Genomic DNA, 143123 nt, shown 5'->3' with positions numbered 1-143123 from the left:
GCTCAAAAAATTGTCCCACTGTTTTTGTTACATTTTTGTATAGTGTTTGGTCTAGAACCGAAGAAAAAATTAAATTTTTCCAATTTTTGTTGGGATTTTATTGATTAAATGATGGTCAATTTGCTTTTGTGTTATTTGTTATAGTGATTAGCAATAATTTTTCGAAAATAAGCGAAACTGTGAATAATAATATTATAATTTAATCAATATGTTTTGTTTGGTTTAAAACTGTGAAGGGTTTAATATGTTTTTAAATAATAATATAACAACTTGTTAGTTCTTATTAGACAATAACCGGTTGACGTGCGGTGATGCACAACCTATTGCATACTTCACGGCTGAACAAATCACTATGGAACCGGTTATGTTTAAATTTTCTAACCGGTTCGCTTATAAAACTGACATCCAGATGACGCTAAGGTTGTATAGTGGTTTTTTTAAAAGATTAACGGTTTTTTTAAACAATCCGTTACAAAAAAACGTTTGTCGATGGTCTCGCGATGGTTGGATTCGGGTCGTTAAAGCGCATAGACATATTGGCAAAGATATGCGATTGGGCTAGAAATTAAATAGACAGCTGACATGAGCATGTACGTTTGGACAAGGGCGTCTCGGCATGTGATACAAAATCTGTCTAATTGAGGTATGATCATTTTTGTAAATAAGCTTTGCGCAGCGACTGTGCAATCAACTTCATCAGTTACTTCCCCCATTTGGAGTGCATTCATAAGGTCCGATTGCAGGCCAGCCTTGCGTAATGGAGACGCGGGCTTCCCCGAGACGGGCCGTCTAATTGAGCCCGCTGCAGAATTTCATATTCGCCCGGCGCGACGATTCATAAGAGATCGCAATGCCGTTACGCTGACAGTGGCCTCCTTTCACGCGCCTTCAGCTAATCAGTCATTCCATCGGCGTTCGGACACCATTAGGTGGTGGCCCGGCTGATCCGTAAGCCGGGGCCACGACCGGAGAGCCCACGGGCCCGTAAAAGGGCCGTCGCTGATCTGCGGCGGTTTATCTGGCGCTCCGCCTGGGCGATGCGATGGGCTGGCTTCCGTCCGACGTCATCTGGAACGGGCATCAATGTTCGCGCGGAATGGTGACATGCGGGCAGGCTAAAAACCACATATCACCCCAACCGGACGAGGGACTCCCAGCGGTCGCGAACACGCACATTCCTTTCGCGGAGTGACTTGCGTGTCAACGAGACGCAGCGGGACACCTTGGTGGACAAATACTCCCAGTGGAGTCGCCACTGGTTTGTGAGCTCCGTGTTTTGTTCTCCGCCTTTTTCTTTTTTTTTATCCCCCAGTCGGAAGGTAAGGTGCTAGCTTCCGAGGGCCGGCAGCTTGGCGCTAAGGACCTGCTTCGACACCCCCCGCGGGGGGGAACACAAACACACACACACACAAACACGAGTTTGCGAGTTAATTACTTCCAGCAGCCGAAGGCTCCTCGAACCGAACCGATTGGTGTTTAATTTGACGTCCTACATAATCCGAACACAAAAAAAAAAAACAACCCCCGCATGGAGTACGGTGTACACAACCCTTTCGGAAAACATTCCGCACGAAACCCATTCCAGCGCCATGTCAATACACTTTAATCGTTTAATTTCCTTCCCCTCCGTTGCATTTGCCTTTGGAATTGGTGTGATAAAGTCGCTTATTTATGCTGTTGAGGTTCATATCTCTCTCCTCCAGTCCTAAAGTCACCCGCGAGCTTTTCGCCACTCGTTTTGAGTGGAAAACGAGCAAAATGTGGGGCATAATCTTAACTAATAAATTTTAAACAAATATTTACCACCTTATACGGTAATCAGAAATTTGTCCATTTAAGCGCTTTATGTATCTTACATTGCTTTCGCAGCTCATTCACATTTAAAGCGACGAAACGTAAGGAAGCTAAGAAGAGGTACGTAACGCGTCGACGATCTTTTTGCATCTGTCAAAATGTTTGTTGTTTGTCAAACCAATTTGCACACAATCGGAGCGCAAATCATGATTTCTTTTATTATGCTTAGTTTACACGAAGCGCAAACCAACCTTTGCAAATGGTAAAATGCTGTCAGTTGATCAGTCAACTGTCAAAATGTGCGCAAGTATGTTTTTCGGTCGGTGAGCGATAAATAGATTTGCAAAAGTTTGCGCACCTGGTATAGAGGTGGATGGAAAATAGTTTTTTTTTTGTGATGTTGTACAATTGGTTGTTGTTAAGAATTTCGGTGAACACTCTACCTTTTTGCAGTTTATTTTACAGTAAACACTGCATCGGCTCACGAATAGCAACATCTACACGAAGCGAAAAAAAAGTTACAGCAAAACTGATATTGGTTATGGTTTATTTACCCGACGCGCAAAAGACTGAAAATATACACGAAATATCCCTTTTAGCTGTCACTTTTTTTCGTTTCGTGTTGATCGTTCTTAATGAAAGCACATTCAATGTTGATATGAGTGTTTGACTATAAAAAAAAGGGATGTAATGTGTAATGTTCACCGAAATCTCATCAAATAAACATTGTACATCACCGCAAACAACTATTTTCCATTCCGCAACTCTCTTTTGTAAATGTTTGCAAATCTTTTTTTCACTCGCCGACCGAAAAAACACACCCAGCGTGCAAAATCATCATGCTTTCTCGTTCTGTTTAACTAACAATTGTTAACAACAAAACGAGATAGCACTACGATTTTGCACGCTGGGACGTTTTCAAACATTTTGACAATTCGACTGATCGACTGACAGCATTTTACCATTCGCAAAGGTTGCTTTGCGCTTCATGTAAACTAAGCATTACTATTTTGCGCATGTTGTAGACGTCACGAAAACGTCAAGAAGATGCGAAACTCCGTCTCACTTAAAAGCTATTTATTTAATGATGAATTGTGATTGAAAAATCTGTTATGAAATTATTGATATTCAATTAAGTAATTACTCAAACTGTTTAGTAGAAATTGATCACTGCAAGACTTTTCCCTTTGTTTATGCTTTTCCCCCCCGAGTGCCCCATAGTGCCCCACCAGCCCGTACCTTTTTGGGGTTGATTGCGCCGGCTCTGATAACACCTCTCGCTGCATCCGTTGCAAAACGGTGTCTCTGATGCGGTTTCTTCTTTTCATTTCGCATCGTTTTCATTACTTTTTCGTCGGTTTGTTCTTTGTAAAATCCAATTCCCGCCGTTGCGCGCTTTAACAGAGAGAAAAAAAACGAGGCAAAAAATGGATATTATGATATCGAGGCCGCCGGATCGATTGGGGGGGCCCCGAAAATGGCACCATTTATTGCCGCTATTATTATTTACGTTTATCGATTCGCGCAAAAGAATAATTGCTACGGGGTGGCTAGGCATCGGCTGATCCCATTCTGGTGGTTGCGCATAATGTAAGAGCTGACCTCCTCCCCACTCCCCCCATTTCAACCCCTTGGGAATAATAATTACGATTTAATAAAACCCCCTTCCCCACGAAAAAAAAAACGTCAAACACCTTCGAAGTGGCGCAAAACCCGAAATGGACGATCAATTAGCGAATGTTTAGGTGGATTTGCTCGATGTTGCGATCGATTACGGTCTGTCGTATGCGGTTTATGTCATTGCCAGCGCTAGAGCACTTAATCGATTGCTTAATGACTCGCGTTTGGAGCAACCGTGGCCCTTCAGCCGCCTCCCGCTGCTTCGGTCGAGATAAACAAATTAATACCGAAACGGAAAACCTTCGCCGACGGGTAGGAAAACAGACTCAGAACAGCCGATACCGATCGCCACCATTCGGCACGATTACAGTTTCAGGGGGGGGGGGGGTTTACTAATACCACGGGCACGGTCGGGGGCCTTGCGGGTGGCAATCCGGTGTCACGCCGACGCTGACAGACTCCCAGGCCAGGCCTAAGGCCGGCCGATTTTATGGCCCATCCGAGTCGGCGGCACAATATCCGCCTAAGGTCGTCGGTGTTGTGTTTCTACACGTTGATTCATGGTATTTATTTGATTCCTAATTCTTAATGCTAGCGTTGGCTCCTTTTATTGTCACGACGAATGCGGAGCTCTATCTAACGCACGAATTTGAATCTTAAATCAAGCAATCTTTGTCTTGGATTTTGGAGTTCTGAGTTTTTTAGGCGACATTAGGATGAGAAGCGAACGGAAACACTTAACCTCCATCCATCGTCACATAACACTCTCGCTGAAAATTTGATTCTTCAATGTCTTGAATAAAACACATATGAGGAAAAGGTATTACTTTACACGACTCTTATTCAGTTTAGAAACGTCAAATGAACAAACACAACATATTTGTTAATTACAGATGAAGCTCATAAATATCTGAACAACGTTTTCCAACTTCTCTCTTTTAGATTAGTTGTTCTCATCTTCATCTCATGTCATTTTATAATCTTAGACTTACGAAATTTATAATCTTATACTTACGTAATGTTTCAATCCTTAGAGGTTAAGTACACAATAATCACAAGTACTGATTTGGAAATCAATGGCTGCCAAACACTCGCGACTAAAACTAAAGTAGAAATGCGCTAAGTAGTGTTTTGATGAACCGGAAGAAATACAACTGCTAATGTTCGAAGGTTTAGTACAACGCGTTAATGTTTAAATGCTCAAAAAACCCCTGGAAAAAACCAACGAAATGGAAGTTTTACGAACAGGAAAGAGAAGCAGGTAAAAAGAAGACTGAAAATCGGAAAAATTTGGCTAGACATTCACGAAAAGGTGAGAACACGAAGTCGTATTATGTTGAATAAATTGAATCTCATATTAGTATATTTCGAATCGGAATCGCATTATGCATAGACAATGTACAAGCAATGTATATTCTTTGCTGCATATGATGCCGATTAAGAATGTAATACGATTTTCTTTATGCATACGTATAGATGAACGAGCAATGTACGGCTAATGTATATCGTAAGTCGTATATGATGCCGACTTAGAAAATATACGACTAAACATATACATTTTGAACAATGTACGGTTGGCGCCTATACTTTTGTACGTATAGGCATTATTTTAGCATCATTTACGATTCAATCATATTGCATAGAAGTACGATTATTTCAAGTTGATATTCGATTTACATGCATATGTGTTGTGTGGGAAGTTGTTTGTCTAACATACAAAATAGTTTTGACGTGTTTACAACTTGGTTGGTTTGGTAGAGTATCTGTTTCTGCAAAGTAAAAGTGTAGGTGATCGGTTTGATGAAATGTTTGACACGAGATTTGCATTACGATAAACAAATGACAAAACAATAAGATTGAAACATAAGCGCGAACGGTACCAACCAAACACACAAAGCCGAGCAAATACGCCGGCCCTTTTATGGAGTTTTTCATAACGTTTTGTTTGCGCCAGACAGTTGGCATCGAAAAATTGCGCAGCTCGGACGTGACCACGCATTCCGACGTGAAACCGTTGCACGATGGAGCGAAGCCGGGATAAAAATCAAAAATTCATTTTTGGATTTCAGAAAAAAGAGACATGTTTTCTTAAACTACAAGATGAAACTAAGAAATGACCCAAAAACTAGAGCCTCTGCTCTTCCAGGTTCTGAGAAACAGCCTCTCAAAGTCAAGATTTGTGAAAATATTGCGTGAAAAATTGAAAAAAATCCATCAACTTTGAAGGTCTGTAACTCCTATAATAATGGTCGGAATCGGATTCCAAGCACAGTTTTGGAAAGGTTTATTATCAAGCTTTAAAATTATTGACAGTTTAAGCTAATTGAAATTGAATGTCACAAAATATTAAGCATTGTTTCGCAAAACTCCCGGAAAATTTTTCAATTTTCTGTTTTTAACCTTATGCCATCGCTAAGGATTGCGAAAGATTGTAATATGATGCATACCCACTTATAGCCTAGAATGTTTTGTAACAATAAATGATAGTTTTTTTTGCGCATACGCGCGCATCTTTACGTTATTCTGTACTTTAGATGTGAAGCTTATAGTTTATCAGCTACTAGGCGCCTCCATCATGCCATATGCAGCATCATGTGTGGTAAGAAATATGAATTCTCATTCAATGCATTCAAATTTGAAATTCTCATTCAATGAAAAATGTGAAGCAGGGTAGTGATTGAACATCACATAAAAGGGGAAAGACAAGCCAAGTCACTGGCAAAGAATGAAACTTGGTTTGGTTTGCTTTGAATGTATCAGGTCGCTTTTACTTGTTCTACAGCTCACAAACCCATTTTTTTATACCCAAAATTCCTCGGAATAATGTACCCTACACTAAAATAATAAATAATAATAAATGTACCCTACACTAACACTTTGTTCTGTTTGTACCCTTACCTGTAAAAGCCGTGAATTTTGGGTAGATATACCTGTCACTCTTTTTCTACCCTAATGGTAAAACGCCGCTAATTGTGGGTGGATAACTCATAGAAGTGAACACAAATATTTGATAATATTTGCTTTTGAAAACAATATACCCTAACCATACAGTAACAGCTAAGGTAGATGTTAAAATTTTGACCTTCGAACGGCATACCATAGCGGTATGCATTTGAAAAGATACATATATAACATACGTTCGTTTATAAAAACATCATTCAAGCTTTACCTTGAACAGCATAAACACCAATTGTCAGAAAGCTCCTTGGAGAACGAACAACGTTTTTTTAGTTTTCAAGTAAATAATCTATCTGAGATTGATTTAATAATTTCACGATGGGTTCCTTTATAATCAATGATATCATAAACGTTTTGAAAAACAATGCTTCTTGCAAGGAAAACATTGGGTATGCTTTACAGTTCATTGAAAGTAAAGTAAGCATCAAACCGTGTGATAAATTGAAAGTGACTAATAAGTTGATGATACTGGAAAAAAGTTTCAAGGCTAGATTGAAGAAATGTGCTAGAAACTCGAAGAATTTTCAAAAGGATTCGAAAATCTGGTTGAACAAACCATTTGACATTAGTGCCTATACGGAAAACAAAAGTCGTGGACGGCCAAAAAAAGAGTTTAATGATCTCTGCGTGAGGAATAAACGTCGAAGTGTGGCCAAAGAGACAGATATCAACGGCAATCTCGAAAAGGAATTATACTCAGTGAGGTTGTTAGCTTTTAAAGAAAAGCAGTTAAGGCTGATGAGTATGATAGACATGTTTTTGAAAAATCCTTCAAGTGTTATGCCAATGACAACCAAAAGTGATGTTTTAGTATCTGCCGAAGAAGCGTTGGCATTAGTGTTGTGAAAAGCGGCTCTTTTTGAGGAGCGGAGCGGACATATTTCGCTCACCAAGAGGAGCGGAGCGAGCTGGCTAGCTCCGAAAAGTGTTGCACGACATTATTGCTCCTTTCCTCTCCTTTCCGCTCCTTTCGCTCCTTTCGCTCCTTTTCGCTCCTTTTCGCTCCTTTCGCTCCTTCCGCTCCTTTGCGCTCTGTTCTGACCTGGTTGTAGAGCGCTGGCGGAATGTGTGAAAACCGATAACAGTTAAAACGGGTACCAGTGGGGTCGATACCGTGTCTACACCATGAACATGTTGAAAAAACGCCATTCGAACTTGGTGAGCAATGTCAAAATCTATGAAAAGCAATAACTGTAAAACGATTAACCACGATGGTAGCAGTGCTACCGTACTTCATGACAATACAAAAGAATTAAACAAAGCATTCAAGTGCACAGTATTGAACCGACACCGGTGAGATTAGTCACCAGTATGTCGAAAAAACGTAAGTTTCGTACCCCCACACGCGAAAAGTAATGAAAAATAACGATACAGCACTGACGACCATACAAAAGAATAGATCAATACATTCGATTATGGTGTGCAAACCCGGCACCGGACAGCACGGACAAAGGGTATGAGGGTATGAGGGAGCGCAATGAAACGAGCGCATTGAGCGAAAGGCATGAAAGGAGCAAAAGTAGCGAAAGGAGCGAAAAGGAGCGAAAGGGGCGAAAGGAGCGCAAAGGAGCGCAAAGGAGCGAAAGGAGCGCAAAGGAGCGAAAGGAGCGAGAATGTCGTGCAACATTTTTTGGAGCTAGCTTCGCTCACAAATGAGGAGCGATTTTTTCGCTCCTTTCGAGGAGCGGAGCGTGGTTGCCAGCTCTTTCGCTCCTTTCTCAACACTAGTTGGCATGTTTTATAGACAATAGTTTCTCAAAATCCCAGTATAATGATTTGCATAAAGTATCAAAAAAAGTTTTTCCGTCATATTACCAAATCAACAAACTTAAAAAAACCTGCGCACCAAGTGAAGATTTTATTTCTATTAGTGAAACAAAAGCTGAAGTTAATCTACAAGAGTTGGTTAATCACACTGCGTGTAGAATAATTGAAATACAAAAGGCAGAAATCTTGCGACACCTTTCATCTTCTTTGTGTGATTCACTAAGCGTCGTATTATTGTGCTCGTGGGGCATTGACGGATCTAGTGGACACAGCATTTACAATCAACCGCTTCATGGTTCCGGAGAAAATACTGCATCAGACAGTGATTTATTAGTATCGGCATTAACGCCTATCCGTCTTTCGTTCATCAGTGACGATTCAGATATCATCTGGATAAACTTGATGCCTCAAAGTGTTAGGTTTTGCAGGCCAATTGTGATCGAGTTTGCGAAAGAGTCAAAAGAAAAAGTTTTACAAACAGTAGACGAAATCAAAAGCCAAATAACCAGGTTAGTTCCTTATACATTTCAGCTAAATGAAACAAGTAATGTGACGGTAAACTATTCATTTTACATGAGTTTAATTGATGGAAAAATTTTGGCATATTTAACCGACACTCTATCTATGCAAACATGTTGTATATGTGGTGCAAAACCAACCGAAATGAACAGTGTAGAGCACTTAGAAAATGGATTTATTCCAACTCCTGAGAATTTATCTTATGGAATATCTCCACTGCACTGTTGGATCAGATTTTTCGAATGCTTGCTTCACATTTCGTACAGAATTGAATTTAAAAAATGGAAGGTTACTAAAAATTTTAAAAGCATGTACAATGATCGAAAAAAAATTGTATTGGAAAAGATGTACAAGGAATTTGGTGTAAAAGTAGATGAACCAAGGCAAATGGGTGGAAATAGTACGACGGGAAATGTTTGTCGTCGGGCTTTTTCAAACATAGAAAAATTGAGCGATATTTTGCAAATAGAAACAGAACTCATAGAAAGGTTTCGAAATATTTTAATAGCCATCAACTGTTCACAGCCTTTAAATCCAAAAACTATTAGTCTATATTGCAAAGATACATACAAGTTTTACATACATCATTACAATTGGTACAAAATGCCTTCCACTGTCCATAAAGTTCTTGCGCATGTAGGTGAAATCATTGTAAATGCCCCAGCTCCATTGGGATCCTTAGGAGAGGAAGCAGCAGAAGGTAGAAATAAAATATACAGAAGGGATAGAAGAGAACACGCCCGTAAAATGTCACGAGAATTCAATATTAAAGACATTTTTATGAGAGCATTACAATCATCCGATCCATACATTTCAACAATATCTCTGGCTAAATCGTTGAAAAATAAAAAACAAATTCCATACCCAGACGCAGTAAAAACATTCTTCGTAGATTACAGCTCCTCAAATAGTAACAGTCCCTTGCCAATTCAAACCCAAGAAGATGATGGTACAAGTTCAGAATATTCAGATAGTAGCTCTTCGTTAGGAGACGTTATGTCCGCGTTAGATGCTTTGAATATCAATTATATTCCAGATGACAATATTTTGAATGGAAGTTTGTAGTAGATTTAGTTTGTTTTATATCAAACTTTAAAAAATCTTTAAGTTAGTATAAAAAAAAAAATTAAAAAATAATGCACCCATAGAAAATTCCAAAAATATGAGGTTTTTGCAGCGCCACCTGGCGGGATTGTCCCGAAACATCATAATTTCGTGTAATATAATAGTATTACACGATATTACAATGAAAAAATTGCAAAACATTTGATTCTGAATTTTATCCCGGCAATTTGCTCTGTTCGCTCCATAGTGCGTTGGCACGACGGTCATGTCTAGGCGCATTTGGATCGCGGGCATCAATGGCTATATTACTGGCACAAAAATCCGTTGGCATGGGAGATATTTCCCCGCAGCGTATTTGTAATATCCCACCGGGAGCAGGACACGTCTTCGGTATGCTTCCCTTTCCAGTTCCAGTTCCAGACGCAGTCGTCGTCCATCCACCAAGGTTGCCGACGACGATATCGTTAACGTGTGACGGACGGACTGCTGTCAAAAGGAGGCCCGAACCATTCACTTTACCGCGCCAGAACGGTTGCTCGCTAACGATAATAAATGGCTGAATTTTTCATGAGCCATGTGCTTTTTTTTTCTTAACAAATTCATGGTTCGAGCAATTCGAATTTCGGAAGCCCAATCCGAAGTGTTAACGAGCGGTGATGTTCTGCCCAGATAAATAATTGAAATTACCCACTTTTCTTCTCCGAAATGCTACCGATCACCATTCACCAAACCAACCTCCTAGAATTCGCCAGTTCCGGTTGCGGGTTTGTCGAGCAAATTTGTTCGTTGACAATCTGACAACCCCTTCCAAATGTTTACACCTCGGAACCGAAACCGACCCTTGCTCGATGTAATGAGCGAAAACCTTGAGCGATTGGCGAAAGAATGGAATTCCTTTCGACGTGGATTGTAAACAGTAAAGTCCATAAGTTTGACACAGAATTTAAAAAGAGAACTACGGAGATTGGAAATTGGATTTGCCGGGGGAGAAAAGTAATTAAAACATCTTCATTCATTCCTTCATATGCCCTTATTAGACGAGAGACTGTAATACCCTTATTAGACGAGGAATTTATCTGTCATATTTGCCCAGAAGTTTTCTACCAACGTTTGACAGACAGATGCCTTCCGGAACTAGAGATCGGAATCGGAATTGTTAGTCAAAGTGGCGATTTGTTTACTTTTTGCTCTGTTGTTTGCGACAGATTTTGTTCATTACTCTAGGATGAACAATACGCTAAATTCAAACATGAAAATGATCAAATAACTGCAAAACCCATTTTGTGGAACCTTGCGTTATTACACGAGCAGACATCATGTTTATGTTAAACGCCCTGCCAGAGCTTACGTTGAAAGTAAAAGTCTGGGCAAAGATGACAGATAAAATCCTCGTCTAATAAAGGCATAACTGTCATCTTTGCCCATAATTTTACTGTCAAAATAGGCTCTGGTACGGGGCGTTTGACATAAAAACAAATTCGTGTAATAACGCAAAGTTCTACCGTATTGCGTTTCAAGAAGAAGGCATACATGGTAGGTTCCATTTTTGAGAACGGAATGTTTCTGTCAAACCCGATTTGACAGTAAAAGTCGGGGCAAGTCTGTCAACAATAATTTTAGCTTTCACACCCTACAATCGCGTAATCTTGGTTAAACGTAAACAAACGAACCAATAGTGTATTTGATCGCGGTTTAATGAAATATTTATCAAACATTTTATGGTAATGATCGTAGTTTTTTAATTGTCAACAATAAACAACAGCATAATTACAGTAGCTTAAAAAACTGCTCCAACTTTAACCAAATTCCAAAACATAAACAAAGCACGAATAAAATGTAAACTTAAGTAAATTCATTAAACAATCTAAGCAAGTAAATGTGATCCTAACTTGCACTTTCTAGTAGAAAAAGTCCTCGGTTCGTAACACGCGCAGATTAAAGTCACATCGAATGAACGCTTGAGGAACGCCCCAACGTGCCTGTAATCAAAGGAGAAAGGAGCAACAAGTACAAACACCAATGCAAACAAACATCAGTTATTAATCCGTAATCTATGAAAAACGAAAACAAACATCCGCCCATAAAAGGGGTGGCACATTCTTTTGCAGCGACTTGACTGCTTGAGCCGGGAAAAGCACAACCGGGAGTGAAATATTACACCAAAAGGCAGCAGGAAGCGAGTGGCCTTATCAAGCGCCATATCCTGGCGTGGCGTAACCGTCCCCCCGTCCCCCCCCGCTCGGTGGGTCGTAAACAAACAAACAAACGGACGGAGATTAGCATCGGCGCGTCGACAGTCGGTACCGTTTTTTTTCCCGGTTTTTGCCGGCATTCCTTTTCACCTTTCCCGGGCGAGGGAAACTCCTCGAGCCGCTACTCCAAATGCAACAACCCACTCTTCTCGCTATCGGCAGTGAAGTTCGACGCGAAGTTCCTGTGCGTAGGTCGATACGATGTTGCTCGAATGTTCGCCGTTCGCGAGACCGATCGGAATGGTTCGGTTGCAGTGGATGCCCGGACGGGGTTGCGGGACGGTGCAATTGAGCATCTCACACCTGCGTCCTTGCGACACGGCACCGACCACCGAGTTGATAATGGCGCACTTCAAATGCGAGCACCGCAAGCAGGCTGTCGTCTCGTTCCGGGCGACGAGGGCGACCGAAACCGGGGGTCCGAATCCGGTCCCGCATGGGTTTGGATATAAATGATAACTACATCATTTGCACGGTTGTCATTTGGGACTTGTTTTCCAGGGGAGGATAGAAGGGGGGGGGGGGGGCTTGGAGTCGGCGTCATATTCGGTTCGGCAAGCTCTAATGGCTCTAATGAGGCTCGCTCGCAAGGCTCCAACTTTTATGCGCCCCAATCGAGTGTGCGCGTGCATCGATGTTTACGGCATTCAAACTGGCTCACCACGCACCTCCCCCCTCCCCTCCCTCCCCCACACATGGTTGTTTTGGTTGGCTCCAGCGATGGACATATCGTTTCGCCAGATCGCGATTCGATCTTCGCGATCTTCGATTGGCGATTGCGATCACGCACCGGAGCACGCTATACCATTTGCAGTTCCCGATGCCTGGAAAAGGGGACGGCCATCGCAACCCGAAACCGGGATCGGGGGGCCATCGCAACCCGGGGGTTCCGGTTTCGAGTGGGTGGCCAAAAACCACCATCTTGGCCGGCTCCCGGGTTTCCAACTTCGTCGCAATTACCGTAACCGTAGGCATTGGTGGAAGGTTGTGAGGCGGGGACTGTGGGATGACATATTTATGCGCTCGGGCAATGGAAAGCGCATGAATCACACAATGCACCCAACCCCCCGAACGAACACTGCGTGTGGCGTAATCTTTCAAATCTCCGCCTGCCCTTAAATGTGAACCTCAGTGCGACACGAGGGAGGGGGCGGGGGAACCGGAGCCGGTGTTCCCCAACGGGCGGGAGAAAGTTATCCCGAAAGTTGCCGCCCGGTTTGCAACTAGTTTGATCGGTTGCGCGAAACCGAAGAGAGAAAAACAACAACGAACACAGCGAATAAAAAAAAACAACCTCCCGACAATCAAACCAGGAGGAAGACTAGCGATGACGATGAAAAGCAATACAAAACAGATCAAAACAAGACAGATCACCGCAAGGAAAGCGGGGACCGAAACGAACCCGAAACGGCCATATAATGCGACCGCGCGGTTTTCCAACTTCGGCCGACATACTTTTTACCAATGTCAAACAAGCAGTACGATCAGGTTAAAATGTTGCAAAACGAAAGCAAAAGCCATCCGAAACAACAACGATTGCAAAAGGGTTGTTTTTTTGTTTTTGGGCAGTCAAGGTTACCACGCAGAGTCAGAGGCTATCCCGCCCGCTCGGGATCGATATGAGTAATCATTTCTTCCTCTTATGTAATCAACTGCGATGAATCATAAAACACCGAAAAAACGGTCTCCGGAATCACTGGTTTGTTTTTTCCCTTTTTGGGTGCGATAAAGTAGAATGGGTACTGCGCCACTTTACGGCAATCCGATTACTGAGAAAACATACGCATTGCATTGACTGCAGCACATCCTAAAAGTAACAGCATCGGATAAATGCGAAAAACAAAAAAATTTCAGAAAATAACCTATAATTAAAAAGGAATGAAAGTAACAAAGCAACCTTACGCGAGCCAAAGGAAGAATAAGATTAAAATAGCAGCTTAACTTAACAGCAAAAGCACGAAATGAATATGGATATCAACAAAAGTATAGAAATCGAAGTAGAAGAAATAAATAGAAGGAACTCGAACAGAGAAACCATCGAACGGTACCCAGATTAAATGTAATCAACAACATAAACAATCCACACATAGACACATTAAACAACTACTTTGTAAGAATAGATGAATTGGCTTGAATACGTCAGAAATCAAATATACTTTGTTATGTCGAGAATAATACTTTATCATTGTGAAAAGCGAAGGTGCAGTAAGACTTCAAAATCCAAATACTTTAAAACGCTTCAAGGATCGCTGGACAAACTTATACGCCATATTTCTCCATGAATCCAGTATTTCGCAATGCTTACGCTTCTTTGGGGGTTATATTTACATTATTATCTTCAGATTCAATTTGAGTGTTTATGTTTGATTCTTATCTGATGCAGATACACACCACGATGGGTCTACGGATTAACTAAACGAGCAGTGTGTGTTTGTTGTACTCCTTATTTTGTAGAGTTGCTCTCCATGGGGCTCAGCTTTCCACTTACTTCCATGTAGAACGTCGTAGCGAACATCAAAATGACGTCCAAATTATGATCTCGGAAGCTGTTGACAACAATGCAGACCAGGTTCTGTTACTAACGAAGCAGCTTACAACATTAAAGCCCCTACAGAGGCAGATTTTCGCACAGTTGAAAGCAAATCTCTTATGTGCAATGGAAAACGCTTCTACACGGGAGTATCTCTGCAAAACGTTAAACTCCACGCTGGTCCACAATCCAAGCGATGGATTTTTAATTCGGTAGGCGTTTCTTATAGCCGTTACTTAGTTTATCGTCACCCGCCGCAAGGTACCAATTAAGGATCGTAAACGTTTGGTGTTATTTATAGCACGACTTGGCAGATATATACGCCGGATAACGCCGGACGCCGCTCCGGGCAACGGTATGTGTATATGGCGATGAAATGTTTCGATAAATGCGCTTGATTACAGGATCTTGCTTTGCTGCTCCAACCGACCACCGTTCCGCAGCGTGGCTGATAGAAGAAGCTGTGCAAATCCCAACACGTGTAAGCTTGTCACCGACAAGTTGATGGACACACTTAATTACCCAAGGTTTCTCAAATTTTTTCGACACTCTCCGGAGCTCCCGCACGAGTGGCCTGAATGTCCGTGCGTTCAGGTCCGTCGCCTACATAGTTGTTAATTTATAAAACATGCATTTCGTGCCGTCCTACAACGGAAGCCACCTCGATGTGTGAAAAAACAATTAAAAAGGAATAATTTTGCAAATGGCGGCGCCCAGGGCCCCCGGGAGACATGTTGGCTCCGGAAGAATGGATGGCGGTGATTGGTGCGCTTTCCACCCGGGAGGTTCCCGCTGGCACGGACCGACTTTTCCGGATCGGAAGCCACCGTGTCCGTGGTGTCGGGTTCGGTACCGGAGGACCTATTAACTTTACCACAATCATCTATTAGCAGCACGGGAGTTGTAAAACTGTCAGCGCTGTCCAACTAAATGATCGTCAATGCGCAGACCGGACGGTAACGGCCCGCTCACATACAAGCACACACGCACACACATACACATCCAGAGAGACCGACCTGTTCCCGGTCGAAGGATCAGCCCTGGGGGGTTGGGAGGCTAAATGCAAAACACATTCAATAAACTCTGCGTATGATAGAGATATATGCTGCGGGACCAGTTGTACCGTCGATTCCGGTGGGAGGGAAGGAGAGGGGCGAAAACACTTGGCGGGGCGGGAATGGAAATCTGAAACCGATGCATAAAATTGCATTTTAATTGCGCTCGTATGGACAACGCCAATTACTCTTGCCTGCCGCTGCACGCAAGCTGAGTAAACCCCCGGCCGCCCCCCCCGTGGAGGTTGTGCTGAAAACGCGACGCCAGGTGTGAGTTTGAAGACACCACGTATCACGTATCGCCCGGTGGTCGCACGGTGGAAATCACCGCTTTGACAAATTTTCCAATTGCGTTTTGCGCCGGGATAAGTGTGATTCGTGTTTTGACTCCATTATCCGAGCAATAATTTGCAATTCCGTTACTCCGTTACGTGAGCCACATAGAACGTCGGGCTGTGAATTAGTTTGATGTTCGGATTATGGCAAGTGCATCCAGCTGAATGTACCGTTTTGGAACGACACACTGCTGAAGGCAGCTCATACCTGCTTTCCATTGTTTGTTTTAATAGCTTTAGAGACTCATTTGACAATTTGACTCACTTTTTATAGCACCGGTTAGGCACCTTTCGTAGTTGCTATAAATCAGCGCTGTGTACCTTATCTCGACATCATACGTGGAAGAGTACTGCCAACATGTCAAGGATCTGGTGCACCACTCTTTTCCTATTTTGGATCGGGACTAACTTGGGAGGAACGTTCTCTTAACCCTTATCCAATATGGCTTCCAACATGGCTGGCACCTCCAAATCCCTGAAAAAGATATAAAGTTGTCTACACCGTGAATCCGTCTACAATATCTTTATGTTTAGGTAAGGATGATGTAAGTAGTAACTCAAGTCCAAACCTCAGCGAAAGGCGTGTAGTCCAATGCAAACGATATACATCGGGTTAGTTGTACATCTTTAACCTCTACAGTATCCTCTCACTTACGGTTCCTCTTTCAGGTTACGAAACAAGTGCACGCATGAAGTTGTTTTTATCGTCTTTATTTTTTTTTCTCTATTAGATACAACTGTAAAAAAGATGCAATAGTTAACAATATGTCCGTCGCGCACTAATTCTGCACCCTTTTCCTCCTACTAGTCCTCGTACTTCTGCTCTTCAGCGGCGTTAGCGCTTTACCTACTAATTGCCCTATCTATCCCGCGGGGTTTTCGTTCGTTGGACCCATTCCTTGCTTGCCCAGTGTGTGTGTGTGTGTGTTTGTGTGATTTTCCCATGCGCACCAGCGGGATCGGAGGGGCGGCGGGGGGGCTTTCGACTGGGAAAAACGGGGTCGTTCAGACATCAGATGGCCGTCCCTGGATGACACAGGTTGTGTGTTGGCGATTGCGATGCGTCGACTCATCGTCCTACAGATGGTGTACTGTGTGGTGTTGGTTCACTCTCATTCGTTCAAACGGTGTAAGGGTTGTGCGGGTGTGGGTTCGTTCCTTAAGTCCTACGGGGGGGGTGTTGTAGTTGTGGTTCAGTGTTCAGTGCTGGTGCTCGGGGTGGATGTCAGCCGTGGGGAGGCTGGCGAGTTCGTTAGTAGAAGAACTGCTTCCAGGAATCGTGCTTCTTGGGCGGTGCGCCACCCCAGTAGCGGTGTCCCTCGCCACTGTAGCCACCGTCGGAGCCGTGGTGCCCATGGCCGTGTCCGTGCGGGCCACCATGGTGGTAGCCACCGTGCGCCGGTCCAGCGCCGTGCGACATGAACTCCACGCCGTGGTACTTGTTGTAGGCGTACGCCTTGGCGGTCGTCGGGTAGGACTGGGTGGAGTACATGTGCGAGGTCGGAGTGTCGTAGGGCGTGCTGTACTTGGTCGGGGCATCGGTCGGGGCGTAGCTGACCGGGGCGTACGACTCAGCGAGCGGCTGCACGTACGTCGTCGGGAGGCGAGTGGTCTCGGTGTAGGTCGTCAGCTCGGTGCCTTCGCTACCACCGAACTTGGGCTCGATAGCGCCGAACTTGGGCTGCACATCGCACACGGTACCGGCGACCAGGGTGCTGAGCGGGGCCGAGAAGATGCGGAAGTTGACATCGCTGTAGTCGAGGTCGGCGATAAGGAAGACGGGCATCCGGTCGGAGATCACCCAGACCGTCTCCTCCTCATCGATCTTGACGTCGGCCGGGAAGACCAGCTCCACGTCGTCCTTGTCCACCAGACCGTGGTACTCGGGGCTGTACGGCAGGGACGAGTGCCAGCAGCCGACGGCGTTCTGGTCGATCAGGTTGAACAGCTGCAGGCCGGTTTCGCTCATGACGCGCGAGGTCGTGTGCGCGTTCGGGCCACGCTCCTTCAGGTACTGGAAGTCGTGGAAGCTCTCCTCGACCTTCTCCTCATCGCGCAGGATGCGCGTCGACACCGTGAACTCGCGATGGCTGGCCAGCGGCGAGAAGTAGAGCGTCCGGTAGCCATCAGCCTGCAGCGGCGTCAGCGACATGCCGAAGATGCCCTCCTCGCCCCACTGGAAGTTCAGCCCAGCGACGTTGAAGTCACCGCGCAGCGGATCCGGGAAGAAGAAGCTGTGCGCGAACCGCCACGACTTGTTCTGTTCGAACGAGTACACGATCAGCCCGTAGCCCAGCTCGTCCGACATGTAAGCGAACGTGTCGTCGCAGCTGCGTCCCATGTCGATGGCGATGTTGGCGATGAACGTGTTCGGGTTGGTGTCTTCCGGGCGCAGCTCGTAGCGGCGGATGCGGCGGTTCGTCTTCAGGTCCCACACGTTGAGCGCGTACGGGCACAGCTGCTGGGTGGTGTTGCCGATGCCGACGGTACCGGTGTCCAGGGCCCACAGGCGTCCACACTTGTCCGCCTTGATACGGTACACGGTGTTGAGGCCGTTAGCACAGTCACCGGCCACGTTCGACGACCAGTCCGGGTAGGGAATGAGCGCTGGAGATCCAGACGGTGTCTGGTTCATGTCAATATAATTGAGTGTCGAGGGGATACCTGCAATGCAAAACATATGGCGAATAGTTAGACATCGGTTGTCACGTCACGGATCAAAACCTCATTGCACCACATCAAACTTTGCACGCTGCAAACAATCGTAATATGTCAATTCCTGTAAATGCCTACAAAAAGTCCGCTGTCACCACTTATTACTTCAGCATCGCTCGTAATAATGTCGAACTCCTCACCACGCACCATACGTTGCATCATCGAGCGATTCGTAGCTGACTTCCTTTACCTTCCACCGACAGCCGCCCGAGGGCAACAGCGAGGTTCCTCTCCTAACCAATGGTCCATTCGGGTAGGTCGGACCAGCACGGAATGACGTGGTCCAACACCGTTCGCGCGTGTTTCTCCGTCCTTGAACTTGTGCCCCCGGCGTGTCGCTGATCCGTGGACGCCGTTTCCGTCGGCCTCGCTCGTTAAACAGCGGGCAAACGTTGAGACCCGCAGACAAACACCGAACTCCAAACGACACCACAAGAAGACAAAGTTAACAGCGCGCAAGCTTAGCGACTTACAAACCCCTTTCGAATGCATGGGGGAGGCGGCGCGAAGTGCGAGATATATAGACCAACGTTATTTCTCGACCACGAAAACCGGCTCCGGTGCGGATTAAATGCTGGCCCGCAATTTGTCCTCCACGTTCGGCTTAGAGTAGGGCAGGGTAAAAATGAGTACCTGGTGGACTCAATATTTGGAAGCCGTTAGAGGGCTGTTACCTCACACCTCTGAAATCCAAGCTTTCTCTTGTGCCTAACACTTTTCTAGATGTCCTACGACATGGTGGGTCATTTTAACGAGTGTTTTTAATGACCGAAGTCATGTTAGATCCTAATTATTCAAAGGAGTGCTCCGGCGTCTACCGTTGGCAAGTGTAAACAACTCGAAAGGAATATGTAATGAACCTTCTCCGGTCCGGTTAGCATTGCACACGACTAAACCAGACCAAGACGTAACATGCAATTAACAGTTCAATGTTGTCCATGAGCTACTCGATTACAACTTTTCGCCAAACATTTGGATTTTGTTTCCGTTCCGTAGTTGAAGTTCTAGTTGCGTCGCAAAGTCTTCAGCCTGAAGTTCTTTTTGAGGCGCTAAGTCTGGAACCAAGTAGTATTAAGTTTACCCCACGCTACCCTAATGAGCTCTTCAGCAAACCGCTCTGGGTGCAAACGGAGGAAGCGAAAAGGTTTAAGCAAACAAAAATAAAAGAGTACGACTGCCAAAGTCGATGTGGGTACGGAGGAAACCGATGTCCGCGGTCCGGATTCCGGTGCCAAACGGCATGCCACGCAGCCCGGAGCACGTTATAGCGTGTGACAAAACTAAACCGCCAGCAAGGGGCATAAAAGCATGCGAAATAAAGCGCAAGATTAATGCACAAATTATGCATATCTCTTCGACTTTTCCGAAACCAACCGCACCGGCTCAAGTATCAAACCCGACCGTGCGGCATTTGCTGCATTTCAATTTTGCCAGTTGGGCAAGTTGGCTGTTTGTTTTTTTTTTGTATTTGGGATTCGATATGGTCGGTTTTTATTTCTTGTTTGTGGGTTTTTATTCTGCCCCACCGATCGGAGGTGTTGTTGATTTTCAGTTTAGCGTTTGCCTTTGCATGCCTTTGCGTTGCGTTGGTAAGCCTTCCTACGTCTTTATCCGCCCGAGCGGTTTGACCCATTGGCCCGAAACCGGAACAGCGAGGCGGCGCATGGTGCATAAGTTTATCGTTTCTCCGAAAATCCTGCAGACACCTGGGGGTTTGCTGCCCACCGCCGGTCGGATCTTTATCTCGCCGCAGCTGTCATTCGCGTCGCAGGGCGCAAAAGGGCGACGGATGGAAGGTGGCTGGCGCATCCATTTGTCGCATGTCCAGCCGGTTATTAGCCGACGGTTAAACCTTTACGGTTCGCCGGCCATTCGCGAATTCGCTCCGGTTTTGCGAAAGGATTGGTCCGCATCCAGCGCAATAGCGTGAAAAGCGCGCTAACGCGTCGCATTAGACGGCTAGTTTGACGGGCGAAAGCTGCCGTTTGTTTACCACCAAGCGCTAGACTGCTGTTGTTGACTTGGTCGGGCACCCCAAATGTCCACTGGAGCGTCGGTCCAGCTTGCGCGCGCTCCTAATGACGATTGCAAGGCGGCTCGACCAACCAACTGTGGTGGTCGGTTTTTTTCCATCCTCTTGCGGAGGCTTTCATAACGCGTGGCGTGGCGAACGAGCGCGTGTGTTCTGTACCGTGAGGAAAAGTGAAAAACAGCCCACTTCCAATTGACGAAAACCCTTCGCAAGCGTTATGGATGGTTGGGGTAGCGTCTACTACCGCTAGAACCGGCCAGACGCGCCACCGCGCGACGTCTCTTGGGGGTGCAACAAATGGCGCCCGGGTGAAGAAACCTCCTCAGAAGGGCGTGTTTGGCAACGGAACGAACCGCAACGCGTGTATGTATATGCCGGGGCGTTGCGGTCGGAACACTCGGTCACCCAACGCCGGGCTCCATATACGTCGTTTCAGGCGTGGATTTGCGTAAGGATTCCGTACGGCCGCAATCCGTAATCCGAGATCCCAGAGCTGCAGATGACGAGCGAGCTCGCTCGACAAGATAACGGCCATGTTCTACAAGCTCACCCGTGGGCTACGTAAGCCCTAGTCGGGAATCACGCCCCAGGAGCAGGCAGCAGTGCGTAGGATCGGGTCACCAGGAGGTTCTGTCTCATTAGCGAACCTAGGAGCGGTGGATACTTAACTGCACCGAGCCTAATGAGTCGTGCCCGCGACACGGGAGCAGCTCCGTAACTACCTACGAGATACCAGCCCGAATTGGAGGGAACGCACCAGGGTACAGGCACGATGAGATAATTACCGGGGCTGTCGTGTAGCGGGCTTGTAAAGTATTAAGGTTATTTAAAATACCAACAAACAAGAGCGCCTTCGCGATGCGGGAAAGGCGCGCCGCCTTTTCGAAGGGACGCCGCGGTGCGTTCGGATAGAAATTTATCGGCGAACACATCTACGGTCGCATTGAAACAAACGTAAACAATCACGAACAGTTCGGCCGGGCCCTAGAATAGTAGAGGAGGATGTCCACATGCCACTTCGTGACTCCAATCATGGCTATTTCACTTAGGCAAAAGCTGTGATCTAGTTAGACGCCGCGTGCATTTTGGACTTGGGCAAATAATCAAGACTTAGGGCTCGCGCTTTCCTAAAGTAGGTACTCCGGTCACGATTGCCTTTAATGGGCAAGTAATCCTTGGCTGAATAAATTTCAATCCGATCCGTACGCCTTTAGGGGGCACGTTCGGCACGTCGATTGAAGACTGGCTTTCCCGTGAGGGTGTTCGCCAATGGGATGCGCGACAGCGATCCTTTCCCTTTCCACGGCCTTGGCGGGCTTGGATGAGGTTACGACGGGAGGGTTGTCCGTTTTGATAAGCGTGTCAGGTGCACACGGAGGTGGTGAAAGGGCCGAATCGAATCGGATTCATGCCTCCCCGAAGAGTCCCGCGTCGTCCGGAGCGTGATCGATTGATCGAGGTGGAAGCTGTCGGGACTCCTGGAAGAATGTGAAAGTGTTTCAGCACGCCGTCCGCTGTATGTCACATCTGGATCGTTGCGGTTAACAAACGGGACCGCTCGGTGCTCGGTACCTCGCAATTGCCGACTCAGCTAGAAGCCATCCGACAACAAAACAAGCGCCCTACACAAACTTTGCTGACGCCGCAAACGAAGCAGCAGTTCGCATTCCGCGCCGCGCGGTGCGTGATTTTCCGGCCTCCACTAGGGAGGGGAGAAGGGACGGGTGGTAACCGTGCTGGCAACATTTCCATGTAGAAAACCGACACCCCAAAACAAAACCAAAATGTGACACCACACACAGGCCGACTAATCATCGGCCGGTTGGTCAATGCGCTCGTCGACTTTCAGGTGACGGCGTTCGATTTTGTCCACTCCGCGCGCAAGTGTTGTTTACGGCTTTAGTCAGCGACTTTGCTTCGGCGCGTTTTCAATTCTTCGGCGCTGTTTGCTAGCTGCAACATTGCCCCAACCAATAACCGAAAGTTGGAAAGCGTTCGGCGCGTTCTGCTGACGGTTGCATGCACTTTTCGGGCAATACCGTGAACGCGTCCTCGCTTGCTTTTCTTCTCCCCTTTTCCTTCCACACCATATCGGTGAGTGTGTTAATTGAATTTTTGCGCAAAAGATTCAGCTTAATAGCAGGATGCGTTGAAACGCGGGCAAAGATGTCGTGCAAAAATCACCAAACCGGCCGGTGGCTCTAAAAACCCAAAGGTCTTTAAACCTGCGCGCCGCAAGCGACGACGACCATCCGATTAATGACCGTTCAGTTTTATGGCAGCTCCAGAGCGAGCGTATGTGTGTGGGCAGGCGAAGGGAAAGGCAAAACCAAAATAAAAAGCGGTGGAACATAATAAAAGAAACGACGCACATCAATGAAATGGTGTGTCCATAAACGTATACCGCGGTTCGTTAAGAAAGCAAACGAATGGTGCAAAAATAAGCCACGTTCTATACGGAGCGCACCCAACTCGGAACCCAACCATCAAGGATTCACCGTGCGAAAGGAGCGGACGTACTGTCCTCCGGAAGGTACCGCCACGAAATGGTAAGAGTTCGGAAGGCGTAGCAAGCAGGATTTAACCACCAAACAAAAACCTAAAAGCTGCCATAAACAGTCCGAAAGACAGCATCGGCACCAATATACCCGGGGCCAACGTTCTGCCGACGGTTTTTACCCCGCTTCAGTCGCGGCGGCTTAAAGTGCAGGCAATAAGAAAGCCAAAAACCAACAACCTTCGGCAGCAAATGGACATGCTTCGGCGCCGAATATTACGATAGACCTCGTAATCTTATCGGCAACGACATGCGCTTATCCGTAGTACGGTAGTGAGCCGGGGGTGCGCAGTGCGCGGCGGGTAATGGCCGCCCATTTCGACGGACGCAGGAGGACAACATAGACGTTAAGATATAGCTCGCGTAATAGCGCTTTGCGATTGCTGTTTGGAGCCGTACTGCCCAGATTGAGTTTTTGAGCTCGATACCGGGAGCAGGGTGCCGGGGTCGAGATCCATATCACGATCGGTTGGATATAGCCCCATTTATAGCCCTATAGTACCACTCCCAAAAATCTCTGGAAGGTTCGACACTTCGTGCTGCTGGTCCTTAAAAGGGTACAAACCCTTTCGAGCGCCACTCAGAAGGCCCTAACGAAACACGAATGTTCACCTGAACACGATAAGAGAAAGGCGATCAGGCGGTTGGGAGTTATTTAAATCCCCAATACCGGTGTAGCCGGTGCATCCGGAAGGAAGACGCCGTTCGGGGCAGGAAGCAGACCATCGGACTGTATGGATTTTCGAACAAATTCCCACTAACTAGGACCGGACCGATAGGAAGTTATATAAAAATCACCTATGAGGGGGGGTGGGTAACGGTGAATCGTCCGGTAACTCGATTAGGTTCGGGCTACTCCGGTACTTGGTACCTCCGCTAGGAGTTCGGGCTAGCAAGTTTTGGCGGCGTTTGGAAGCGTTAAAGATAAATAATTTATTAATTATGATTCATCGCCACCAGCGGTTTTCTTTGCTTTTGGTGGCCCGCGGTATCAGCGTTTCCACCATTGCCGGTATATATATATATTTTACAACCACCGTGGTTTCGTAACACACACACACACACACACCCGACCCCCTTCGCAATCACAACCAATTAATTTTCTATTTCTCTTCCCTCCCGCCTCGCATCGGCGTTCGTTTCATTTTTCATTTTTAGTGTGCCTCCCTTAGTGCAATAGTGCGTAAGAGCGTTCGCTGTTCGTGATGATGAGTGTTATCAGAAAATGATCACACCGTAAGAAAAAAAAAACAACAACGCCACATACCGCAGAAAGTCAACACACCACGGGGCGGAAAAACCAGTGACCGAAACTGATCGCAACGGTCGGACGCCTCTTGTACAGGGGCAGACGTAACCTTCACCTGTAATGTCCCCTGCGTGCAGGTTCGATAGTCCATGGCGTTGCGTCCTCGTTGATCTGCTTTCAATCATGTTTATCGGTACCCATCCTCCTCATCCAGAAAGCCGTAAACGGATCTTGGATTCCTCCCGGCAGATTCTAGGGAGTAGCGAGACCTGAGGGTAACGAATCAATTCACTCCAGCGACCGCCGCCATGTCGAATTTGCGGTACTCAAGAAGTACTCGCGCTTAGATGAGCTAATGTTCGGGGAAAACCGGACCATTTGCGCGAATCAACGAAGGTCACCCCAAAGGTGGAAGCTTCAGGTTGGCATCCTCCAAAAAAAGCCAAGCTTATCCAGAACCGCAGGCTCATTAATCTCTCACCGGGCTACTCCGGCAAAACCCGCTCGAGAAGGGCAAAAGTCGGTCGTCTCCGGTCTCCAATCGGAGATTCTAGAACATCTCCAAAAACCCCCGGGGGATTTCACCGGAACAAATTCGGTTCGAGATGGTCGAAAAGAGGGTGGGGTGGGGGGTGTTTCTAATCGTTTTTCTTCCCATGTGTCGCCGCAAGCGCTCACAGGAACAGGTTCTTAGAGGTAAGCACACACTTGCCCGACGGTGTCTTCTTCCATCCCGGCTCGGGGTGGATGAACCAAATGTGGTTCACGCTCGTGCTTTAGAGCTTAGGAAGTTGTGTTAACGTGTCTGACTGCTCTACTTTGTTGATTAGAACACATGAGGGGCACACCGGAGTTGGGAGAATTTTGGGAACACTCAGTTAAAGGCGCACAAGATCGTTTGGACGGGTCACTCGAGCAGGTCTCGTGCATACGTACCATCCTTCCATCTCGGCACGGACACGAACAGCTTGTTCTCCCAGCGCTCGATGCCGACCGGCAGGCCGTTGGTCGGGACGTAGTCCCCGCTAGCCAGGGCCTGTTGCTTGAGTCGTTGATTGGGGAAGACGAAGTCGAGCTGCTGCCAGCTGTAGCGCTCCTGTAGCTTCTGCGTCGCACTGACACTACCGGCGGCCAGGCACACCGCCAACAGCAAACCGTACATCGTTCTCTGCATGGCGCTTTTGCAACACACAAGTATATTCCTAAGGCACACGCACTTCCAGCCGGAGGAGCTTGGGCTTGAGAGTCAGAGTGACCGATAGGCACAAAAACACCCAAAACTCGGGTTGTGTACTTCAAACTGCTGATGCTGCTGCTGGTTGCTGCTGCTGCTGCTGCTGTTGCACTCTGCCTGAGCACTGCGCACCGACTGATGGTTGATCGACCGATCGCACCGGGGTTATATCAACAACCGTCCGCCGGACGGGCCACCGTTCTCCCACCACCGCCAGGCGCAACGCTCGGGCCCGGCTAGTGTGCGTGAGCGAGCGAGAGAGAGAGCGATGCGACCACTCGCACACTCGTTCGGGGCAGAATTTTTGGCCGGGGGTAGTCGCGGCAGAAGCCTACCTTCTTAAGACGGGCCCCAAGAACGCTGGCGAGCGGGGGGGGGTCGAGGGGCGGGCGGGCGCCGGTGGAGCTTTTTTCGACAAAAACAAAAAACGAAAAAAAAACACAACAGCACATCAGCTCGCAACGAAAAAAAACCCTCATCCTCGTGAACCTGAAAAAGCAGAAAGTTTAGCTAGCTGCATGTGTAATTACATGGTTGGCACTTGTTGCTTGCTTTTCTTTTTTTTTTTTTTATTTATCCTCCCCGGGCATCCCGGGTGTCATGGACCGTTTTTTCGGTGGAAAAAAAAAGAAAACGCCAAACACCCGAATCGAACTGTGGTTCGCGAACAGTTTTTTTTTTGGGTTGGTTCTTGTTTGCGCGCGGCCTTAAGAGAAGGGTGGCGAGGAACCGCGTCGCACGCAACAATCGGAAGCCGACCTACACCAACCCCGAACTTGCCCGGTAACCATTTCCTGCTAGATTGTTTCCATTGCGAAAAAGCAGATGTTGCAGCTACACAGCGCTTTCGTAGATTTCGGTAGTGAAAAATCGGGTAAAAGATTACAAATATATATAAATTACTTCAATTACAATGTAGGTTATAAGGTGCCAGCGGACGTTATTAAAGAAGAAAGTGGTTACTACCGGAACAGAAAAGGAAAGAAACTTATAGGAAAAAGCGGAGAACGAATGTGGAAGGAAGGAACTGAAGCAGAAGGAGTAACCAAAAGAGATGTCGAAGTTGAATGTTTCATGCTGCTTTATGTTTAATTTAATACGTCCAGAATTCATTCGACAAATCCGGTTGCGAAATGTTGATTCAGACCGTAAATAAATTCACGATTTAATACGAATCAGCGACCATAAATTATCCGACGGAGAAGCAGAACCGATTATCGAGGTTCTGGAGGAGACGTTGCGTTGGAGTTGGAAAAATGAAAGAACGTAAAGGTGAAGTGATCGTTGAAAAAAAGAGTAGTTCCGCATTGACTTCCCGTTATCTGCACATCAGCTTTTCACCGTATCATGATGAAGAGGATGGAGTTGATTGAGCCGTTTTGCAACTTTATTCCCCGAAAATCGAAATTCCCAAAATCATCGTCCATTGAACTGGCGTAACGCGCGTTTATGCATTGGGGAAATTGGTTGGACGCAACCATGCTGGGGCATTCCCTCCCGGGATGGTACGATGATGCGATTCGTGACGGTTAGTAATCGAAATCGGGTTGGGCTTTCGGTTCCGAGGAGAAATCCCGCGGAAATACCGGACTGCTCGCTTGGGAATCCCAGTGTTGGAGGCGGATGGTCCAATCCTTCTTGCTGCTGTTGGCTGCCCCAACCGCCAGTCCGCGGCAGATGCCTTGACCGTCGCGAGGAAATCGCGAAGGCCCAGAAGAAAAACCAGTCTGCCAGAACGGCCCCAACCCCAACGCGCGGGCGGTTGGTGTCTGGTCGGCGCCTTGGTGCGCATTCTAGCGCGTCATGTTTCATGCGATGGCACGCCGGACGGCGGGGAATGCTGGACGAAGGGCACTCGGCAGACCACGGCAACCGGCGCGGCCCGCCGGGTCATGCCCCCGACTGGTTCCTGGCCGGCGCGGGGCTACATATCGTCGATTTTCCACTTCACCACACACTCAGAATGGGGTACTTGTATATGAGCAATATCTGGCCAATTTGGACATGAGTTCGGCCAGCTTCTCGCAACGTATCGAACTCAACAACAGAAGAGAAATTCGACGCGATCTCTATACCCGTTCTTGATTTTCTAAACTCTCGTACCCTTCCCACTGTAGTCCAACTCTCAGGTATAATGTTTATGTCATATTATGTATCACAGGTTGGTGGAACTAAACAGCTACCTTCAACAGGACAAGTGGGTTTCTAAAAAAGACCTGTTCAGGTATAGCTCCTTTATTGCACCTCGAAACCAATAACCAATTTCTCCTACCTTGGCGGTAGAGACAACAGAATAAACATGGTGCTTTCCGTTATCTCCGTACAGTCCACCTGCACTGACAGATGAAATAAAGCTATATAAACCCAAAGCGCGTTTCAAAATACTTCTGAGTCGTCTAATTGCAGCAATAGCAGGTTCTACATATTGGAGAATTATATGACAACAGACACCATGGAGGAGGTTTTCTGTACCTAAGGAACAACAGGACTCCTACTTTGGAACTCAGTTAGGACCATCCAGATTTGTTTTGGTAGAACAAAGTCCACACTTGGATCTGATCTTAGGTGTACCTTTGGTCAGTTTAGACACATTTGACTCATCCTGCATGGATTTCTCTGCGCTCACGAAATACGTCTTGTAAGCCAATGTTTACAGCACGTTCGTTGCATGTCGCCGACCCGCGGAGGTAGGTAATTAGTTTATAATGGGCCCAAACACGCTAGAAGGATGGTGAAATTATGTTAACGACATTGTCAATTGTTTCGGCTTCCCTCACCGCGCGACAGAGGTGTCATAAAGGGTGACCTTCTTCGGTTCCGAAATCGCCAATATCTGGGGCAATTTATTTCGGCGTTCGCCTTCGCCTTCGACGCGCTTCCGTGACGCCAGCAGAACGACAGTCAGTCGATGTCAGAGTAGTGGGCCCGCGGTACTTGCCGAGGGGTAATTGTACATTTCGTCAGCTTTCGGCCCCACCGGTCAATTATGTGTCCCAGCCCGACCCAATATTATTCTCCCTGGTCGGAGTGGCGTTTTTAGCGCCCCGGTGGTCTGCCGAAAACTTCACGCCCGGTAATTACCGATCCGAACGACCCCAGGTTGTCCGACAAAGCGTGCATTTCCCGTCGGGCAACGAGCTGCGCGTCTTAAAGGGTCTCGAGACGACGCTCGAGAGTCGCCGATGCGGTTTCCGCCCGTCCCCGTCCGTGATCGGGTCAACATCGATTAGCCAACTTTGGAGGCGAAGCTCCACGCCAACTGCAGACGAAATGCAGTTTTGTTTCGAGTGCGCGCTTGCGGTTTTCCTTTCAAGCCTCCTGTTATTTTAATTGTGCAGAGTACAGTGATTCTCACTACCGCAGGTCTCTTTGATCTTTGATAAATAAACATATAGACACTTTGCCGCACAATTCGATGTGTCACAACGCTTGACGGTAGACGCGTTGTCATCAATCCCTTCGCCATCTTTTTCTTTGTTCGCCCTAGTGTAGTTTGTTTACATTCCATTGAGCGTTTGTTTACCGTGGTGACAGCGTTGGCAGCACTTCAAAATGATGTGATCGGATGAAAACCGGACGGTAAAGTGTTAAATATCAAGTGAGAGAAGGTACTTTCACCATTTTCAATGTCCATATCGGGGGATTAACTTAAGGTGAATATTGAGATCTCCAAAAGCATAAATCTACTCTTCGTGAGTACCTAAGAAATCATGAGGAACTATTGTTGTCAACCAGTGATAATGTTATTTTGCGAATTGGACTCACTTCTCTAAAGAACTTTCTTATTCTGGAACCGATCTAAATGATAGGCACCCCAAAATTAGTTGTTCAAGGTTGCTGACTCTACTAGCAAATGTTTCTGATGGTTGTCTTCTCTCTCTTGAAGCAACATAAATAACCAACTGTAGATCAAACGATTTGCAGCAATCGAGCTCGAGTGAAAAACGGTATGGGCAAGTTCTAATGCATTACATTGAGCTAGTTAATCTCTTGCGACTCGCTTCGAACATTGCGTATTTTGTTTTGCACTCGGATGAATGCCCACAAGATAGAAGTTGCCCACAAATCAACCCCAAGCTCAACGAGATGCAGGTAAGCATGCAATTACTGCAAGAGCCAAACGTAACGGCCTTACAGCCTGTTGATCTAGGTCGGAAGGACTTCAGCTGCAAGTGTGTACGTGTGTGTGTGTGCGTGTGTGGTTTTATTTTCAAGCCATAAGCTGACCGAGAGGGCGTTCGGAAGCATCGCACCGGCCACTGAGAATCACTGACCTTCCGCCGTGTTTTCGCGGGTCTGGGTGCGTGCGGAACGAGCTGTCAACCTGAACACGCCGTAAACATGCTCCGGAGTTGGCTGACGCGCAGCGAGTTGGCGAGCACTGGACGATACGGCATATGCATCATCCGAGCATGCGTGGCACGCAACTCCGGACAGGCTGTAAAGTAATTGATGGACAACAATTTTTTATCCCCATCCCCCCCCCCCCATTCCTCCCCCCCTCCCCCTCCGCAAAGTTGAAGGGGGCCAAATATCCGGACTCCCAGCCCGACGGCCATTTCGTTCGCAATACGTCAGCTCGTTTCCGATCCGAACGCCGCGATCCGTGCGAGAAGTTGCTGGTGTGGTGCGCCGAGAAGGTAGATAAGAATCACTGCCCCAATCACCTGTCGAAGCCATCAAGCCAGGCTGTTGGGTGTCTAGGACACCGCAAACATAACTTTCCATTGCGCCCCGCAACGGCGTTTGGGGTCCGGACGGCATGTAATAGATTCCTTGAAAGCGAAGGTTGCTCGGATTCGTCTCCGGGCTCCGGATCAAGGTGGGGGAGGGGAAGGAAGGAGGCGCGCGGAGACCGGAGCTCGTGCGCGAGGACCAGTTTCTTCTGGTCCGGTCGTTAAACGAAAGGGACGCACGGGGCCGGCCAAGGGTGTGCGATAAAACCGCACAACATATTCGTCATTAGCAGGCAACGCCACGGCGGAATTCGGATAGAACGTCGCACTCGCAAGTAATAACCCGCCGCGATGGGAGGCATAACGAGTTTCTTGCCCAACGCTCGAGTTTCGTCATGTCGCTTTTGCGCATAGCAGTTGACTTTATTCGTTTCTGGTTGTTCAGTTGTACTTTTCACACCAGACCGGCGTCCCATAAAGCCGGCGGAGAGTTTATGTTCTCTTAACAGATCGTAGATCACTGGCTAACAGCGAAAACCTAAAACAAAAAAAGGAAAAAGACTAAGTGATTCACAACAGAAGCTAAAGGAAGAAAAAAAACATACAGCAACAAAACTGTTCTGAATGTTGACAGAAGGTCGAAATAAGTTGTAATACTTAAAACGGTTTGATTCGAAGAAAGGGATTACAACATAACTATAAAAGAGCAGTATTCATGAAGAGACTATACAACACCACCCTAGTGTTTCTTACTAAAACTCAAACAAACCTCAATAAAGTGTTTTGTAACCATTTATCTTTATAATGATGTTTTGAATCCAGTACATGGATTCATTTACCTAATTGTTTTGTTTTGAAAAAATATTTACATTTTTCAACCTTATCCTTTATACTTGTACAACAAATTTTCTATCCCATTGCCACAAACGATCAAAACCATTTTTATTGTGATTAGTCTAGCTTCAAACGGGTTTCTTGTATTTAATTATAGTTTTAATTTTTCGAGTGATTTCTTTCGGTTTCATAACCCAGTAGAAAGTTCTCATTTTATGCTCAACATTGGTCATGTTTAACGTCTTTATTTAAGGTAAAACTTGGTAAGAATCCAAACATATGTCGTCGATCGCTTGTTTGAAAAGTATGTTACATTTTTTTACACTTTTTTACATTTTTTCTGCATCGAGATTTATCACCTTGGGAAGTATTACCTCTGCGCAACGTGAAGGACCCCGCAGCACGCGAAAATCGGGGACTTTGAGCTACAAAACGCACACACACACACACACACACACACGCCAAGGACATCATGTGCCGTACGAACGTAAACTCTGATCTCTTATTGCTTTCGTGCATGTTTCCGACCTTTTTGCGATCTACAATCGATCCCTCGCCACTCCTTCTTAACCCGTGCACTTTCTTCACGCCCACTCGTTTGGTTTTCTTCTTCTTTTTTCTTTTGTTGCCTTTAGCAGGGCTAAAAGCCACACCGTCCACCGTCGTGTCAATTCGTGAGCGTGAGCAATGGGCCCCGATGGGACGGCTCACGCGCGGGAACCGAATCGAGGTTTCGTGCGTGCGTGATTATTAAACCCCGGTGAAAGAAGGAAGGAAAAAGGGGGTGCGGGGAGGGGGGAAAGAAGCAAACAAGCCAATCAATCATATCTGCTGCAATTTCGGGGGAGGGTGGATTTGTGCGCAGGAAAATGATCGAATCACGTTTACACGCGCCCGGGTGCACTTATGATCGTATTAAAACAGATTTTCCCTTTTCTTTGCGAAATAATCGTATTGCAACGCGGCGCCGACCGGGACTTTTGGGTTCGGCTTGGAAGAAACCCCTTTTGATTGCGTTCACAATCGATAGAAAAAGTCCTTCCTCGTGCGGTAATTTAGTAAAATAACGTAGAGAGTAGAAAACACACTTTGAAAAGTAGACTGTGTAAGATATTTGAACATAAAATCGATACAAAGAAACAAAAAGACAGTAACAAATGACTTTCTTATCCAAAAAAGGCAAATTGGCATCCAACAGATTAAAACAGGAGATAAACTCCATCGGAAAGGCATAATCTATTTAATGGATAACAAATTAATGTTTAACAACCAAGCTCCAACCTTTTTCCTTCAACTAAACCACGGGCGTTCCCTTTATTGAGATCAATTAACAACATGTGCAATTAATCCATTTACATTGCCATACACATTACAGCCACATCAATCCACTGCGAGTCGAACCGACCCCTGCACGGTTTCCCAAAAAACAAAAAACGAACGGTCGGTAAATGTGTTCGAAACGTCCTGACCTACCACAATCGAAACTCGCTTCAGTCGAAGATCGGTGGCGAGATAGCGATCAACCAATTTATGTCGGAAATGTAAAATTTTGGGTTGCTTTATCGATCGGAGTATACAATTCGGTGCTCGGTGCGGCGACTGATGGGATTAATTTGCTACTCACTCTCTGATTGACACAGGCTGGCGTGATTTATAGCCCGGTTTGCAACGTCACTCGCTGAAAATGGTAAAACTTGAAGTTTTGGTTCAATTGACTTATTCGCTTTTAAAGGTCTTTTCGACCGTTTCATTTGCAGCAAAGATAATATTCTTTTCAACCGTCATTTTGTATTCATTTGTCTCTTGAAAACAAGAGAGTATTTGACCGTTCATTTTATATTAATTTACTATTTTGGATGTTTATCTTTTTATATTATTTATTTAGTTTAGTTTTCCGGCTATTCGGGATATCCCGAAATATTCTTTATTTTGTTCTTCTGAATATTTCAATTATGATGCCATAAGTATTTTTAATCGAAACTATTGTCATAAGCACGTAACATCTGTTTGGGTTTTAATGTACATCATTTAGTTATATTACTTCAACATTGTTTTCTTATTTCGGTCCATTTGTTCCCAACATTTTTGCAATCTTCTATTTGAATTCTTTTAAAATAACAAACACGAAGCGTTACGTAACGCTTCTAGTTGTCATAATTGAAATTTTGCGTTTGCTTGGCGTACTTAAAATAGAAACAAACAAAAATAAACCAAGTTTCCATAGAGTTCAGTCGAATATTGTTAACTTATATCGATCAACGACGGGATCAATTTCCTAACGGCACACCGTTTCCCTATCGACAACACTGGTCGGCAGGTGAACGAATCGATTTGACCTGCTAACGAACAACCGACGGGGAGTTCGTGAAGGCGAACCGAAACGAAAAGAAAAGCGGCTGCCCGCACGTACGTGTGTGTGCATGTGTGTATTCAATTATGGGCCCCGGGCAATTTTCCCATGTCCGCGTTCGATCCACCGAAAATGTATATGTATATATATATATATATATATATATATATATATATATATATATATATATCGATATATATATATATATATATATCGATCTAATCGATAATATGCCTTAAGTGTTTGTCGGCTTCGACGGGTTTGAAATCGGCGTGCCGAGGGTTGCCAGCGATAATTAGCAAATAGCCGGCGCGATTTGAGCAATTACAGCCGTTTTCCTGCCCCCCCCCCCCTCCCCCCCCTTGCGCCCGACCACCCCGTCCTTTTTCCATTTTTGTGGACTGTGAGGTTTCGTTTTGTTTTCGTGCCTTTTTTCCCCTGCTTTGTTTTGTTGCTTCTCGCCACCCGGATTGCCGGTCGGTTTCTCTCGCCCAATTTGCCTATATGGCTCGGCTGTGGCGTCTTGCAGGGGCTCGGATCCGGCTTGCGCTCAATTAATCGATCAACGGCGAATCAAAAATATCGCACCTGGTCGGGCACGTGAGATCGATTCGCTGGACCGTGAGCAAAGCAGCGCTGTTCAGTGGAAAAAAAGGGCTTAAACACCCTACACCCGGACCCGCGCACGGGGGTCAACACGAGAGGAAAAAAAAAAAGAAAAAACAGAACAGTCTTAGTTACTGCATACCGAATCGTCAATGAAAACGCAAAAAAAAACCTTAATCGTTACATCCGTCCATGAATTTTTTTTTTCTTCTTCCTCGTCTTCTCCTTCTGTAATTTGTGTAATGCTGACGCCCCTTCTACGGTCTGCTCAATGCTTCAGCAAAGGCTTCCGCGTTTCAGGCCGTGTTCTAGTCCACAGTGTACAGTGGGTTAACCATAGAGCACATGGGTGGACGTTGCATTTTATAAAAGAACAATTGTCCACTGTTGAGTGAAACCATGGAGTAAAGAAATTGATTATTTTACATTTAAATTTCTTCTTGGGTATCCAGATGGTGCCACCATATCATTGCTCAGAAAACGCTCGTTTTTTACCAACGAAATGTCTTATTCTAAGCCCACACAACACATATGCATGTAAATCGAATATCAACTTGAAATAATCGTACTTCTATGCAATATGATTGAATCGTAAATGATGCTAAAATAATGCCTATACGTACAAAAGTGGAGGCCCTAACCGTACATTGTTCAAAATGTATATGTTTAGTCGTATATTTTCTAAGTCGGCATCATATACGACTTACGATATACATTAGCCGTACATTGCTCGTTCATCTATACGTGTGAAAATCTCGATCTATAAAGAAAATCGTATTACATTCTTAATCGGCATCATATGCAACAAAGAATATACATTGCTCGTACATTGTCTATGCATAATGCGATTCCGATTCGAAATATACTAATATGAGATTCAATTTATTCAATTTAATACGACTTCGTGTTGTGTGGGAGGTCATGAAAAAGAAAAACCTTTAAAGGTTTTTGTTAATTGAACTGTAAAAAAAAAAATAGGCAGCTGAAACTGTCAGAAAAGTAAAAAATCAATTTGTGCAGTTGATACATTTGATTTTATTTTTAAGGTACTGTTTTCTGAAATGATTTAAAAGCTTAAACAATATTTGAAAATAACGTTAATGTTACTCCGTCATTTAATTGTTTTATGCTAATTAATTGATGCGAAACATTAGCCTCCTGTCCCACTGTGCGCCACACAAGGCGTCCCTTTTCTAGCGGCTTTCTCGAGGTTTCGCGAGCACGCCAAATTCGAACCGGGGCCCGGAGGCTCCGACCCTGAGCGGCTCACCTTGAAGGCCGCACAGAAGTGGTGACTCACCCGATCGGGAGATGCTCAGAGATAATCAGAGCATGGGAACGCGCCGAGCGAAGGTCGACGATTAGGCAGAGGTATCGGTTTCTCGAAGCTCGTGCCGCATGCTCCACCGGAAGCGAGTCAGCCTCGACCTTGTCCCAGCGCAGCCCAAAACCGACCGTGGGGTCCTTTCACCCGGCGCAATTTTCCCAGCAGCAGCCAACGTCCCACCGTTAGCTGCTTCAGCCCAAATATTCACGAGCACGTCGTATCGGCCAGGGGTGGTTTTGGGGACGAATATTAATGGCCAGCAACACCATCGCTCCATCGGCATCGGCCGTCTTCATCATTAATCTTTGCCCCACGATCCTGGGGCGCGCGAAAGCTCCGACGGACCCCGGATCGAGCAGCAAGCGGTTTTCCTGCCTTTCCCAAAGCACCAGCCAGCGCTCCCTTTTTCTTCTCTAAAAAACCATAAAACGGTGTCAAAACGGTTCAACCGTAGGCCACGGAGCGTTTCGGTTTAAAATCCACCATTAAAACACACATTTTACGGTGCTTTAGTTTTTGATCGGCACTTCGGAAAAAAAGGGGGAAAAGAAAAAGATTACGCAGATAAGTACATGAATTATGGTATCGATTTGAAGCAAACCATTTCGTACTTCCAAGAACAGCAGACCATTAGAGAGTTATTAAAATCACCAAATTTGAAATTTGATTCCATCAAACAATGGTCTGATTTATGCTTCCGGTAGAATTGGGTTTGGTTGAGAAAACATTTGTACACTCCAAAAAAATGTCTAACTAGGGTAACTGTACCAATAGTGGTGCACTTAGTACTGTAAATACCAATTAGGTGTAATTTATGAGTGTTAAGAACACAATATTCTACATATTTGAACCAATTATGATCGAAACATAACTTTTCTTCTGAAAAACATCAATTTTCACCGTAAACCATAAAAAAATCACGAAAAAAACGTATTTTTCTTCCTAGTCGGTTGCTCCTATTATGGTGGTATGGTTCCTATAGTTGTTGTATCGTGTTCCTATAGTGGTGGTAGCACGAAAAACTTGAATTTAATTTTACTATAACTTATTTTTGAAGCATATTTCAAACAGAACGGTAAAATACTCCTTGACCAATGCGTTGTCATTGAAAAGACTGTATTGTTTTACCGAAATATATCCAATTTTAATTCATAAAAAATGCTCTGAATATTACAGCTAATACCATAGTATATGCTTTATAGTGTATCCTTCGCCTGCTTTGTCTTTTATTTCCTCTGCTTCTTCTGCTGAGCCTGTTTTCGCCGTCTAAGTCTTGCTTTTTCGATTCCCTCCAGTTCCGCTTTGCTTAATTTGTAGAAACAGAATAAAATCACTAAATTTACCTGATTATATTGACCAAAAACGGAAAAAAACTAAAATATACTCGTTCCTTTCTTCTGTGTGCTACTTGTGAAAAAATCTATGGCTACTATAGAAACAACTCTGGTTTTTGTGCCTATAGTGGCACTATAGTAAAAACTATGAAAATATAATAAAATTATGCTAAAATGCACTTATTTCGTGTAAATCAATTATATTGGAGTATGTTAGTTGCGAAATCATATGGTTTTAATGATTTTGTAGTGATTTATAGCCTTAAGGAAATCATGATATTCGTTATAGATTCTTAAGGAATGCAGCATGTTGGGACAACCTGTTTAAAAAATATGAATTTTGGCGCTTCTATATTACGGAATGGGATGGGTCATCTTTTGAACACCTCGCAGAAGATCAAAGAACATTTCATAGAAGAACAAATAACTCCATTGTATATATATATCGGCATAGAGCTAGGATTTTATTCCACTACAACCACTATTGGTACTAGCTCCACTATGGGTGCACTTACCCTATTTGATTCTTAAAGCATTCTTGACATTGAATCTATAACATATTTTAACTTTTTATATGTGTCCGTTGGTTCTGAAACTTTCCACATTTAACAAAATTTTTTTTGATCACTAGTTTTTGATAAAATCATCTAAATTTTACAATTGAAACACATATATGTCAAAATTGTACAACAAGGTTTATAGAACACGAGGAAAATCTTTGAAATATCAACCATTTTAAATATGCCGTTATTTTAATTATTAAAATAAAACATGGCTCTCAAGTAAAGAGTAAAACCATTAACACTTTTCTCAATCCATCCTTTACCGAGCATCAGCGGGACATGAAGCTAGTGCAGGGCTTGGCATACATTTCCTAAAAAGGGCCAAATGATTAAAAGGAAGCCGAAAGCGCGAGCCGGATACCTAAAACGATAATGTTTTCAAAGTAGTACCCTTTTGAATGGTATAAACTTTTTAAAAAGTAAAGTTACATTACACTTATTTTCATTAAATTTTGATTTTATTTTTCAACTTATACCAAAAACACCTCGTTCAACAATTTTAATCTTTAATTTTGGGAGGAAAACTAACCTGACATCGTGAAAAAATTGAGTTGTGTTTTTGGTATGAAGCACTAAAATTTTCTTACAGGCCAGATGAAATCAGTTGGCGGGCCGGATTTGGCCAGCGGGCCGAACTTTGCCGACCCCTGAGCTAGTAAATAATAAAACGTTCTCGTAAATAAAACATGTCTCAGAATTTGAGCCAAAGTAAATTTAGAAAACCTCAGTGCAGGTAACTTATTATGCTACTCCATTGAAATCCTTCTAGACCAGAGGTTTGGAGAACATCTGAAGATGAATACTTTGCTTGGGTGAGGCGCGGGTAAGTATACTCCACCTTCGGGGGAAGAAATATCCATCAACGGTGTGCATTTTATCTCCTATCGATGGGTTTCGATAGCCGTTTTTGCACACACTTTGCCAACATTTTCTTTTCTGTAGGAAATCAATCGATTTTTAATTTAAAACCCGCACACGGTTTGGGGCCATAAATCGCCCTGGGGAGGGGGCTGGGGCTGGGGATAGGGAAACGGTTACGTATTACGTCAGCTTGGAACACACACACACACACACAGCCAGTTTTCGGCCCCAAATTGATCGTTTTTCGGGGCTCGCCGCGGCGCGCGTAAAACGGGGTTGGGTGTTTCGGTGTTGTTCTGGGTCGTGTCGTTCGACAGGGGAGGCACATTAACCGCATCGGAGGTTGTCGACACGTTTTGCGGGCGCCTTTTTTTTTTTTTTCTTCTGCTGGTCCGTTTGGTTTTACGTGCGCTGGGGCAGATTTCGTGAAATAAAACCTTCATTGTCAAACGCACCACCTCATAATTCGTCCGGAAAGCCCTTGACGCCCAGGGGGGGGGGGGGGGGGGGGGGTGGGGAGGGGTGCGAGGGTGGTGGCGAACGAAACGCAAATTGAAACAATAACCGACGAGGAAAAATGCATCCAAACGCGGCTAACGTCGTGCCGGCGCAAATCGATTCTGGTGACGATTTCCACAGCAGCCGAACGAAAAAACGGCCCACTTGCTTCAGCTCGCCGTTGAGGTGTGTGTGTGCGGTGGTGAACCGTGAGCTGGCCAGGGTCAGGGCGCCATAGGGCTCGCGGCTAAAAACGCCCCGACTGTCCCATTCAATCAATCATCGGCCACGCCGGGGGGAAAATGGGGCAAAGCGGAAGGCTAGCGAAATCGAACCCAAAATAGTTCTCCCAAAAGGCGTGTGTGTGTGTGTGTGTGTGGGTGGGTGGGGGTGTAGTGAGCCATCGCACGATCGGCAAGCCCACCCGCAACTTGCGGCACACCTTCTGATGCGGGGGAAGGCCTTTTCTCGCCACTCCTTCGAGTGTTCCTTCCCCAACAAAATGGTGGCCCCCGGTGGGGGGAAGGGGAGAAGGGGGGGAGGAACGAAACCGTTGCACCTAGAATATCGATCAGCCCCGGCGGCACCTGACCGCGGACAGATCAAGATCAAGCGCCGAAAGAAAGGCCCCGAAAAAGCAGCACTTCATCGGGGTTCGTCGCTTGCCGTCGCGAATGCGCGCGTTTAAGTCTTTCGTTTCCTTCGCTTTGGCTTTAACGCGCGGGCAAGCGGCGAGCGGCGACAATAAAATCATTATGATGGCACAAAGGAGGTTTTTAAAAAAACATTGAAGAAGAAGAAGAAGAAGAAGAAGCAGAGAAAAGAAAAATACGAAGTGGCAGTACGAAAAATTTATGCTAAAAACGGACCGGAAACGAAAGGAAACCGTCTTTTTGGACGGCGTAGTTGCCGGCAACTTGGTGACCGGTTGCGCAACCGCTCCGGAGTACTTCCTCTTTCGCCTGCGCCAGCGTTCCGTTGGATTTATTGCCCACTTGGGACACACACACACACACACATCGGCCCATCAATCAACACCGGGCTAACCAGCGGAACGAAAGCCGCGCGAAATAAATAAACCAAGCCAAAAGGCCACCGCACCCGACCCCGCGTTGACACCGGCGCAGCCACCCTGCAAGCCGCGCCTGATAGCATAAACGGAATGGAACGATTATTGTGTTTTTCCCACCGTAACCACCTTCCCTCTACCCGCGCACGGTGCACTCGCAGAGCTGCACTAGGCGGGGGGAGAAAACTGAAACGAAAGATGTGCGCAAAAAAATGGGTAGTTGACCAACTAGAAAAGTAAACAAAAAACACCAACACTTTCACTTACCCACCGCCTCGTTTTCCACGCACCAGCGCATGCGTGGACACGCGATGTGTGTGTGTGTCGGGGACGTGTTTGGGGGATGCATTTGTCATCGTGATGCGTGCCTTCCCCGTAAGGCACGTCCGCAGCGCGATTGCCATCTCGTTAATCATGTCAAGCCGCGCGCGCAAAGATTTCCCGATTCTGAACCGGGGGGGGGGGGGGGGGGGGGGGGGGGGGGGGGGGGGGGGGGTACGTTGACGTGACGCCAGGATGAGGTTCCATTTTACCCCACGCTGAGCAGGACGGCATTCCTACAGTTAACAATTTTTCAACCGACTGTATTCGTCTGACTTTTCCCGGGGTGCACTTTTCTTTCCTACCACCCACGGCGCCTTCGGGTTGTTCGAATAAACATATTTCATTTGCTAAAAACAGGTTGTAAGTTAACTTAACAGTTTACAGGTTTTTCTCCATCACACATTATTCTTTTAACCGTTTTTTTTTCGGAACTGATTTGGCCCTGTTTGAATTTAATTTGTTTTCTTTTGTTTGTAATTTCCACGTTTGGTCAGTAAGAATGATTTTCTTAATGGATTAATAGGTCACATATCATATTGAATTTGATTTTTCGATATTTGGATAAACATTTTGGAGAGTTTTTAACCCTTTACTTGTTTGATATTACAACACTCCTTGGTTTATGTTTTAATAGAAAATTTAATTCAATATTAATGTGTACAATTCAAAGTTACCTTTTTATCGTTCATATTTTTGTGAAAATTTTACCGGAAAATGACAAATGAGCTATTTTAAGGTGTAAGTGATGGTGTTTGTACATCTAATATAAGATTTCATATCTGTGCATCACTCTTTCATGCCTTGCTATGTTGGTTTTTATTCCCTCTATTAAGTTTTAGTACATTTTTTTCTCAATATTACTTTGATGTGTACAATTTTAGGTTGCCTTTTCATACTTTTACGATAATTTTCATGAAAAATGATGTTTGAAATATTTAAAGATATAAATGATGGTATTTGCTATTTGTACATTAAATACGGGAATTCATCTCTTGTTCATCACTCTTTGATACTTTTCTAGGTTGGTCATTATTCTCTTCTTCTTTCAATGGTGTGCAGCAATAATTTTGGTTATTTTTTAAATCATATAAATGTATCTTTGTGGTTATTATGATAATACTGGAAGAAAAAAATACACATGAACGACGAATTTTAATGGATCATTTTTCAAAAATGTTGCACCAAATAGTTGAGCTGCTCGTGGGTAATCTGTATGATTATGATAATTAATTGTTGCCAAGCTGCTCCCGCGAAGGCGAACGCTGGTAACAGTCTGTTAATTATGGTAATTCGCATTTTGACGACAAAGAAAGTGACAAAGCGCAGCTGCGATCCAACCTGCCTCGAAGCATCGCTGCCAGCGGTGTTGATATTCCAAAATGTGCAAAAAAGTGTAAAAGAACAACTATAATTATCGTTAAATCTGCAAATAAAAAGCGTGCAAGCAGCATGCAGTAGAGCTGACTGCAACACTCCCTAGGAGGGCTGTGTGTGTTGGCTCGGTTGGTCTCGTGCTGCGAAACGATAAATCAAATTCCATCGTGATTAACAATCAGCCCGCCGGTGCCGGTACAGTTGACAGCATGTGATCGACGTTTTACGGCGCGTTCAATAGGAAAAGAAAACAGGCATACTCGCATGGGCCGCAAATTATACGTTATAAACGGCGGGGGCCATACTTTAAATGTGAACAATTTGCGCCTAATGTGTGCCGCCCGGGGGGGGGATACGAATCTGACGAGTGAAGCGCACCAGAGCGGGGGGGGGGGGGGGGGAAAGCTTGAATGAATCAATTTCCGACGTGCCAAGAGTTATGACTCTATTTTCACCGAAGCAACCAGCGTGCGGTGTGGGTGTGCAGTTGGGTTCGTCCCTGTTTTCCCTGGGCGGGCTGGGGTTTTCTTTCACGAACCGCGAACGTAATCGATCCTTTATTGAAGCCGCCTTTGAGGGGTCGAGAAGGTGGAGTAACAAAAGGCAGCGATTCGGTCAGAAAAGATTGGAAAGTCATTGCATCGCACGAACTGGTCCCTTTTCCAGCTTCCCTTGGAAGACCAGCACCCTAGCGGGGGGGTACAGTGGGGTGACCGGGTGGATGAGGTATCATATCCTTGGCTGCGTAAAATGTAACACTACTCTCATTAACGCTTAACATCGCGGGTTGATTTATTATTCCGTTGCTTTGCAATTTTTGATTTTGACAGCTTCACAAGCGATGTAATTTATTCGTTAACACCAATTGTTTTGCTGTTTTATGGTGTTATATCAATAGTTTTCAGACATATTTGACTAAATTAAAAGATTTTCTAGTGTTTTTGAATGTCTGGTAAAGTGTTACACGTTTCCATTCAGTCGATAATTCCCTTTTCTCTGTTAATGGATCTCTTTTTCTTTATCAGTTGTGGTGTGAATTCATCCAAAATGGAAACTTCTCGATCAAAAAGAACTGAAACAGTGCATTATTCCACTGTGCGGTCACTTTCAGGAACCGGGGAACGCTCGGTATCGGGTAGATTGGAATTGCCTTGAATGCCGGTGGAATGCCGACCCATAAGGGCGGGATGGAGAAAGCTCGTGCACTACGGGCCCTTCTCCCATCCCTATAATTAGGACCAGAAAGAGCCGGACGGGCGGTGGGCCGATTTTTGATTGGCATTCCCAAGCGGTCCCGTTCTGAGTGCCGGGTTTTTGTATGCAAGTTTTTCCTCGAATTGTTTTTGGGTCACGGACCCGTTACGAAAATCCGGTGGAAAGTGAATTTTAAATTAGCAATAACGAATAAAAAACATGCGAAGGGAAGCAAAACCTACAAGTGGATCACAGTTATCGGCCCTCTTTTTTCTTCTGGTGCAGCCTCGTTTGATCGGGTAATCCAGGGTCCGTACGCACGATTGCAGCATCCATGCCCATACGTGCAGGACGTCAAGGGCGCAGGGTAGAGCCGAACCACCGCACAACCCCACCCACTGAATCGCTCTGCTCGGTGTGGAATGTGGTCACGAAAATACCTGCAGCAGGTTTCCTCCGGCGTATGCGATGTTGAAGAGTAGGAGGTTGTCTGGGCTCTTGGGCCGAAGCCTTTTGCACGCCGCAGACTATTTTAATTTGTTTATTAAAGCATGAATGAATAACGATTGTGCTAGGCCAGCCCCGTTGAAGTGGAGGTCAGCGAATCGCTAGCAAAGGAGATAAATCCATTCAATGGTCAACATTTGCACGCCCTTTTTAATGCTTTACTACTTTGTAACCAAAGCTGTAGCATTCAGATTATGCTATTATGAATGTTCGTCTCACATCCAAGTTTGTTGCTAAACAGACAAAACGAGATATGTAACATGTTTTTGGTTTAAAACATTTTAAACAGATTAGTTGAATCAGTAATAAAGAATAGCACTAATGATTATAATAAAAATAGTACTAATAATAATGATAAAAAAAATTATAATTATATATTGGTATATTCAACATGGAATTAACCGAATAACAGAAACAAAAAAATGAAAAAATACAATGATCAGGTAGCAGTTAAGCAAAGGGCTAAAAAGATAATGTAATTTATAGATCGACAAACTTCCTTTCCTTCGGTAAAACTACTAATTAACAGCCATTTTATTCATTATCATGGGTAAATTGAAGATGTAGTAGTAGTAGAGAATATTTAATATTCATAAATTTACATGCTTCGCTTAGAATAACTAAAATTAGATTGATACTGATTAACGCGCTATACCGCAACACAATATTTCTGGAGTTACCTGTATGAATATTGAATTTCGAACAGCAGGAATACAACCATTTGAAAACAAAAAACTCTAACAATCCTGGTACTTCTTATTTGTGTTTAAATAGGAAAAAAAGGAAAACGGATTACACAAGTAAAACATAAGGAAAACAGAAGAAAACAAGCAAAAACAAACAAACCTATTAGATAACACAAAAACTAAAACTTTACAAAACAGTACAGTGTGGTAAAGCGAAGATGCATAAGTATTGGGAATCATGCCTGAATCGTTCCAAAACTATAGTAGCTTTTGTTATTCACTATCCTGTCCTTTCTCAAATTTACCTTTACTAAAAGGAACGTTTCTCGTTTTCCACGGAATTTTTCATCTTTTTATCCCATCGAAGTAAACAAATCGTGACGCTCTAATCACTGACAGGGTCCCAATTGGAACTACACCGGGCTCTATCTGGCCGTGGCGTGTCGAAACCGTGTGGGCTTTTTTACTACCTTTAAAGAAGGTCTCACCATACCTTAAACCGCCGTTCAATAACTGTCAATACATTACAATGTCGGTACAATGCTTTTCATTTTACTTGATTGGCTCTTTAATTGAAGTCCTTGCTGTCTTTTAACGAGCCAATGAAAAGGCGATTCAATACGTGGGGGGAGGGGTGCAAAAAATATCGCAAAAATATAAACGAAAGTGTCCGAAAACCCCCGTAAGGGAGCGCCCACTGCAAAAAAACCGTTCGTCGGGCATATCGCACTGACACATCGCAGTCCGGGAAAAGGCATCCAAGGTCCCGGGGAGATTTATGTTTGCATCGGGGGATGGATGCAGCAGTGGAGGAGGTTGCCAAGGGAGGAAAAATGCTAATCAAAGCAAAACCCCACTTTGAGATGTGTTTATTTATTTTGGTTGATTCGTTTGCTTCTCAGTTTCTACGCGAACACTAACCATCCATTCTTTAAACGAATTAATAAAAGCCCGCAGCGAGGGGCAGCATGTAGGAGTGGGATGGGGGCGAAAACAGGTCCACCGGAATCTCTAAATCAAACAGAAAAAATGAAATCTCATGAGGTGGTATGAATTTTAGATAATCTTTTCGCTTTGTTGTGTTTGACTTCACCCAAACCGAACGGTTTACCAACTCGGAAAACCAAAATTCGCGACCACGCGCTTCGCTGCCGTAACACACCGCTGGCTTGTTGCCCACGTACACCACGTTACGGGAGGGGTTAGGGGGGGTCGTGGGGCAGCCCATTGCCCACGTTAGACACGTACACTTTACGTATCTTGCGCGCTACATCTCGGGCCCCAACTGCTGCTGCTGCTGCGAAAGACGCTTTTATTGCAACGCCATCAACCGGCAAAAGACACCGGTAGCATATGAAGAATAAAGGACATTTCTCTCTCGATCGTTCGCCCACCACCCACGTCTCCCACCCCGCCACATGATGTGTCATTTATGCAACGGTTCGCTTCCCCATTCGGTTTTGCATCGGATTAACTAAACAAGCTGCATTTAGTGGTGGAGCAGTGGAGGGAATTTCTACGAAGGGGGGGCCTCGTTTTATGCACGTTTGTCATCGTCCGTTGGAAAGCATAATTAAGCATAGCTTTATATTAATATACCCAGAGGTCTTAATAAACAGCATGCAACAGCATTTTACTAAGTTAATTTTGATGTTTACATTTACTGGATGTTCTAATTCAACGTTGAAACTTCCACTTTCATTCTGAAGTATTACTTGTTTACTCGTTTGTCAATGTTGTCTGAATTTGGAAGACTTTTAGTGTAATTGTTTCGCTTTTTATACTCTTTTGTGCTTTTTTATTTTAGCATCCCAAATAAATGTTTTGTACAATATTTAACTCTACTGTCTTGAAAGAAATTTACCTTGTGTAAATGCTAGTATAGTTGATGTAGTACAAAATTGCAAAGTAAATAAAGTACGGGTGAAACTTTGAAATAACATACTTCAAATCGTTGTTAATAAATTTACACGAAACTAATTGTTTGTATCAATCAAATCGGCCCATCGTTTCACATGACCATGTTGCAATTCAACCCGAGCACCGAACAAGGTGTAATGTATTTATTTTAATCCCGTGTCAACCTGTTTCCTTCATGGTTGCCTCTAAATGTCAACTTTCAGCAATTTTGAGAGAGCGCTTTCTCACCGGGCGCGTTTAAATGTTTGATTGAAGTAAAGCAAATCAAGAAATGTCAGAAGAAACATCAAACGAGCCTGCATTAAGGTTATTTACGTACAAGTCCGGGGTAAAGCATGCAGCGTCGTGCGTTTTGCCTTTCACAAGCTTAGCGCTTATCGTACACCGGGCTCCCAATCCTTTCCGGTGCAATCCTGGCGAACATCACGACGTCGACGTCCATTTGCATGTTTTAAAGCTCCAGCTCGAGATCGAGCGCGGGAGATAACGTAGGCGAAAACAGCCCGCCGAGGGCCTCCAAACGCTTCCGAGGCATCCGCGTAATCGCGTGCGGTGAAATCACAAGCTAGCGCCCAGGCTGCCCGTGCAGCATCTTTTCCTTCGGTAGCATATCTGTTTTCATCTGGAATTTTCCCTTTCGTTGCAAACCATTTTTCGGTTCACGTTTCGTTAGCGTTTCCCTAAAGCTATCATGTAGGCTTTATTTATAGCTGCAGGAAAGCTCGCGACGTTCGTTGGGTTTTGGGTGAATTTTCATCGCCTCCGAGGGGAGGGGGGGGGGGGGGAGGACGTTCGGGAGGAAGGGTAACGACGGTTGAATCGGTTCCACACGATTGACCCGTCGTCGCCGTCGCTACCGAACCCAATCCGGAAGCAAACGCACCGCGTCACTGACACACACACACACAAGGTTCCTCCTGCACCCAAGTACAACCCCCCAAACACCCCAACCCCGCATCTGCTCGGAAATGCTGAGCTAAGCGGCACAAATTGTGAACCGACATCGGTTTGTTTTCCAGCTCCGTTCCTCAATGAAACCGGGAGGAAAATTGAGCTCACCCTTTAAAGGAGTGAAACGAAGGGGGCGAGGGGGGGGGGGGGGGAGGAACGAGCTTAAGAACTGGTTTCAGCCAAACGAATGTTACAATGTTTATTACATGAGCTTGAACGGCGTGCGTGTGCATGCAAATGCTTTTTCGTACGCAAGAAATCGTACCGGAATGTGTTCAAAGTTGAATGTTTAAAACACATTAAACCTGATATAAACAAACGTTTTTTAGTCCTAAAGAAGGTGTAAGGGTTACAAAAAGTTAACACAAATGGTAACCACTGTGCGGAAACCAATCAATTCCAAAACAAAACCGTTTGTTACGGTTGAACTGTTGTGTTGTAAATAAAACAAATCGAACAAAATCAACAAATAAATCTATAAATAACCTATGAAATTAGCAGTTTACTTTTGTTTCGTTCTTTTGCTACGAAAGTTTTTTGATGGTTCAATTGTATGGTATAATATATTAACAGAAGGTTGTAATGCTGTTTATTAAATCAATTGTTGCTTTTAATTTCGTACTTCGGCATTTAAGAATATGTTTTCCCTTCCAACAAGTTGTTGCATATTGTTCTATACCTTATCTCTTTAAGTCAAAACATATAGATTCAACTATGCTTGCAAAATTTTTCTTTTTTTTTTGTTTTTCTTATCTTGTCTGTTGTTGAAAAGCATAAGCGATCTGAAAATGATATCAAATGGCTATTATCCATCTACCAGGCACATTATACAAAATATTATATTATTAAAATTCTTCATTTCATTTAATGTTTATTGATGTTTATCATTGCTTACATCCACAGTAACCGGTTGGATAAATTTTTCATCATGAAGTTGTATTATTAGCACAATATATCTTTCTAAATCGAACTAAATACACTTTATACCTGTTTTGTATCTTGTTTCATGTTTTCTTGTTGAGTTTCATTGATGATTAATGAAAAAACACAAACCTGCCTATATTTTACCATTTTTATATTATTATTTTAAATACATATTTTTATTACTTCTTCGACTTGATAGTCAGATTTAACAAGCTGGTTGTAAAAGGTTAAAACCACGATGATAAAGAAGTCAGAACCAAATAGCAATAGAGGAGTGTCTGCAGCTGAAGTGGAAAAAAACAGCGTGCACAAATGCAGAAAACGAAACATAGAAAAAACCAAACAGCTGCCGGAACAATTACTTCAACAACATTTCTTTGCTGATCACTCATCGTAACTCAAGAAAACAAACGAACGAGTAGTGTCTCGCATGTCAACTGTCGCCGCATGGCATGGTGCAATTGCAACTCGAGGAGGAAGGCGAGTTGGATCGCTTGATATCCTGCTGGCACCCCATTGAGCTGTTTTTGTCGCTTGACGATCATGTTGCTGTCGTTACCGTGGTTTGCCGTTGCTTCTGATGATGATGATGATGATGATGATGGAGGGATGGTGTTGTTGCCAGCTACCGGAACCCAGCTGCGCCAGTTAAGCTGAACAAGCTGGCAGCCTCAATCAGCATGCTGCACCACGCACTCGATCGGAAGCGCACCGGCCTAATGTGTAGCCGATTTCCTTCGCCGTTGCGGCTTCCTGCTTGCCCCCTCCCCCACGGCCACGTCCACGTGCGTCACGAGGTGCTTGTGTAAGGTTGGAAAAATGGTGAACTTGATTTACTTTCGCTTTGTTTTGCTTCTTCGGTTTTCTTCTCCAATTCGCCGGCGAAGCCGTCGGGACGTTTCGACCGCAGGGTTCGTTAATTTTATGGCTGGCATGTGCGGGGCCCGGTATTGCATCATCGACATCATCATCATCATCGTCATCATCGGTCGCACCGTAACGGTGTCGGAACGTTCCGTTGGCGACTTGCCGTTTTTTTTTTTTTTTGTTTCACAACAGGACGACACACAACCATCACCGGAGGACCGGAGACCATTTGCGAGCTGCTGCGATTGCGAAGGGTCGTCTAATGAGGCGATAGAATGTGTGGCTTACGGCCCCCCTTCAATTAGCCGGCGTGAGCGACTTACCTTTTGCCATGGGAGGATACCAGAGAAACCGCCGTTCGCATCACCATTCTGCTGGATCGCACGAAACCAACCAGCGGAAAGCAATGAAATGCTGTTTATGGAAGCGAGCAATAAATTCACCAATAGCGTTATTGATAAACAAACAAATTATGCCAGCAATAAACACTGGCGCTTAGTAATGGACCTGATAGAGCAATGTGGGGCAAGCGTGCGCACTCGCCGCATCGTGTCAAAGCCTACTGATTAACACTTCGCTTGCTGATGCAATCATTTTCAACGGCGTGTTGATATTATTTCTCTTCCCTATTTTCTTTTTTTTTCTGTGTTTCCAATCAAACATTCAAAAACCTTAAACCCATTCATACTGGATAGCTTAGAGTAAGAGGAATTTGATTGGCTGAAGGAACTAACCAGATCCGTTCGATGTTATGTGAGTTATTGTAAGCTTTTCCATAGCACAGTTCCATTTATAATAATCTCAAAACACACCACAGGTAAACAAACCTAATCAAAAAGGTAACCCCTACTAACAAGCTTCATTTTATAGGGTTTCGATCTTTATAATGGAATATTTCAATTGATAGAGGAAATATTTCAAAACCATAGGGGATATTTTCAACCGGTACAGAAAATATTGCAATCGTATAGAGGAATGTATCAGACTGCAAAAGAAAATGTGCATACCAAACAGAGAGCTTTGCAACCGATTAGGGGAGCAAGCTGTCAATCTCACAAAAGTCCTCGTTTGTTATTTGTTTGTTTACTTTAACGCGTTTCAAACGTTTTATTATCAATATGAACATCATTGACTTACAAAAACGACGAGCTTAGACAATTTTATCAACTTGCTTGTTCCCCTATTCGGTTGCAAAGTTCCCCGGGGGGTTTGCACGATTCCCCCTGCTATTTATAATATTCCCCTGTATGGTTGCAAAGCTCCCCTGTGCGTCTGTAAACATCTCGTTTAAGGTTCTCTAAACAAAGTCAAAACACTGTGTTGTTTCTAGAGGAATATCAAATGTTGTACCCTCAATAGTGTAAGTAGCTTTTAAGTTATAACACCACCTTTCATTCCTTTTGAAGCATGAATATATTGAAAGTGTTCTGTTTTCAATATTTTCTTCTTTCGTTCATATGATTTCGTAAATGAATCGGTGTTAAAAAATTAGTAAAATAGTTCCTACTTCTGTCTCTTGTCGGTAACTCGGTGTACAAATGATCCAAGTCCCGTCCGTTGAGAGTAATTATGTTTGGACGTGGATCTCGAACGTGTTCAGAGCGTGCCCTTACCCCAAAGCACTCTAGCGGGTAAAAATCAAAGATTGTCGTGGGGGGGGGAAAAACAACCATTACGGGGGAGAAACAAATTGTCAGCCACCTCCGACCAACCCCCTCAGTGGAGGGGGGGAGGGGGGAGGGAGTGACGCAAATAGAGCGAATCATAGCGATCCACGCCCCCACTTCAGGTGCCAGGTGTCGCCCGGACAGTTGCGCCGGGTCGGTGGAAAATTCACACCCTACCAACCAGGGGGTCTTGGGAAAGGGGGTGAAGACACCTGTCCCGGTGAGAGACTGGTGCCGCTGCTGGCACTCCATGGCGGCGCGAACGGGGGCGTACCATGTGCGTGCTCGTAATTGATAACCGGGCGACCGGGGGGCGATGGCGGCTCTCGCCATCGAAAAATGTCAATAATTAGGATGACTGAATGGTTGAGGTCGAAAAAATGACAGCTCCAGATTCGAAAACCGGGCACGTGATTAGCATGCAGCTCGAGAGGGAGAGAGAGAGAGAGAGAAAGAGAGAAGAAAACGAACTAACGAATGCAGCAACACTCCTCAGCTTGGTGAGGAACGCCGAGGAACGGAGGCCACGGATACGAACAGTAATTGTCGATTAATGAAGTTAATGAGTGGCTTGGCGAGTGCTGGGCTGCGGTTGGGCGGGGAAGGGTGAGGCGGCGCAGATGGAGCGGTTAACATATATCCGCCCCACAACCGCGCCGGTGTGAGATAATCCAGCCGAATCTTGCGCCAACCGTGTTCAATATCCATCTCCATTTGTTGCCTCTACCGGAATGCTCCCATTTTGTAACGCCCTAAGAAAGGCACGTTTTTGGGACAAATTTTTTAAGTCACCCACCTGCTTGCTTAACAAATAATTTCCTTCGAGAAAGGCTGCTAGTTTGGGAGAAAAAATAATACTCTTCTAATGAGCAACGCCAGCTCATCTCTAGACTAATCCAACAAACGAAGAAACTAAATAAAAAAATTAAATAAACGATACATAATTCATAGTGAGCCAAGCAGGATTGAAAAGGACAATACTTTGCAAGCCAAAGAAAAATACACAAACAAGCTCTTAATTCGATCGAAATGTCACGAAGAACATTAAAGATTTAAGAACAGAAAAAATACATTACAGAAACAACTGACTTAAACACGATTTAAACGAGAATAGTTTTCGATAACATCGAACCAAAGTTAGGGGAATATGGAGTAACTATATCTCGTTCTTAGTGCTTGTAATATTTTAATCCACTACATGAATTGATTTAAATCGAAAAGAATTTCCAATAGAATCAAGGAACGCAGAAAAGCGTTCGCTTACATAATTTTTCCATTTCTGCTGCCGAGACGAAAAGCAAACCCGTTCACAGCCGGGGGCTAAAGGTACCTGCCAGCCATGAAACCGACATGTGTCGCTGTCCAATGTGAAGTTCAACACATAAATACGAGTGTGCATTCCGAACCGAAATCAAGGTTAGGCATATTTTATTTGCATGATTATTTAATTTGTTTTCTTGAACAAACCTGTGCTTTTGGTTTGATCAAACGGTGCATTATCCCTTATATTCCTCTACTTTTTGGGTTTGTCCACTCGTTTCCCACAGAGACAAACAAAAAGAGAAGGTAAACAACCGGTAGGAGTTGTCGCTCGAAGAACAGGACGAAATAACTGTCGTTCAGTGAACCAGCGATCGATTTAATCCTTTGTTGTCAACTTCAAATGTCTGCATCGGACGAGGAAGGGACCGTGGATCTTTTTCTATAGCATTTCTTATGCACACTGTTGCTAGGATAAATGGTTCTTCCCTTCTGAAACTGATTCATACAACTGCATAACCTTAGCACACGATCGAGACAAATTAATCAAAGTAATGTCTATGCGTGACTGACGGTTTTAGTGACTCCACGTGTCGTCCTCCAAGGAGGTTAGCCTTCTCTGAACACTCCCAGGTGTGAGTGAGCCGGTGCTGAGTACAATCCTTGTGCAACCCACGAAATCAAGAAGACGTGCAGTTTTCAAACGTAAAAAGCAACACAAATCCAGCGTAGAAAATTATAAATAGACCAGTGTGCACGTGGCGGATTTGGCGGATGCCGGAAGCGAAGGTCAGCAACCTGTGCCACATTCCGCCAAGGTCCGCTAATGGTCCGGAGTGCGCTACACGTAACGAGTTGACTAGGCCTGGACGGCTTAGAGGACTACCTCAACCGCACTATGGACCACGTAACGAAGCAAGGTGCGGCATAACTGAAGGTTGCAAAGGCTCCTTAAATATGGATGAAATGTTGCTTAACCTTGCATACTTTTACTAATATTAATACTAAGGTCCACACTAGTGATGTGCGCTCTGAGTGAGAATGAGTGAGTGATTCGAATCTTAATATTGAATGAACGATTTAAATCCTAACAGATAGTTTTTGTGACTCCCTTTGATTTGAATCCTTAACTTTGGGATTCGAATCCCGATTCGAAAGAATGAACGAGTTGGTAAAAGAGTTGCTAGTCGCCATAGAGATTCGAATCCCAAGTTGTGATTCGAATCCCAACTTGTGTTTCGAATCCCAAGTTGTGATTCGAATCCCAGTTTGGGAACACTACATGGGCGACTAGCGACTCTTTTACCAACTCGTTCATTCTTTTGGGATTCGAATCCCAGTTAAGGTTTCAAATCACCTCGAAGGTTAATACATCATTTTAAACGTTTTAAATGACAAAAGAGTGACTTAAAGATTCGAATCATCGTTATGATTATTCACTCTGATTCAAATCTCTAAAAAGAGTTGTTATTCTCATCACCAGTCCACACACAATATAAGTATCTTGCGAAAACCCGCTCAGAGGTGCACACTCTTTGCTGAGGGAGAAAAACAACACAATGATAAATTGTGGCACGATTTATTTTATAAAGCAAGCGAATTGACGTAACCCTGAAATGAATAGGGGCTACAAATCGTTAAGTGATTGTAGAGTTCCCCCTTTCCCCCCACGGTCATCCCCCGCTGCTACATTTTTTGGGGTGATATTCTCTTATCTTAAACTACCCGTGTTAAAGTAATTCCATTGTCCCGATTTGTGGAGAGATACCACAAGTGCGCGGCGCTGGATTTACCGGGAGCTGGATTCGAACCTCAGGAGCCGGTTCTCTGGAGAGTCACCAAACCCCGCTCCCACCTGCGCCACAGCGTCGGGTCGGTTTCGGTGTGCCTCTGTGCCCATAGTGTGCTGTACTTTCTCGGCGCAGGTGCTATCGATACCATTGAACAGCCGATCGCTCTCGCCGGTCGTGTCAGTCGGCCGTAAAAACAGGTATCTCTCGCTCGCAGGTTCGTAACTGCGTGGAATGATTTCACCAGCGTTGTCAATTTTATTGTCAGCCAGAAGGAAAAAAAAACAAAACAAACAACCTACAGCAAAACAAAAACCAACCACCGAGGGACTACATTCGTCTGGCTCGTTGGAAAAGGAGCATAAGTAAATCCGGATCACCCGCCGAGCCGTTACAATGTTGCAATCTGGCCGCCAAAAAAAAAAAAAAATAAGCTGTCGCGCCAGCGAAAGAGCACACACGTGTCGAATGGACGCGCATGTGTCAAAGGAAGAAGAGGAACGGGCAAAATCAACCGAGACTGCTCCCCAATTGCTCCGCTCCCGGCCATTTGTCAGCCAAGGCGTACAGGAAATACGAGATTTGTATCACACAATCACCAAACCGGGAGCGCCCGAAACCATTAATCCTGCCTAGCAACGAGACGCACGCACACACACACGCACAACACTACGCACGTGCGTGCCAAAAAACCGAGAGGTAATATCTAAAACTAAAAACCACCCCGACCGTTGGGGGTCCATGATCCGAAAAGCGAAGTGAATGTTGCCCCCAAAACTGGACGCGCACCTTCATCTTCGGCATACCATTAAACCATCGGCCGTTCCTATTTAACCAACCTATACCACACCGACGCGCGGGGTCCGTCCGTTCGCTCGGTGACGCCAAAAATCATGACCTGAGACAATGAGTTTCGGCTTAGAAGCTGCAGCCGGTCGAATCTCGGCATGCGGCATGATGGGGTCCTTTTGATTTGCGCCCCGCGTTTCGGCTGGGGGTTTTCTGGGCAGTGTGAAAGAGAGCGCCAGAGGGTGCCGAAAAAAACAACGGAGGGCACCCCTGTGTGGGTTAAAAAAAAAACAACCGGCTTGTTTGTCGGACGCGAGGTGCGCATTAGAGCATGACGGGCTCCGAACATGGCTTTACACATGCGGGACCCGACCGGGGTCAAGGATACGGGAAAGGGTGGGCGCGGGGAAGGAAGGATACGAGCACGCGGAACACACACGCGCAACCCGCGGACCACCATCTGTGTAAGGGGGGAAAAAAAAAGGGACCCGTAACGCTCCATAACCATCCTCACTGTGCACAATGGCCGTTTGCCGGGATGGAAGTCAGAGATCCAACTTACGTACAGCGTTTACCAACCATTTTTGCTTCAAACTACAAGATCAAACTAAGAACTAGCCAAAATATTGAACCCCTGCATCCAGCCAGTTCTGAGATTCATGAGGTCAAAGTCCAGTGTTACATTGAGTGTTCCAGTGTTAAAATTGAGCAAATGTATAGCTCTTGTAATTTTGTTATTAATTATAACTGGTGTAGTTTTCAAGGTATTTTGTTCGTCTTTAAAAGAAAACTAAGGTTGCAGATGCAAAGATTGCATTTTTCTAACTAAGTTTTGACATTTTGCCAAACGAAAAGTGTGCGGAGTTGTGTTAATTAATATGCATGATATCAAAGCCTGATATGTTTTCTTTTAAGCCATCAAGAGTTTACCTACAGATTCGAAAGCTATTCAAGTATTTATTTTGACCCTCCATCAGATCTCTAGGGGTTAGTTACTTAGATTTAAACATGTATTGATAACTCCTATAAATGCTCCTTATCGATAAATCCTCTTGTTATAAATAACCCACACAACACATATGCATGTAAATCGAATATCAACTTGAAATAATCGTACTTCTATGCAATATGATTGAATCGTAAATGATGCTAAAATAATGCCTATACGTACAAAAGTGGAGGCGCTAACCGTACATTGTTCAAAATGTATACGTTTAGTCGTATATTTTCTAAGTCGGCAACATATACGACTTACAATATACATCAGCCGTACATTGTTCGTATATCTATACGTATGCATAAAGAAAATCGTATTACATTCTTAATCGGCATCATATGCAACAAAGAATATACATTGCTCGTATACTGTGATTCCGACTCCAAATATACTAATATGAGATTCAATTTATTCAACTTAATACGACTTCGTGTTGTGAGGGAATACTTGTAAAGATACTTATATTTGATGTGAAAAATCCGTTGATCTCTTCTTTATATTTATTAAAAAAACTACCCTGAAGTAAGAAAATTTTGAGTAGGTTATACTCAACTTCAAGTAAGTTATTACTCAGTAGTTTGGTATCTTAAGGGATAATGTTGGCATTAGATCATTCAAACATTGATTATAACCCTGAAGGGTAAAAGAGTAAATGAGGCCCCGGGCTAGATTCTCCTCTTCCTCCTGGTTCACATTAAGCGCCTGAAGGTATGCAAAGCGCGACGCATGCATACTTTTCAAATATTTGATCGCTAACGGTTCGCTTAAAAGAACATAACGGTTCAAACTAATCACGCAGTGGAGGTTGAATGCGGGTTAATATACTTTTACATGTTAAGTTACTGTAAGTTACTAGTAACTAAACTATACCACACATGATGGACAGCATGAAACAATGAGTTTAGCCGAAGAAATGATTTGGAAGCGAGCGGACTGCGCTAGGTCTACTGAAAAAGAGAGTTTGTTATAGTTTTGAGAAATAAGGGGGGCCCGTGGGCCCCCCTCATACCGCACCCCTAGGTTGATTGCGTAGCCGAAATTAACGGTACACACTACGATTCAAATACTCGTAGGTTGAATTTAACGAATTAATGTATCACCAATTGCATACATTCAGTTTAAACGTCCACAAGAGGTGTAGCCACGATCGAAAACATGGCGGCCGGGGCCTCATTTACTCTTTTACCCCCTGAAGAAAATATTATAGTTTAAGCTTTTAGAAAACGTCTTTTCTCTTTTAGTTTTTATGTCAAGTTAAATGTGTGCAGTCACCATTGGATTTAGCGCCTCCTTGTGGAATAACTCTTTTTAGTATAAATTTCACTCAAACCAGTTTAAAAATACAGTTCCCAATTTGAAACAATCTTTTCAAAGAAAAATCATTTTATCCCGCTATTTACTCCAAAGTGACCATTGTGCTGTAGTCCGTGTGATACTTTCAGATAACGGAGCGCTCCGAAGCGTGACAACCTGCTACGGGCCCAAAGTCCGACCGGGGTGCGTTACATGGACAAAACCCCCAAAACCAAACGCGCAAAAACTAAGTGACCAATAATAAATGGCTGCGCTAGTTTTGCGAGCCGACTTCTTTCGAACTCTTCACCACTTGCACACAGGTGCTGATCGCGATCGATCGATTAGAAAGTGTGTCTATGGCTAGCAAACAACAGGATCCCCAGCCCCCAGCAGCGCCCACGGAAAGATGATAGTCCTAAAGCCCAGGCCTGTTTCGGCGCGGGTTTGGGTTGGACAACTCAACAACCGTTGTCATAGGTCGCCGAATTCGGGCGGCCACCTTTTACCGTGACAAGCTAGATCTAGCACATCAAGGACCTTCCGTGGGAGCCGGCGTGCTATCGAATTACATAAGCACTCCAGTTGCTCCTCGAAACTCGTTTAATTAGACTCGGGCTTGGAGGTTAAATATACACTACGATGTATCAGGCGCCGACATCCTGCAACAAAGGCAGTTGAGAGCTGCATAAAGAAATAGCGAAGCAAACAGCAAAGTTTTGCGGGAAGTTAAATTATAAAATGACAAAAAAAAACGTTGCTCGATCAAGATATAGCGGTAGATATGTCATACACTGGTTTCAGATGATGGACGATTGGAATTATTTAACACGAACTGGACCGGCACTCGGTGATGTGTCAAAAAACATAGAAGAGAAAGGCATACTTTGGTAGTCAATCAGCAGTTTTAGCTAGTTTTGTTTTTTCTTACTTCAAAATTGCAAAATTATGGAATTGGAATGGCAGTTTTTTTTTAATGAAGCTTTTAATAAAATTGATTCGCTCTTGAAAAAGATTAAACACGAACACAAAACAGAAGGGGATATAGCCGTACAGCTATCCAATGAACTCAGCCGTCTTCCGAAGATATATCGATACACGTGAGAAGACAAAACGGAAAAGATCAAGGCGATTGGTTGAAGAGGCAAGGGAACTGTAAAACAAAAATCAATATTTACTTCGCACAAACGGCCAACCGGATGATGCTCAGACAAGGAAAAATGCATTGCTGGGCATGTTTAGTCGGGTTTTCTGCATCAGCCGGATTGTTGCATTTGATAGACGCATTCTTCCTGCCGCTTGTTTTGGTTCGTCGATGTTTTCGTTCATTTTTTTCGTTTGTTAAATTGTTTTCGAAGAGTACTTGACTCCTTTCTCAACCGACATTGAAAGAAACAGAAAAATGAAATAGTCAAAATATTGTTCTACTTTAAAAGAGTGTTTGTTTTTTAAATGAAAAAGGTGATTTAACTTAACTGGAGGCAATTTTGTGTCTTAATGGAAACATCATCCAAACACATACTGAAAATAAGAGAAACAGAAATAATTTATCGTTTGTAAAAATTGTAAAAATAATTGCGTACCTTTAAATTCAAAAATAACTATCCTCTCTGACTACAGCGCCACCTGTCCGTCAAAAGAGAAAACATAACCGGTAACGAATTTCTCTAATCATTTGAATCGAACCGTTATGCCACGCGCTGTTCAAGAACTTTCGGATCGTCATGATTACTATTTCATTCAGCAAGAAAGCGAACAGTGCCGTACAGTTCTTTAGCCAAATAGGTTTCAAATTTATTCCATCAACTGATCTACACTCAGATTGACGTTACACACTCACACACGCATTAACTTTAGCTCGATCGCCGTCCGTCGATCCGGTCGCTCCCAGTGTGCAACATACGGTGCGCGGGTCACGATGGTTTGTATTCATTTGTAATAGAGATATTTTATACCGTTTCGGTGGCTTGCAAACCGATCCCAAAAAGTCAACCAACCAACCAACCAACCAACTGACCGTTGATGGCAGAGATGCACGGAAGTAGCCTACGTTCACTGCTAATCCTAAGATCCAACGCATACTAAAGTGTAGAAGCTGCTCTACGGTCGCGGTTTTCGTTTTCTTCTTTGCGCGTTTCCTCCTACAGCTCTGTCGTTTTCGTCTAGATGTTTCATAGGTTTGTTTTCATTTATTTATTTTGTTCTGGTTTTATTTTTACTTTTATTTTAATCCATCTTTCAGATCTCTCTACCATTCCAACAACTTGCTAAACTCATCCACCCCGCGATTGTTAGCTTAATTGAGAATTACTGTGTATTTTTGTTTTTTTTTTTAAATGTTTTTCGTTTCGTTTTGTTCGAGCCATACCATCAGTTGATGTTACATTTGCGGTTAGATGTTTTCTTTGCGAAAAGTTTCTTTTAACTCTCTGTTATGTTTTTCTTAAGGAAGGTACACTGTATACATAATCACAACGAAATCCGTCCCCTTTCCACGTTTCGATGATAGTTTACGATCCTTTTTCATACCTCGTTTCACCGTGCCAATGATTTCTTTTCTTTGAACATCTTTTCTCGCTTCCAACGCCTTTTTCCTCCCCCTCCCTCGTCTCGTGCTCTAATTATCTGCCCGTGTTCTAACTGTCGAACATTTTCCTGGCGCACTTAGAAAGGGACGTCGATCAATCATAAATTGAGGGCCATTCATAACAGAACTTTAGATGCTTTGTTTTGTTTTTTTTTATATAAAAATATACAAACATTTTATACGATTTTTCGTGGTTTAGTGTTCATCTTTGTCCACCTACGCCGCTTGCCTGTTCGTTTCAGTGTAGGGTTGTTTTGTGTTTGTGTGCGCATATTTGCAAATCGGTTTTGCCTGTACGCGGTTGTGAACATGTCACCAGTGTTCCAGTCATGTGTTCAACACCGTTTGTTTGTCGTAATTGTTTCACTCATGTTTTTTGTTATTTTTAAACAAGCAAATAAGTTAACTGATCGTATAAAATGTCAATATTTTAAGTTACGGTATGTGCTACTTGCTGTGTCACTTCTTTTGTATTGTAACATCTACTGTTTTAATTCGGCTTCCTTGTCTTACGACTTTTTCTGGTTTTACCCACTGTTGGATGTTATCGGCCTATTTGCTGCGTCGTTCACCTTACTGTTGGTCATGTGTTTTCCCTTCAGCGTGACGCAGTGCAATGCCCACTTGATTAGCGTTCCACGATTTTGCGTATTGTGTTACTTTATCTAAAAAGGTTAAGAATAGTGATTACCCTACGATTGATTTAAATGGATTTTAGTTACGATGGAGTTTCTTTTGCATTCTATAATGTGTTTTATTACTGTTTGTTTGGTAGCAATAGAGAGATGTTACGTTGTGTTGGGATCGTGAATCCTCGCCATGGATTTACTGTGGGGTTCCTGCAACTTGCTTTGCGACCTTTTTTAAGGTTTTTTTTTCTGGTTTTTATTATGTTTTGTTGGATGTTTCAGATTTTATTTAGTTCGCTCTGACGCTCTACCGAAAACTTCTGATTTAAATTGTGGATGAACTAGTATGTGATAAACCTTTTTTTTTTTGCTTGTACTGTATATGCTACGTTTTCGTATGCTATGAGATCAAATGAGCATATTTTACAATTAATTTTGATTTCCATTCACCTCTTCCTCCTCCACCTTCATTTCTCTTTTCTTACCATTCCGTTTAGTTTTTCCTCTCTTTTTCCTGTCGTCTACCCGATGCTCGGTTCGAGAGAGATTTGGATAATGTTGCCAGTTTTCCACGCGAATGGCAAAACGGTCCTTGGATGTATCGGTTTTCGTGTATACAGTAAATTTATTCGGATTCTCATCTTATTGTCACTCAGTTTACCTTCCCTCCCCCGGCGCATGGTGCACGAGCTAGGTGAGACACGAGAGTTGACAAGATGATGCTGTGCGTTTCCACTGGTTGATTTATCTATTTGTGTATTGGAAAAAGGATGTGTTGGGCGCCTGGATTTCAACGTTCGTTCAGTTTCAGTTTGGCAGCCAGTCCTTGGTCAAGGTATGTGTGTGTGTGTTTGTGTATGTGTGTATGTGTTCTGTATCCAGCGTGACTGGGAAAAAATGTAATTGTTATAAATAGGTAGGTGTTTCTCAAAACAGTCACTTTCGTCGGCAGTGTTGTAATTTATGTAAATTTTGTTGTAGCTCTTGCTAGTACTTAAATCTTGTGCGCATTCACCACTTCTCCACCTGGTTTGTGTGTGTTTATTTTAATTTATTCCAAACTTTTCCGTATTTATTGTGTGCTGTCACGCACGGGTTGCGAATACATATTCCCTTACGCTACTTGCTATCTGTTTTAAACTGTATCAATCAAGGTGAGCAATTAGACCTAAAGGGTTCCCATCCTTCCCTCCCCTAAACCTCTCCTCTTCAGCAGCCGGGACACGTGCATACGCTTTTGGCATCACCATTCAGGTTGCAATTTTACGCTTACGTCCTCCTTGCCTTTGGGTGAGAGATCTCCGGGTGAACTCATTGCTTTGGAAACACCGCACGCCCCATTCGAACGATATGATCGCCAATGGTGCGTTGCTCAATGACGGTCTACGCTTCAGCCGTTTTAAAAGGAAAAGGAAAAACAAAACGATAAATTCCAAGCTACCTTCTAAGACGCGGCTACAACGCGGGCACAACACCGAACAGACATTCAGTTTTAACGTAAGAACCGACCCTCCCCAACACCGGTGACGGGTGGCATTGAGCATTGTGCGTTACCAGAAAAAAGAAACACGTTCAGCTACCAGTTAGATTACAAGTAATACCACAACCGAATTGCAAAAGGGGTTGGATCGGGTTGTCACACCATCAAAAGGTATGCTCAACACATCAACACTTCCCACGCCATGTTGATTCTGAGCGCAGTTCCTCTAAGTCAAACTCGTCTCACTCGGAAATGGCTCGGAATAGAGTTGGAAGTGCACGTAGTAAACAAACTAATTGAGTATAAAAATATACTAAAACCTCGAAGCGGCCGTTGTTAGGGCCGAAAAGTAAGCGACTTGTGGAGCACGAATGGTCCATCCGAGTTACTTTTGTTTGTTTCTTTTCTGATGGTGCTGTCAGTTTTTAGTTCATTCGCACCCTTAGCTCCAAATTATACGAACCAACGAATAGTATTAGCATCGTTTCCTGTTCCTCTTGCGTTCGTCCATTGTTCCAAATCCAAAGTACCGGCGTCGAAGTGGTTTTCTCTTTTATTCGGTTAAGTTTTGCTTCTGTAATATTATTTTCTTTATTCGTTAAATCGTTTAAACTAACTCCTCGTATGCGGAAAAAACTTGTGCCCATGAACTTGTTCTGATCGACGTTTTTTTTTTTTTTATTTTCACCCGTGCAGCATCGGCTTGTAAAAAGCGGCACTACACAAAACGGTTCCGCTTCCGGTCGATCCGAACGCGCGTTGGTTCATTGTGTGTGTGTGTTCACTCGCACTCGACTCGGGGGACAAGCAGGGCCAACACCACTGCTGCTGCTGCTGCTTTAAACACATATCAAATACGGTTGTAAAAATATGGTGGGCATGTAAGTATTGTTTCCTCGGCGTCCGCCTTCTGCTCTTCCTTCCCCACTAGTCCTGCTGTGTGTAGTACAGCGATGGAAAATGGCCTTATTTTACGTATGGAAAATCTTAGAATGATCAGCCGGTAGATGTTCGGTTTTTTGCTTCTTTTTAGCGCAAGGGACTTCGAGGTGTGCAGTAGTATCCTATTGAATGTTTACGTGAGTGTTTGCGTGTACATGTGTATGTGTGTATGGGTGTATGGCTGTACTAGCTGCTCGGTACTACCCAAGCCCAACGATAAATATCGTGACATTTAATCTAATAGCTACACATATATTTCAACAACATTCGCCATTTTCCTTTACCTCCTTCCGCTTGCGGCTTCCAAAATCGGTTGCGTTTTTCTTCAAAACAGTGTTCCTGTACGTTTTTGCAGCACCACCGTTCAAGCACTGCTTTCTTGATGTTTGCTTTTCCATCCGATTGGTTTAGTCCCGTACATCAGCCAAAGCTACACCACTTTTATTTTATTCTTCATCTTTCAAACCAAATGCAACTGTCTGATGGTACGATCCAAAGGTTTGCATTCAGAACCCGAGCGTTGCGGGGTTGAGACTTTAAAATCGGAAACGATCATCGTATTTCAAAGCATCCAATTGGATCGATTGGAACGCACGAACATTCAAAAGCAAAGCAAACCGAAATTCGCTTGCAAAAAAGCAAAACCGTTGCATCCATCATACGTTGGATACGTTAAACCGGAAGAAAATGGAGTTGCATTGGTGGGACTTTTAGTATACTGCACCAAAAAAAAAAATCCCTCTCACAGTACCTTCCCCGTTTTTCCACTGCGCCACCGCTGCAGGCTCATGCATTTTCCCGCGCGCTTTGAACATTTGGTTTAAATAAAATTTGTCAATGTTTATAACTACCAATATATAAGAGTTCTTTTTTCTTTCGTTTTTTCATTGTTTTTTCTCTCTCTTTCTATTTATCTTTCTCTTTCTCTCTTTTGCGTATGCTTAGATTAGGTTCATTACTTCGTTTATATTCACCCAACGTTGGCGACACACACCCGCGCCGGACAAAGCAACAAACCAAAGTGGCTCCCCTGCTGTTTGCTGCTGCTTGCACAACAAAAACACTCATAAACTTATCAACGTAATTTTGGTAAATCATAACACGCGTTCGCCTTAGGCCTACTAATAAATACAATTTAAACGAATAAACTTAAGCACTGGGAAACGATAACATAACTAAACAATGCGCCGAAACATGATCAATCGGAGACAAAACAGAAAATCGTTGTTGTAAGTAAACACGCCGGGGCCAGCGTTTCGTTTCGTTCACTTGTCCGCCGTGCAACACATTCACTCGATCGCTTGCTCGACCTAACCTTAAAAACGGCGTTTCTTCACTGGCCTCAGATGCAACGGTGTTGTTAACGCTGGTTGTCTTTCCTTTAATTCCGTCAATTAGAGCGCTGTTAAAGACCATCTGTCTTTAACAGGTGTATATTTCCACGGAATAGGCAAATGCCTTCGTTTTTTTTTTGTGGAGCAAGATTGGTCTCGTTTTATGTGCTGTTGCGTAGATGTTTCGTACGAAATCAGTAAATGGGCTTTTGAGTACATGTGTTGCGCTTTTCCTAATCCCTCCGAACGGATGGGACTGCATTCGTGTGTGCGCTTATGTTTTGTGTTCTAACTTCCTCCTTGCTGTAATACCTTACGATTGGGTTTTCCTCTGTATAATATGAAATATTAAGTATGTTAATCGTAACACTTGGGATATTATAAAGACATCGCCTTCACTCACTCTCTCTCTCTTTTTCTCTCTTTCTCCCGCACTACGATGGCTACTGATTCACGCGCGGTTGCGATAGAAACAAGGGAAAGGTTTAAAATCTCCTGTACCGAGCCGTACAGATATGTAAGAGGACTGCAAAGCAAAGTAAAACACATATCGATCGCGAAAGGAAAGGATGCACAAGTACAATCAAACGGGACGGTTAGAAGTAAGGGTGTTTCGAGGACGTTTGTGTGGCGTGGAGTTTGGAAGAATAGTGTGGTGGACAAAGGTAAAATGTAGAATAGTTATATATACATACATTGTTATATAAATATGAATATACATGCACGTCAGATACACATCAATATATAGATGGGTATATTCACGTGTATATGACGCGTTTGCGCTTCGTTTAAAAAAGTGTTTCCAAAAAGAGAAATAGATTCCACTCGAAAAAGGAAGAAGCAAAAACCTCTTCAACTGAATCACTTTCTGGTTGTCGTACCGCCGCCACCGCCCGATGGTGAGGGGGGGGTGGGGGAGACAGGCGGCTAGCCCCTCCAAAAGGATCGCAGGACAAGACTCTACTCAAACGCTCTGAGGGTATTTTACTTGGTTGAGACAACGTAAGCGGGTTCGATTTCGAGCGGGTCGTGTCCGGCAGTTCCGTCCTCAGGCCTTTGCACCTTGCGCGTATAAGTCTTGAAGTCTTGGGGTCGCGTGCCCCGTGCTTCACCCGAAAACGATAGGAAAGAGATGTAAGGATGGCACACGCCCTTGCGGCGTGCCGAACGAAAGGTCTTCTACTCGTTGTATGTCGACCGACGGCCGATCGCAGTTGGACAATGTTTCGTTGCGCGCAGTGTTTACTCCAGGCGCGCCTTGTAGGTAGTCTTCCAGACCTCGGCTAGCGTGACGGCGCTGTGGAACCGGTGGAAAATGCAGAGCGGCAGGGTGACGCGCTGGATCAGCGACCAGGCGATGAAACCGTAGAAATCCAGCTGGACCTGCAAACGAGCACAACAAACAGATGCGTTACTTGAGGCCGGAGGTTGAAGGTCGCCCGCGCGACTTACCGGGTTGGCGAACACCTTCTGGGCCTCGAACGTGTAGATGGCGAACATGGAAACGTTGCAGATCAGCAGGAAGGTGACGATCTGGCGGCCCGGCTTGATGCGGTCGTGCTCCGGCAGGTGCACGCGTCGGCGCGATACGTCGGCGATGAAGAGCAGCTGGATGACGACCTGGACAACGGCCACGATGCCGGTCACCATCACCAGCAGGTTCGGTTCGCTTTCGAGCGCGTTGAGCGAGCCGGCGATCACGCTGAACGTGGAGTAGACGAACAGACCGAAGGCGGAGATGCGCAGCAGAATGTCGTTCAGGTTGCTCTGCTCCTCACAGCGGAACTTCAGGTTCTGAACACTGGAAGCGGGAGAGGTAACACACCGAACGTGTGAAGTCACGAACCACGCAGTAGCTGATGGCGCACCGTTTTGCTTACCGAATGAAGCCGATGATGATGGCGAAGATAGCCAGCACCATGAGAGCACAGTGCGACGCGTCCGCCAAGTAGATAGCCAGCAGGGATAGCTGCGGGTGTCTAACCAGCACGAAGAAGAGGATCAGGCAGATCAGCGACCCAACCAGCAGCAGCAGCCCAAAGAACAAACCCTTGGAGGCGCCGACACAATCCACCCGGCCGGTGCGAGCCTGCTGAGCCATAACGACGGCACGGCGCGACAGCATCACCTCGAGACGGTGCTCCAGGTCCTCCTCGTTGGTGAACCTTTTGGGAGAAACAAACAATCTAGAGCCTGACATAACTGAGGCGTACTCTATCGCTTACTTCGGATAGCGTCCGATGTGCTTCCACATGACATAGATGACGGCGGCTCCGATCAGCGAGTACTCGATGATGAACGGGTAAAGGTACGGAGCCGAGTCCTGCACGATCGTGCCCATGATGTTCACCCGGCCGCAGCTGACGGCGGTGGAGTTGGACGAGACGGCGGTCGAGGTGGCGATGAAGGCCGACGGGAACAGCGCGTCCAGGCTTTCGTACGTCTGATCGAGGCTGCTGTTGCGGTGCAGGTAGTTGACGTGATCGCCCAGCGCGTCCAGATAGGACGGGTTGGCGATGGAGGCCGCCGTCGCATTGGTCGGGCCAGCCGATGACACACCGTCCGACGAGGTGCCGAAGTGATCCGACGGTGACTCGTAGGAGGTGCTGGCAGTGGTCACCTCCGTTGTAACGATGTCGCGCAGTCGATCCAGCAAGCCACCGCCGAAGCTGCGGGCCGTAGTGGTGGTGGTAGAGGTTGAGCCGGTAGTGCTGGTGCTCTGCTCTGTCCACAGCGGGGTAGTGGTGGTGGTCGAGGTCGTCGTGCTGGACGTAGTGGTTGTTGGGGCAGCGGTCGATGTCGTGGTGGTCGTCGACGGCGTTGACGCGGCCGTCACCAGCGTGGTCGTCGCTTCGGCGAGTGTGTGCACCGTGCCCTGCACAATCTTCGACAGCACGCTGGAAGCGTCCTGCGACAGCAGGTCCTCCTGGGCGTTCAGGTTCACGCTGAGCGGCTCCCACTCGACGTCGCTGCCCGGTCCCAGCTCGGTGCCCATCACCATGCCGGCGTTGCGCAGCGTATGCTGGCGGATATTCTCCAGTATGGCCGAGTCCTCCGGCTCCGGACCTCGCCGCTGATGGTACGCGGTAATCTCCTTCAACGACTCCAACACCAGTGTGCGGATCCAGACGCAGATATTGGTCGCCACGATATGCATCAGCCCGAAGCGGGCCAACACTTTGAAGCGATGGATGTTCAGCTGCAATACAAAGCTCTTAGGTACCTTCAAAGATCAACAGCCAAGGGTAAGACAACATACCCGAGCATTCATGAAGATAAAGTACATCTGCATGAAGGTAAAGATCATCTGCAACAGCGGATTAACACCGCGCAAGATCTGGTGACACGGTGAGGTGAACGGTATCTCAAAGAATGAACCAAACTCCAGCCCGGTATAGATCATCGTGCCGAGACCGAACGCTGGAAGCACAAGAGCACACCTGCTAGGAAGCTGTACACACCAACCCAGCATACCCGGAACACTTACCGATGGCACCCACGCGCAGGAAGAAACTTCCATGAGCTGGATCTTGAGTAGTCTTGCGCTTGAAACGAGGAGATAGAGCCGCTTCCGGATCGGGTGTCGATTCCTGACGTAACGAGACGAAATGGAGGACATATTTACCACTCTCTCTACAGGAGAAGAACCTGTTCCCCCTGTCCAACTGAATGTCAATGCGGGGTAGTTCACGTCGTAGGAAAAACTCAAGCATACGGTCGTTTCGGGTTAATTTTGTAAGGTTAGAGGGAGCAAAGCAAGCAAACGGCGTTTGTTGGAAGACGGTTTGAAAGAAGCAGAACTAAAATTTACACAACGCTACAATTGATAAATCGAAAAGCACAAACACACACACACACACACGCAAAAACGAATCAAGCAAACACACAGAAATAAAAAAAAAAACTTGAAGTTCATCGTGCAGTGACAAACTCTGCTGGCTCGGGTTAAGCGCTCTCAGTGCGGATGCCGACGTTGGTGTAGGTGTGGGAGATGAGGCTCTAGCGAACGACAGAAGGCGCCTGGAAGTCCGGGAAGTCTTGGGCAGCTCCGACGAGCAGGCAGGTGAGTGCGTAGGAATCGCGAAACGTATTAGAACCTGGTTAAGCACACGGATCACAAACCAACACCAGAGAAGAAGAAGAAGAAGTTGGGAAAAGCAGCTGCTGGACATCTATATGTATATCTGGGAAACGGTTTGCGGTAAGGTGTACTAGCACTTGTTAGTAGTAGCAAACACTGGGATGCAACACGCTGAGGTACACGCTGGGCGCGAGACCTGGGATGCGTTTAGTAATCGGAGGACATGACACCGGAAGTGTCGCCGACACCTCTCGCCCGAAAAGGAACACCGGGAGTGGCAACACATTCCAAAAGGGACATGACAAGGGGGCGGGGCGGGGGACAAAACGGAGGTAAGGTAGCTTGGATTGGATATGGTGTGACCGTGTACCTGCGCCCGACTCCGGCCGTCGCCACCGTGGCCCCGGTCCTGGTCGCGTCTATGGCCGCCGCTGCTGCCGCTACGTCCGGCCGGTGATGCTGGCGTGGACAGACCGACGTCGCCCGTGGCCGCCGGTGTCCCCGGTGTCCCGGTCTCGGACGACTCCCGGCGCCGCTGGGACTCACGCAGCTGGTCCCGCTTTTTCTTCGGATACACTTCCTGCTTGTTCGACTGCTTGTTCGACGAGCGCGCGGTTTGGAAGTCGACAAACGTGATTAAATGTTTAGCATTTATGCCTGTCTTTCGTGTCATCTTATGTGTCTATGTGTAGGTGTATGTCTGTATGTGTAAGTATGAGTAAGTGTGCGTGTTTTGTGTAAAGTTTTAAAACACTATACGTGAGAAATCATACAACTAGTGACGGCAAGCCCGTAGCTCAGTAAGGTAAACAAAACAAAACTCGCAGGACTTAAATGTAAACAAAACAAAACTGCGCAGGACTCGCAGGAGTGGACTAACAAGGCTTGCTTAGACACGAGCAACAGAGGAATGAAACGAAACGATATCGGTAAGTAAGGGGAACGGCAAACGCGTCCTTTTTGAGCTTGAAGCGGGAATGTTTGGGGAGGTGATGGTCCGGACGTTCGTTCGCCCCGCGGAGAATCGCAAGGTCTTTTGGCATTAGGAGATGAGACTGAACTGACAGCTGGCCCCCGTTTTGGAGTGTGCGTGCGTGTGCTCACCTGGTACGAGCTCGCTTTGGCGGACGCGCTCTTGCCCTTCGCCTCCTCCTTCGCCGCCTTGGCTGTGCCTTCCTTGGCCGCGCCCCCCTCCTTACCGTCCTTTCCGTCTTTGCCGGCTTCCGCGTCGGTCGCTTTCTTCGATTTCTTCTCCTTCTTTGGCTTTTTCTCCTTCGGTGGTTTCGGTTTTCCGTTGCAGCAGGAACTCTCTGTGTGTGCAAGAGAAGATGCATGTGCATTAGTGGACACCTTTCGCTCCATTGCCGATTGGGTGCGTTACCTTGCAGCAGGAAGCAGAACACGTACAGCAGAAATAGTATGCTCGCACCGTACAAGTAGGTAAAGAAGCCCTCGTAGTAGATCACAGGCAGGCGGTGCGTCGTGACATCACTTATCACGTACGCGACGCACACTACGATCAGCAGCATTGCGTAGACAAGACTGGTGACGATGAAGAGCGAAGTTCTGGAAGAAAGGCGGTGCCGAAAAGAAAAGGGAAGAAAACAAGCCGGAAGTTCGATTACTACACACGAACCAGTGAAGAGACGATGCTCATCGATGCCTCTCGGAGCCTCGGGAACGTGCCTAACGACGCGGAACAACGTCCCCGGCTCTTGAGCTAAGGCCCTCATGTAGGCATCGATCGAAGCCACTCGTAAATGTGCAGCAAAACTGCAACACGCGGACATGATCTCTTGGCTTCAGTCCAAACAGTGAGCCAAACATAAAGATGCTCTGATTGAGCATGTTAATGTGAGTTTACTATGCCCCAGTTTACATTACCATGTACGACAAGTGAATCCTAATTAAACTGGTGTTTTTACTTCATCTGTTATATGTTATAAAAGTCTTAGCTAAGACTTAGGCTATACCTATCTGAGATAAAACTTAACTTTGAATACAATTAAATCTATAGTTTGCTGGTATTTACCGTAAAGCGGCATTTCAAACTTAATGAACAGGAAAGTTAGAACTGACAAAGCAAGTATAAAGGTGACAGGTTGGAAAACAAAGAGTTGCTAAAAAGTTAAGTCGTGTGCTTCGTAGCTGAATATAGTTTTAAGATCCGAATTCTGAGGGAGTTGGCTTAAAGAGTAAAGGTAATAGAAATGTTTGGATGTAAAAGTTTGTACAGAATATTAATATTTCAATTCTAGAACCTGCTTTCTACATCAATCCCTGGTTCTACAACAATCAAGAGTGAAAAGAAGAGAATGTAGTTGAGAAAGAACAGAAGTAGAACAAATATCACTCAAATTGGTCGAATGAAGTTCTTGCTCCTCTCGACAAGCTGGTATGAATGTTGTATGAGGTACGCTTGATAACGGGGAGTAGTTTGTTTGAGTTTACAACTGAATGGCGGTCTCACTGACCTACTGGATGCTGTGGCTCTCGTATAAGCTAGGGCTTAGAATCGTTCTTTGTCCCAAACTGCTGCCTGAACGAAAGAGAGAAAGGGGGAGAGAGAGAGAGAGCGAAGAGAGGCTGCCAAGCACGACAAGCCCTCGCCTTTTTCGATCCGTTCTCCCTAGCGAAAAGGCGCTGAATGTGAACTTCAGATAACGCATTCTGCCCCTTGTATGAGGCAAACTGGACTATTTAGCAAACCAAACGGGTAAAACGGCTTCAGCTCGATGGGCCACAAACCTTTGCAGCGGCTTTGGCATCACATTCTTCAGCTCCATCTCCTTGTTGGCGGCATTGTTTTTCTCCGCGGTGTCGCTCGAACCGGCCCCGCCCGCCCCGCCGACCCCGTGGGCGCGGGACACGGGCAGCGTCGCCATATTGTCACTGCTTTCCACGTCCACCGTCGCCACCTTCATCTCACCCCCGCCGACCATGGCTGGTATCGGGTGAACGCTTGTTTTCCCACCCGGGTTTTCACGCAGGTATTCCGGCCCTGTTTTGCTACTGCACACTGCACTTGATCACACACTCACACAAACACTCTCTGGCTGAGGAAATGGTAGCGATTAGAACAAATATGAACCCCTGCGAATGCAGAAGGAGGAGCGTTCCATTGAAATGGTTCCAGAATAGCTCTCCCGTGCCAAATCAAAGGAGAAAAATACTTCAAAGAACTCAGATTTAAAATTTAGCGTCAAGTAGTTCTAAGAGATCTGAGCACGAACGATTACATGCGTTCTGGGCGTTCCAGGACAATAGTTCGGCGCAATTGCAGTGCCTTATCGTAATCAGATGTTAATCTCCACAATTCCGAAGCCCACGCCTCGGCGCAAAAAGCCCGCAAAACTGCCTATATTCCTGCCGATGTCTCAAAGCCACTCAGCGGTAGAAAGCAGCCGAATGAAACCGAAAAGGAGGCCACTTTGCACGCGTCGAAGAAAACCGTGTCGGTCGATTGAGCACGCAACCGATTGGTGGCAGGACGGGGACAGTTGTGCAGACCCACCCCAAAAAAAAACCTGCGAAGGAAAACCAGGGCCGTGTTCAAGATGGACGGTTCCGGTTCGGACTCCCGTTGCGGCACCAGGCAGGCAAGCTACTGTTGGTGCTCGCGTTTGGCACTCGCTGGACCTCGGCAGGCTTCCATTTCAGGTGGGAGGTGTACACCCGTTCGCAAGCGATCCGCAAGCGTGGAATGCGTGTGGAAATACCCCCGCGCCACAGAGGAGAAAACACAGACCATCAGGACCAAGCAGGGCTTCTCTTCGGGTTTTCCGCGCACCACGGATGCTGCGCACTGCTGTCCCGTGCGTGTGTGTATGTGTGTGTGTGTTTTTTTTCTGACGCGCCTTTCTCGTGGTGCTCCAGTTTCCGGATGCGGCTGCTGTTTTTCCGCGGCGATTGGCCGTAAAACCCGGACTCCCGGAACGGGACGGTAAGTGCCACTCAGCGCGCTGGCACTCAGCTGGTTTCCGCGAGCGAGCGTGTTTTTTTTCTTTCGCCGCAAAAGAGCTCTCTCCGGACGAATCGGATCCGTAATATTGTCCCGAGATTTTCCCTCCTGCCGTTGCGGGCAAGAAGAAAACACACGCACACACACACACACACACCAAATCGGGAAATCCTCAAGCACTCAGGACGCGGTCGAAGAGCGAACGAAATTCGGCTTGTCCGTGGTGCACGAGGATCGCACCGAGGCGGCCGAGGTTTACGGTAGCTATATTTTCCAGATTACGGCTTTGCCCAATCTCTCCCGGCCCCGGGTTTTCGATCGGGAGACTGCACGGGAGAAGATAGGAAAAAAGAAACAGAACATCCTTCGCTTCGGCATTCGGGGAGGAAAAACTCCCAAAAAAAAAAAAAACCGTGGGGCGAGCAGGTTTTGCCCGCTTTGCTTTGCGCCGGGGTGGGGTCATGGTTCTGCCCGCCACCAAACCACGATTTTGCGTTGCCCGCGCGTGAAAACTCACCACCCAATTTTCCAAAAAAAAAAAAAAAAAAACCACTTGAAATCTCGAGGAAAACTACCATCGAACGATAACGATTCGGGAAAATTCGCTTTCAAAGGACCGCTCCTAACTGTGCATAACTCCATTTTCATATCCTTTCGGTTTTGCTGCTTTAACCAACAACGAGTTGATGGGCGACCACCGTGGGTGTTTTTTTCCGGGCAGTTTTTCCCGGTGGGACGCTGGTTTGTTCAAAAAACGCAAACCGATTGCCTCGCTGGAAAGGGGTTTTATCTTTCGGTTGATAGTTTGATGCGCTTGATAGAAGTCGGTAGGTGTGTGTTTGTGTATGTGTGTGTGAGTATTTTTTCATTTTGTTTTCCTGGAAAAGCGTGAAAAACACCTCGTTCCCGATTTGGGCTAAAGTCGAGCATAGGTACAGTTTGATCTGGGGTTTCCATCGAACTCGCTTAAGTGGAAGACTTTGAATGCAAATACACAGCCACACCGACACACACACACACACACAAACACACACGAGCCACGAGAAAAACTGTCACTTCACAAAGGCTCATCCATTTGGATTACGTTTGGTGCCTTTCCTGTTGGAAATGGAAATTCTTTTCCTCCCAACATTGTCTCGTAATCTTCGGGCGAGTGCTTGGTTTTTCCTTAAAGGATGAGGCCCTTTGTGCGCGATTTTCACATCCGCCTGCCCTCCATTTGCAAACCACTCCCTCGCGCTGCCTGCCATTCGGTTTTGCTCCCGCTTTTCCTCGGCGTAAAACTTGACGCAGGGAAAACCCGGGTGTTCCTGGTTTCGCTTTTTGTTTTTTTTTCCCGGACAACGTTAGGGTTCCCTCAGGGAGCGGGCTTTAAATTTCCCCCCGCTGGTGGGCTTTACTTCTTTTCCTTTTGGGCTCTCGAGCGTTCTTCACACGGGTTTGACCGCCTGGCCTTTGGGTTAGGGAGTTTGAACCGCACGATCGCGTACCAACCGCACAACTGGCAGCCAGCGTGATGCTGTTGCTGGGAAAATGCTGCCTGCGTGCCGCGAGCGGACCCGTTATCCCGTCCTAAGAGCAATCGTAAACCCGCCGATGCAAGGATGCCCGAGACCGAGGAGGAGAGCGAAATTGCCGAGTGCGCACACACAGACACACACAAACACACACACACACACACACACACAGGCGGAAACAAACAACGCCACAGCAACATCCTGACGCGCGCTGCAGAAATCTCCCTCGGCGAGCGGCGGGAGAGCAACCGCTTCGGAAGCTGGCGAACGGAGCGAGACGGAGCGATCGATCGCGCAACCCCTATTCAACCCCTAAAAACCGTCAGACGAGAGGGGTATTGGTGTGTGACACACACATACGGGGGTAGGTCCTGGGTTCTGCCCGCTCGTCCTGGTGTGTGCGTGCCCCGAGAATCCCCTCTGGAAGGTGTCGGATTTTCTAACGAACCAGGTACACTTTCTCTCTCTCTCTCTCTCTTTCTCGAACGAAAAACCTCGAATCCCGACCATAACAAAAGAAAGTGCCTTCAAGATACCTCCATCGAACGAGGGAATCAAGCGAACAACAACGAAAAAATGAGTGACCCTCGAGAGAAACACCCGAGGAACCGGAAGTCGGAAGGTGTCCCACGCACTAGAACGTACCACCCGAAATGGGGTAGCATCTGCCACATCCATCCTGGCGCTCGAGGTAAGAACTTCGGGAACGGGAAAGGATTCGGCCATGCAGAAGAAATCTTGACCTGCCCTTCTCATGGCGTCGGAGTAACGTCCCACGTAGAACATATCATGAGATTGTTTGGGATAAGTAGAAATCAATATGGGATCAAGCAGTAAAAACTATCCACGCGGGGCTCTTTGCGAAAAAGTTTCTGGTACTGGTTCCCTCCAAATCTCCACATACATCCAGCCAATGTAAGAAGGACTTTCAAATCAAAACAAACAAGAAACTTACTTAGCTTACCAATAAATGTGCCTTCTAGAAAGTATCGATGGGAACGACGTTGTAGAAAAGCAATAAAGAGAACTGTGATTCGTCAAAATATTACTTAAGACAAGTTATTAGATTAAATAATAGACGTCCCCAGAAAGATAATAATTCTTTACGAGTCTTATCCTTATGAAAAAGTAATTGGTCCAACGTTGATTTTTATGTTGTTATTTAACATCATTATAACGTTTGAACTGCAGTTAAACAGTTAGCTTAATCATGTGTCCTTTGTTGTAGGAAAGGTAAGCTTTTCTCCTGCAACATTAAAGGATCGCTTTGGGAGAGTGTTGTTTTGATAAAAGAAAAAGAAAGAGTTGTTTTGATAAAAGAAAAATAAAGAGTTGTTTTGATAAAAGAAATAGAAAGAGTTGTTTTGATGAAAGAAAAAGAAAGAGTTGTTTTGATAAAAGAAAAAGAAAGAGTTGTTTTGAAAGATAGAAACACATCAACACACGTATAACGTATATCAAACTACAGGATCAAGGTGAGAAACTCCAACACTGATGAACTCCTGAATCGATCCATTTCTAGTATTCATGTGTTAATTATAGAGTGTAAAAGCAGGGTGTGAAAATTGAAAACAAATCGTACCATCGTTACGTACGCTCGTGTTTGTTATGACAATTATGATTGTAACATGACAGCCCGAGATGTACTAGGCGTCTCCATCTTCATTACACTTCCCGCTTCCACTATCGCTTGCACCGTTAGTACTTACTTGGCGTTCTTCGGCTTGCGACCCTCGACGATCTTGCGCAGGTGCGTGCGCAGATAGATGCCGTCCTCGTCCGAGTCGCTGACGGTACTGGCGACCGTGTCCCGGCGCTGGTGCCGACCCACGGCGCCCCGCAGCTGCTCCTCGTCCGTGTCCGTCCCGTGGCAAGGCACTAGTGGCGATTTGTGTTGCGGCGACTGATGGTAGGCGGAGGTCGTGTGCGCCCCGAAGCCGTCCGGGTTGAGCTGTGGAAATGTGGCGAAGCGAAGGGTAGAGGGCATAAGTATCTAGCAGCAAGGGGGACGGAAGGCACCCTCACCTTCACCATCGTGCCGATCTGGCGGCTTTCCGGCCGGCTCTCGAGCAGGCAGTCGCTTTCGCGGTCCATCACTTCCGGCTTCGCTAGCGGAGGGAACGCAATAGGCAGTGGTCGTCTGGGAGTTGGTCCTAGCAAACGTTCATGCATCTCATGAATGTACGGACAGCGTATCATTCCGTGCTGTAACGGCGAGGCAAGAAAACGACACATTACCGTCGTGCATTTGTGAGGTTAAGTTCTGATACTTGTCTTATTTCAAAAACAACTATGGACCTTAGGAGCTTATTAGTATCTCGTTGATATTTGTCAATGTCGAATAAATAATAAAAAGGTAAACAGAAGGTAAACACTGAGCGAATTAATAACAAACATTTACAAAGGGTCAGAATAGACTCTGGATTAAGACTTTAGATTTAACGCTTCGAGTTTCTCCATGAGGCTGATTACAGTTGATTACCCTACGGTATTAATCCTCTAAAGGCACTCCATCTGATTATCGACTTCTAGGCGACCTACGACACAGTTTGAATGAGTTATGGACAGCTGCACAGCTTTCCTGAGAAACTGCGACACGGTTATAGAACGCCACGATGGAGGATGTTCCCTACAAGGTGAGGATATCGAACAAGCTGTCAGAATGTACCATTCAAGTTCTAATATCTTTATTAGATAACAAGTAATGAAAGATACGTTTGTCTACGATTCAGAATTGAACCAGTGCACACTTTCGTTCGTAAAATGTAGCTGTTGAATTATATAATTTTAAATTCGTTCAAGCAAAAGGAAGAGCTCAACACAAACAAGTTGCCAGGATTGTTGTTGTTCAAAATGTCCCCCGGCTGGAAAAGAACACTAACAAGCCGAAAAGACGATCCAACCAAAATCGACAGCTCGTAGTGCAGCCTTTCGGTCGGACACTTTCCGACTGCGAGTTTCTGTGTGTATGTGCATGTGTTCTCCTTGGAGACATGTCGAGGGGTGGTGTCGTTTTTTTCCGCTGCATCGTTTTTGGAAAGTGGGTCAATTTTCACGAAAAACTACACCACCTCACGAACAAACCCCCCGTCCCAGTTGCTCGTAGAGGTCGTTGCCGTTTCGAGGCGGCCACAGGCGGGTTGTGTTGTTACTCCAAACTCCGTTGCTCGGTTTTTTCTTTGTTGGTAGTGGAATGGAAAATGTGCACGAACGAATTCCGGGTTCGCCGATCCCGACACGGGAAGCATTCATCTGGGATGGGAGCGCATAACTTTGACTGCAGTAGCCACTGCAAAAGTAACGGCTTGTAACGTAGTAACGCAGCGTAACCGAACGGGCAATCCTTTGTCCACAGTGCGTCAGGTCTAACTCCGAACGGGGTTGAACTATGGTCTAATTACTCGTTCCCGCCAACAGAACAGGAACGTTTCCCCCATTCCCCACGGACGGGCGGGAAAATCGGGCCGGCAAAATGGCGGCCCGCTGGCACAAGCCTTCCCGACGCCCCGAGACACTGTTGCACAAAGACACCGAGTGTTGCCTTAGTAATCCTTTCGGAACGCATGCGCTCGTACCTCTTTTTTTTTTTTATTCTCCACCGATTGCGTCGTCGGGAAGGAATAGACACAGTTTGCAGACGACGCTATGCGTTTTGGAGTAAAATCACAGCCAGCGGCTATAGCTGTATGCACCAGTAACTGTCTCTTTGCTTGCCTACACCTCGATAACTCCAAGAGCCCCTTCTTTCTATCAGATCCGGTTTAGCTGAAGGGATTCCTAAAGTTCGTCTCAGATATTTATTAAAACAGTATGAAAATGTTACTCTTCAAAGGGGAAGCGCCTTGAGTAGGGACGGGCTGTATTTCTCCCCGCTTTCTGGGCGAAAAACCTGTCGACAACCCCTGACCCTCGCAGTCATCCCCGAAAGGGTACACCGAAGCCACACAAAGACGCTTCCTCGCTTCGCTATTGCGTTTTGCGAGTTCGGGGTTTTGAAGCAGGCTGAAACGCAGATATTCGAGTACTCGGATAATGTGTGATTAATAGGAAGACAACGCTGTTTGACATGATGGTACACGAATATGTTCATCTCCATTTATGAAGCGCAATGCCGAATTCGCCCGGAAGTCCATTGCACCCGTAGAAGGAGATCGCAATCGGCAGCCGGACACCGTCGACGGCTCCAAAGCGTAAGGAAACAAGGGCGGCCATTACCACAGTACCATTCCACAGTAATTCCCAACGGCCATGTCGAGCTGGGGACCCGCCGGTGATTAGCATAATAATATGCGCATGAGCTACAGCACGGCAACCGTCGCCTCGGAGAGCGTCCAACACACGTTCACCGTGCACGAAAGTGTGTCTGTTTTCGCCTTCGGATGCGCAACCGAGGCAGGGGTTTAGGGAAATGGCCGCACACCGGGAATTGGCGGGGAGTGCGGCCACATTTTTGTGTGTTTTTTTTTTTGGAGTTCGCTAAAGTATTTCATTTCAGAGAGCGAATATTTTAGACAGTCTCGTGACTGGCGTGTTTTGTTTTTTCCCTCCCCAAAGTCTGGACACTATGTTCACTCGTTCATTCGCGGGAAGTTTTGACCATTCCCAGCGGAACCGCCGGACCATGTTCCGACGGCACGGCGGGGAAAAACTAGAGCATAACAAAGCATAAATCATAACAAAAGGGAGGCCGAGCGGGCAATAATGAGCCGTTAGAAGTACGCACTGGCGGAGGTGAAAGAAGACAAAACAACGGGGGACGCGTTTGGGAAATGGAAATTGAATGGTGGTGGTAGGAAAAAAAAAGAGGGGGGAGAAAACACACGACCCCATGCACCGATAGCGATAGCGATCTCGTGACGGATAATGTTGCTGACGACCGAACGTAGGACCAGAAACAAGAAACAGAAATGAGGAAAAATGGTTCCGTTTGACTAAAAGTGAGTGTTTCTTTGACATCTAAAAGCGCGGATATACTGCACGCAACCCCTTTCACGGCTTAGCATGCGAAAACATTATCAACATGGAACAAGTGTTCACTTCTCCACCTATTACAATGCAAATCCTTAGATCTGCTTCCCTTTGGATAAGCTAAAAATTATTTTAAACTCAATTTAATTTCAATGTGTCATTCGAAGATCAAAAGAAATGTAAAGTTCTTACGCACAAGCCAGTGGTCGGAAATCCCACAAGATGTGGCCGCCGCTCTGGGCTTTCCATCCTTCTTCAGCAGCACTACATAAACAACACGTTTGCGGAGGGAGTTGAACCGACGCGGATGTGGAGGGTAAGAGTTATAAACAACGCCACAAAGCGATGTGCAGATGCGGCTCGATGTATCTTTCTACACTCGCCTCCAGCAGTGGAAGAAGTTCCGACAAAGAAGGCCATTCGATTCCGGGTCACCGATTTATCAACAGGCTGAAGCACATCGTTACGCGAAGGGGAAGTGTTGGTATTGATATAATAGGACCCGCCGATTTGGGTGGTAGATATCTTCTGGACCCTCAAATTCGGTGCACTGAGGCGCATCGTGGACGTACTATTTATAACCGTACAGGGTTGTACAATCCCTTCATGAGAATTTGGGAAATTTGGAGAAGAGCGACTTGCGACAAGCTAATTGGGAAGTTGGTTGTTTGGAGTACAAATCGATGAGTTCCCTTTACATCTCACATTCCCCACGGCTCAAGTATGCCGCTTTAGAAGTATATACCCCGACTGGACGGGGCTGTCACCGAAACCTGCTGGGCGTAATTGGAACCAGAGGTCTGACAAGTGCCACCACGCAGATATAGCTCAGATTTGCAAACAGCGGCGCGAATGGCCTTCACGTCGCCGGCTGTCGGTCGGACGGGGAAATCGAAACCCGATTAGTGGTGATCTCCTCCCCCCACCTCATCCGGCTGGGGAGGCTACTTACCCATTCCTCAGGCGATTCACTCGGCCGGCACTGTTCCACCCAGGCAGGTGACGGAGCAGGGTATACTAGTGGGTAGTACGTTGCAGTAGTACGACTTCCTGTAGGCAACTCAATCGGCGATCAAATGCAGTGCGTGTGTGTGTCTGTACGCTTGGGACTACGTCTATACACCTGACAATCGTCTCCGATAATTGTCCGATGAAACTCAATCACCCCGTTAGGTTCTTCCACCACGCGTCTTACGTCGTCCCTTTCCCTTCTGCGTTCCCTCACGATTCCGATCGATTGTGGAAACAAAGAATCACTGTCTGGCTATACTGGCGATGGTTGGCGGCCGCGTTACTCTATACGTGATATGTTCATCGATTGCATCACGGGAGATGCCGTACACCCACATAGAGGATCGAGATCGACACCGCTCGTTTGGTTTCGTAAGTGTGTGTCGCGTAAGTCACGCACTAGTTTCCCGGCCGTTTGTTTTTATTTTAGATCGTATCACGCGAGTTGACAATTTTCTTTGCCGTTAGAGCCGGTAGCCTACCTTATCAGACGTTTGGAAAAATTGACTTCAAACTAATTACAATTTCGCAAATGTAAACATACGTTGGCACACAAGATCACACGCACAAGGAGGGGTATATTAAATTGAAAAAATGTTTGTTATCGATATGCGGTATGTATTTTAAAAATAAGCTGATATGCCAAAGCAAGGCAAGCGAATGCTGTAAAGTGTATCTAAAACCTATATCGCCTAGCGCGCAAAACTCGATTCTTGAGACGCGCGGCTCAACACGCACTGTTCAAATGACGCCTGCATGCATCTGTTTCGCAGCCTCCGCTATTCGACTCACGAGACTGCCAGGCTAGGGCTCGGCTAGGGCTGATAGTAAGACGCAGTGGGACGTTGGCAACCGGAGGAGTCGCCTTGTTGATGGTGGTGAATGTTGATATGTTGTTTGGCGGCGTGCGGCTTCAGAGGGACGCGCTTTGTTGTCTTCAAAAGTCTTCCACCCAAAATTCCCTGATGTCGTAGACACTGGACGAACACTGCTTCCACGGCGAGGGGTTTGGCAGTGACCAGAGCAGCTTTCCCACCACAAAGACACACAAAAACACACACTCGCACACACGGGAAAATCAGCGAAATGCTCCGTTTGTAATGGTCGAGAAAATTGGTCCCGCTTCGCGGCCTTTGCTTGCTACTCGCGCCAAGTTCTAACTGCGACTGACGTGCACGCCGTACAGCGTTCTGAACCGCGGGACGCCATCCGTAATGGTTGGGCACCAGAGTGCTGGGAGGGTGCGCGGGAAAGAGGGTAGGCAGGGTGAAATTGCTGCGGCGCGCAGGGCCGGTTGGCAAGCGAGAAACAGCGCACCCCTTAGGGGTTTGCGAACGTGCGAGTGAGCGAGCGAAACGCTAGACGGGGCGACACGGCCCACACGAACAATTCGTGCCTAGACCGACGGTCTGTTCGGCCTGTGTAAGATTCTGGAGAAGGGCGACGGAGATGTGCACGCTGCCAGTGCGGGGAGCAGCGGGCAAAATGCACCCTTTTCGTGGGGTTATATACCACATAGTGGCTTACAGTGGCGCCCCTGTACGCTATCGGTCTGCGAATCTCTCATTCCGAATTGCAGAAATAATCAATGACAACTACCAGGCACAGATCTATAAGAGTTGGATAACACTCTCTAGTATTTAAGTAGTTTGATATCGTCTTATATTATTGATATACGTTTCTTTATACATCAACAATAAACAAACAAGAACTTATTTAAACTCTGTGAGTCCTTCAACAGTTCTCGTGTGGACCATATAAAATTAATTTGGCCTACGAGCCGGTCTTTGTCATTTCCTGGCTTATGCCCTAACCCCAAGTTTTATATTTTCTTAACCCTTTCACCCTTTCTTTTCCCCCCAAATAACTTAGTATTTGGAAAGTTTGTTAGACTCGATGAGTTTATTATTTTTTTATAGACATGGCAAAGATTTTTTTTAATAATTTTTAATATGTAATTTGCATTGGAAAGCAAATAAAAGAAATTCCAATATAATAACTATACTCATCGTTTATTTACATTTATGGTTCACAGGGAAACATATTTTCCATGAAATTATAAAAAAAACCTACACAGACTGCTAGGTTTTTCTGGTGATATTCTCTTATTTTACAACCCAAATAGCCAAAATATTGTGTTGTTTTGCCAATTTCAGTCTAGAATAGCTTACGGTCCTGAAAGGGTTAAAATGTAAATTTATAATACCATCATAGTCATATAAATTTACGCTCGTACGTGCAATTTTTAATATTTGTACCGTCTTATCTTCGCAAAACAAACATTTTCAAAGTGTTTCAGTTTTGTTCTCAAACGTTTGTGACTAGAGTTATTCAACTGGTATTTGGTGTAGGAATGAGTTTGCGCTATTGGAATTAATACTATGATTGAACATAATATTGAATGTGAAGTGATTGCCAGCAGCACCAGAATGCCCCCTACTCCCCTACAGCTGTGCGTTTGTGTGTGCTCGGTTCGACGCGCCACTAGAAGCGGGAAAACGCAGTATGAAAACACACTTCAAAACCCCGACGCGGCGGCAACCGACTTCGACATTAATTGGGGGAAAACCAACCGGACGTGCGTCGGTGTGTAAGTGTGTGTGGTGCGGGTGGACTGTGGGCCGATCCGTATCCGTCCCCTTACGAGAAACGCTCGCCCGCGGGGCAATATATCTATATATTGCGCCTCGGGAAAACCAAAGGGAGGGTGGAAACAAAAACCCGCGCCATTCAGGATATTGCCGGCGTCGAACTGCCCGCACTTGCCCGCACATTCAATCGCTGACGGCTGCAGGGTTACACGGCGTTCGGAACGTGAAGGGGGCAGCTGCTTCCGGGCATCGTATCATCAAACCGGGACGCCGGACATTCCGGAAGGGTTCCTCGTCGGTCGCACTACTAAAGGCCTGACGGAGCAGGAATGGCGCCAACAACCTGCTAGACATGTACGGTGTCCGGTCTTTAGCGGGAAAAGAAGGCAGGACATCCCCAGCGCAAGGGGAGCCCTGGGTGAAAGGATACGCCAACATGCCCCTGCAGACCGGGCGCAACAGGAAATTGAAGTGGCGTAACGTATCCTCTCCAAGCACTCGACGGTTTGTGGATAGACTTCCTACAACCTCGTGCGGGGGGGGGGGGGGGGGGGGGGGATGGAACGCTGTCACGCTTATCGCATCCTGGCGCAGGACCACTGGAAAGTCATCCAACCGATCGTGCACCAGCGGTGCGTAGCTGGAAACTGTTGAACCAAACCGTGTGTTGTGTTATTGTTTCTGGGCGAACCCGACAAGCCCCGAGCTCGAGTGGCGGCCATTGCAGCCGAGCCTTGCAGTTCTCCGCTACCTAAGTAGAACAGGGGTTCCCTATTCCAGATCGAACCAAGCGATACGATGTCTGCGGGATGCGGTGTCGATAAAACACGAACTCAGTTAGCAGCGTTTACGACGTCCCTCTGATAAAGGCTCCTATTAGTTGTTGCTCCAAACAGTTCCATGATCCCAAATGTGTCTATACTGTGTGCTTGCAGTATTGTCATATGGTTTTTACGTTTATAAACAGAACTAAATTCTAAAAGTAGTATATAAACTATTAAGTATAAGTACTTGGGAAATGCTACAGTTTGAATCCGTTCTCTTTTTTTGTTTTATCCTTCCCAATCGGATTTTGATTCAGAATTGATTCTCAACTATTTCTATAAATTCATAAACAATATAGTGTTACAGGTAATTCACTTTTCCTTTTCGACTATTTGCATGTTGTTATACACCTTAAACAAACCAACAAAGTAATCTAAATAAGTTTAGAATTTCCCCTACAATCCGAACTTTGCTGTTCATTATGAGATCCAAATCTTCAACGGAGACGACAGAATATCTTTCTAGTTACTCTTTAATATTTTTCTCATACTCATTTCATTCTATTCTACTTCATCTAAAAAATTCAAATCTATTCTACTGGAATCTTTTCTATTAAGTTTAGGTAGCCTCTCTGTAATATTTTGATTTTTAAAGGTCGCACAATTTACTTGAAATCGTTCTCCAATTATTAATTCCTTTGATTGATTTGAGCATCGATTCGGAAAATAAATTACATGTGTAACAATACACACTTTTGCTTGTTCATAGCAAGCACTCCAGAGGGAAAGATTAGACCGAAACAAGACAAAAGAAAACATAATCTAACAAGGATGTAAAGGTGAAAATTAAAAATGATAAAGTAATCTCAAAGTGTAACGATAATATAACTATAAAAAATATGTTTTATATCGCTCACTATCCATGTCTAAAAGAAAGAAATATAAGTTATAAATAATAATGGTGGTTTTTTATGTTTTTGAATTATGCTCAATTTCATTTAAAGGTTGCAAACTACCTTACCCTCTCCTACATCAAAGCTCAACAAGTGTTTACGGCATTTCAGAACAGCATGCTTCACAACAGTTTCAGTGCAAACTTCAAATGTTATCAATTGTTCTTAGCAGTCGTAGAGCTGCCTACAGCAAAGTTCGGTGTAAGAAACATCAGTTGTAAGCTTATTGATGCCTCAGTTCTAATGCTTCGACGCCACGAGAAACAACTAAACAAGTTCTTTTTCCTTTCTGTGGTTCGTGCTACGTAAGGTACGAGAACCTTGGTGTTATAAACCCGAGATGCTGAAGATGGTGGGGTTATGCACTAGAGCCAACAATAGCGGTCACCTTCTATGTTTGCTTTTCCGTGTTGACAAATGACGAAACCAAAATTGCCTCTGACAAGCAAGCCCCCTTTCCCGTCGTTATGTTCGCTTCTACTTTCTACTTGGCCCCCTTTTTAACGCAACATCTTTCGCCAAACCACTTCCCTTCGGCCTCCCTCCTTGCTCCCTAGCACTTTTCTTTCGTAACGGCAAAAAAAAAACGGGAAAGGGCAGGAAGTCGACGCCCGAGCGGTACATTATGGAGCTTCCTATTTTTACGGGCATCCCGGGTGTTCTTTTTTTTCCAACCCAACACACACCGGAAATCCAATCCTGTAAACACTGTAAACTGAGTAAAAGCCTCCGCTTCCGTTGCGCGGTTCTACTTCCGGTCTCGGTGTGACTTCAAGCGAACCCTTCCAGGGGCCTTTGTGTCTGCCCATCCTGTGCATTAAAGGTGAGTCACGTTGAGTGATCTTTGCAAAAGGAGGAAGTTTTAAAGCACACACACACACACACACATATAGCCGGCCTTTAAACTTTCCCAAATGGTTTTGCGCTCTTCAGTGGCAGATTATTTTTAACTTCGCTCTAAATTTAATTGCATTCCAGTTCAAAGGTTGCAGGGCAGGAAAAGAAAAGCGAAGCGTGGCAGATTTTCCTCATTATCCTGGCCTGATAACGTTCATAACAAACCCTAGGCAGGTGACAGCCTTCCCCTTCCAGTGCAATCTGCATCCGAGCGCCGGAATCGCAAAGGAATGTACTTGTTTATTTTTATTTTTCCTAGCGGGCAATGAAGCATTCAACGTCGCTGGCAAAATCAACACACAATACCTATCGTAGGCCTGGGTCTTGCCAGGTCTGTCTGCTTCTTACGCCCCCCCCGGCCGCCAACAGCTTCTTCCCGGCATTTGGAAGCGGAAAAGCGAGGATTATATATATATATTTTTTTTTCAAATGCCTTTCGCTATATACGAACCGGTGATGAAAATGATACAATTCATTTCTGCTCTGTATATACCATTCGCAGGCCGTAAACCCTCGCCCCCCCCCCCCCCCTCATCCTCTCCTCCACCTCCCCCGCGTTCGGAGACAAATCGTTCGTAATCTTTTTCAATCTTTTCAATCCTTCTCTTCCTGCGGTTTTCCACCGCCGGCCCGGAGGAAACAGGTCAATGACCGCGGTCGTTCGTGGGAAAATAATACCGACCGCCGCCGGGACGGGTTGGGAAATCGGTGCGGGCAGAGAGCTGGAGGAGCCCATCACCAGACACGACGGACGACAGACAGAGGATTTGCGCGGGGATTGGCAGAGATCGCCGTTGTTCTGGCCCGAGTTTGCCAATTGAATGTCGGTTTTCGGGAGTGCTTGGTGGTGTATTTTTAGTTTTTTTGTTTTTTTTTGTTGTTTTCCCGCCATAATAGTGTGAGACGGGAAAATAATTGAAAACTCTCTTGTAACTGCCAAACATGATCAATTGGTAGTTTTTCTTCGTTTTTCTTTTCCGTGTTTTTCGGCACTGCATGTCTGCGGAAAAACATATCGAATAATGACTTCACCGGGACGGTCTCCACGATGCATTGGAAAATGGGAGAAAACGGTACCGTCAGCGGTTGAAATTAGAATAGGGAGAAAATGTTATGAATCGTTTTGTTGATTTGTTAGAATGTTTTTATATCGTTTATTCCTCAAATTTATTCTGATTTACCACAACTGATTTATTTCATCAGCGTAGTTTAATTTATAACTGATTACTTCTTGAGTACTTTCATTTTTATGTAATTCAACATCTTTCACTGTCTTGTTTTTAATTATAAAAAAAAAGTAGCAATACCACGTTCTTCGATTTTAAACAACTTCCTCATTTCGTAAATTAATGTTTCTTTTCTTTCTGTAGAAAACTTCTTGCTTGAACTATCTATTTCTTTTCAATCAATGAAGAAATAAATGGGAAAAAGTATTGAACGATCAGTTTCTTCTATTGAGAAAGGCATATTCTAAATAGATTTTCTACTCCTACGCGGCTTTCCAATCGGGGGGCATTAAAGTTTAGTAATCTTCTAAAGTGAAAGAACTAACTCAAAAAAGCTGTTGAAAGGTGATAAACTTCACCATGGAATTAAATCAATCAGGAAAATGTTTTGAAACGCTCGACGCCCTCTCGCATCGGAGAGTTTATTGTGCGATAAAGCTGCATCAACGACGATGAAACCCGTGCCCCAAGCATGGAACCACACTGCGAAAGGGGAGGGTCGAAGCAGATTTGCCGAGTTTTCCGAGGCCGAGCCGTTGAACTATCGTCTTCCTTTAGCGTTTATTTATATTTTTATTTTTGCACCTTCACGTAATCATTCCCCCTTGCAGAAGAGATGGTTGACGCAAAATGATACGACGAATAAAAGGCGCCCCACACTTTGCTTTTTTATGTGGTGCCCCAGTTTGTTTTTTCCGCCTGGCCGCGCCAGGAAACCACTTTTCCCGACTGCACCAGGAAGTGCCCCTAATCGCCTACGGTGTATCGTCTGCAGCATCCTCACGTAAGATTGCTTTCTTCCGTGCTGCTTCTGCTGCCCACGCCCATTCATCACCGTTCGCTAGAGTGATTGAATTAAATGCATCGGAATCGGGAAAACCCGGAACCGTGGTTGAGCGTCGGCTGAAAAATGGTTTGTTTACCAACGGCTCTCGCGCGATATCGGCCACCGGGCCACTTCCGGGCACCGGTCCGAGCAGCCTAATGGTCGTTCCGGCACACTTTTCCGCACAGGGAACCTCGGGGTGGGGGCACGGGGCGGTTAGTGATGAGCTGTGCTACTTAGCCGTACGTGGTTGCTTACATTTCCATCAATCTCGGGAACGTCGGGAGGCGATTTGTATTTTGTGGGGAAAAACGGACAGTTTTCCACCAGCTCTCCGGCCAGTATGTTGCATCAACACACGCAAGTCCAGGTTTGATTTGCTTATTATAGACTGCTTTCCGGGTGGAATCGGGCAACAATCCCTGTGTCATTTGTTTTGTTTTTCCCCCCACGGGTTTTCCTCCCGGAGCCCTGAAGCGTTGGAATGGAAAATTGACGTGATATTTATGCCACGCCGACCGTGGCGCTCATCATTAAGCATTGGGCAAACATCCGTATTAATGCGCAAGGGGGTTGGGGGAAGGGGGGGGGGGGGGGGAGAGGGGGAGGGGGGGGAGGGGGGAGGGGGGCGGAAAAAGTAAGAAGACGGCCGAGCGTCGTTTGGCGAAAGATATGGAGCAGGATATTAGCCTCGCCAGTTCATGAATTTCCCGTCCGCATCGATTGTCCGACCGATGCGATGATGTCAACGCCGGTTCAGCTGGAACCGATTAGCAAACGATGGACGATAATGGTAATCAACTCAACAGTGATAAAACTTGCATACGGAAACAGCCGTACGTTTCCTTGCGCCGTCGAACTGTGAGAAAATTTACGATCAAATTTTAATGCTATGAGCAAATTTCCATTAGGTTATTTGCATCGTTCATTTTAACAAACATATTAAAAAGAAAACTTCCTTCTTTAAAACTCTACTTTTCATTGAAAACTCTTAAGCATTTAACACATTTTTTAAATCACTGATTACATTAGAGCGTTATCCTCTTCGCTAAGACTATCATAATTCGCTGCTCGATACTTCTTCCTGCTTATGTTTTTATTTTGTTTCTAATTTTGTAACTCTATTCAGTCAATCAAACATGTTCCGTTTCTATAAGCCAATGTTCATTCCATCAAATTATACGATTGAGTGGTTATTTCAATCGTTTTTTAATAGAAACATATTGAAAAGGAAACTTTCTACATGAAAGCTCTACTTTTCATTGAAAACACTTAAACATATGAAACTTTTTTCAGTACTTACATTAGAGCGTTATCCGCTTTGAAATCGCTAAGGCTATCATAAATTGCTGCTCGATATTTTTCCATGCTTCTTATGTTTTGTTTGGGTTACTTAAAGCCAATTTTCATTCAAACAAATCATAGGTTTAAAGCATTCTGTAGTGCTTGTGTTTTCCCAAACATTGCACAACGAAAAGCAGTGGAAATACGAATGAGAAACTTGAAATGGCAAAACTTTTAAGATATACAAACACAGCATTTGTTTGATTCACGTAAAACGTTTCGTTTTTATCAGATTTTAACTGATTGTATTTTCTTTTTGTTATGAAAGTTAACTTACCAACATGGATATCTTTCCTTCTATTCCTTACTTGTTCTATTTACAACTTGTTGAAGCAAGTTCATCAGACACTTTCAAAAACATTGCATTTACCATTTCCTTATTGTTAAATAATGCTGATGGGAGGTGAGTTAAGCTTGCTTGGAAAGAATTTCCCGACGCAGAAAACACACTCGCACGAGATTGATTGAGAGCAAGGACAACCCAGCATGCACCCGATCTCATTACCTTACCACCAACGGTTTTTGCGAAGGGGCGCTAAATGTGTTTCCGTTGTTTACTTACTTCCCACTGCCTGCGGATTGACACACGCCCGGGCGTGCAGGGAGGTGGCAAGAAGGGCCTCAATGTTTTGCCATGTTTATGAGGGGAAAACGCTGATGTTAGACAGCAGTGCCGACAATTGGGCAGTTTTGATAAACACACTGCCGCGGCGATCGCCCGATTTTCACTTCGATCACGTTTCAACCATCCCCGGGGGTAGGGAAATTCGGTCCGTTTGGGGGCGTGGGGGGTTGGCGTCAAGTCTGGAGGAAGATCGCTAATGAGCGGAGCGGTGGAGAAGGGCCACCCAAGGTTTGAGAGCGTGCTAAGGAGCTGCCAAACGCCGCCATGGTTGCGCTCCAAAGTTATGATACCAGCGCGAAATGAGCAAACGTTCCAACACCGAGCAGCTACAGGTCACACACACACAAACACACACACACACATTCGTGGCCATAACGTGCCATATGTCATTGCACAATCGGGGACAAGTGTGGCCGGAAAATCGGAAAGGGAAATACTGCGGGGCCAAAAATAATTTCCAATCGCCACACGAGTGATATCATCGAGCGGCGTGATCGGTCCGGAAAACCACTCCGCACCGCGGGGGGGGGAGAGACTTTCCCGGAAGGCCAGTTTATGCACGTCCATAAACATAACTATTTCATTGCACCCCTCCGCCCGCATTTGACCCATTAAAAACCCTAACAAGTCCACAGTCGTTTCCTTTCTAAGGACGGCTAAGAAAAGCGGGTTTACATTTTTTTTCCACCCAAAAGCTAGAAAGGATGCTGCGGCTAACCGTGTATGTATATTTTTACAGCCCGATTGCTCGTCCATCACAATAAAAAGGTAGCGCGTCTCGGTGCTGCATCTCTTTTTATGACAACCAATGGGTGGAATATTATTGCGTTGCGTTTAATCGGGAAAATCGGGATGCGGTTGAGATTCCCCCATCCGAGGCGGACTCTTGGCGAGGGTGCCGGGGGGGGCAATGAGCGCAAGGTAAATAAACAGGCGTCCGGGTATGACCTTCGATCAAACCTGTTCGCTGACCAGTTTGGCCATGTTTACAAACTATTTGGTATTATTCTACCACTAACTAACCGTATCGATTGCGGCGAGGAGGTATCAATAAATAGCGAGTAAAGATACCCAAACAATAATGGGGATAAATAAACGATTGCCTGTCAAAATATGGCGAAGGTATGAGCGTATTGGTTCGAGCGGGGTTTTGGTTCCAACGGAGTGGATAATGTTTGAGCTAGTTATTTGTTTGATTGTTGTTTCGGCGCTGGGTTTCACATTTATTACTATAGTTCTGCAATATTTACACCTGTCAGAGAGACCAATGAACTGAACTTCCATGCACTTACCCAAGGGTTTCGCGGAAGGCTCCAAACGTGGCGTGCGACAAACACCTGACAGTCCAATTAACAAAACAACGGATGCAAGTCCTACGCACCGTGGTAGCGGAATCAGACTCCGTTGACAACCTTGCCGAGTACGACCGCAAGCGGCATCGTTCGCACCAAACAACAAAACGCTACTCGAAACGCAAGAGATCAATGCCACTTGAAGCTACTAAAGAGACTGCTACCGCTACCGTGCTCCGCATCAATGGCGCTACTAGACGCAACTGATCTTGGCTCCGGCCCGATCGCGATGGAAGCTGCAGCAAGCACGATGCGCACGGTGGGAGATTTCACACACTCCGCAGAAAAATCGCTTCCATCCCGTCCCGTCGAGTTTTTCCTCCTTTTCCGCGCGCATCCGATCGCGTAACACAATCGAATATCGATCGATGTCAATTGCCTGGGTGGCGACGGTGCAACCCGCTTGCTCTGCAGCGTGTCATCATCCCACACCACTATGGGACAGGCTCGGCCATCGGTTGTTTATTGGCATTTCTTGGGAGTTTTACTTTTATTAACGTGCCTCTCACATAAAACTGTCTGGTGTGCATTAGTTAAATCAGTAACCAAAGGCAATGACGGAATGAGATTGAGTTGGCAAATTAAATTGGACCATATAACTCACAAGCGTAGTCATAACACGATACTCTAGAAGTCCTAAACATTTTATACCGCTCCTCGTTTCGTATGAAAATTAAAACCGTTTCAAGAGCAAATAAATGCATATAGCTGCATTAGCGTTGGTCCGCACCCTCTGCCCACAGTGCGGATTAGAGCTCCACAAATCCGCTAATATGCGTGCATCGTAGAGAAGACGCTCGTTTGTATTGGAGATAAAAATAGACATTCATGGTAGAGTGGACCGCACCTTCCACCGCCTTCGGGGGAGCCGAGTCCGGGAGAGGGGAGGCTGGGCGACGATCAGTAGGAAGATGCGGCTGATGATCATAATGATGATTAAAATGAGCACACATTGTACACCGCAAAGGGGAAGGGAAATCTTTCGGTCTGGGAAGGGAAGAGGAAGGGAAGGTAATTTCCCCACAAGGAAATCCTGTCCACTACATTCACCCTAACCTCAACAACTAGTGCTCCGCATGACGGCTTTCTGGAGCTGGATTAGGCATATGGTTAAGGACGAGACTGTAGGCTTGATTGTCTAATAAGGGTGCGAAGGTATTAGGATGGATAGGTGTTAGGAACTATTGTAAACGCTATATGTGGTTTGAGGAGCGAATTGAAACTCTTATCGGCCCACCACAGCTGTCAAGAGGCAACTCCAGCGTAGGGGTTTGGAAAAGTACTTACCTCAAGCAAGAGGTTGAGGATTATTTCACGCTATATTTTACAAACAAAACATTTGATAGTAAGCACTATTGCATGTCCTACTTTTGCCGTAATAACCTACAGCATGGTTCTTTACCCTTGCATAGAATTTGTTTTGCTTTGCCCGCAAGCAAACACCACATGATTAACGCCCTCTGCCCTAGGCAAACCACCTGCCGATATATAAACCACGTGCTACTCACGGTATTAACGCGAAACAGTGCAATGGTATTGCAGTAGTTAAAAGGGTCCGAAGAGGAAGAGCGAGAGAGAGAAAATAATACATTTGATATGGTATGTGCAACGGAGGCAACAGGGTGACATCGGGAGATTCCTCTCGTGGTTGGAGATTGTACATGAAGGAAGGATATCTACTTGCTACGCGTGGAAATAGAGCACCGCAAGATATAGAAGAGAGTTCCTTAGAACTGCTGCAGAGGAAAACGACAGAGTGAAAAACATCAATGGAAAAGCTAGCGGGACTCGGTCAATCTTATCACAGATATCGTAGTCAAAGTAAGGTGAAATTTCGCAGTTTAACTCATGGACTATGAAAAGGACGGTGGAGTTATTAGAAATGGATACATCCACAAAAGTCAGGTTCTGAACAGAAGTCGTGTTGAGAGCAGTTTTATTTATTTGTAATTTGAAGATGACTTACGGATGTTGATGATAGGCGATGTGTGTGAACGACAATTGCTACTCTACTATTGCTCCACCACGTACTGTTTGAATGTAGGTCAACACGGTTGGTTGTGGGAGTTTAGCTTTAATTTGTCTATGTTACGCCTTAAAAACTCTTTCACATCCAGCACTTGGGCGAAAGAAGTTGTGCCAAGCTTCCACTCCAGCCGGAAATAGATTGGCAAGCGAAAAGCGCTAGCAGCGACCGGTCTCGCGGAGTTCGTGGTATTAATTTGTCCGCGCGTACAAGCTTGAACGCGGTCGCCAACACCGGGCGGTCCGGAGTGGCTGACTCCGTGCTGATCGTTGAACCGTCACCGCTACACTGGGACGGACCCCGGCCCAAGTACACGTTCGTCCGGACGGACCACCACGTGAGCAATGGACGCTTCCGGTGGTAGCTGGAGGACTCTAGGACCCCCCCGCTTTTTGAAGGGAGGCGCAAAACACCGAGTACTCACAGCCACCCAGGATCGTGTGACCTCGATCCGGAGGCAGCACCCAGTCGTACGTGTACGGCATTTCGTGCCTGAAACGAATGAGTTGCCGAGAAGAGCGCAATGTCGGGATGCTGCGTAGACGGGCGAGACTATCACTCCTATCTCAAGTTCTCCGCTACGAGCTCATGCCAGATTTGAGCAGCGTCCTAAGCTCTCCCGAGTATCGTTGTACAAATTAACGCTAAACTAGCAGTTAAAGACTCCTATGTTGGTACAGAATTGTCATTCAATCTACGGTTTGAGAGCTCCAGGAAGTTAAAGTCGTTAAATTATAGTCAGATGTGCAACATTTCTAGCCTTTTAGGTAGAAGTACTAGAAGGGGAGCAGTATCGTTCAGTAGTCAGTATTCTCCACTCTACATCGGGAAAAGCACTCTTGGGATGATTTATACTACGTGTGCGGCGTGTCGTCGCAGTTAGGCACTCACTCTCGCTGACCCTACGCAATCTCGCAGCCTAGAATCAGAGACCGCTGCGAAGTGTGCGAGACTTTCCGCTTTTTTTGAAACAACTCCACGAATTTCTGCGTCGGCGCAGAGGATAGTCTTGGAGATTGCGTTTTCACTGGTGGCGCAAAAAAGGTTGTCCCCTCTCACGAACACACACCCACACGCTACGTAGGGCAAAACACCCTACACTTGAACGCTTCCACCCTTGTTCGGGTACACCGCCTCCTGAGCCCAGTACCACATCCTTTTTCTGGCCTCAAACGTGCAAGAACAGCAAACCAAAAACAAACAGAATAAATGCATGAGGATGTTTGGAGGGTGGCAGAGCTTTTCCAATAAGACGATGCAACCGGAGGGTGGAAAAAACCGAGGGCCAGAACAAGTGCACGGCGTTATGGAGTGTTTCCAAATTCAGCGATAGCAGAGATGGCAATGTATGAAATACATTCAAATAAACGAAACTTAAAAGACAAAATCATCATCATCTTATCATAGTTGGAGTCATTTTAAAAATAGCCAGACAATAGAATAAATCGCTCAACCAAACGAAGAAATCGGGGAAAAATCGGATGCTGGAATGAAGTAATGTCAGTTCGGTTGTCAATTTCCGATAGAAGTATATTTATAGATTCCCACGAGTGATGTTGCTCTATGTCACGTTTGTTTGTTTTTTATTTACTTTAATGTTGTTGTTTTTTTTGGGTTTTCATTTTCAATACTCCGCCAAAATTTATCCCTCACCCACTTTTCGAAGCTGCGTACGAAGAATAATGATGATTTAAAGATTTTGTACGCAAAAATTTATAACCTTGCAACGGAGCAAACGAAACACATGTGAACATGTTTGCGCACTAAAATACTGAACCCGCCGTTTATACCTCCCTCCACCGTAACGGGCAGAGGACGGCGCAGAAACTTATCGGCTACAAATATATCGTTTCACCCCCACCACCCCCAAAAGCGAACACACGCTCCACTGGAAGGTGTGTCGTAAACAGTTTGATTTTGATTTAAATCGTCCGCCTTACTTTCCCTTTTTTTTTTTTTTTTGTTGCTGCAATAATACTAAGGAAGGCTGCGGGCGTCCGGCAAAAGGAGAAAACGCTCGAATTAAATGGTTTTTGGGGCAGAACGTGTGACGGGCAGTTTTCTCCCCACGTTCGGGGAGAGTTCCTTTTATAACACAGACCTATCTTACACCGTGAGTCTTAATATCAATCTTGGTTCTTGCGGTTTTTGATTTATTAAAATGGCCGTTCGCTCCGTTCTACGTTTGGCGCTACACGGATGGGAAGATGAAAACTGAGTCAACGAGAAAACACAAACCTCATTCACGAGTAGACAACGATTAATTTCTAGAGAGTATAGGAGTAATAGCGTATAAGGGGGAGGGAGGAAAAAGCTTACGAATAGTAATATGCGTTTGACTGGCGGAAGAGAACCGTGTCGCGATCGGTCGAAGAAAAGCACGTCTAACACAGAAAATAGCATCAATATCATTTAACAGCGTGCTCGGTGATGGATGGCGCCGCCGCCAGCACGGTCGTGTCGTTACGCAAGTGTGTCTCGCACGCGTGTGCCAATGCGAGGGCAATAAGATCGGGGATGCAAAACAACGCAACAAAAAGGAAAACCCCCCCGACTGGCACAAAGGTCAGTAGAGCAAAGGCAAAAGCAAGCATCCGAAACAAGCAACATTAGCGAACCGCGTCTGCAGAATCGGCGCGCAACTCAACCGATGAGACGCGAATGAGACGCGATTCTGCGTGGCGCATCGACATACTTTTCCGATTACTCATACAAGAGGGAAAAACCTGGCCTGACATCTGGTCACATTTCGGCTATATGGTGTTTGTTTTTCGTGTTGTTTTCGGTCTACGAACACCGACCGATCGTTTTTGGAAAATGATACTCCAACATTGGTGTTAAAGTGAGTCATATTGTTCCTTTAGAGTTTCCTCACCAACAGCTCCTTATATGTTGGCTTTCAATAGTTTCTGCCTTTGCTATGCCGCACCGATCACCCTCAGCTTACTCTTTCTTCCTGGTGGTTACCTTACCGATAAGAACTACTTCATCTATCGAATGCGTACGAATCGTGCACATGGGTGGGTACTCGCTCAGACTCATCCCTGCACCAAACATTGACGTTTACGATACGATCTCCAACGCTCCTACATGCCTTCGATGGCAATATTCATCGTTACATTAGTTTACGTTTATCCACCTCTCCTGACAATCACACGTGAAACAATCACACACCAACGATAAACATTGGGGCTTTTGAAGTTGATTTGATTATACTGATTCCCCTTCTTTTTTTTTTGATCGGTGTTTTCGTTCTTTTTAGTTTTTGCTATATAATATTTGTTTATACGTTTGTGCTCAATGCGCTCGCTGTTTGTTTTTCTTTTCATAATATTCTAACATACTTGTTTCATTATACTGTACTGAGTGGTTTGTTTGATTTCATTTGTTTGATCGTTTTCAATATTTTTTGTTTTCGTTTTCTTGCTATCATAATTGTTCAACTTGTAAAAAAGTGCATCGCTTAAAGTAAAAAACGTTTCAAAAATCCGCTTTCCCGCACCCCGTTTCGTGTTTGGCTTTCAGTTTCATGAGGGAAAACTCGTTTCAAAAGGAAGAGAAAATGAAGGAGTAGTTAAAAAATACCGACCCGGGCCCTTTTCTCGTTCTCGTTCCAACAAATACCACGTACACCTCACACTGTGTCACTGTTAGAAAAATGGTTCGGGACATCAAAATTGCTATCAAAAAACTTCCCCCCCGCTGCTCGCACGTCCGACCAACGCGTTCGATGGTACGTTTCGTAAAAAGGTTGTGTAAAATGTATAACATTTGCCAAAAACGGTTACAGTTAGTGTGTGTAAAAGCATAAAGCTACGCTCGTCTGCACCTTCTCGGTTATTGTATTGTATTTTGTGTTATCCTTTTTTTTTTTTTGCTAGCTCGACTTCGCGCAGGTTTCGGTTTGAGGGTAACTAGCCGTCCCTGGTCCTTAGCGCTGGTGTCGGCGTCCTTATGAGTTGTACGTGTTATATATTTAATTATGTGCTTGTATATACGAAATACGGTTGAGTAAAAACTGGCTAATGCACGTGTTTCGATAATGGCTGCGATAATGGATGATAACGTTTACGATGGACGTATGAGACGAGATGAACGATGAGACGGTGCGTTCGTGAGTGCGTGTGTGTGACTGCTCAAGCATGTAGGTACAGGTGCAGATCGATGGCGGTGGAGGAGGTGGCCGTACCGAGGGGCGTTGCGATCCCGGCATCCGGTGTGCGCCGGGCCGGGCCCTACATGTAGGCCGGCTTCATTTTGTACGCCCGCTTCCAGATCTCGCACAGGCAGACGGTGCTGTGGAAGCGGTAGAAGATGGCGAGCGGCATCGAGACGTGCGTGATGATCGTCCACGCCCACAGTCCGTAGAAGTGCAGCTGGATCGGGTGCGACTCGGCCCGGCTCTTCTCGAGCGTGTTGATGGCCCACATCGCCAGGTTGCTCACCAGCAGGAAGGTGACGATCTCGCGGCCCGGCTTCTTGCGGATGTGCTCCTGGGTGGCGGCCGACCGGCGGCTCGCGTCCAGGATGAACATCGTCTGGCAGGCCGTTTCGACCAGCGAGGCGAGCGCGGTGATCAGCACCAGCACCGTGTCGCGCCGCATCGTAAAGTGCCCGCCGATCACGGTGAACGTGCTGTAGAGGAACGAACCGGTCTGCCCGCCGACGAGCAGGATGTCGTCGAGGCTGAAGCTGCGGAACGCATCGTACTGCATGTGGCGCACCTGGAACATGCCGATCAGCGTGGCGGCGGTCGTCGTGCCGTACAGCGTCAGCTCGCAAATGTTCACCTCCGTCACGGCGAGGCTGACAAACTCGGGGCGCGAGATCAGCACGAAGAACAGGATCAGCGAGATGATGGTCAGTACCAGAATGAGGATCCCAATGAACAGCCCCTTGTGCGCACCGGCACAGTCGACCGAGTAGTGATGCGGCGAACGCTTCAGCGGATGCAGGCTCTCCTGGCGCTGGGGCGGTTCGTTCTGCGGCCGGCTGATGCTCCTCCACATCACGTACAGGATGGCGGCACAAATCAGCGAGTACTCGATGGTGCACGGAAACAAGAATGGCGACGCGTCCTGCACCAGCGTGCCGATGATGTTCGACCGGCGACACTCGAAGATGTTGTGCGGCCCCTTCAGACCCCGAGCCACCCGCAGGTGCGCTACCGTCTCCACCGGGTGGGGAATCATCTTGTTGCCTGCAGGTAAAACCAAACTCTGTCACCTCGTCTGAACATCCACCAACACCAACTAGCACACTCTCTTACCCAACCGATGCGAGATACGGAGCGTGCGGTTCTCCGGGTTGTAGAAGGTCAGAATTTCGTGCTTCGTCTCCTGGATCAGCACCGAAAACCACACCGACAGGTTGGTGCCGATCATGTGCATCAGTCCGAAGCGAGCGACAATCTTATGGCGGTAGACCTTGATTTGCTGGAAGCGGATTGAGAGTCATCCGTCAACGGCTAAAAATAACCCACAGCATCGTTTTGCGACGACTTACCTCGTTGTTTAGAAAGATGAAATACATCTGGATGAAGATGAAGGCCATGCGCGTGGCCGGTGTCAGCGCCAACAGCACGTTGTGGCATTTGGTGTTCCGCTCCAGCTCGAAGTATTGCCCGAATTCCAATCCAGAGTAGATCATGCTCCCGATGCCGAACGCTGCCAAAGAGGATTACAAGCGTGCAGAGTGAGAGAAGGTTGGCACTGGCACCTCGCCGGAACACCTACCGACTGCGCCCATGCGCAGGTAGAAACTTCCGAAGTGCTGCAGACGTGAGGCAGCGCCCGCCGACAGCGACATACGGCGCGTCTGCACCGGCACCTTCGGGCTCGAGCTGATCGTTTCGTCCTCACTGTCCGACTGCTCCCCGCTGTCGGTCGAGCAGGTTGTACTGGTGCGGCGCAGCACCTTCTTCATTCCGGCGACGTTTTGCTCTGCAAAGGAAAAAGGGAAACACTGTCCGACACCTCTGCCTCTGGTTTTGCCTTCCCGCCCCTTTTTAAACCCAGCGCTTACTTTTCACCGGTGACGTGGTCGGTGTCTTCGGCTTACCCCACAGCAGCGTCGTGTACATGAACAACAGGAACACCATGCTGCCGATGTACAGATACAGATAGAAACCCTGCGGATAGAAAGCCCACAAGCAAAGCGGAAATGGTAACGAAACTTCCATTTCTTGGTTCCATGTTTCGGCACTTACCTCGTAGAAGGATGGTGGAATGTAGGTGGAGATGACTTCGGCCATCGGGAAGGCTATGCCCATGACGACCAGCAGCTTACCGTACAGGGCGGATAAGGTTGTTGCGAGCGCTTCGCCACTGCAACGAGAGGACAAGTATGTGGGATTCAGGATGGTTTAAGAAAAGTTCGATGTTGTTTCAAGCTAAACCAACAGAAACTTTTGTTTGTTAACTAGTATAAACTCTAAGGTTATGTACCTTCTAGTGTTATATACTACAGCCTCGTCTTCACATGACAATGTAGAAATATCTTATGTACACTAATGAGCTTAATGCTCGATAATCAAAACAATCTTGAATAATGGTTAAATTAGACGGTCAACTCTGGCCTTCAAATTAGACTGCTGAGGACGCTTTAAACGAACGATTCACCCCGTCGGCGTCGGCAAGAGTTTGCTAAAAGCGTTGGTGAGCGTTTGCTTCTGTTTACTTACGGTTTCACTTCCCGTGGTGCGGGGTAGTACATGGGCTCTGGTAGTCTTGACGGCCGCCGGTTGGTAGTGAGAATCGGATGCAGATGGTGGTGATGGGAGTGGTACAGCACCGACAGGTGCTGGGTGGTAGTGGTCTGACCGCTGGGCGTGGCAAGCGACTGCTGGGACAGCTGGTGAGCCGAACGCTGGGTAGCTACGACGGACTGCCCGGTAGCTCCGGCACCGGCGAGGCTTCCGGTCGTGGATCCGCTCGGTATGGAGAGGGGCACGAGGAGCGGGGGCACCGCTTTGACACTCGACGTGGGCGTGTGGAGTGGGCGCTGTGGAAACGCCGCCGCTCCCGAGGACGAGGTGGACGAGGAACCGAGCTGCGTCGGCGTCTTGCTCTGCATTCCCAGGGACGAGCCGGTACGGGACGATTCCACATCGGTCGTGGTGGAGCTGGCACCGGCCGCTCGCAGCTCCTGGGTGGAGGCGTGCGAGGGATAGTCGGCACCGGAAGTCAGTACGGCGGGGGGTGGCACTGGCGGCGACACATACGTGTTGGTCGCCGGGAGCGTTCCCGCTGCCAGCTGCTGGAGTGACAGCGCTGGCGACGTGTGCGTGCTGAACGTTTCCGGTGACACGATCGCGTTCTGTGGCACCGAAGGCGATGGCATGATGGGATGCAATGGAACCTCCATGTCTCTGCAATCAGATAACACATAGTAAGACACACAAACACACACTTTACTTTCCCGCGAATCTTGAATAGAACCCCGCCAGAGTTGTGGAACCTAACCCGTATCTCGTCTGCTTGCCCCTGGAACTGCACTGTAGCTGCACCATCTGAAGCATGGTTGCGACTTCAGATGGGTACCTCGGATCTATCGGAACAAACTCAAGCTCACTGTTTCATCCGCTCGCGTCCATCGCTCGACACTACCAATTCGCGAATGTTTCCCCATATCTCGAACGAGGTTCGACAGTTTTCGGTAGCTACCGACGAGAGCTCGCTGCAGGCAATGCCATCCGCACGGACGGAGGTCAATGAGACGTAATGAATTGTCCTCGACGATGAAGGCATAAAAGCATCCATTAGCATAAAGCTGCGATGGAATGCACTCGAAAATGACACGAGAGGGAATGATAAACAACGAGCTGAATGAATGAAGCACTGGGCGCCTCCACAGGAGCGTACTAACGCAAGGCATGTCTGGAAGGGCAGGAATAAAACATTCCTAACGTTAATTTTTATTTCACTGCTCTCTCTCTCTCTCCCCCCCCCCCCCCCTCGTCCGGCGTCCAGCACGGTGTCGTTCTACCTCGGGTCAGCCCTCGCTCGAGGCGAACGCTATCGTAGCAGTTGTATCACCGATAGGGTGTAATCACCAGCTCAGCTGGGGATAACTATACAAAACACCGAACGCAAACGCGAACCACGGCCACCGCCAACGGCGCAAGCATTCACCCGACATCGGGAACCATTATCAAATTTATTCATGGGAGGGAGCACTCGATTCCCCCTTCAAGACATCCTCCATCCACCGAAAAATCTTTACACCGAAATTGGCGGCATGTCTTTTTCGGCCGTGACCCGAGGGTGATTTGCTTTTCCCGTAATGTATTGTGCCCCGAAGCCGAAAAAAGGAAGTCACTCGACTCGGTCCAAGAGGGCCCACTTTAATGCGATACGAAAGAAGTAACATCCGTAGTGTTTACTTCCCCCAACACGGGCCACTTGTCAGCTGATGACAGATGATCACCGACACTGTGTGACGAGGCACGGAGAACGATACAAGGCTGCGTCTACGTCTCGCTTTCCGTTAATGGACGTCAACCATCAAATCACGCCGGGCTATCCGAAACCTTCCTTTTTCATTTTTTGTTGTGCATAAATCTAATTATGCACATCCAATATGGGGCTTCATGGCTACGGTGCTGTGTGGTATAGTATTTCACTCGCCACCATCGTCCAGTCCCTCGGGCAAGTGGCGTCCATTGCCCCAACGAAATTCTAAACCTCAAAAAACTAAAGTCATACCAAAACTGAGGTTTAACATAGCTACTGGTAGAGTGTTCGTTTTTTACCTACAACGAAACGCTTTAAAATCTACTCCACATTAAGAGGTAAAGTATGTATCCTCTGATCTGTTTGTATCGGGAGGTGAACATCGGCCCGGAAAAACGTGAGATTCTATCACAATGATAAGCTTGTATTGGATTGAATTAAGTAAACCAACTCGCATACAATGGTGTTCTAATTCCCACCTATTCGGGCACTCATTCAATCCTACTCCTCCCAGTCCTACCATGTAGCACGTAGAACAAACAGTGAATCTCATGGGACGGTTGCGAAGGCTAATTAAGGAGCTACATTGCTCTTCCAGGGTATCCACGGTGTACGGAGTGCTGTTTTGCATACGAACGTGCTGTCAAAAACCATGCCACTTTTTTTTACCAGCCTATCGACGAGACGAGACTGGGTATCTTCGCAAATCCGCCGTTCCAAATGCATTCCATCCGCACAGTTTGTAAGTCAATTAAAAACTTCCGAATGCTCCTTTTGCAGGCTGCATCGGCATCGATCGATCGGGTTCACATTGCGAGGCACCGTAGGTAGGATGCCAACTCAATTACCGACGCCTGTCTGACGGTATTAGGAGTCACAGAAAGGGTCCCGACACTCTGCCCTGCCCATCACCCAGTATCGAATAACTTTCCTGCCGCCCGTAATTGTATTAAAAAGCAATTTGCATTAATCCGCACGGTTCGATGGTCGATGGATTCGTGTGACTCGTGATGTAGGCTAAGGACAGAACGTCGAACTTGGCAAAGATTCTGGAAAAAAAACTCCTATGTAACCGAATGGGGAGGTTGTAGAATAGCTATGGAAGATTTTTCAATCCACTAGAATGCATACTTAGAAGCATCTGATAGATACTGGGTCCGATTTGGAAGATTAAAGTGTTCCTCCAAAAATCTCTAGTAGCCAGAATATAAGTATGCTGTCTATTAATAGCCACAGTAACTTTAAGGCTGGGACTATCACACCAGCTCGAGATTTCCACAACCAACTCCACCGTTTGCTTCCATTTGTCGCACATACAAACAAAAGGCAAAAGGTGCAATGAACGTACGTTAAAAATCCACCAAACAGGGGAACTCTAAATTGTCACTACATTTAGCGCAATTGGGAACAATTGCTTGTCTATCTTCGTTTAAAATCCGGTTCTAGCATATGCCTCTCTCTCTCTCTATCGCGATTATCCGTACTTTACAAGCGAGGGTTCCGCTGATCGTACCAAACGTTAATCAGCATCATGCGCAACACACGGTGGGAGATGATCGCGACATGGATTGCACGTTGATTGCCAGCCCGATAAAGCTGGCCTTTTGGTTAGGGTATGGTCTGGGGTAGTCTACAGTGTACCCACCTCGCGAGGTTCCTCTCCGTGATACCAGTAGAAGATCACTTACCTTTCGATGTCGATGTCCAGAGCGGGTAAGGGAACCAGAAGACCGGACAGTGCGAGCGGTGGACCGACCGGTGATGGGTGGCTCGAGGAAGCAGGTATGGTCAAGGGAGTGGGCGGTGGAGCTGGTAGCTGCCCTCCGGCATACCCTTGATCCCTTTCGCTCGTCCTATCGTCTAAATCGTGCTGTAACGGCATATCCGCATCGTACGTGGTCATCCCCGTCTGCGGTCCTCCCACCGTAGACTGCTTCCCTTCCCCTTCCACCATCTGTTTCTCATCATTTTTCTTCACTTCCTGCTCGTCCTCCTCCTCCTCCTCCTCATCCTCCTCCTCTTCCTCCTCGACCAACGTATCTTCCTCCTCCGGGATGATGTCGGTGTGGCTGGTGCTGGCCTGGTTCAGCTGCACCGCCATCAGCTCCGGCGGCGGCAGACTGGGCGTCGGCAGAGGGCTGGGAATGGTGGCGATGGCACCACCGGATGCCATCGTGACGACGTCCTCGATGTCCGAATCGATGCCCTGCGCAAAGTCCATGTAGAACGACTCGCGCGAATCGCTCGACCCACGGCGCAGCTTCAGCGACAAGTCGGGGGAGCTGTCCATGGTGTATCCGGTGTCCTAGTGCTGCTGCTGCTAATTCACGGTTTCCCTGCTGCTAGCCACTCGCGAGTGTGTACGTTCCAGAGGAGGGCGGTGGTGTGACGTAGAAACATTGGACGTTGCCGAGACGTGAGGTAACTGTATTATACTTTACGTTTTCATTTCCTTGCGCAACTTTCCGGGGCTGGTGGAAGGAAAAACACGGCTAGTTGCGGCGGTTAATTGAAAAAAAAAGAACAAGTCCTCTATGCTCTGTTTATGTAGACGGTTTGCCACACTTGAACATCCTTTTTTTCTTCTTCCACTCACTTAGCTCCAAACCCTCACACACTGTCTTTTGACGTTCATCGTATGATTTCACTAGAAGCTACTGTTCAAAATGAGGTTCAGTGTCGACACCAACCTACCGGCATGCCTGAACCAATTTTGGACATCAAATTGAACTTCCGTTCAAAACCCCCCGGATGCCATCCATGGTTTTCCCAAGTATTTGCTAGACGTTCCCATACCTCAAAATTCAGGAAATTTAGCGAAATCATTGCTAAAAGAGATTCAGTGGTATGGAATCGAGGAGTATTCAAATTCTGATTTTTTTTTTGCACCATCATTTGTTGAATAATAAACTCATTCATACAGAGTAGCTTTTGGAATGGTTACTTTATGGAACAACTATATTTCGACAATCTCCAATGGGAAAACCAAAGTATTTCGCTAGTCTTACCAATGCTATCATCAATGCTTGGAGAACCTGGTTCAGGTTCTGTCACTGATTTCCATCCCAGATCGGAGAATTTTACAACCAAGCAAAAGAAACAAATCAAAGCCAGCCTCTAGTTTGGGGGCTTCCGGAGTCTTGGTAGTGAAAAACAAAACGACAACAACACTGAGGGAAAAAAGGTGTGACAGCTAGTGCGAAAAGTAAGCCACAATGCTGAGGCCTTCCGAAAAAGGTCCTGGTGCTCGCTGCGTGTGCGTGCGTAAAAAGGCATCCTGTATGCGTGGGCGTGTGTGTGTGGTAGAAAAGCGCCCAAGTGAGCGGAACGAATTCCGCCACGCTAGCCCAGAAGGGATGTGATTCCAACCCTCCTTTCCGCTGTTCCGTGTTTGTAGGACACACACATAATTTCCCATGCTTTCCGACGAGCCGCTTGATATCGGCTCTCGGACTCACTTTTGCTCTCGGTTCACTTGCACTTTCACTCGACGGGAAATGATGCTGTTCTTGTTCTTTTTTTTCCCTCCCTGCTCTCGATTCTTTTTCAGCTTGGCTTCCCCCGATACGCCCTTATTTCCTACGCCATCTGCCAGTTGCTAGGGGAGACCTAGTGCAACCTAGTCGGGTGTGAATCGGGGTCGCAACGCTTTTCTTGTGCCAATTCTTGGACACATTTATGGATTGTGTAGAGTTTCACCCAAAAAGCAAAAAGTTTGAGGGCCAAACAAATACAGTACTGCACACGCTTCACCAAGCAAAGCTATGTCCTTCCGTCTGGTACACTCGTTGTGGTAACACTACACTTGCCAAACTGGACAAATAAACTAAATTCGCACTACGCGGCAGATGTGTGGGTAGGATTGTTTTTCTTTTCCATCCGCGAGATACTTTTCGCTGTTTTTTCAACCCCCGGTCGGCGGACGTTTGGAGCTGGTCGCTGACGTTTGATTGGAATGCTCGAATGCTGCTGGTTGGTGGCGTTTGATTGTTGTCCTTCCGTTTCGATGGATGGTGTACTCCCGGAAACCAGAATTTAAAATGTAAACCCCGCTCACAGGTAATCACAAACAAAATCGGTGCGAACACTAACCAGCCGAGCCACGGGGTTTTTTTTTTTCCTTCCCGGAACACACGGAAATTTCGCCGGAACAAGGACGTCGTTCGGTAGTTCGGGTCTCGTGTGCGGCCCCGAATTTCCGCGGGTGCTCACGGGCTACGACTAACGCGCTCTGGTGGTCTGCGATACGCGCGCGCCCGTCCGTGTGTATGTCAATCGGGCGGAATGGTGCTAGCGATACTGAGCCGCACCAGGGATGGACGCGACCCTCCACCGGAACGGGAATTGCTCGTGGCGGAAGTGTGGCCAGGAGGGGGTGAAGGGATGCGACGCGGCGCGTGGAGCGTTTGCGCGAGAAAGAGCCGCCGCGCAGTGACACTTCACACACACACACACAACCACACATACGCACAGTGTTGGATGCTGGGATTTACGAGAACGTCAGAATTTCAGCGGTTCTCCAAGATAGAGCGTTTTGTTTATCAGGGACAACATCAGCTTGTTTCGTTCTCGCGCGCCCAGCCGAGACGCCCGTGCCGGAACGTTACGGAAAACCATCGGGCCACCGTCCGGAGAGGATTCTCTGGGAATTTCATTACTACGCGCTTTTCCCTTCTCACTCCCGGGAAAAGAAAGGAAAAACAAACCGATGCCATGCAGCACACACCGCTCCTTTCGTACGCGAACTCTCTGCCCATATATCCGGCATATGTTTTCCATTCAACTTGCTTCGTTCAGCGCACGTAATGCAGCACTCCAGCATAAACTCTCCCTCATGTCGTCGAACGCGCTGATTAGGATACAGCGAGCGGTGCACTGTGTCCCTCGCCCAAGGGACGGTAAATATCTACGCATCACCACACCCCAGGAGAAGTGCATGGCCTGGCGTACACTCGCTCAGCGAATTGTTCGTACACTCCTGGAAACTACGTATCCTTGAAGCACAGAACATGCAATTTTATGAAAACAGAAAAAAAACCTATCAACGGGCCCAACAAGGGTCAACTTTTGTCCATCACTAAAGTGTTTTCTCTTCTAGGTCCTCTAAACTTTGAACGTTGAAAAATTGTCAAACACATATCCATAATTTAGGTCCAACATTAGGATATTTGAAAATATACGTGTACGTTCACGAAAACCAAAGAACAAATGAACCAAATATACTTGTCCGAAGAATTCATTGCACAGCTGTTGCACCGTACGAACCATTCGACGACCTTTAACCCTTGGGCACGAGCTTACTTTTCCCTCCGTTCAACGTCCAGCGAATTGCGCGAGTTGCGCAGAAGCCGAAACATCACTCCATCCCTGTCGCCTTTCTTTCCCAAACGCTATTTGTGCTCGTGCCGAAGTTGTGGCACCGTGCGAGAGAAAGCAAACAGAGCAATCTGAAACGCGTCCGGCGATGACGGGATTCCGAACGACACTTGCGGCGCCAGATGCTGAAAACAGATGCAGCTGGAATTCCGATGGACGTCCAGATTGCTACGCCGGAGATCGATTGTATTGTGCCTTGAACCGCACAATTGAATGTCCTTTCGATCACCGGTTGAACTCGAGCAGGTTCAGCCAGGGATCGTCGAACACACGACAAGTGCACACCGGGTCGTTAACCAGCTCCATTGCTGCTGAATAGTTACAGCGTAGTACCCAACCGACCCAGTGCGGCTTCATCCATTTGGTGCCAAACGGTTTCGTTCAGACATTCCGGAACCGGGCACCGCCGGAATCGAACCCGATGATCTAAAAATAGTGACCCTCTCTAGTATTCATCCTGATATGACAGTTGTGCACCACAAGCGTGGCGTCAGACAAAGCAAGGCGCTGCCTTTATGGATCATAACTTCAAACACCTCATATGTGAGCCGTTTTCCTCTCCACTTCATCTTCATCCACTCCAAACCAAATGGGTAATCAAATGAGCACGATTGTCTGCACCGAATGCAAGCCACATTGAAGCCACATGTTTATGGGCCTGTCCAGCACATTTTCCGACGCGACGTGATTCGATGGGAAAACGGAGACAAATACGGTGGCCTGCGTAATGCGGCTGAGAGGCAAGAAGGGGAAGGCTGGGAGCTAGTGGCGGGAAAAATCTACGCTTTGTTTATGCGACTCCCGAGCACGTAGTACGTTCACCTTCCCTCCGTTATCCTTCCGAAATCGCGCTCCCGACGATCCCGAGGCTTAAGGAAGTGTATCATTGGAGCATAAGTGCCGCAAGGGGATGCAAGTCGGCGGGAGGAGGAAAGGAAACCCCAGAGCAGGAGGGGGGAGGCCTCCTCTATATGGCTGTGTCTGCCGAGTGCGTCATAACATGGAAAATATGTCTAAACGAAGACGCAGAACGTGTTCAACAGGGAACGAGCACCTTTTGTGTTTTGTTTTGTTCTCGTTTTCCATCCCCGATGCCGGTAGCGACACGCGGGGAAAATTTTAAGCTTAAAAAGACGGAACGAGGGGGGGGGAGAACTTGTTTGGCAAAAATAGCACCACTCCATTTTCCAACCATGATTAAATTTCACGCCGTCAGCGCAAATTAGAAACGTAAAGCGAGATTTGTGAAATGATTAGCTGAATTTGTTAACACATTCACGTTCAGATTATCAGATTTATTAAAGTCTCAAATTTGTAGCTATTGCCTTACGATTTTGCTAATAACTTCCGCAAACTATTGTGCTTAAACAACATCAACAAGAAGATTTGTTTTTTTTTTAACATTGACTGAAGCAGAAATAGAAAAGGTAGAATGACCAGTTAAAGTACGCGAACAACCGAACATTGAACAAACGAAAAGGGAAGATCCCAGTACAAATATAATATTGAAAATATCGGTATCAATCGGGTAGAAAGCCTCCATGACCCACATTGCTGACGCATTCATTTAACAAAGATCCCTCAGAATCGGTTAACCACAGTAACGAAACGCCAATCTCATCTCACGATTAATGCTGCTCGGGTTGGCAGCCTCTTGGCAGGGCAAAACTCACAAGTAGCCACGGTTGCCTATTGCTAATACGCCTGTAAACCATTCGTAGCTGTGAAACGCACTTCTCGCCCCGAATCCGAAGTACTGCGCTTTATTTCCCTCATCTCAACTCCCGAACGAAGAGTCGAAACGAAGAGTGTGGAAGGAAAACACAAGCCGACGAGGGGGGACGATTAGCAAGGGGAAGAGTTGTAAGGAAATGTCACACAATTTGCTAGCAGGCTGCGAGCCTGCAAGGGGCCCTTTTTTGCGATGGCGAATCCCTTGCGAGGGAGAAGTTCAAACAAAGGGGTGGAAAAGGAAGCATTTTCAACCGGAAAAACAAAAACCAGTCTTCCGTGCAACGTGCGTGGTGGTGGGAGGGGGGAGATGAATTGCATCGAACCGAAGAGCAACTCACACATAATGGAACGAACGCGTGCAACCGAGCGAACTTGGAGGTGACAATACGGGTGCACGCGGGTTGACAAGGGAAGTAGTCAACAAAAGGGGAAAAGAACCGCAATCACTGCAGTGTGCACACGGTTCAAGCCGTTTGGCGAAGTGCGGAGGAACCCGGTGAAGCTAAGGAATTGATGCGCACAAACAATCATTTACACGATTCAGGACTGTTCAGTTGTTGTTTCGTGTACTATTTTAATCTGTAAATATAAGTCATGAGAGCTACTACAAAGAGACGCCCGAAAAACTAGCATTGAGCCGTCGGCAAACAGAGTTCACGAAAGGGGGAATAACATGTTAATGCCACCTCATGCAACCAGCGACGAAACATGCCTCCCCTCTTCAACCTTGTGCCCTTGTGAAGGAAAAAAGAACACAAGAACCTCGGGTTGAGGATGTGCTTCGGTGGTAGCATTCAGTTTGCACCCTTCAGAAAAAAAATCACAACCTTGTGGTGTCTCTCTGTATGAATTCTTCCCTTTGGTGACGATGGCTCCATATGGAACGGATGAAATGGGCCCTCCCCTAACAAGGTCAAACTAAGCGTACCGTATCAATTTCAGTGCACCGTTTATCCGTATGTCCGACGACGAGCAGGATGTAGACATGCAGACAAGTATCTTATTTGATAATACAAGCGAGACGATGCCGCCAGACAGAACGCACTGTCCGAGGAAGAACGTAAAATACAAAATAGTCCCGCGATTCGCCTGGGCCTTCGTTCATCCGACTACCAATCTTCACTTTGTCTTCTACACGGTCGCAATCAGTGGCACTGTTGGCACGAGAGCCTGCTTTCATTCCATTTGGTTGAGCTGTCTTACATTGCCTTCTTCTTTGCTGCGCTCGCTGCACTTATAACCGTGCTTTGCGTAACCAGACGTCTGTAGAAACGAGAATCCACCCACCTCTGGTGACCCTTTCCACCTGCATAACTGGTCTGCATCTTCAGTGCAAATATTTAAAAATTCTGAAACTTGCATTGCGGAGACGTTCGTGAGGTTGACTATCCCGTCTCACGAGAGAGTCGGATTAAGCGAAGCATCATCAAGAAATTATTTGCATTGTTTCCCCCTCGAAAGAAGGGTGACGACGGCAGGGAATGGTGGCGCCCTTGTACAACTTCTCCAACGACACCTAGTAGTGCTTTGCTTCGTTAAGGTTGATACCTGCCTTTGTACATAAGTTTGCTGAGATTCACCTACTTGTAAGTAAATAGATCTCAAGCTTTTTTTTGTTTCCTCCCCATCAGCGGAGAGATTACCCAAGTTTTACACTGGTAGCGATATGTGGGGAAGAAATGTTCACCTTGTACAGCTGCAGAAGGGTTCTATAATCCGCGGGCTATGATAAGTTTAAACTAAGTTGAACTAAAAACATTTGGCGATGAAAAACTGATTCAATTTCACTTTCGTTTTGTAATTCATTATATAATGCCGGGTATATTTTGAATCCTGGTAGGTGTATACATACTATATCTCGATCTTTCAAAGTTCATTAAGAGTCTTATATCTACTCCAAGTAGAGTGTTTCGTTCTGAACAGACGAACGCTATCCGCACCATCGGATTTTCGGGAAAGAAGGGAAGGTGGAGGGGGTGGGTTAGAAAATATGAGAGAACCATTATCATGTTCGCTGCGTGTAACTAAACCCGGTGCAAACGTAAATGAACAGCTAATATATAATAAAAAAAAAACCGGCACACAAGTTGATGTTCGAAAATATCACATAAAAAATATATAACGCAAGGCTAGTGCGTGAAATGTACGAAAAACGTTATTGTAATAACATCGAAAACACGCGAAACGTGTAAAATGATACCGAATCGTCGCATAAAACTGTTGCCAGAAGGCGTTTCAACTTAATCGCTCGAATTTACAAAACCATTAGCAAACATTGGGAACGTTAACATAAGCATAGATGATGCTCGGAAAGGTGGATCGGAAACAAAAGGATTGGCGAACAGTAAGCGGCTCCCAGCAAAGCTCCATAGCAAATCACAATCTTGCTACGCCAAAGTAGCATTCATTCCGTTCGTTTCGTATGCAATTATTGTTCTTGCGTTTCGTTCCTATATCTACCTGACCCAGTGCCGTTTTAAACACACCGCAGCTCTAACATATAGCTCTCCGTTGCGTGTTGCCTTCGAAAAAAACGACTATCACTTTCTGCGCTCGCTCCAGTTTCCGCAGTGTTTGCTCATCGCACCATGCTTAAAGGCCGCCGCTCGGCGGCTTTGTTGGTTGCGGCGCGGACGAGTGGATGCAGCCCTCCCAGAGCAGTCCCTTGCAAGCCATGCTGACAATCACGTAGATAGCGAACAGAACCAAGGCAGCCACAAGGAAGTAGATACGAACGTTGCGCCAAAACATCGTGCGGGCTAGGTTGCGGGATGTTTGTCGGAATGTTACAGACTGTGGAAGAAGAGGGCGAAAGAGATTAGATGCAGTGGTAGCGGGCGTACACACACACGTTCGCTAAGGCATTACACTGTTGCGCAGCGTCTCCGTCTGGTTGACCAGCAGCTCGAGCCGCTCGCCCCGGTTGGTTATGTTCTCGATGTTCTTGACCATAATGTCCCGCAGCTCATCGATTTCGCCGTTCACGCGACTGATCGCGTCCAGCTGCTGGCCGCCCTCGTTGTAGCTGCGCATACGCGCCGACAGGACGCGCGAAAACTCCGAGTTCATCGCGTACGCGATGGCGGTGGCCACCGCCAACCCGTAAGTGGCAATGAAGCGCTGTTGCACATCCTGCAGGAACATAAAAGCCTTCGCTCGGTCGAATCGCTGCCGAAAGAAAAGAAAGAGGAATGGCATTTGAAGCTTAACGCTTAAAACTTCCCAAGGTAGGGTGCACTTACGTCGTCCGTGATGCACAAATAGATAACACGGTTTTCGCAGATGTAGTGTATCAAGTAGTTACCGTGAAGGTACGTGAGCTTATGATCCTCGAGCTGAATCTTCGGTACGATCAGCTCCGTCACCTCGGCGAAGTTCCCGACGCACTCGGCGTACCGGGCCAGCACAATCTGGCCGCGGGTTACCACCGTGTATAAGATGGGCATTCTGTTGTTAATCAGTCGTTGTGGTGCGGAGACTGAACCTTGTTACTTTCACCTTGTTACTTTTACCTGGGATAAAGATGAAAGAAAATTGTTGTTAATAATCGCTACTGCAAGGAGATACAAATAAGCTAGAAAAATGAAGCATTTGTAGTTCGCAAGGCTACTGAACGATTTTGTTGTAGGACTTGATCCTTCCTTTTCAAGTAGAATTTAAAAAAATGCCATTGCTGCTTACTCGGATTCGAGGGATATGTATGTTTATACAAATAGCAATGAACTCTTTTCATACACACCATACTAGTCAACGATTTACAAAGGTTATGTACAAATAACTGGAAGCATTTCAAGAAGTGTGTGCACGAGTGAAATTTACACCACCTACGTGCTGTACTCATGCAAAAGCACACGAGAGGAAGCGAATGCAAAACAAGCCCATGTGGACAAAGGTTGGAGCCTGGTGTGTAGACCACATGGGTACGACCTCGGGTGTTTAGTTTTCTTGCCAGATAAAACCCTCTTATCGGAGACGTTCTCGGTGAACGATACGGGCGCCTAGTGGATGATGATTAATAATTAAATTAACCCGCACCGTTCGGTTACCACCGACGCTCTTACTTATGCCGGTATCTTTACAATCAAAGCCGTAGAAATGCAAACATCAACCGGCAACCTAGGGCAGACCGGTTTCATGTTACTTCGTTCGTGTGCAAAGAGAACGCTTCGTGGGATTGCCTTAGGGTTTCCTGGTTCGCTCTATGTTCCTCGGGGTTTTATCTAGTTTTGAGAAATAACCTCTCTCGGCCGCGACTGCTGCTGTAGCAATCCAAAGCGGTGATGAGTATGCGGATGCGATAAGATGAAGCCTAGTGCGGGGGCTTTCGTATGCTGGTCAGGGCGTCTCGTCGAAAGTGACTGATGGTATTCCTGGAAAGGAATGTGGGGAAAAAAATCACTAACTTTTCGCCTTTAGAATAACGCTGCAATATGTTGTACTTTGCTGTTCTACAACTGCTTGTTTGCAAAAGAATCGTTTGAATTTCGTCGCCATCCCCTAGAGGCAACTGTTTCCACGCAACTTTCATATACTTGCCAGAACAAAGATAGAGCGAACGAGAATAATTACCAGCGTACTACCAAAGATTGGTGGTATAGTAGAAGTATCGAATGCTGCTCGGCTATTTGTTGTATTTTTGATAGCAGAAAAGTTAATTTGACGACGGTGGTGATGGTCGTACACTCGCAGTCTGTTGAACAAAGAACAAACACAAATCTTATTCACGGCACGACACTTTGATCCTCATAGTTCGCGTTCACGTACACTTATTTTTATTGTCCCATTATGTTGTTTTGCACAATCGTCAAATATTCGGACACTCTCAGACCAAACGAGACTTTACTGCTGAGCCATGCACGTCCAACTCGCCTCAGGGACTACAAAGTAGCTGACAGTGGAATTTCCTTCATTTCACACTGTCCCAGTCGAAAATGCATTGCACCATCCTTCTGAATTCCTCGTTGTATGTGGCTATGTTTGTGCCGTGTAGCTTTTCGATGTTCAACAAATGCAATGGCTACGTAGAATGAGATAATGAAGACGTACGACGCAGAACGATGCAGCGATTGCTACGACTGTTCTGCTTGTTTTGGAATGATGATTATTTTTCTTTGAAGTCAACTAGGTGACAGCCATTTGACAGCTTTTGACACTGCTAGATGCAGTGCATCGTTCTTGATTTCGACTTGATTTGTTGAAAAATGTGACTCACGAGTATCAGTGTGGTATAGGATACACTTTTTATTAAAAATGCTTCAATAAAAATAACACTTATTATATGCTCTTACTTCATTATTTAAAAAACGGAAAGAACAATGCTGTCAGTCATGTGATCGTCACACAAAGTGCTGCCAAATGAGTTTGACGCTCTACACGACAATAATTTGTCTTCCAGACATTACGGAGGGTCCGGTCTCGTTTGGGATTCGATCCTATTTTATGATTTTTTACAGAAAAACTTTTTCAAACTGCCTATTCGAAATAAAACAAAGTTACTGATTGTCTTCAGATGGCAGCACTGTAAACATGTCTAGATCAAACATGCCCTGTGATTTAAACCAAATAAACGTTTGGATCTGGCACCTGAAAAGATTGTGTTTTGACAGTTCGGACAGTTGCAACAAGCCGTTTGTAATTAACGCCTACGAAAGTAGTAAAGCTTCCAATTTCTACGTTTTGTATCATAAAGTTTCATATATTTTCGTGGTTAGTCATTTTCGTGGTGCACGCCAAGTTAAACAAAAGAAAACATACAAACATGTACGATCAAATGAGCGACGGACGAGGCTATCTTGTGTATAAGAACCGGTACAACGGGAAAGCTGAACAGGATAATCCGAATCTTATGTTTATTCTGCTATCAATAAATGAGAAATATGCCTCTTCCCGATACAGTACCTACCGGTGCGCTGGAAAATTGTATGCACTGCAGAAAGCCCTCTACAGTAAGAGATTTTGTCTTGTCCCAAAAACAGCATAATCGTAACAGGTGTAAAAGTTGTTCTAATCTTAACTATCAACTGTTTTCCCCCAGCGTCCTACATTCCATTTGAGATGGTTCATTCAATTTTGAATCGACACCAGCTGAGTCTCATCGACAGTGCACCTTCTATCAAACCTCCTCAACTGACCGCCGTATTGCATGACGTTTATTTCGCGGCCTCACGAATGGGGTACTTTGATGATCTCCCAACGCCGTTGAATCTCGAAGCCGCCAGTGCCATCTTGGCAGGCTTCTTCTGGGCCGTTTTTGACCCGAAGCGTTCTTCACCGATATCGGTGCTGGAGCTTCGTCAAACGTTTTTACTGTTGTGCAGTCATGCGAATCATGCACAAATGATATGGGAACACTTTCGACTCATCAGCGATCACAACTTGTGTGTTTCGCGACATCGCTTCGAGGCAATGTTGACCGTGCTGTCGAAAATGCTTATGTTCCTTGGTGAACCAGACCATCTTCGGCCGGCGATGGTGCAGCAGATTACGAGCGAATGCTTTCTCAACTACCCGGGCCTGGTTGGCCTGACAGAGTACCAGTTTTCGTGCCTCTGGAAGCTGTCGTCGCTCTTTTCCTATTACGCTAACGTCGTGTCGTTGAACAAGCGAATGCAGGATACGGAGCATATTGTACATGGTTTACCATGCTATGCCTGCCGTACTATGATCAATGGGCTGCGCTTCAAATGTCAGCGTTGCCGTAATGTTTCCCTGTGCATCGATTGTTTCACACATGGCTTCGCTAACAAGCAACACAATATGTCGCACAAAATGTTCGAAATTAGCAGCAACGAGCAGGATCACCCGGCGCGCTGTGGTGTCTGGTTAAGCAAGTTGTGGCACTGGGTTTGGGCGACCCGCTACCAGGAGGAAGCTCCGTCTCCTTCCACCTACGAAAATATGGAGGCAAAACTAATCGATACAAAAGCCGTCGAGCTGATGCAGGAGGGTGCTTCCGAGCCGCATGATACATTGGTCAAAGAGGCCTTGCTGGCTACACTTTCGCGCGCATCAACCTCCACAGTGAAGCGCAATATGAGTCTGTTCAGTAGCGTGGAGTACAACAGCTTTAACAATACTCAGCAGAAACATTTACTCATCAAACTTGCATCCGTTACTGGCACGCTAGAAGAACATCACAACGAGTACCGAAAGCAAGTGACCGAGTACTGGAATACGCTTACTGCTGAAGAAAAGAAATCAGTCAGTAAAATGCATTCATATCTCACGACTTACACGCAACAATTCGCTGAGTGCTTGGAGCAGATAAAACTAATAAGCACACATACCGCACAGGCTATACCGCAATGTTCTAGCACGCCATATCGTCGATCCGCACTCACGTTAGTTGCAAATGACTGTGCAAACGAATCAACCAAATCAAGTATGTAATCGAGTACCTTAGGAACAGAAGATGGCTTCTCCTTACATTACTATTTCGATTAATTTCCTTTTCCAGAGTACTCCCCTGAAGTTGAAGAGAAAAGATCCTTCGTTGGTTCGTCCCGACTGGAGAAAACAGAACTCTCGGTACGGGACATCAGCACCTGGTTCCATATCGATTTATCAACTTCAGGATCGGCGCCCGGTGCAGGAGAATCGGAATCCAAGAGAAACGATGAAAAGGTGACAAACGCTGTAATGAAGCAATGCGACGAGACCTCCAATCCGGTGACCGACGAAAACGAGCTATCGTACCGCATTGACCGGCTGAAGCTGGACACGCAGATGGCAAATTTTCGCGATCTATTGCTGAAAGTACGTGAAATCGTTGACGACTCCTACAGTGACAACACGGAGCTGGCCCGCTCGACGCTACAAATTGAAAAAGCTCTAGATCGTATTATCGCGGAAGAGGAACTGAAGCGTGCTAAGCTGCTTGTTTAGGTTCGCAGTGAGAGAATAGATTTATCTATAACGTTAAACCACATTTGCATAAAATGATAAAAATGAAATAAAAACTTTTTTAATTGAAACTGGACCGACTGAGTCTCATATCACTTTATAGTTTACAACAGAAAAATAATAGTAAATCCCGTATTACGCCTCGGTTACAGCTATTTTCACCTCATCTAGGATCACTTCTATCTGCTGGTCGAGTGCAAGAATATGTCCGATGTTGCAGCATTCGTTGCCAATGAACGTTACCAGCAAGGGTAGTTTATTCATCTGCACAACCTGGTAGCCGGTGTAGATGGAGATGATGTTCCGGTTTCTCCCGAGTCCTAGTTTGTTCGATTGCTCGGTTGCCATGGTGAAGGTGGTGTGGAATGATGGTTTCATGATCATGCCTACTGATTTATCATCACCGACCTTCATCAGCGGTACACCATCTCGATCCGTGATGATGATGCAGTTCAGTCCCGTCACGCTGAAAATATCGTAGAATTCGATAAGCACCACAATCACCCACCAATGTTACCGACGTTAGGGCCGGAACTTACCGCTTCAGGATCGTGTGGAAGAATCGTTTTACATCGTCCGTCATCGCGGTGCCGAGTTCAGAGGAGTACGGTTTCAAGTAGACTAAACACTAGACTGTAAGATGAGATTTGTATGATAACGAGCGCGCATAAGGAATTCCACCACTTGGGCTTGACCGAACTCTGCAAACTGTATGTTTTGATGATGGAATGGTTGACAGTTGCCGAAAGTAAACATAAATGGAGAGACCGAGAATGTCGGTAACATTTGGTATGCTAGAAGTAATTATATGGCCATGACGCATATTTTACATACAATTTTTAAAATCTTACATTTGATTTGTGTTTTGTTCCACTCGATAAAGTTCCTTATTTGCTTCCCGTATATCCGCAATGTTTATGGTGGTATAATACAACGTTTGCAAACAGAAATATAAACTGGCGTAAAAACGGTTTACAGATATGAAGGTCCTTATCAACAACCTTTCCAAAAATGAATTCAAGATAACAAAAATGTATGCAAGCTGGAACTTGGCTACTTGTAAGCATTACAATGAAATATACGTTGTGCATTGTGATAGTCTGTTATTGCTCATAATCGACCGGGATTGATTGCTTTGAGATAGCTAAAATAAAGTATGCGGTCCCAACTAGTCACATCAAAGTTGCGATTTAAGTAGAGATACAATTTTCGGGAAAAACATAATCGAAAAGGAACACCAGAAGCAGCTAACAGTATATATATTTTTTATTTATTAGTCATTAAAAGCACCCATTACATCTTGTTAGTGTTGACTATAGGTTGACTAACTATCGACTGAACGGGTCCCCATCACAAACTGAATTCAATTGGTTTTAATATAGTTATATTATAGATACAAAACTAGCTACGCATAAGAGTTAAACGGCTTCGCGGTTCTCGTATTGCTTTGTGTTTTGTACAAAAACGTCTCCTATCTGTTTTTTGGATGCAATCCGAATGCAACGCTCCCTATCCTCCTCCACGCAGTGCAGCTTCGAAAAGCGTTCTCCATTGGTATCGTTTGCCAGATAGTTGCTTATATCACGTCCGAAGCGTAGATTCGGCTCGACAGCTCGCAGTACGTGTATCTTGCTGTCGCTCCGAGCGAACAGATCTAAAATGGTCGTGATGGAACCACCTTCTGCTCCATGGGTATCGGAATCGTTCATCAGTAGGTTCAAAATATCACGATCACTGCGCACGATGGGCAGCACCGTCTCGAGTTGCTTGCGTGTCGCGACATAGTCATTGCTGTAAAACGACACCACGTCGTAGTTGGCCCGATCGAAGTATCCGCTGCCCTGGCCGACGTCGCAATTATCGCACGGTTTGCAAAGGCCAGTCCATTCGCACGGGTACATCATAAAGCCGATGGGACTGAACACCTGGAACCCTTGGATGGTATTCATCCGGACGCGATTCAAAAAGTCCGGCCGAAAGGAGGCACCGTTCGAGCACACCATTACCAGGCTCTCCAGTCCGATCTTGCGCAAAGCGAGGTCGACGGCAACGAAACTCATCTTGGCATACGGCCCATACAGCGAGCTATGGTAGCGATAATTTTCGTCAAACTTACTGCTGACCTCTGTTGGCAGGCGGATAGAAACCCAGGCTACCCTTGATCCAATCTGCTTGTGTTTCTCCGTCAGCGCAAGGGCAATGTTCTTCAGTGGCAGGAACACATCGTCATCTCCCTTGTTGGGAGTATCGGCGCCGTAGAAAAATATCAACATAAGGAAGGTATTGTCCTGATTATCCATGCATGTTTTCTCGTACGCTTCCAGAAACTGCTCCGACTCTTGAATTTGATGCTCGAACGTGGGCAGCAGTATGGCTACGCGCGTGCTCTCCGTTACGTATGGTGACGGAACGATTTCTATCAAGCTGATCGGTTTAATCACTTCGAAGCTCTTGAGCGTCATTCGTTTCGCCTTGCGGTCGTAAAAGTTGAGCAACAAGCGGTAATCCATCCCCCGTACGGCATCGAAGCGCTTGTATGCGGAATGCACACTGCGATACTCGACGTTCGGGTCATTGCGGGTCGCCTCCATGATTGTCTTGTTCAGCACGTTCCGTATGTCTTCCTCGTCGACGACAGACAATCGGTGCACGTTCACCTCCGAGTTCCACATGAGCGAGTGGGTGGTGTTCAGGGCCATCCAAGGAACAACGTCATGGCGAGATTCGGGTGGGTTCGGCTTCGGTACGCCCAGCGGCCAACGGACCTCCAGTATATCGTTCAGCAGCGTGTCGTTGGAAATCTGCATCGCTTCGTTCTGCAGCTCGCGCTTCACCTGGCTATTGCGCTCCAGATGCACACGCGAAAAGTAGGCGTGCAGTAGGTAGAAATCATCAGCCGAGGTGACGGGGAAGACCGTCGCGGCACCGTTGAACGCCGGTTCCTTGGCGATCAGATTGAAATCGCGATAGATTTTGTAGTTGCTCAATCGATAGCTAGCGACATCAATGCCCTGCCACGAGCTTTGGCATGCTTTGATTTTGGTCGAGTAGGTCACACATTTTCCGATGTTAACGTTGTGATTGTTCGAGGCACAGTTGCGCACGCACCAATCGAGGTTGGCTCGTATTTTGCGGATGACACCGCTGCTCAGAACGATGCCCGCATGCAGATCGCAATACTGCCGATCGTCACGCGCGCCGCCTCCATCATTACCGCCGGAACCATCGCCCAGCGTGCCCATGTAGACATCCATCGTGACGCTTAAGTGCTCTAATTGGCTGCGCAGCGTCCGGGCATTAACGTACGTTGTATCGGTTAGCAGCAGAAAGTAGTCGTACTCATCCAGATAGTTGTCCGCCAGGTACTTGAGCATATGAAATGGACGTAAGTTTTCCCGGGTGTCGGTGAATCCCACAATGTTTTTCAGCCGAAAGTTCGATTTGACATTGTCAGCGTTTATGAAGAACTTCATCTTGTTCACGAGATGGGCGGTGGTGCGATTGATGGCGGTCGCAAGGCTTTCGACGTTTTCTTCCGCAGTCAGCACACCCACGAACAACTTCTCTCGTATTCCCAGCTCGGTGTAGTAGTAACGCGGGCGAACGATGTTCTTCACCGGTTTCTTGGCGATCATAGGCTTTTGTTCTAGGTTAAGTTGCGGCTCAAACTCACCGCCATGCTCAAGCGCAAGTAGTTTGTTCGAATGTTCCGTGGCCTCCGGGCACTCAGTGACGAGCTCGGCATAGTCCTGGGGTGAGTAATAGCTCAGGACAAAGCCGCACACCACCCCGGCCAGCAGATAATGCGTCCGATTGATGTTGGTAGTCAACCCCATTGCTAAGCTTTCATTTCACACCTTCACAGCACGAAAGTAACTCTACGTTTGACGAAAACTATCCGACTACGCCAACTTTGATTCAACGCTGGTAAACACCAATTGAAATTGGAATTATTTCCAGCTGTCACTATTGTGACAATTGCCGGTATCTTCGATTTGTTATTTTTACGTACCATAATTATAGCGCAACTATAAAATAAATTTAAATTTGAAAATAAATTAAGTCGGTAAAAATTAATTTACTACTAGGAGGAATCCAAACGATGGTACTCAACAATCTAAAACGAATATAGAGCTGTCTGAATAAGTTCAAAACTTTTTCTCGCATATAGCGTAATGTTCAAGCCCGTTTAAGGTTATTGTGCTACGGATAAAAAAAAAAGGTTTCGACGCTGCACGTGTTGTGTTACGCTGCCAAATACAATTGCAGATAAAAAAAAGGCTTTCCAGTTAATCAGCATTAACATTCTTTGTGTTTCACAAATGTTTGATACGTTAGTTCCGAGGTAAAAGATAACCAGCGGCTCAGAAGCAGTCAATTTAACCGTCTATGTTCAAAATGCTATAATTTAATAAATTTTATCAAACGTAAATACAAAACTGAACATCATATAATAGATTTTTCGCTTGTGTACGTAAAACTAAAAGGAATTTTGTTTCTACCTCACTACAAGTAGCTAATGGTTTTTTCTAACCGTAAACCACTTTTTATCGATAGAAAACATACGAAAGATAAAACCGTTACAGTCTTAAATTAGATTGTTGTTTTTCCTCTTTCAAGTGCGTTTTAATACGTTTAACTGAATCGACTTAGTTTTATAAAATGTAAAATGTATGATTATTGAAAAACAAACAGTTCGTAGTTCTCTTCCTTGGCGTAACGGTGGTTTTCAGTGCAGTCTTCCCCAAATTCATACTACACTTTTTAGTTTTGCAATGCACCAAGTGTTTAAAGTTCATCTATCCAGTCCCTTGCGTTCCGCTGCCAGCAAAAATATAACGACACGTTGCAAAACGTATCTTTTAACAGCTTTTCATCCCTACAATGGCGCGTTCCCTGAGTAGCCGAACTAAAAACCACTCAACCACGGCTGAAAATAAACATGCACGGGTACGTTAACATAAAAATCCAATTACCGGACAGAAAAGCTAGAAGGTACGTGATGGCATCGCGTTGGCAGGAATAATGTGTTTCTCGCGGTGTGTTCAACAGGTTGCGTGATTTTTTTTTTGTTTCGTTACGGCGGAACGATTGTCCAGCGTCGTTTTTATTCGATTTTATTACAATCAATGTTCATGAACTATTGAATGAAATCAAGGGACAGCAAAAGTGCTGATAAATCAGTAACGAGGGAAATGCATTTAATATCTCCAATATGTGGCACGAGTGTGTGGATGATGCAAGTCCGGATGCAATCTTATTATCGTACCATCTCCGGCATGCCCGGACGGGGGCTATGAAGTTATGCAACTTGTTTATTTCAAAACAATCCCGCATCCTTTCGTTACCTTCACGCAATGAGCTGCTGTGCAGCTTAACCAAGCAGCAGATTGGTAGAGGATGGCGGCTTTGAGTAGAACGAACAATCTCGGTGTACAGCACAATCGTTTCTCTTACTCAAGGCGTATCGGGTACGTGCAGTAAACATCCGTAGCAGCGAAGCTGTGCTCAACGCTGCCTGGCTGCCGACTGACCAGCATCCCCCCTCCCCCTCCCACTGAATGAATGCAGTGCACGTGTGCGTTTTCATTCATCTTCGTTCAACCCGATTAGCCGTTCGTTTTCATTCCACCCAAGAGCGGTGCGAGAAAGAATCCTGCCACGCGCGTTATGTAACGCGTATATTTCGTCCCCCCCCCCCCCCTCGTCGGTCTTTGAATTTACTTCCGCCTGCTGCCCCGCCCCACCTGCTATAAGGGGGTTTTGCTTGCTCGAGGAACCGAGCCGTCCCGGATGTAACCCGGCACGCAGCTCGAGCACTCTCGCGAGCCCTTTGGGTTCGAGTGCCGCCGGAAAGAGTGGCCGACGCCGACGAAGCCGAAAACACGCGCGCTTTGTTCGCGCGCACCGGAACCTCAACCCTGGCTGGAAAATTTCCCGGAGCGGCGGCGGCGACGATACAGCTATACAGCTCGCGGTGTGAGCGCTTTGGCTGTATGCGAAACGTGGTCGCCAATATAGCTGTCATGTCGCTCTCGTACACGTATCCCTTCCGTAGCTCGTCAGCGGCCATGTTGCGCAGACTCCGCGACCGTGAAGGCTTCGAGGGGGGGCGGGCTTTGTTTCGCCTGCCGGAGCGCGGGAACCAGCACTCACCGCGCAAGGACCTAGCGCGGGGATCTCAGCCCATCCGCGAGCGCTCCAGCCGTGTCCTGGGAGCACGAGCTGGTTCCGCTGGCGACGGCTTTCAGAATGCCACGGGACACAGGATCTGCGTGTCGTCGGAGGTTCTTCGCACCGTGCGTCGCCAGTTCTTGCCCAGTAATCGGCCGCATCGCAGGTGCCACCCGCTGGTGTAGTAGCGCGTATGAGTGTGGAAGTTTTGCCCAGTTAGTGACGGTGCGTTCAGTGTCAGGTGGCCACACACGTCCCACAAGACTCCCAGTCCCCGGCCGAACGGGGGGCATTTTCTGTACCAAAAGCGCGCCATCCACGCCTATAGACGCCTAGGTCCTTGGGTCTCAGGAGCAGAACATCTGATCTGACACCTCGGTGCCGCTGTAGGCTTTGCCGTGGTCGTGGGACCGTGGAGCCTCTACAACCAACCTGCTCAGCCCATCAGCCAAACCAAATCCACCTACTGACCCAGCGTTCAGTAGCTCGGTAGCACGAACACAGGACCCAAGACAGCTCCCTCCAGACTTCAGACGTCCACGAGAGCGCGCGTGATAGTTTTTGGGAGTGTTGTTTACCCAGCCGCTTACATTGTTTCCCCCCCCCCCCCTGTTGTCGTTGTTGGAGTCGCTTGTTGTTGCAGTACATTGTTATTCGCGGTGCTCGTGGTGTGTATTCCGGCTCGTTCGCCCTCCCTCCACCCCCCGCCGGACCGCTAGCAGTCCGTGGTTCGGGGTTGCCATCGAGTCCACGTCAGGCCGTGCGTCCTTTGTGGTTTTGCGAGCATGCGTTCGTGCGTGTCGGTGTGGGTCTAGGTTGAGTGCCTCGCGTACGTGGGTAAGTATGTTTGTGCGTTGAACTCCTGGTTACATAAGGACCGACCGAGGCGGGCGGAAAATCGTTCCACCGCGAACGCCGCGGCTATGTCTCGGGGCACAAATCCTTTCCCCTTCCGGACCAAATGGAGGGTGGAAAAACGGTAGCTTCCAACAAGAAGTCAAGCGCTGCAGCTGCAGCGAGCACGGGGCGAGATCCTGTTGTTTGTTAAAAAATGTCGACAAAGGGATGCACAAAGTCTAAAAAAACCGATGCCCAAAACGTCGGAGGAACCACAAGCTCTAGCGTGCAGCGACAAACACACGCATCGCTTGGAGCCTGCTTTGATAACTAGTTACACAACTTCATCAACTATTTACTGAATGATTTCTTTTTCCTCTCCCCCTCCCTCCCTTTCTCGCGCGCATTCGTGCAAGCCGAGCTGATTCTTGGCGTTCAAAGAAGGCCTCCGTTATGGGCGCATTCAATGTGTGTGTGTTTTTTTTTCTTTTAACCTCACGTCCCGGTAATTTCCGGTCCGATCCCAGGAAGTCCCAGATCGAGCGACCTTTAATCGCCGTCGCTGGAAAACGGGCGCGCCAGAGCGAGACAGCTGGTGCAAAGGTGCACTCGAACGCAGGTATCGAGTGTGGCATGACACCATTCATGAAAACAAAACTTTCGGTCCTGTGATCGAATTATGCAACAGGCTGCGCACGAGAGAATATGAACCCCCCCCCCCCAGAAGGGGTTGGGGGTGGGAAGCAGGAGGAGGAGGAGGAGGAGGAAAAAAGGAATTTTAACGAGTATAAAAGTCGACACATCGTGCGAGGTGGGAGGAATAATATCTCACGGAAAACTTTGAAATCCCATTTTTCTTTTTCACCCCCTCCCACCAGCGCTTTTTCCTCGTTCGTTTCGGCCGAAATTGCAAATGACATCGTTTTTCCTTTCATCTTTTTCACCCCGCAGCACGGTTTTCGGGGACTTTCGGGTCGAAAAGGGGAGGATGGGGAAAGGGACTAACTTGACACGTTCATTCTAATGCTCCCGTTGCAGTTCTCGCTCGTGCAACCTATTAATAATTCCCCCCCCCCCCCCCCCCCCCCCCCCCCCCCCTCAAACCCGTCTAGTGGCATTAATTTTCCATTAAAATGCACACAAATGAACGGGTTTTGGTTTTCCTTCATTATGTATTTTCACGGCACATTCCCTCCCTGGTCCGGTGTAGCTTTACACGCCTGCTATATGAGGGGGGGGGGGGGGCGAATACGGAAACTACTTACACACATTTCGGCCCGCACAACACATCCCGCCGGGTAGTTAAAATGGGCGAACGCTTGCTTCTAGAAGAATTTCGCAGCACGTGAGCACCGGCTAGGAGACTCCCCCTCCGTTGGGCCATTCCGCGGTGGAGGTGGAGGAAAAAGGTGGGAAAGTTGGGCGGCTTTTCGACAGTGAAACGAAACCACACCAGCGCAAAGAAAAAAGGGGTGTTTGCTTTTAATCGCGTTAAATTATCTAACCGATCTCGGCGTGTGCTTTCGCCTGCTGAAGAGTGAGTGCAAGAGAGAGAGAGAGAGAGAGAGTACCGAGCGTTGTTTCATACCAAACTGCTGCTTTAATGTTTCGCAAACTAAACATCTCACCGGGGGTGGGGGGGGGCTAAAATTATCTTTTTCCCACCCCCTGTGGCCTACGCCAGGAAATCATTCGCCGGCATCTTCCGGAAAGGGGGCGCGGGGGGGGAGGGGGGGGGGGGTGGAGGAAGAAAGCCTAGGCATTGCAATTTCACGGATTCGCGTGAGATTACCAATAGTGCGTCGATAATGCGTGCCGTAGTCGAGCTGCTGGTTGGCTAAAGGCGTGGTTTCTTTCCCTCCCTTTACCCCTGGGTGTTTTGGGGGGGGGCGATTGGGGAGGGGGGAGCTGGTTGGATGATCCCTTGCACGTCACGTCTGTGCATGCGGTGTGCGTGAGTTCATCGTCATACTTTTACCCTGGCGCGCCCGATAAGCACGCCAAAAAAAAAAAACAGGTTGGCGCATTCAAAGGGGCGTTATAATGTGGCGGCCCAGGTCGCCCAACAGCGCGTCCGGGAACGTCGTACGCGAGCAATAAAGCGGAGTCCTTTGGGAACGCCAAAAAGCCGACTAACGACTGCAGGTCGGCTAACGAGTTCCTCAACACTGAGTTTCGGTATCGCAGTAACTTTTCCTTAGCAAGCTCAAACCACATCATCACGTTAATTCTGACTCGACCAACTAGTTTAGGCGGAGTTCTCGGAATAGAGAACCATGTTACAGGGCTTCAATGCATATAATGGAATGTTTCAATAGGTAGAGAGAACACTTTAAAAGCGTAGGGAATGTTTTCAACCGGTAGAGAGAACATTACAATCATATAGGGGAATGTGTCAAACAGCTAAGCGAAATGTGCCTACCAAACAGAGAGCTTTGCAACCGGTTAGCGAAGCATGTTGTCAACCTCACAAAAGCCCTTGTTTGTTGTCATTTGTTTGTGTACTTTGATCCACGGCGCTACGTTCACGCAAGACAAGTAAATTGATTACTGTGTATTTTTACTCCTCTATTAATTCAATTGAAGTTTGTACCTTTGTTTTTTCCAACCCACTTGTTTACACTCAAGCGTCAAGCGGCGCATTCGGTACGATAAACTTCAAGTTTACCTCAGCGGATCGATTGTTTGACTGAACCGTTCGTAATAAGTGGAAAAAAAGCTGAAAAGTCTGTAAAATGTTGTTGTATTTTAGTTGAAGAAAACAACCTATATATGATTTTCAAATGTTAAATTATTGATAGTTGTATCATTTCTTGACAGATAAACGATGTGATGAGTTTTGTGAGGCTAGGAGCTCGTTCCCCAGTGGGTTTGCACGATTCCCCTAGCTGTCTGCCACATTCCGCTATATGATTGCAAAGTTCTCTCAACCGATGGAAAATATCCCATGTTTGTGAAATGTTCCATTAAATAGATTGAAACCCTGTATTACTGTGTGTATAACGGCCAGTATATAACGGCTAGGACGTCGCTATGTGCTGATGGGATTAATTTCCCCGCAAAACGGAGCGGCAGAATCGAAGCGAGCTGTATATCCGGTCGAAATCCGGAAATCGCGCTCCGACGACGCCGTACGCGAATCGCATGCACATACGTAATCTTATCGGCCCAAAGTCCAAAAGCTAGCCGCCGAGCTTCGGTATCAATGGAACGATAAAAGTGTGTGTGTGTGTGCGTCCGCGGGAAGGCGGAAAAGCACAAGTTTAATATGCTCCGAGTGTCGCCGTGCTTCCCCAACGGTGCGGCCGGAATTGAAAGTGCCTAGAGCAAAAGGGAGAGGCAGGGGGCAGGGGGTGCAAATAAGTCACGTAGCCGCACGCTACCCGGGAGCCGGTACTTGCAGAAATAGCTGACATTCGGACTGGCGAAACGGGCCGCCCGTTCAGCTTTTAGCGAAAAACCATACACCCTACGCATACCGAAACCGTGCCGGTAACTAGCTGCGTGCCTTTCTGGACGGGGCGAGATTGTGTTGGGCCCGGTCTTTCGTCTTTTGCGGTGTTTAAAGGTGAATCATCGAGTGCCCTGTGTAGGAGTTGCTGGTGAGCTTTAACCATTAATTCCCATCCGACCCGAGCAGCGTTGTGGATCGCTACAGATTGCCTACTCAAAATTAGTGCCGGAACGAATTAGATCCTGCCCGGTTTCTGGCGAGAGGAGTTCACTTTCAAACGTTCGGCTACCTTCTTTGTCCTGTACTAAGGAAGAAACGTCATCTAAGCATTGAAAGAAAGAATAAAAGAAACGCATGGCTATTCCCTTGTAAAGGCGTAAGACATTACGTAGATATGTTCCTCCTCTGCCAAACGTCGGCAGAAATACATTTTCCTCTGTTCACCAAAGCGGTTATATTGTATTTCAACATGACCATGTTGCATTAGCACCGTAAAGTTGATTTTACATCTCTTTACCAGCAATCGAAGTATTTACCAGCCTTACCAAGTTTAAATTTGTGGGAAATGAACTTGTCCCTTGGAAAACCAACTAACCATTAATGTAAAACACCCTTTAAGCCCGAAACACAACACATGTTAATAGTTTGAGAAGGATTAAAGAAAAGCTAAACATTCATAACGCTCTAAAGGCAACGCTAGAGATTCACACAAAGGTAACGAAATAAAGGCGAATGAATCTCGAATGAAAGAATCTTGTTGGAAGATTTCTGAGATGACAAAAAAACCCCCGTAGTGTGTACAATTCTGTCAAAAACAATGATATTTTTACATTTGTTAAAATCGTTATCAAATTGGAAACTGGAAGTGGAACTTTGAACCCTGCATTTTACCCAGAAGCTCGAAGAACGTGCCGTGGAAGTTTCTATAAGTAAAACAAACAACAAATTCAACATCTAATAATGAAATAAAGAAAAAAAAATAGATCAAAAGCTCGTTTAAAGAAGACTTATCCTTTTCTTTCTTGCAGGAGATACCAAACTCAAGAAGACTTACCTCATCGCCCAGGTGCCCACTAACCGGTTATCATTAGCAGAGTTGTCCGAGAAAAGGTGTAACACGAGTGACGAGTGTTTGTGCAGTGTGTGCGTGTGTGCGTGTGTGTTTTCGTAAACTGTGAAGCACAACAGGGAGACCCTTGTTTGGTGGAAGCTGCGCGAAACGCGCGTACAGCAAGCCGGGTCCAGCCCAATCTAATCCACCGCACGAAACGTCCACTCTGTCATCGGCGACGCAGCAGCCATGGGGAAAAAAAACTCCAAACTAAAACAAGACACCATCGATCGCCTGACGACAGCCACCTACTGTGAGTATCAAGTAGTTTTATCCACCCAATGCCGTTGCACAGGTGCCAGAGACACCTTGGCGAGATGTCATGGGACTACCTTTTGCCCGGTTGTTTTCCACTGCCTTGTTGGTCGATGCAAAAGTGCAGACCGCACTTCACTGAGTTGGAGGCGCACGGGGTAGGGAGGGAAAATCATGTGACGCACGCTTAAAAGCTTAGCTCGGCTTTTCACGTAATGCGCCTCAGTCGCCGACCAATGCCGGGCATCTCAAATAGGATCTACCATAGGTACCTTTTATTCCGAATCAAAATCACTGCCCGGCCGGCTCGTGGCAAACCCTTCACGGGAGCGAAATATTTATTAGCTCGGTATCAAATGTCGGATCGAAAAGCTTTTAGCAGCGAGCACCGCCTCCAAACATGTATGTTTTTTTTTTTTTTATGGCTTTTGCTACTCCGACGCACATGTGTGGGATTCTCGTTCTGGTCGCGGTCCGGCATTAACCCTAATACAATGTCTACAAATCCCGGGTGTACACGGATACATTTTGCTACTTTTAAAATTGATAGCTACGTTGCGAGAAGTCCAAGCGAATGGTTGCAGTTGTCGAGAAGAAAAGTGGAAAACCATTGTTTTTTACGATTTTCAATGTGCATAAAACCATTTTTATACGAACTTTCCCTATTTTTCATGTTCGTTATGTTTTTATACAACGATATAGGGTAAGTGCTCCTATAGTGGTGCTAGTACCAATAGTGGATGTAGTGGAATAAAAGTCTCCGCTCTACGACGAAATAAATACAATGGAGATATTTGTTCTTCTATGAAATGTTCTTTGATATTCTGCGGAGTGTTTAAAAGATAAACCTTCTCATTCCGTAATAAATGAAGGCTCCAAAATTAATATTTTCCAAACAGGTTGAACTAATATGCTGGATTTTTTAAGAATTTATCAGGTATGCCATGATTTCATTAAGGCTATAAATCACTGTAAAATACATTGGTTTATGAGAGGTCTATGAATATTTTGGTCGGTCTGTTTTAAATATGCTTAAAAGATAAGTCACAGTCAAAATATATTCAGTAATTTCCAAGCATTACCACCACTATAGGAACACGATACCACAACTATAGGAACCATACCACCATTATAGGAGCAACCAGCTCGGAAGTAATATACGCTTTTTTCGTGTATTTTTAATGGTTTACGGTGAAAATAGATGTTTTTCAGAATAAAAGTCATGTTTCGATCATATTTGGTACAAATATGTAAAATATTGTGTTCTTAACACTTATAAATTACGGCATATTGTAGTTACATTACTAAGTGCACCGCTATTGGTACCGTTACCCTAATATACCTCAGTTTTCAGCATTTTATGACGTTTCGTTGCAAAGTTATAGAGCTTTACCCACAATAATTCATCGTGTTCCATGCAAAATGGTCGCAAACAATAAAAACATTGTTTGTATGTTGGTTGGCAGGGGCTATAAGATCTTTAAGTGTAATATAATGGCTATCAGCTGGACCTACAAAATGTGTTTTATACTTTGTAAAATGCTTTGCAACGTGCTTTAATAAAATTTCCTTCGAACCCCTTTTTCCGTATCCGGAAATGGAAAATTTATTGTGTATTGCAATGTACACGCTGTTGTTGTTGTTGTTTTTCTTGTTTATGTGAGAGGAAAACGCACTTTTTGCTTTCTGCAATCGAAACTTTGCTGCACTCTATTGGTTTGGAATTTTCAAAATCACGCAATGGAGGCGCCCCGATGGAGGCGCATGGTTGTTCACGCCCGTCGTGTCGCTTTCGGCATGGAATTAGATGGAAAATTAGATTGGTGCAACAGCGCACACAATCGTTTGGTTAAATGCAATAGTTGTTGCGGTCAAATGGTTTGTTTTTATAATTTCTATTTCCAATACACCGATATGGTTTCCCTGGAGTTTAAATTGCAGAAGCAAAAGTTTACCACCTTCCAGCGAGCTTGGTGCTGTTATAGTTTTTCTTTGGCTCGGAAAGGCAGATTGTTTTCCCAAGCCAAACGTTCAAGTTTTCCAACGCTGGCTCGGAGCACTGAAATTTCAATTAATCTGCTCGCCGCCAGCAAACGTGGGTAGTTTGAAAGTCAACAGCGCTGTGCGTGCGTTCGCGTTCGCTGCAGCTGTCAAAATACCACGCAGGCAAACGCGATGGTTTGGTGGTGGAAAAACCGCGCGAATGATTGGACCGATCCCGACGGGCTCCGGAATGTTCCTCAGGTGGTAATTTTCCGGAGTTGGAAATTGTTTGCCCGCCAGCAGCAACTCCCGGGTCCCATTGTGCCGCTGTAATTAATTCACACCACGGAACAGGGTGGGGGGATTGGGAAATGGGGCCACTTGGGGGGAGGGCGAGGGGGGGTTGGGTTTGAGTGACCCCAAAATCCCCTTTTTCGACGCCAGAGTGGGGCCGTGTGTGGAAGCACCGGAAGCAGGCCAGGGTCGGCCGGAAAAACTCCAACTCCTCCCCCCAAACCGCACGAAACGTTTATTGAATGGGTCGAGAACGGTGGGCGTCATATTTACGCCGTGCGACTTGACTTCTACTCAACCCGACGCACACGTGAGTGACCCCTCAGTCAATGCAACAGTGTTCGGTTTGACCAGCGCAGCATATGTTTTCATTTTTTTGTTTTTTTTGCTCTACCGCCCGGCAACCAACTGATTACAACTCCTTCATCGAGGTCGCTTTTCCGTAATCATTTGCTTTCCTTTCCCTCCAGCCCGAAGCAGGGAGGAAAAAGTTCGGTGACTTTCTTATGTCATCGTGGCGCCCGAAGGGCTGAGTTGTGTTATAAAACTTATGATTGATTCTGGGTGTCCTTGGGCGGAAAATGGTGTTTGGGTGGGGGAAGGGGTGGGGGGGTAAGGCGTAGGATAGGCAGATTTACGCCGCCCAAAGTTTTAACGCCGCAGCACCCGACGGTTCGTGCCGTTTTTCTTTCCGATTCCATTCTCTCTCCGCGTGATCTCGCCCTTTCCTTTCCGGATGCCCCATTTCCCACCCGACGCGGAGATAGATTCATAACGCACCCGAACTCCAGGGCACCGTGATTGAACTGTCATCGCCGCCACGTCCACTAAGAGAACGAAACGAAACGCAACAACAAAAAAAAACACACACCGTTAATGAAGACAGGAAAAGTTCGTCCTCGAACTCGCACACACTTTCGTCCGGTTTTGTTTGTGGTCCACGCCACGCGATGACGCACGCTTAGGACATCCCCCCGACCCCCATTTTCAATCCTTTCCGGTGGACACTATATACCGATGGGGCACACACTTCCATCAACTTTCCCGCAAATGGGTGGCGACCGGGTTTTAGTGTGCTCGCTATAAAAAGCGAAGCCTGAAATATTGGTTCCGAGAAGAGGAAAATAAGGGTGGTAAATGCTTTCGAGGTGGCCGTCGCTCGCCCGCATAGTGCTTTAGTGCTTTAGGGCGCTGTGTGGTTGTGTTTGTTGGTTTCACTTCGCGTTAAGTAAAAGTCGATTTCAATCAAAACCCCGACGCTTCGATTCGATCCTGCAACGACGGAACTATTTTAAAAGTGCGGTTTGCATCCACACCCGCAGCTGACAACATGTTTACGAGCTCTGGAGAGGGTGGGGGGGATAATACACTCCGGGTTATGGGGTGGGTTTAGCTTGCTTGAGTGGCGTCTCGTTATCGCTATCCGGGCAGCGGAAATAAAGGGATATTAAAAAAATAATTACCGAATAATGGCGATGTCTTCCGCGCTCCGGCAAACAAGCGCCATAAACGCGCTGGCACGTCCTGGAACACACACACACACACACATAGAGTGGTGATTGCAACGGCGTCGTAGCGAAGTTTCACCGCTCGCAGCCGGGGTTGGCGATAGCGCACTCAAGTTTTCGTAAGTCAACTAAAATGGCGTAAGTGTGCAAGCGAGTTATAAAATGGCAACCCTTACTTACATCGCTGTCGCGTCTTCGGAGGCGAATCCACAATCCACGCAAAGCACCCCTATCGAAGCCGTCACGGCTTCCGTCAACCCTAACCTCACACTCGGTCGCTCGGCTAATTACACCGAAGCTTCTATGCTGCAGCCAACGTTACAACGACGGTTCCATCCGAAAGTGTTACGATTAAAGCGACGGCTTTAAAGGCAACGTCCGCAGGGGTTATACGTTGAATTTTTAAATTAAATTTAAATTGACACGCCAACGGTTTTGCCCCCCCTGGGGGCGCGTGTTTCCGGTTGCTGCGGCTGATGAAACACATCTGGTTCGTCAAATTTGTATATCCCAATCTTAACGTCGCCGCAAGCCTCGAGGTTGGGGAAAGGACCCTGGATCGACCCTTTACCCTCGACAATTTTGGGGTTTTCAGCATATTCCAACCTTGTGAGTACCATAACGGCGTGATGGGATAAAGCCCTCTCTAGTTCGGTTAACTACCGGAACCGCAGCCGAACTCCGACCTGGTGGTACTCTACTGTGTCAAAAGGGAAAGGGCTGTAGGAGACATTGAGGAAACGTGCCTTGGTTCCGAAGTTCTAATTTGATACATGTCGAAAGATTAGATATATCCCATTGTTCGCTAACGGTGTTTCCTTTCCTTTTCACAGTTACAGAGAAAGAAATCCGGCAATGGCACAAAGGTTTTCTGAAGGACTGCCCGAACGGGTTGCTAACAGAGCAGGTAAGGGTTGCGCGAGAGGTACACCAACAACCGTTGCTTCAAATCTGTGCGCTTGCTTCCTGTCTATCTTCCGCAGGGTTTCATCAAGATATACAAACAATTCTTCCCCCAGGGTGATCCCAGCAAATTTGCCTCGCTTGTGTTCAGAGTGTTCGATGAGAATAACGTAAGTACATTTCGTGTTGTTTTCGGGAATGGTTTGACTAGCTGTTGGTGTGTCTGACTGACATGCAACGACCCGTCGAAACTATCCATATTTATTATTTATGTGCATGGTGCCAGCGCGAATCTGGAGGAGTCTAGCCAGGGCCACACCGGGGTGTATAACCGCTGACTGGCACAACAGTCACTGAAGCTGAAGTTCCACCGAATAGGTAGTACCTGCAACAGGTTGAATGCAACAAATAAATCAAACTGGAGCGAGAGAGGGAGAGAGAGAGAGAGAGGAAGCGAGGGATTGTTATTACGAACTTTTGACAAGCAATAAGGTACAATCAGGCATTACCAACTGCTAGTCACGACATAGTAAGCACGAACCGCACGAACTGGTGAAATGAAACTAATTCACGAACTCGGTAAAGGAATTAGGCTCGCCCCGCGGACATTTGCATGCGGGCCTACCCTGGCCCGATCCTCGACCTCAGCTTCGGATGGCAACGACGTCGGATGGCGGGTATCAACAAGTCACGCAAAGTGTCAGGCACACGCAAGACCAACCTCCGCCGTTGACGTGGCGTTTTCGGCTATAGACGGTCTGCTGCCAGCTACCGCTCCCTGGTGGAACGAGCACCGGTTCGAGTACATTTGAGTGATGGCATAGAACGGGGCCTCGCCTCCACAAAAAAAACATGCAACAGTTCCTTTAGTGAGCGCTTTCCTTCTATTTTGTGTGGAACCATTTTGGATCATCTCGCACGAAGGACTATGGACTGTCAGTCGTGTTCGATCTGATAGCGAAACTCAAGTTAAAGTCCTTCAAACTTGCGATTTACGAACAGAAATAGGATAGCGCTGTAGATAAGCAAGTAAATTGTAGGAGTAGTTCAATTTTAAGGTTGTTTTGGAATTGCGAGTAGAGAAGTTAGTTCTTCGAAAAGTATGATTGGGGCTCCAAGAAGACGACTCCGGTGTTGGTTTGTACCTCCACGTTGGTTATGAGGAGCTTACAGTGATGGAAACAGCCAGTTAATATACTAGCATTGTTTTGACACATCCCTGGGAAAACATATATCGTTGTCTCACGTCCTCTGCCTATCATTCCGTTTTCAAACACTCTGTAACCATGGATGCAGCGCTCAAAATATTGATCGGTTATTAACGCTGTCTGGTGTATCGGGAAAACGCAGCACGTCAGAGATAATTAACCTCGCAAGCCGAGCACGAAACGAATGTTTGTTGGGGCGCTACCACAGAGGACTATGAACAAGTTCACCTGAATCGAACAAATCCAGTTAGAAGTTTGCCAAACGTAGCGTTTAGTTCAAGGGACGATGTATGTCAGAGAATAACCGTTCAGCGGTATTGTATGCAGCGGTTGAGTTGCACTCGTACAGAACCTCAACTTTTCTCAATTTGTGGGACTAGGTAGTCCTCTGCTACATGCTGTAGCGCATCGTAGAGTTGTAAATATTACGAGATGTAGCTTAAGACGACTACAAGCAGCTGTACAAAACCAAACCTATTCTATATCCATTGTTCTCCACAGGACGGTTCCATAGAGTTCGAAGAGTTCATTCGGGCACTGTCGATTACTTCGCGGGGCAACCTAGACGAGAAGCTGCATTGTAAGTAGTGCGGAGGTCCCTGTCGGTGGTGGCAAACTGGGAGCTCACCTTCTTCCTTCCACGTTCCTTCCTTTGCAGGGGCTTTCCGGCTATACGACGTCGACAATGATGGTTTCATAACGCGCGACGAGATGTACAACATTGTGGACGCAATATACCAGATGGTGGTAAGTTGGTTCTCCCGCAGCCTGAACTTAAGTCCTGATGAAGCTTCCTACTGATATGGTGCGTGCGTTTGGGCGGGTGTGTGTGTGTGTTTCGCAGGGTCAGCAGCCACAGACCGAGGACGACAACACGCCGCAGAAGCGGGTAGACAAAATCTTCGACCAGATGGACAAGAACCACGACGACCGGCTAACGCTGGAGGAGTTCCGCGAGGGCAGCAAGGCGGACCCGCGGATTGTGCAGGCGCTCAGTTTAGGCGGCGATTAACCGAACGACGATCCGCGGGCGGAGGACCAGACCCCGCAGCGGTCGTACTGCTACGACACCGAGCACCACATCGAACTCAACCGCAGCAGCGTGCTATTCGTACTGATTTGAACCCGGGTGTGATTTATTTGTTGTAACGGCGTTACGGGAGGCCCCCAGCCGCCTTCGGCTAGCCGTTTTGCGAGCGCAGTTTCTCTAGGTTGTTGTGTCGTTTGTTTGCACCAGCTTCTGCGGCCAGTAGCATGCTCGACGGCGCAACCTGCGAGGAGGCGCCTTGAACAGGTAGTTAAAACGCAATTAACCAGCAAAAACCCAATCATTCTGTGCCCCGAAGTAACCGCAAGAAGGTTACGGCATAAGTAACTGTTATACCGACATTTTGTCCACGTTGTTGCGTCATTACATGTTAATCGACAAAGTTGCCAGCCGCCCATCGGCCAAGATTTCGACCAGCTCTCGGCTATTCTGAATGTTGAGTGAATTCTGGAGAACTCCCTCCGGATAACTTCTTGTTGAATGTCGGCGGTCAGCTAGTTTTTGGTCCACATCTCGGACGTTTAGGATGAACATTTACTGAATGCACTGCTATGACTGTCTATTGCTCCTTGAAGACTCTAAATGACTTCGTAAAACTCGTAATGGGGCATTTCCTCGCGTTAGAAAACGGGGGTTCGGTGCGGTTTTCAGCTAATAGGGCTGTACTTGCTGTAATATTGATGTTATTCACAGGTTTAGATAAATATGATTTCCTTTAAAACGATTTATTTTACTTAATCTTTTCTATCTCGATCTTATTCTATTTTCTTTTTCTTCTTCTTCTTCTTCTTCATCTTCTCCTTCTTCTTCTTCTCTCTTTCTCTCTCTCGCTCTCTCTTTCTCTCTTCACTTCTACATCCTGTGTTATTCCGTCTGGAAGGATATAAATGCAGTTCTCCAGTATTATTAGAGTAAACGGGCTCCAACCGGCACGTACGAAACACAGACAGCTCAAACTAGTTGACAACACTTCTCCACCCTATCCCACGTCCTGCCGGCAGCAAAATGGTGCTACCAAAAGTGCGCGCAACACTATTGTTCCATGATCATTTTAAACGGCAAAAGTGAAAAAAACAGATCCACAAACACGCAGCACAAAGAGAGGAATGGGAAAACGAATTGAAGGAAAAAGGGTACATCGTTACGGGGAGGGGCCGACAGGATGTTCTCTTGACAAAAAATAATGTGAAAACAATCGTTACAAGAATTAAATCAACAAAACAAACTAACCAGTTATCAATCAACATAAGAGGTTCGCTTTGCTTAGGGGGGGAGCGGGGAGAAAATGCTTAATCCAATTCTGATTGTTCGTTAAAACTCGTGTTCTCCTGCTCACTTGCTAGTGGCGGTATAGTAGTGGAATATATTTGAACTTGATAGCGAAGATAACTCTAGCAATATGACACATTATTAAGCTAATCTACTAATGAAACGACTAACAAAACAAGAGAAGGAAAAAAACTACACAAAACATACTTAAAGTCCACAAACCAAACGAAGAAAAGGAAACAAATACTACGATTTAAACCAGAAACCAATGAGACACACTAACGAAGGCAATCAAAATATGCCACCTTTGCAAGACAAAACCAAACAAAACAACAACTTAATCAAATTTACCATTAGGAGCTTTTTCAAGTTTTTTCAATGGCCGATGGTTACGAGAAAAACCTTTAAAAAGGGGGCGCAACTGTGAAGCATTTGTAACTTAGGTAATTCTGTTGACTGATTTTGCCGATCGTTGTATTTCGCAGCCGAATACTACTTATACTCAACTTATATGCAATTTAACAAAAACACTCTCAAATACACACACACACACACACACACACACACACACACATACACATACATATTTACATAAGTACACATGCTAATGAAAAGAAAGTGAAGGCGATGTAATGGGATGTTGCAAACCTATCGTTCGATTTGACCGAACAAGCAAAGAAGAAATAAAGGAAAACCAAAAAGGGAAACGACAAATATTTACACCATAACGGCAACTATTTACACCAAATACAGAAACAAAAGAAAACAAATAGAATGAACAGGACCTTGCTCGGGGTCGGTGGGTGGATCAAACGAGGTGAGGGGTGGATTTACCAATTTCAAGCCCAAGCACATTCTTACGCACACACACATTAAAAACAAAAAAAAAAACACTGTGCCCCCCGAAAACCACAAGAGAGTGTAACACCCCGGTAAACGCACCTCGAACGAAGGTGAAAGTTAAATGCACGCAGTTTTTAAAAGCAATGTATGTAAACTACTTGGCAGACCATCCGTCTCCCGTACGAAACCCATCATCTCGTTGTCCGTGCACGTTGATACCGTTGTCACATTTAATGTCCCATTTTGCAAAAGGATCGAGCAAGACAGGATCCCTCATACTCACGCCCATTATACGCGAAGTCGAGCACAAAGAGCAGCACAGCCACACACACGTTAATACGACGTTCAAAACGAGATTGCCAAAACCACGGTTTGTAACATTAGTAACATATATGATGGAACGAAACACTGGACGGATACGCAAACACTAACACATGATAACCCAACCACTAACCCAGAACTACTCCGAAAAAAAGGATGAACAGACTTTGTTACGAAGGATAAAACGCGTCGCTAGTATGCGTCACGGAGATGATGCACTGTAAAAAAAAGGTTTACACTGGTTTACACAGTTTAAAAGAAGAGACGAAAAAAACCTGTTATGAATATTTGATACTACCACTAAAAAACGGATCTAATCTACTGTTATTAGCAATATTAGAGGATGAAATTACGCAATCGGAAAACCCATTTTATCTTAATATTACTGAAACGAAATGAATAAAAACAAAGATAACATGAAGCAATCAATGTTAGCGCGAAGGAGCATGTGAAATCGGAAATGGAGTAAATATATTAACAGAAAAGAAGCAAGTAACAACACACACGCATACACAGATACACACACACACACACAGACACGTATCTACAAGAGACACACTAATTAAGCTAAGGATGGCCTCCCCTCTCGGGACCTTGGGTTTGTGCATTGGTTTTACACCGATGCATTTTTGTAAAGGGCCCGGGACGACGAGGCCTGCATCCCGCGAAGGAGTGAGACAAGACAATTGGATAATAATATTCTAACCGAAAGCTATGGCGGCACATGAACGAAGCAATATTTGTAGGAGTTGAAAATGGGTTGGGGAAAGCGCAGGCAGTGGAAAATGTGAAGAATTTTTATTGTACATCTTTGTTTTGATGCAGCACAAGAGAAATCTTTTTACCCTATGCTTTGTTGTATGATGCATAACAACGACAGCTCTATGATAAAATTTCATAGCTAAACATGCGCTTAATGCTCATGGAACGGCCAGCTTAAGGTCTTTTTAGTTTCAATTTATTTTCATACCGTCAAACTGAATACAGATAAGTTCTCGTTACTTCCATTGTCATGCATCATGTTGAAAAGAGTTAACGAGAAGAGTGAGCGTAAATGGGCGAACATTGTTATTGAGCATGTTTTAGGGTCTGATTTCAAGTTTGAAAAACAAACAACTAAGCGCGATAATGGAAAAAAGATTGAAACGAGTGGAAGGCGATGAAAATAAAATAACAAACAAACACCAAATACCAAAGCAAGCAACATAATAGTATTTAATGCGAACAGCATTCATTCATTTTCGGCTTAAGGGTGGTATAGGGCGGATAAAAAGGGCATGCAAGTTGTCTATTATAATCTAAATGTGCGTAATCCCTCCAAGCCATGCGGGAGAGGGCATGCACACGGTACGGTTAGTATGGTAAGCCGCAGCGGTAACAAAACACCTTCACCTTGGAGAGAAGTAAAACCAACAGATACAAAAACTAACAAAAAAAAGGAACTAAACATGTAAGATGCAACATCAGGGGAAAAACAAAAAAACAGACGTAATCCAACCCATCTAATAGCGAAACTTACCAGAACAAAATAGTCAACAGAAAGGGAGAAACGGAGGCAGATTTAACAAACTTACAAACAAAAACAAAAAAAAAACAAACACAAAATCGTATTGAACACACAAACACTACAGAGTTGGTGAGGTTACTAGCGCACATTAAACGAAAACAAAAGCTATGCAAGTGTCCATCGAAATCCACACGAAACAATATCAAACAACAATGAGAAATTTAAGAGGAAAACACAAAAGTTCATACAACGCAAAGAAACAGATGCATGGGAATAAGGTTTACTGTGTACAACAATTCAGCAAGTTAAGCAAAGCAAAATACCATCTACAATGAAGATACTCATACGTTCTGTTATACAAAGAAAAACTAAACATGGCTGCGTTAAATAAACATAGTTCAAGAGAATGGGAGAAGTTTGGAAACGTTGAAAAAGCTATATGAAATATTTCACAAAATACAACCAACCAGAAAAAAACGGCTTTTTAATGGGTGTGCGTAATCTTAATGCTGCAAAACTAATCCCGTATAGGCTGATATACAACAATCATTTCAAAGCATGAATAAAACAAAGAAGTAAAACATGCGTCCAAGGTGTTTGAAATTCGGAATGCAAACAGGAGACTGTAAAGCCGTTTATTTTGTAACCAACGAAAGACACGTCGGGAGCGGGTAGTGAGATGAATGGATGGGATGGGGCGGGAGGGGGTGGTGGTTGATAAAGAATTGGCAGAGGAAGATGCAGCCGGTAGGGCGGAAAAGGGTAAACGTTGGGCGCTGAAGGAAAGACAAGACTGCAACTTCAACTGAACGCAGCTCGGGCAGGCAGCGAGCTAGCGATTTGTGGTTGTTGCACGGTCAGTTAGGGAACTTATCGAATTAAACGAATTACAAAGCCGTTACAAGCGTGAGTAGGGTCCGGCACGCTGAGTGAGATAAAGTGGCCGTCCTCGTATGGTGGCATTTGAGTCAGTTAACGGCCGCTTCGTTGTCGCTTCTGTCTGTGAGCTGCGCCGTATAAGGCGCTCTACTCTGCGAACTCCCAAAACAAAAAAACAAAAGATTAAAAAAAAAAACACCTGTGCCATCCTGCCGGAGGGGAGGCGGCCATTTTTCCCCTGTGCTACGGTGTGATGTACCTATATATACTAAGACTGGTTTGAATTCCTCATCACAGCACACGGTCAGCGCGGCTTGTCTGCCTACGAGAGCGTCTAACTGCATACTATACAATCATTAATTCTATTGTGACTAGAAACCCTAAAGGAAGTACACCCCATACACCAAACACACACACACACACTCACGCATGCATAAACACATCATTGCCTTTGGGGCTATGCACGCATTTAATCGTTTTTTGTAGAACGCACAGGTTTGAGGCCCAACAGGCTCCATTAATACACATTTATAACACTCGCTTCGGTAAGCATTGCAGCAGAATCGTACTAAATAGAGTGAATCATCTAATTTCGTCTTGTTTGGTACCTTTCCTACCGCTAAAATGAAAAAAAAAACAACTCCACGGAATCCACCAAAGGAGTTAAAAGCGTTTTATACTTTCGCCTGTCATCTTTATTCTTATTTTTTAAATTAAATTTTCTTAAGAAACGCAATCGAGGATCTTCTGAGAAAGACTCTGACTTGCAACAGTGATCTCAACCTTTGTGTGGATATGTCTCTACAGTGAAGTCGAGCCAGATGCGCTGGTTCTTTAAGATTTTTGTTTTTCAATTCTTATCAACAATATATATACAAACGCACACTCAAACATCCACTAGTGAAACACGTTCGTTGGGTTAGGCCCCCCCTCACCCCATTTTACCATTTAGAAACCACTCTAGAGAAAGGTAACGGTAACGATTAGCATAAACCAGGAATACAAAAAAAAAAAAAGTCGTTCGCTGCATTACGACACACTTTTTCAATCTATCCACTAATCGCTACAACGTAAATTTAATGTTTGGAAGTGCTGTTAAAGCGGAGGACATAACCAGCCGTAACACCGGTAATTCCAAAATCGTAGCTACTCTGGAAGTGAAGATATCTGCTTTATTAAGGCCTAACAATAAACAAACAAAAAAAAAAAAAACAAAAATCACACAACAGGTGTGTTTTAAACAAAACTGCCACCGTGTATGTTCTGTTCTGTGTCCTGGCTTTCTTTTCTGTTTTTTCGCGTGGGATCACTGGTTATCACATTCGTCACCTGTATTCGTCTTCACCACCGTATCAGCGGACGCCGTAGAATATGGTGCTGTGGTTGAAAAAGGTAACTTCCGGCGTCTGGATGGAAACGGCGGCGAACGATTCCCCCGGTCCACCCGATAAGAGGTGCACCCGTGGGCCAACCAGCCCCTCGCCAGATTCACCATGAACCGATGACGGCGTATAAACGATGACCACTTCAATGCAGGACAGGCGCGTTCGCTCCACGTCGCCACCTTCGGTCGGATACTGGATGTAAAGGTCCACCAGGTGCCCCTCGTACCAGCTCGCGGTAGCATCGGCAATCTGTACGACTCGTTCACCTACAACAGAAATGATGTAGAATGTAGAAAAGCACTCTGTCTCCCGGCGTTCGGAATACATACCTGGTTCGTGCGCTCCAAGGCTGAAGTGCCGCCGCTCGAGGAGTGCCTGCCTGGCGCCGGGTAGTTCCCACAGTGATAAGAAAATCCAGCAGCATGCCGCCATTGGTACTCGAAACATCATCTTGTCAGGTGTGCCAGAGTGAAGACGTTCTAATCGAAACGCCACCGAGTGGTAAACTGACGCTGATTGTCTTTTCTCCTATTACCCGAGTGCAGTAAGTGTGTTCTCAGAAGATAAGATAAGTTACTATCCCATCGTTTCGATACGGATCAATTATTGTAAAAAGGAAATCCTCCACGCTCACCACTCTCCATCTGAAACTGCTCGGTTCACCGTTTACCCTCTCAGGAATAGACAAATATAAATCATTATTTATACGAATTATAACTAGCCTAGTCCTTCATTATTACTTTTATACAGTTTTCAGTTTTGTTTTATCTATATTTTTTTCAAATTTTCAGCTTCTTTTAAAGCCGTCTTCAAATGTTTTGATGTATCAAGTATTGCAGTTAAAGAAAACTTGATCGTTTATTTTACAAGTTACTCCACATAAATAGCTTTATTTTAATTTTTGTTTGAAATGAAAAAAGATAAGTGTTATTATTATTTCATAGGTCAACCGTTTTCGATCTAGTATCAAACTGTGTTCAACTACTAGCATATTATTATCATAATAATGAGCTTCGAGGGATATAGACGAGCGCAAATTGTCATCGGTAGCGTACTATCTTTCCCATACCCCGCTTACGCATAGAGGTCGTGAAAATGACAAAATGTAATTCGTCGCCCGTTAAAAGCAAATAAGCATAAGACCATTAAAAATATTAGTGACTTTATTAGACAGAAAAGAGGTGGAAAAGACGAGTGAAAGTGGAACAGTGAAAAGCTACCGTTGCTCTTATTTGAAGGCAATATTCATTTTTCTTTATTTTTATACTTCTCCGCCGCGGACTCCTTCGCACGGTATGTGTGCAGCCGGATGTGGATTTTTGTTCTTAAATTTCTTAATGAATCTATCGGTTAAATAACATCACTATCAGTTGTTCGCTCTCCGGTACGAACCCGGCTTTATATTCTGTTAGTTAGGTTCCTAGTACGTGTTATTCACTGTTTACTGTAACATTGGCTCCTGAAGCTAGTTCCATGTATGTACCCTGCAATAAGTGTGTTATTAATGTTCCGCTCAGTGTCTTAGGTTGCAAAGTTGAGTGACGAAAAAAGTCTCCACGGAAGGCAAAACACGAAACACGTTTTTGTTTTCGCCGATGGTGTCAGATTCGAGAGCAACACAAATGAAAACTTCCCCAGTAACGTGGCTGAGGTATTGGGAAAGCGTTAGACTCATAGTATTTGCACATCTAAACAGATACATTCACTTCATTCACACTACAGTTTAGACGTTTGGAGAAAATGGTTGTGCATTCGGTTAGAAATGTATCCACTCATCAGAAATGCAAACCCAATTTGATGGAGAGCATACAGTTGAACAAAGCAGTCAAGTAAAGAAAATACAAAAGATTACGAACATAAATAATATTCAAGTAGACTCGAGTTACATGTTCTTGTTCTATACGTCGTCTCAACGAAAGTAAATGTTAGGCTACAGGTTACTACAGATACACTTGTCATTTGAAACACGATCGATTAAAACAAATTAAGTAACCAATACCGACACTTGTTATCGCAATTCGCAATATTCTGGCAAGAAAGAACGGATGGAAACAGTTATGAAATTTGTAATTGAAACAAAATATCGCGAGACTGCGGACCAGAACACACGCAAACTTATTGCATTTTGTACTCGAATTCTTTTATTTTAACTACACACTGATTTAAAATTATCGATGACAAGGCCTTTCTACCAAGAAAAGGCGTTTCCACAAATTTTTAGTGAATCAGATGTTTGCTTTGCATTTGTTTGTAAAACTTAGAAATTAGACTCAATTGAACTTGAACGACGCTTGAAGTAACCGCATGTTAGTTTCTTTAAAAATAAAGCTGTGTGTTTTTCCAAGGTGGCAAATTGAGATTTATTTCTTCGATAGAAATGATCTGACAGCGACGAAACTTCAGCTGTTTTCGGTTGACAAAAACACGCATGATTTTTACCACCCGTTCTTCTCGTGTTTTCTCGATCTGTTGTTTTATCCCAAATATGCGCATCGCCTTTCATTATGTTTAAGGAAGTAGTGCAGAACTAACGACATAACTTTGTTTTTTTTTAGTTTCATAATATTATACACCAGTGATAACCCAGCGTGTACAGCGATAGCGTAGTTTGGAACTAAATTTGTTTTTCGTCTGATGTCTCGTACACGAACAGAAATAAATACTTGTTGGAACGTCGTTGCCTTACGTGTAGTCTTTCTTCGCCCATTCCTAACCTTCTCTGCATTGTTCTTAGTAGTAGTAGATCGTTTCGATTTCCCCTCGCGCGGAGAGCGCAACGGAGTTATATGCTTGCAGCTCGGTCATTTGCAAAGTGTAAAATGCATCTTGGGTTTGTTCAGGTTTGCGAATGAGGAAGCGTTTCGTATCTGAACCGCGAATCGGGGTTCACCTTCTGTTAGACACATGTTTGTCCGTTCCTATACCTGCACGATGCTCCGGCTCGGGCTGAGCGCTACACACACACACATAGTACACAACTTAAAATATTTCGAAAACAAAACAAACATCGAATGGGCAATGGAATGAAAACGGTTCATGAAAGTATGTCTACAATGAGGATGACACAAAATTGACGCATTTTTTGTTCGATTTAGGCAGCACCGTGCGTAGACAGGTAGTGCGCTCCAGATGCTTCGTTTCGAGGTTTGTTTCATATTCTTGTATTGTTTATTAGTTATCAACCTAGTCTAAGGCGCCACGTTTGCGCAGCGTTCGCTGAGC

The 143123-nt window shown here is 45.9% G+C and overlaps 8 protein-coding genes across 9 annotated transcripts; 2 read left to right on the top strand and 6 right to left on the bottom strand.

Annotated features, from left to right (window-relative positions):
- Positions 1-17147: 17147 nt before the first annotated feature.
- On the bottom strand, positions 17148-25622 carry LOC131269690 (protein yellow). Its single transcript, XM_058272176.1, has 2 exons — positions 25385-25622; positions 17148-18559 (listed from the first exon to the last, which is right to left on the bottom strand). Exons 1-2 carry the CDS (start codon positions 25620-25622, stop codon positions 17148-17150), a joined length of 1650 nt encoding a protein of 549 aa, XP_058128159.1.
- A 38935-nt stretch (positions 25623-64557) lies between these two features.
- LOC131269161 (proton channel OtopLc) lies at positions 64558-89473 on the bottom strand. Its single transcript, XM_058271488.1, has 12 exons — positions 89372-89473; positions 74900-75079; positions 74584-74825; positions 68778-68962; positions 68501-68706; positions 67793-67991; positions 66803-66946; positions 66575-66735; positions 65541-66514; positions 65196-65480; positions 64768-65116; positions 64558-64698 (listed from the first exon to the last, which is right to left on the bottom strand). Exons 2-12 carry the CDS (start codon positions 75071-75073, stop codon positions 64558-64560), a joined length of 3060 nt encoding a protein of 1019 aa, XP_058127471.1. The 5' UTR covers positions 75074-75079; positions 89372-89473.
- A 5161-nt stretch (positions 89474-94634) lies between these two features.
- Positions 94635-102200, bottom strand: LOC131268901 (proton channel OtopLc). The gene is made up of 9 exons (XM_058271198.1): positions 101907-102200; positions 101599-101780; positions 98140-98826; positions 97666-97783; positions 97482-97587; positions 97193-97399; positions 96963-97123; positions 96727-96892; positions 94635-96657 (listed from the first exon to the last, which is right to left on the bottom strand). Exons 1-9 carry the CDS (start codon positions 102198-102200, stop codon positions 95693-95695), a joined length of 2886 nt encoding a protein of 961 aa, XP_058127181.1. The 3' UTR covers positions 94635-95692.
- Positions 102201-108818: 6618 nt separating this feature from the next.
- On the bottom strand, positions 108819-112094 carry LOC131268857 (vesicle-associated membrane protein 7). Of its 2 annotated transcripts, XM_058271142.1 has the most exons (6): positions 111785-112094; positions 111590-111710; positions 111259-111390; positions 110263-110518; positions 109889-110188; positions 108819-109813 (listed from the first exon to the last, which is right to left on the bottom strand). In XM_058271142.1, exons 4-6 carry the CDS (start codon positions 110464-110466, stop codon positions 109613-109615), a joined length of 705 nt encoding a protein of 234 aa, XP_058127125.1. In that variant the 5' UTR covers positions 110467-110518; positions 111259-111390; positions 111590-111710; positions 111785-112094; the 3' UTR covers positions 108819-109612. The 2 variants fall into 2 exon arrangements, with proteins under 2 accessions (XP_058127125.1, XP_058127124.1); XM_058271141.1 differs by lacking the exon at positions 111259-111390 and having other exon boundaries at positions 111590-112094.
- Positions 112095-112644: 550 nt separating this feature from the next.
- Positions 112645-114992, top strand: LOC131268749 (uncharacterized). Its single transcript, XM_058271026.1, has 3 exons — positions 112645-112965; positions 113055-114401; positions 114477-114992. Exons 1-3 carry the CDS (start codon positions 112779-112781, stop codon positions 114902-114904), a joined length of 1962 nt encoding a protein of 653 aa, XP_058127009.1. The 5' UTR covers positions 112645-112778; the 3' UTR covers positions 114905-114992.
- On the bottom strand, positions 114964-115663 carry LOC131268750 (ragulator complex protein LAMTOR3 homolog). The gene is made up of 2 exons (XM_058271027.1): positions 115462-115663; positions 114964-115388 (listed from the first exon to the last, which is right to left on the bottom strand). Exons 1-2 carry the CDS (start codon positions 115503-115505, stop codon positions 115058-115060), a joined length of 375 nt encoding a protein of 124 aa, XP_058127010.1. The 5' UTR covers positions 115506-115663; the 3' UTR covers positions 114964-115057.
- Positions 115664-116176: 513 nt separating this feature from the next.
- LOC131268722 (chondroitin sulfate glucuronyltransferase) lies at positions 116177-118832 on the bottom strand. The gene has a single exon (XM_058270982.1). It carries the CDS (start codon positions 118756-118758, stop codon positions 116341-116343), a length of 2418 nt encoding a protein of 805 aa, XP_058126965.1. The 5' UTR covers positions 118759-118832; the 3' UTR covers positions 116177-116340.
- A 7764-nt stretch (positions 118833-126596) lies between these two features.
- Positions 126597-133661, top strand: LOC131269171 (frequenin-1). The gene is made up of 6 exons (XM_058271498.1): positions 126597-126751; positions 131372-131445; positions 131522-131611; positions 133151-133229; positions 133308-133396; positions 133494-133661. The coding sequence occupies exons 1-6, from the start codon at positions 126688-126690 to the stop codon at positions 133659-133661; spliced, it is 564 nt and encodes a 187-aa protein (XP_058127481.1). The 5' UTR covers positions 126597-126687.
- The last annotated feature ends 9462 nt before the right edge of the window (positions 133662-143123 follow it).

The sequence above is a fragment of the Anopheles coustani genome, chromosome X (genome assembly GCF_943734705.1).
Source record: "Anopheles coustani chromosome X, idAnoCousDA_361_x.2, whole genome shotgun sequence".
In the NCBI taxonomy this organism is placed as follows: Eukaryota; Metazoa; Arthropoda; class Insecta; order Diptera; family Culicidae; genus Anopheles; species Anopheles coustani.
Note: the sequence above shows the minus strand (reverse complement) of the source record. Positions and strands in the feature narration are given on the sequence as shown.

Excerpts from the sequence above, each read along its gene's own strand:
- LOC131268857 (XM_058271141.1), bottom strand. The coding sequence starts at position 110,466 with ATGCCCATCTTATACACGGTGGTAACCCGCGGCCAGATTGTGCTGGCC. Across the intron at positions 110,189-110,262 it reads ATTTGTGCATCACGGACGAC|CGATTCGACCGAGCGAAGGC; the intron begins GTAAGTGCACCC and ends TTCTTTCGGCAG. Across the intron at positions 109,814-109,888 it reads CGGAGACGCTGCGCAACAGT|TCTGTAACATTCCGACAAAC; the intron begins GTAATGCCTTAG and ends CTTCTTCCACAG.
- LOC131269171 (XM_058271498.1), top strand. The coding sequence starts at position 126,688 with ATGGGGAAAAAAAACTCCAAACTAAAACAAGACACCATCGATCGCCTG. Across the intron at positions 126,752-131,371 it reads CCTGACGACAGCCACCTACT|TTACAGAGAAAGAAATCCGG; the intron begins GTGAGTATCAAG and ends TCCTTTTCACAG. Across the intron at positions 133,230-133,307 it reads CCTAGACGAGAAGCTGCATT|GGGCTTTCCGGCTATACGAC; the intron begins GTAAGTAGTGCG and ends CTTCCTTTGCAG.
- LOC131269690 (XM_058272176.1), bottom strand. The coding sequence starts at position 25,622 with ATGCAGAGAACGATGTACGGTTTGCTGTTGGCGGTGTGCCTGGCCGCC. Across the intron at positions 18,560-25,384 it reads CGTGCCGAGATGGAAGGATG|GTATCCCCTCGACACTCAAT; the intron begins GTACGTATGCAC and ends TTTGCATTGCAG.
- LOC131268901 (XM_058271198.1), bottom strand. The coding sequence starts at position 102,200 with ATGGACAGCTCCCCCGACTTGTCGCTGAAGCTGCGCCGTGGGTCGAGC. Across the intron at positions 97,124-97,192 it reads CCTGCGCATGGGCGCAGTCG|CGTTCGGCATCGGGAGCATG; the intron begins GTAGGTGTTCCG and ends CCTCTTTGGCAG. Across the intron at positions 96,893-96,962 it reads TCATCTTTCTAAACAACGAG|CAAATCAAGGTCTACCGCCA; the intron begins GTAAGTCGTCGC and ends ATCCGCTTCCAG.
- LOC131268750 (XM_058271027.1), bottom strand. The coding sequence starts at position 115,505 with ATGACGGACGATGTAAAACGATTCTTCCACACGATCCTGAAGCG. Across the intron at positions 115,389-115,461 it reads TTCCACACGATCCTGAAGCG|CGTGACGGGACTGAACTGCA; the intron begins GTAAGTTCCGGC and ends CGATATTTTCAG.
- LOC131268722 (XM_058270982.1), bottom strand. The coding sequence starts at position 118,758 with ATGGGGTTGACTACCAACATCAATCGGACGCATTATCTGCTGGCCGGG.
- LOC131268749 (XM_058271026.1), top strand. The coding sequence starts at position 112,779 with ATGTACGATCAAATGAGCGACGGACGAGGCTATCTTGTGTATAAGAAC. Across the intron at positions 112,966-113,054 it reads ACTGCAGAAAGCCCTCTACA|CGTCCTACATTCCATTTGAG; the intron begins GTAAGAGATTTT and ends GTTTTCCCCCAG. Across the intron at positions 114,402-114,476 it reads AAACGAATCAACCAAATCAA|AGTACTCCCCTGAAGTTGAA; the intron begins GTATGTAATCGA and ends TTCCTTTTCCAG.
- LOC131269161 (XM_058271488.1), bottom strand. The coding sequence starts at position 75,073 with ATGATACGCTGTCCGTACATTCATGAGATGCATGAACGTTTGCTAGGA. Across the intron at positions 74,826-74,899 it reads AGATCGGCACGATGGTGAAG|CTCAACCCGGACGGCTTCGG; the intron begins GTGAGGGTGCCT and ends ACATTTCCACAG. Across the intron at positions 68,963-74,583 it reads CGCAAGCCGAAGAACGCCAA|AACTTCGCTCTTCATCGTCA; the intron begins GTAAGTACTAAC and ends CCTTTCTTCCAG.